At 44.8% G+C, this 144,179-nt stretch overlaps 1 protein-coding gene across 1 annotated transcript; it reads right to left on the bottom strand.

Moving 5' to 3' along the window:
* Nucleotides 1-35,952: 35,952 nt before the first annotated feature.
* On the bottom strand, nucleotides 35,953-101,293 carry LOC134572944 (carbonic anhydrase 7-like). The gene is made up of 9 exons (XM_063432284.1): nucleotides 101,217-101,293; nucleotides 93,290-93,373; nucleotides 89,759-89,788; nucleotides 67,795-67,959; nucleotides 67,528-67,676; nucleotides 60,593-60,685; nucleotides 54,740-54,803; nucleotides 43,280-43,434; nucleotides 35,953-36,295 (listed from the first exon to the last, which is right to left on the bottom strand). The coding sequence occupies exons 2-9, from the start codon at nucleotides 93,345-93,347 to the stop codon at nucleotides 36,170-36,172; spliced, it is 840 nt and encodes a 279-aa protein (XP_063288354.1). The 5' UTR covers nucleotides 93,348-93,373; nucleotides 101,217-101,293; the 3' UTR covers nucleotides 35,953-36,169.
* Nucleotides 101,294-144,179: the final 42,886 nt, after the last annotated feature.

Here is a 144,179-nt window from a genome sequence, read left to right as displayed (position 1 = left end):
TCTCCATGGGCCGGTAGGGAGATCAAAGATCTCCCTCACCGGCCCAGACACACTGAGATGCGGCCGCCGGCAGGAGTGGGAGGGAGGGAGGCAGTAGAGAACACCGGTGGAGCTCTAGCCAGCAGCTCCGCCGGGTCCTCTCGCGAGGTCTGAGCGTTGCCGCGGTTACCGCGGCAACGCTCAGATCTCGCGAGAGTGAACTCTAGCCTGCAGGCTAGAGTTCACTCTCACCACTAGAACCACCAGGGAAGGAAGCTGCAGAAAAGATCCCCCCTCCCAGGCATGAAGTAAGAAGGGAGGGGGGATATTTAGCAATCTGCCCCACCTCCACTAGGACCACCAGGGATCAGGCACCCCCCCATGGAAACCCGGCTTCCCACCCCCTAAAGGTAAGAAGGGGGGGGATATAACTTTTTATTATTAATAAAAAATATATATCTAAATTTAAATACAAAATACACTCACACTAACAGCCCCCCCAGACACACACACACAGCCCCCCCAGACACACACAGCCCCCCCAGACACACACAGCACCCCCAGACACACACACAGCACCCCCAGACACACACACAGCACTCCCAGACACACACACAGCACCCCCAGACACACACAGCACCCCAGACACACACAGCACTCCCAGACACACACACAGCACTCCCAGACACACACACAGCACTCCTAGACACACACACAGCACTCATAGACACACACACAGCACTCCCAGACACCAACAGCACTCCCAGACACAAACAGCACTCCCAGACACAAACAGCACTCCCAGACACAAACAGCACTCCCAGACACAAACAGCACTCCCAGACACACACAGCACTCCCAGACACACACACAGCACCCAGACACACACAGCACCTCCAGACACACACAGCGCACCCCCAGACACGCACATCGCACCCCCAGACACATCGCACCACCAGACACACACAGCACCCAGACACACACAGCGCACCCAGACACACATAGCGCACCCCCAGACACACACAGCAAACAGCACCTTCAGACACACACAGCACCCTCACTCACACACAGCACCCTCAGACAGACAGCATCCTCGCTCACACACACAGCACACTCCCACACATATACAGCACACACACACACACACACACATATATATATATATATATATATATAATATATAAAATAACCCTCAGTGAGTTAACAAAGAAAATTAGAAACCTAGAATGTGACTGTAGAAAAAAAACACCCTCACACACAGCACCCCTCTTACATACACACACACACACTGCACCTCTCACACATACAATACGTCCAAATATATATATATATACACATACACACACACTACAGCACCCCTCACACTGTACCACTACATACATTACGCTCCAGATAAACGCTAGATCCCTTACCCTATATGCACTCTTAATCCTCTACACACACACACACTCTCTACAACCCCTACACACACACACACTACAGCCCGTAAGCACACACTCGCTACATCCCCTATAACACTATGCCCCCTATACACACACTCTCTACAGCCCCTAGCCACACGTATTACACCACAAACACAAATGAAATTGACCTATTTACACAATACCACACCACACTCTACACACACGCAATCCCACAAGCAGGCTCCAAACATATGCACCATGCACTTTACTGGCCCTTTTGTCCTCTGGTATCCCACTTGTGGAGAAACCAGAGACAATTTAAAAGCAAACACAGCGCAAGCATGTTATTAAATTTGCTTGCGCTGCGCAGAACAAATTCAGGGCCTTTTTCTAATGCCAGAGCTCTTCAGCGGGCTCTGCGCATTGAACTAACATGCTCACTTTGAGAGGTGGCTTGCTTCTTAGGGGGCCGCTCTGATTGAAAAATGCCCGGGCCTAATTTTTTTCCCAGTCCGGCCCTGTGTGTGTGTGTGTATATATATACATATACACGCGGCATGTGTTTGTGCTTTAAGGTGCACACCCTAATGCAATAGGCTGCACACGCGTATGGAGCAGGATATTGCTTTGCTGCAGAGGGATTTGGATAGATTGGAGGACTGGGCATTAAAATGTCAAATTAAATTTAATGTAGGGAAATGCAAAGTTATGCACTTTTGGGGTCAAGAATGCACAAGCAATTTACACCCTAAATGGTAGTGAATTAGGGATAACCACACACGAGAAGCATTTTGGAATTTTATAGACAACAAATTAGGCAGCAATATGCAATGTCAATCTGCAGTTGCTAAGGCCAGTAAGGTTTTGTCATGTATAAATAGGGGCATAAATTCTAGGGATGAAAATATAATTTTGCTTCTTTATAAATCGCTGGTAAGACCACACCTTTAATATACTGTGCAATTTTAGGCACCTGTTCTAAAGAAGGATATCATGACACTAGAAAAAGTGCAGAGACGAGCTACAAAATTGATAAAAGGAATGGAGCATTTTAGTTACGTATTGAGGTTAAAAAATTGAAAGCTCTTTAGTTTGGAAAAACTGCGCCTCAGAGGGGATATGATAACATTATACAAATATATTCGGGCCAGTACAAACCATTATCTGGAAATCTATTCATAAACAGGGCTATACATAGGACACGAGGTCACACATTTAGGCTTGAAGAAAGGAGATTTCATCTAAGCACAGGTTTTTTTACAGTAAGAGCAATAAGGATATGGAATTCTCTGCTTGAAGAGGTGGTTTTATCAGAGTCCATACAGATGTTTAACCCCTTAAGGATACATGACATGTGTGACATGTCATGATTCCCTTTTATTCCAGAAGTTTGGTCTTTAAGGGGTTAAACTGCAATTGAATAAATACTTGCAAAAACATAATATACAGGGATATGATTTCTTATTAGTGGGGTAATAGCTGCTTGATCCAAGGAGACATCTGACTGCTATTTTGGGGTCAAGAAGGAATTTTTTCCTAGTTTGTTGCAAAATTGGAAGCGCTTCAGACTAGCATTTTTTTTTAAATTCTTTATTTTTATTCATGCATGGATAAACAGTTGGGTCTGTCATGCCACAATAGCAATGCAAGACCGTATATCAACAGGTGGTAACATGGCATAATAAGTTCTGTGCACAATTTTTAAATTAAAAATAAAAGTAAAAGTGACATGCAAACAATGACAGACAAGGGATATGACAGTGTTATTGTAAGCTGATGTATCTAAGTTGTAGGAATTTTAACTGCTTAGGTAAAGGGATTTTCTCTTATGTACACGTTGAGATAGTTAATAACATGCTTTCAACATTGCATGAGAAGTTAAGTAAATAAGTGGTGCGCAAGCTTAAATGAATCGGTTTCGTAACAAATATGGCACACCAGCTTAGATAAGGATGTCTGAATCTGGGGTACCAGGTTACTATATTGCAGGCTAAGAAAATATGCTAGTAAAATTATTATTAAATGCAAGTTGTAAATGTCCCTGTGAGGCTAAGTTCTGTGGCAAAGATAAGTAAGGCACCCCTACGGAAAACAAAACAGCTTAAAACACATTAAAACGATGTGGCTTAATAGCAACATAGTGGGGGCCTCCTAATCGGGCTAGGTTAATCTGAGGACCTCTGGCTTTGAACTGGCCTCCGGCACAACATTTATCCGTGTGTGACTGGTTTAAGATATAGACAGTCCAGGCCAGCATGGTTGCCCCAGAGTGGGTCTAAGGTGTTTTATACTAGTCTGTAAGATACCGACTTTTGCTGAGTCCGTGTTTCTGATGATCTACGCCTGCCCTTGTGTCAGCATAGCATTGTTCAGTGTCCATAGTCCTTGGTGAGGTGGTAACTGAGATACTTTATGTCTCCGTCTGCGTGAGGTAATGATCCCTGCGTCTCGAACAGGGTCGCAGGCCGTGGGCCTCTGTGTGGATCAGTCCGTTTATTTTCACCCGATGCCTTTTCTAGTGGCTTTGCTCGCGTGGTGGGGTATGTGCCCCATCAAGGTTCCCTCACCGGTGGGCCGTGGAAGGGCTGTGCGCTGTTTTCGCCCACCTGCCAACAGCCTTGCTGCGTCCTGGTCAGCGTCACAGGAGGCTTTGTGAGTATTCGCGTGCGGAGTTGCGCTTTTCTGGTTGAGGGTTGTTGGTATCGCAGAGTGGGAGGTTGGTCGGGTGCACCAGCAGGCCCTGATCCGGAGGTTGGGGTCGTGAGTGCTATCCGAGGACCCCGGCGCCGTTTCCCGCCATGATGAGCTTCGGCTTTGTTTCCGTCGGGGGGCCGCTCGGGAATTACAAGGAGGGTTCCCCTGCAGGTGGCGCCGGGCAGCCGGGCGGATCCACGCCATCACTTCTTTCATAGCTAGCTTGTGAGTCTGTCTTCGGGCTTTACACTTTGCCCAGAGGTAGGTGCTTAGCCAGCCAACGAACTCTAATGTGTGCTTGGGTGGCTTAATGGGTTTTTGCTTGGTCCTAGGCTGCGTCTGATCCGCCATCTTGGCTAGGCCCTTTCTATCTCGTTTGGCTGCATGTTTTGTCACTTGTTCAGGCGGTGATGTGGGGGTAATCATCCCCAGCGAGGACCGGGATGTCCCCCGCCGGTCCAGAGGGGGGGCAGCAGGGCTGTAGTGGGCTCTCCTTTGTGAGCTTGTCCCGTGCCGGGAGATCGGCCGCCTTCCCCGGGCCTCAGGCTTCGCTCTGATTTAGGCCGCATGGCCGATAGAGGTTTTTCAGCAGTGCACCGGTGCCGGACAGGTACCGTTTTGTTTAGCATGGTGCTCTGTGTTTATTCCCGGTCACCCTGTGCTGCTAACATGTTTATGTTGCTCGGTTTTAACTCACTTATGCCAGTTATAGCAGGAGCTCTTAGGATGTGCGACTGGCCATCTTGGCTGTCAGGCCCCCCCCCCAGATTAGCTTTTTTGCCTTCTTTTGGATCAACAGCAAAAACATATGTGAGGAAGGCTGAACTTGATGGAGGTAAGTCTCTTTTCAGCTATGTAACTATGTAACTTGGTTTCGGTCGGTGGATTCAAATTTTACGCCTAAACCACGCGGTGGCCAATCAGGAGAAAGGGAGCAAACCAATTTGCACAAATCGGCACTCAGGGAGGAGAGGTGTTTCACCGGCAAATCAGGAGAAAGGGTGCAAAATCAACTTTCAACAATCGGTGCTCAGGGAGGGGAGGAGTTACAAGTTAAGCCATTTAACTCGCGCCGACCAATTGGGAGAAAGGGTGCGAACCAATTTGAATGGCAGCTTCTTCTCCTATTGGTCAGCACAGGTTTCCTGGCAGCCACAGGGACCCTGTGACTAAGAAGCCGAGTCATAGTTCCATGGGGCTCGCGTCTCTCTCCGGTGGATATCTCCACATGGGTAGCACCGCTCTTTGGCGGTTAGCCCATCACACAGACCAATTCAGAAGCTTCTCAATGAGAAAAAATAATGGGGAGGGTCCTGCTCTAAAGAGTGTCTCTTCTGTAATGTAATGTTCATCCAAATAGCATTAATTATATACATACTGCAACTATACAGATATTGTGTTAGCTGGTACCAGTACATATTTTAACCCCTTAAGACCGGAGGGCGTACAATTACGTCCTTTTTAAAGAGTCTCTAAACGCCACGGGGCGTAATTGTACGCCCTCCGTTTTTTTTTTCTTACCCGGTCGCCGCGATCCCACGCCGGCGATCGCGGTTGGGGGGACTCTCAGGGAGCCCCCCGCGGCACCTCCGCCCTCTTCAGCCCCCCCGGGCCATGTGAGAGTGAGGTCCTTGCAAGGACCTCACAATCACATGGCCGGGATAGCTGGCTGCAGCAATGCCAGCAGGGGGACTAACTGTAATGACAGTTAGTCCCCCTGCTGGCTGGAAATCAAATTAAAATAAGTGTTAAATTAAAATAAGTGTAAAAAAAAAATATATCTATACTTAGATCATATATATATATATATATATGATCTAAGTATATGTATATATACAAATACATACACACACATACACTGTCTAGGTGTATTTTAATATTAATATATATATGATTATATATATATATTAATATCAAATTACACGTAGACTGATACTGATTAAATATATATATATATATATATATATATATAATTATTGTTATATATATATATTTATATATAATATAAAAAAATTAATATGTAAATACGTAAAAAAATAAAATTAAAAAAATAATAAAAAATAAATTATTAAAAAATATATAGATGTGTTTTATTTTGTTCTAACTGTATTTTGATATTCATATATATATATATATATATATAGATATCAAAATACACGTAGAACGAAATAATATATATATATATGTATATACCTAAGTATATACGTATACATCACTACATGCATACCTATATATAAATAAAAATAATTGTAAAACAATTATATACATATATATATATATACACACACGTGTATATATAATAATTTTACATATATATTTATGTAATAATTTTACATAATTAGGTCCTTTTATTAATTACAATTTGCGGGACCTGCCTAACAACCCAGGCCGAAAGTATAGGGAATTTAATTTGCTAGCACTATATTTAACCCTATAACTTTCCAAGACACCATAAAACCTGTACATGGGGGGTACTGTTGTACTCGGGCAGTGGCGTACATACCAGGGTTGCAGGGGTCGCGGCTGCAACCGGGCCCGGCCCACCAGGTGGCCCGGCCGCCCTGCGACCCAGGTATGTACCCACAGGGCCAGCCTCTTCTGCTGGGGGGCCCAGGAGCCGGCCACCTCCGGGCCCCCCGAGGCTGGCCCTGCTGTCACCCGGCTGGCTGGCGGGCGCGCGAGGGAGCACTGTCCCCTGGGTGCTCCCTCTTCAGCTCCCTCGCGCACCGCACTGAAACCGGAGCCGGAAGATGACGTAATCTTCCGGCTCCGGCATCAGTACGCAGCGCGCGAGGGAGCTGAAGAGGGAGCACTGTTCCCTGGGTGCGCCCGCCAGCCAGCCAGCCGGGTGACAGCAGGGCCAGCAACACCACTGGACCCCAGGGAATCCCCCCAGCTCTCCCACAGGTAAGGAGGCTGGGGGGATTAAATAAAAAAAAAAAAACGTTTGAGTGTGTTAGTGTTAGTGAGTGTGTTAGTGTTAGTGAGTGTGTGTGTTAGTGAGTGTGTTAGTGTTAGTGAGTGTGTTAGTGAGTGTGTGTGTTAGTGTTAGAGTGTGTTAGTGTTAGTGAGTGTGTGTGTTAGTGAGTGTGTGTGTTAGTGTTAGAGTGTGTGTTAGTGTTAAAGTGTGTGTGTTAGTGTGTGTGTCTGTTACTGAGTATGTTTGTGTGCGTCTGTCACTGAGTGTGTGTCTGTCAGTAAATGTGTGCGTCTGTTCATGAGAGTGTGTGTGTGTGTGTCTTAAGCACTTACCTTTCTCCAGCGCCGGACTCCCTTAACGCTGGGGATCTCTCCGTCCCCATCCGCCTCTCAGCTCCGAATGCACATGCGTGGCAAGAGCCACGCGCGCGTTCAAACCGCCCATAGGAAAGCATTACTCAATGCTTTCCTATGGACGTTCAGCGTCTTCTCACTGTGATTTTTACAGTGAGAATCGCAGAAAATCCTCTAGCGGCTGTCAATGAGACAGCCACTAGAGGCTGGATTAACCCTCAGTGAAACATAGCAGTTTCTCTGAAACTGCTATGTTTTCAGCTGCAGGGTTAAAACTAGAGAGACCTGGCACCCAGACCACTTCATTGAGCTGATGTGATCTGGGTGTCTGTAGTCAGGGCCGGACTGGGACAAAAATTCAGCCCGGGCAATTAAAGGCAGAGCAGCCCACTATTAGAGGCGGGGCCAGAAAGGGGGCATGTTATGTCACCACCATTGACACGCACACCCCCTTCCCCCCACCAAATGAGTATGTTAATGTGATGCTCCTCCAGAGCATCCAGTGCTCCTGGCTAAAATAAATGCCATGATTTTTTTTGGGGGGGGAAAGGGGGGTTGAGTTTGTGCTGCGTTTGCTGGCGATTTGTCTCTGGTGTCCTCAATAGTGGGACACCAGAGATCAAAACAGGAACCGGACTGTTAAAGAGTGTTGTGCATGTGTGGGGATGTTCCTTGTGTGTGTGAAGATGTCTGTTTGTGGCGTACTGCATGTGGCTAGGGCCTGTAGTGTGTGTGTCTCTGGGTTGTAAAGTATGTGTGTTTGTGTGTGTGTATTTATATAGGGCCTGTGGAGTGTGTGCATGTAAGGAGCTGTACTGTGTGTTTGTGAGTGTATCTAGGGGCTCTAGTGTGTGTATGCATATAGGAGCTGTAGAGCACATGTGTATAGGGGGGATAATGTATGCATAGGTGGTGTAGTGTGTACAAGGGAAGCAGAATATGTATTTATAGGGGATATAAATTAGTGTGGGTGCATGCCGGGGGTGTAATGTGTGTGTTTATAGGGGTATAACGTATGAGAGTGCAGGGAGTGTAGTGTAGGTTTATGGGGTATAGCGTGTTTAGCGTGTGTATGTGAGTGTCAGGGGAATAGTGTGCATATAAGGGGTATAGAGTGTGTGTAGTGTGTTTGTGTGTAAGTGCAGGAGGTGCAGTGTGGATATAGGGGTATAGAGTGTGTATTGTGTGTTAATGCAGGGGCTGTAGTGTGTATGTAGGGGTATAGAGTGTATGCAGTGTGTTTGTGTGTTAGTGCAGGGGGTGTAGTGTGTTTGTGTGTTAGTGCAGGGCTGCTGTGTGTGTAGTGTGTTAGTGCAGAGGAGCAGTATGTTTGTGTGTTAGTGCAGTGTGTGTTTGTGTGTTACTGCAGTGTGTGTTTGTGTGTTAGTGCAGTGTGTGTTAGTGCAGTATGTGTTTGTGTGTTACTGCAGTGTGTGTTTGTGTGTTACTGCAGTGTGTGTTAGTGCAGTATGTGTTTGTGTGTTACTGCAGTGTGTGTTAGTGCAGGGGAGCAGAATGTGTGTGTGTTAGTGGTGCAGTGAGTGTTAGTGCAGGGGTGCAGTGTGTGTAGTGTGTTTGTATGTATGTAATGTGTTTGTGTGTGTATAATGTGTTTGTGTGTGTATATGGCCTTAAATTATTATTATTAGTTATTATTATTAATTATTATTATTAAAGTAAAAAAAAAAATTCCATTTAACTTTGCAGGGGGGAGGGAGCATTCACATACCTGGTGGTCCAGTGAGGGGGGGGGGCTACTAACACACACACATCCCTGGCGGTCCAGCGGCAGGCAATTCAGTTTGTACCCCGCAGAGTACAGACAAGGTCTCTCTCCCTCTCGCGAGCGCTGGTTTTTCAGAGCGTTGCCGCGGGTTACCATGGCAATGCTCTGATAATCTCAGAGCTCGCGAGAAGAAAAGAAAGGAAGCTGCTCGCCGTGCGCGGAGGGAGACCGGCTCACTTCCCGATCTCCCCTCCGGCCCATGATGGGATAGAACTCCATCTTGGGGCCGGTGCTGCTGCGCATGGGCCGGCAGGGGAGATCTCTTGATCTTTCCTGCCGGCCTCGGCCCATGGCCATCGCGGCCCACCGGGCATTTGCCCGGTTTGCCCGATGGCCAGTCCGGGCCTGTCTGTAGTGGTCCTTTAAGTGTATGTGTTTATGCATGCACTGGCATACATACCGCGGTCGCACGGGTCGCAGCCCTGCGACCAGGTGCCCGCCGCCATGTGTTGCGGCCCCAGCCTGCGCAGAGTAAGTGCTCGCGCGGGGGGAGGGGAGGCCCCGGATCAGTTTTCGCACCGGGGCCCCATGGGTTGTGTGTACGCCACTGTACTCGGGAGACTTCGCTGAACACAAATATTAGTGTTTCAAAACAGTAAAATGTATTACAACGATGATATCGCCAGTAAAAGTGAAGTTTTTTGCATTTTACACGCACAAACAGCACTTACACGGACGATATTATTGCTGCAATAATTTTTACTGTTTTGAAACACAAATATTTGTGTTCAGCGAAGTCTCCCGAGTACAACAGTACCCCTCATGTACAGGTTTTATGGTGTTTTCAAAAGTTACAGCGTAAAATATAAGGATTGTGTTTCATTTTTTTCACATTACAATTCACCAGATTGCTTACGTTGCCTTTGTGACCCTATGGTAGCCCAAGAATGAAAATTACCCCTATGATGGCATACCATTTGCAATAGTAGACAACCCAAGGTATTGCAAATGGGGTATGTCCAGTCTTTTTTAGTAGCCACTTAGTCACAAACACTGGCCAAAATTGACGTTTTTTGCATTTTTCACAAACAAACAAATACTAATGCTAACTTTGGCCAGTGTTTGTGACCAAATGGCTACTAAAAAAGACTGGACATACCCCATTTGCAATACCTTGGGTTGTCTACTATTGCAAATGGTATGCCATTATGGGTATAAATTTATTTCCTGGGCTACTATACAGTCTCAAAGGCAACGTAACCAATCTGGCAAATTTCAATTTCAAATGTAACACGCTATATTTGACCCTGTAACTTCCCAAAACACCATAAAACCTGTACATAGGGGGTGCTGTTTTACACGTGAGACATCGCTGAATACAAATATGTGTATTTTATTGCAGTAAAAGCAAACAGTATTTTGACATCCACAGTTAAAATGTCACGTAGAACTAAAAAATTTTTTAAAAATTCTTATTTTCTCCCATTTTTTAATATTTTTTTTATATTAAATTATGTTCCATACCTAAATATTTGATGTTAAACGAAAGCCCTGTTTCCCCTGAATAAAATGATATATAATAAGGGGGGTGCATTTAATATGAAAGAGGTGAATTACGGTTGGACAGACATATAGCGCAAATGCCAGGTTTTGTTTACGTTTTGTTCTGTTCACAACGTGTACATTTGGCTCAGTCCTTAAGGGGTTAAACTCACAAAAAAAAATATTTCAAAGAATTGTTTATTTCATGAGCATCAGAGAGTAATATAAACATTATTACAACATATTAAGCACCGATTCATTGATTGTGTATTATGGCTGTAAGAGCACTATGGGAAATGTAATTCATAACATCTGGCTTGCTAAATTGTCCTTACCCTTGTGCTAGACTTTATTGCAGGGGTGTTCCCCTTAAAAATATATTGTTATTATGTTAATGAAAACATTTCCAAAATTGTTTATAATATAGGTATTACAAGCAAAGCCAGATCTATATATCAGGTGCCTGTAGGCATGGAATTTAAGGCTGTTATGAAGCATAGGAGACTGGCTGGACTATAGAAGATACTGATCAAGTCTCCCCGTACTGTGATGGATAAGGCCCAGCATCCATTTTGTATAATAAATATGAAACTCCATTTTGTATAGAAAAGCTGGATTACACGTAGTCAGCATTTTCTAATTTGCTTTATAGATAAATTCCTATAACAAAACACTATGTTCTAAAGAAATTCGCCTACACACACTCTCCTTGAAAAGTAACAGCATCCTGAGCATCCTGTCCCAGGATATGAAGGCCCCAAGAAAGTTATGTTCTAACTGTGATAAGAGATAAGCTTGTGATTTACTGCTTCCATATGTAAAATCAGCGCTTTTTTGGCTTTTTGCCTTCTTTGTGTAAATTGCTTAAATACTAATTGCTCTCCCAGTAAAGGCTAGACATCTTCTTATACTGACTTGTTGTCTGTGTGAGTTATTTCTCCTGAGTGCCCTTTTACCTTACAGATTTGGAACCTCATTTCATACACTCTAGGGCAATTTCCCTGACAGTACTTATCTCCCCTCATCAGCACACTGAAATGGACACTAAGGGCACCCAGACCACTTCATCAAATTAAAGTGGTCTGGGTGCCGTGCCTCTGTCGCCTTAACCCTGGCATGTAAAACATCACAGACTGCCTCTAGTTGCTGTCTACCATACCACCACTAAAGGTGCTTCCTGCAGTTTCACAGAGTTTAACTTCATGAAATGACACTGGACATCCTCATGAAAAGCATCCAGCATGTTGAAAACCCTCACAGGAGAGCATAAAGGCAATGCTTTCCTATGGGGAAGACCTAATGGACCAACCACCCATGCACATTAGATTCCCCCATTGTCTGACATCGGAGGAGGTGCCCGACCCAGTGCTGAGGCACCTTGGTGTAATCAGGTAAGTATTTAAAGGGTTGTCTAAGCCTTTATCTGTCGGGGGAGGGGGGGGACGGGGGCGGGGGCGAACGTGAGGGCAGAAGGACACTACAATGTTAGGAATACAACTTTGTATTCCTAACAATGTAGTGTTCCTTTAAATTCTAAAAAGATACATAAGTGCTGAAAACATACGCCCCCTAGTGGACTAGCACCTGTAAGCAAGTGCCTACTCTGGGGCAAAATTCAAATTCTTAAAAGGAGAACCTATGATTGTTCAGTGAAGAGGGACAGTTTAACAGCAGCATCCTAGAGGTTTCCATGTGATAAACCTTTTATTTATGAGGTCATTCATCATAGAACGTCACCTGCTTTATACTTTATGCCTGTGATTACACTTTCAAGTAATGCAAGGTCACATTCAGGACAGACACATCATTGATACAGGCAGCTGTTCTCAGGAACTTCTCTTTTCTTGTATTTTAGAAGAGAATTCTTTGTGGATAAACCTAGACAAGCCAACCCAGCAGACGGCAAATCTCGCAAGTTTTTATTTTATATTTAAATTTTTTTTTTTATTCCAAATTGCAGAAAATGCTCTCAAAACGTACCATAGTGATTTTATTTTTTTTCTCAAGTTAAGTTTTGTAATGTAGTTTAAACTTGCTGGACCTGGATAAATGTATGGTAATAAATATTAATGTGCGTTCTAGCTGAAAGGTAGGTTTACACTGCATTTATGCATTACTTCGATTTCTTGTGGCCTTGGGTACGTCCCTACACCATCAACAAGGATTAATTTGTGTTTAAAGCAACTTGTACTCTATCTGCAAAACAAATGAAAATGATGCATTTGTTCTAAAATGCCCCATCAGGAGATGAATCTAAACTTAAAATCCAGATCCCACTTTCCTGTTTTATGTTTATTCACTAGATTTTGCCTCATTACTATAACGACAACCATGACTCTTTTAATTATAGGTAGTTAAGTTTAATGGGTTTGCTCTGTAGAAACTGCACCCCACTAGCAACTGAGCAACCACCGGATGATATGATAATTACGAGCTAAACCTATTACTATTTTCATGCCTTGGAATGTGCCACCCTCAGCTTATAAAAGGCCCTGTGGTGTCATCATAATCACTACTCAGTCTTTCATCTGTTCTTTAAAAAGAAAAATAATCTCCTTCTGTGGGGGGTAACCAATATATTATGAAATTACATGGTTCGTATGAAGATGACTAGGGTGGAAATTGCTAGCATTTAATATTGCAATTTAAATTATGGGAGTAGATAATGTCACATGTATCTAGAATCACTTGACATATTCCCCCATGTTTAACTATATAGATCTGTCTTTCTTTTTTATCTTAAAATGATAGAATACAAAAAAATAGGACTCATTTTTATATACATGTATTTTTGAAAAATCCTGTTTCATATGGTTGTGAATATAGTATTTTACCCATATTTTTACAATTTGACATGTGTAATTGCGTGTTAAAAGGGACTGAATGTGTTGTTATTGGCAATGTAATCATCCCCATGCCCATGGGAGAAGAGTTTCTTCCAGAGAACTATTAATTGCACTAATTTCCAATGATTTAACTCTAAAGTTGGTCCTCCAGTGCATGGCAATCCACATTATTAGGAAGCTTTTCCTGGGTGACCAGTCTGTGGCTGAGAGCATTGGCTGATTATCGTGGTCTATCACTGGCCTCCTAGTAAGAGACTATTACGTACTATTCCTTTCAATGTTATGCCGGTGATAGGCTTGGCATGATGTAGTTCTGGGAGTAGTTCAGCTAACATCTTTCATAAGTAGAGCTGAACTTGACATCCCAGAACACCCGTTCTGAGCAGAACTGGGACTGTGCACAAAGAGCTTTGAAATATACTAGTCAGCGCCTTCCTTTGGCCAAGTAAAGTGAGCAAAGTTTAAAGGGTCAGTCTAGGTACAATAATAACTACAGCCCGGTGTAATAGTGATGGTGCAAGGGGTACCCTGGCAACATATCACAATAAGTTATTTTCAAATGATTTGATACTTGTGTCCACTGGATGCCACTGGTCCGGCTCTTTCTTATGTTATTATTAATGCATAATTCCCTATTTCCTCAATAATTACTTCAGTTTCACTTTTTGGACTTGATATATCTATTGCAGAAGAAGATGGTCAAATGGACACAGTTAAGTGTCCAACCATTCAAAACTTGAATTGACTGCCTATTGTTGGACAGGCTCAGGGTAGCTATAGTGGGGTATAGTGTGGGGATTTGCATAAAATGAAGAAGTAAGCTTTGCTTTTTTTCCTATACAATGCATTGAAAATAGAAATAATGAATTCCAGCTTGAAAAGTCCAGTTGAATGATGGTATCTACAGTAGCAGATATAAAATCTGTATACCTGCTTTGCAATAAAAAAAAGTATATTTTAACGTTCAAGTGCCTTATGATCTGCTGAGCAGGGGTTTGGACACGTAACATTTTATATATGGTTGCATCTTCAAAGTTTAATTAGATTAAAAATATATATATTTTTCACATTGTAATTTTTGTATTTGCCCACTAGATGTCACAAGAGTTAAACTATAAGAGATATACACAGTTGTTTGTCGTCTTTGCTATTTTGTCACTCTTTTTTTTCCACCCCAAAACACATGTATTATAGTAAAAATAATATAAATGAACAAAGTGTTTTTGGACCCCCTGACTTATTCACTCCGTATATATGCCTACAGTCCAATAATGGGATGGAGCAAACCCTTTTTACTATAAACCCTTGACCCTTCACATGAGCTCCCACTAGTAGGATGAGTTAGATCCCAGCTATGTAATATAAGACTTATCGTCATAGGAATGTCACCAGTCTGAGAATTCTCCCAAATGGAAATAGCTGAGAGAACATTGAAAACATACTATGAACAAGACAGAGTACAACAAACATGGTAACCATTTCAGAAAGCTTATTAGACGTTAAGATCCTTAGAGATCAAGAAAGTAAATGTTGAGCTTATTTTTTTATTTTATTTTTGTCTAAATGCAATAGCCTTGTTGCTTTTGCAGTTCCTGTTAAAAGTGTTTTTCCTGTTAATATTTTTCATCATTCATACATACATTAGAGGCATAATAAATAAGCATTGTAAACAGGTGGAGACAAATGGCATTGGCATTATACTAACTGCCCTCCTAATTTAGGGTTATGCAATTAGAGTCTGTTTTAGAAATATGAAGGAGCTGTACTATTTGCCTTGCAAATGGTAGTACTATTTCAAAGTACAGAGCCAACTGATGCCAGGTAGAGTACACCAGGAAAGGGATGATTGTGGGTTCCTCTGTGTCGGCTGCAGGTGCTGTGGGTTCTGTGTTGGATGCATAGGTCAGTCATATTGTGATATACAGACAACGCAATGTCCAGCATTTAGGGGATGTATATCATTCAGTAGTGTAACTGGCATTTTTAGGGCACACTATATACATATTGAGATATAAGGCAAACATCAAATTGTATCATGCTTCAAGCATTTAAGATGACTTGTCATTCGGAGATAACTGGTTTGAATCAAGCCACAAAAGTAATTTTGATCCATCCATATGATCAGCTAAATATATATGTAGTGTGTGTTTATATATATTTGTAAGTGTGTGTGTATATATGTATTAAGGCAGTTTGGCCTGTATTTGTGGGAGGGGCTTAAATTAATTCACTCCCCTATATAAGGGACACCCCTTACCTGACTCATATCGCTTGAGGTCAGCATCAGAATGATTTCCACTTCCGGGTCATCCAGACGCCATTTTACCTGATTACTCCATGAGGTTTTCTAAGCAGAGCTGTGTCAGGAATCCAGCCACAGGCTTTTCCGGCCTACCACCTTCTTTCTTCAATCCATCGCCGTGGATGGTGCCCAAGTGACTCACAAACCGTAAGTCGACCTACCCGTTACGCCAGGCATCAGTCCCACGGCACCATTCACGGGTCAGGTCCTCACTTTACGGCTGCATTTTGTCTAAGTCTGTTCTAAAACCATTGCATGTTCATGCATATCATTTGTTTAAACCCCCTACCAGTCTTTGGGTGTACTACAGGCTTCTTAGACATAATCACATTTCATGTACAAACCAACGAACCACCGCATTTTCGCCTACACACTGACCCCTACCGGCCATTCGGTGTACTACAGGCTTCTCAGACATTATTGCATTTCATGTACAAACCATCAAACCACTGCATTTCCGTCTGCACACTGACCCCTACCGGTCATTCAGTGTACTACAGGCTTCTCAGACATTATTGCATTTCATGTAAAAACCAACCAACCACCGCATTTTTCACCTACACACTGACCCCTATCGGTCATTCGATGTACTACAGGCGTCTTAGACGTTTTTTGCATTTTCATATACAAACCAATAAACCACTGCATTTTCACCTACACACTGACCCCTACCGGTTTTTGGTGTACTACAGGCTTCTTAGATATTATCGCATTTCATGTACAAATCAACGAACACATCTTTTTTCGCCTACACACTGACCCCTACTGGTCTTTTGGTGTACTACAGGCTTCTCAGACATTATTGCATTTCATGTACAAACCAACAAAACACTGCATTTTTCACCTACACACTGACCCCTATCAGTCATTCGGTGTACTACAGGCTTCTTAGACGTTTTTGCTTTTCATGTACAAAACAATAAACCACTGCATTTTCACCTACACACTGACCCCTACCAGTCATTCAGTGTACTACAGGCTTCTCAGACATTATTGCATTTCATGTACGAACCACTGCATTTGCGCCTACACACTGACCCCTACCGGTCATTCAGTGTACTACAGGCTTCTCAGACATTATTGCACTTCATGTACAAACCAACTAACCACAGCATTTTCGCCTACATGCTGACCCCTATCGGTCAATCGGTATACTATAGGCTTCTCAATATAAATGACACATAAGATTGTTTTAAACATAACCACAAACCATAAATTAAACTCCAGCACGGGCACAACTTCAGGTTTAATTCACAATAATTTACATTTCACATCAAGACCAACAGTGGTTCTATCAACACTGCCACCTACAGGTCTGTCAAGTAAATTGACAATTTTCATGGGGTTTTACAAACACCAAAACACTGACACCTATAGGTCAACAGACAAACAACATTTCACATACCAATCAGTATCCAACTACACTGCCACCTATAGGGCACTCGGCAGATCTCCAGTGCACTTGCATTTTGCAACACCATGTTCACTGACCCCTACCATTCAATAAGACATCCAACAATTCACATAGCAAGCACTATATCATCATCTGGTATAAATACATATATTATTACACAATAGCAGACGCATCTGTATATACGTAACTGGTAATATAGTTCACATACATTTTTCACAGCACGCTGCTCACGCAACAGACTTTCCCCTAGCAAGGGGACATACAACATACAAGGTGGGGACAGACCACTTTCTCACTTGTACATACGGCACTTAATGGGTTAAGATTGATACATATTTAACCAGTATGGCTACGATGTTTAATATTTACACATCACGGCACTTTACTTTTCACATATACTGTATGTATTAAGATAAGCTTGGTCTATGCCATATTTCCTTATGCCATACAGTTTTATCCATTCAGGTTACAGTTACTACTAAAAAACCTATAGGTATTGTCAGGTTCAATACCATACTACCAAGTACATACACCTGCTCACGTAGTTATTCATCTCTTACCTTCCCTGGAATAGTAATAGTATACTGGCAATTAGGGTTCTAGGGCCCAATAGGTATTACCCCCTTTTTTCTCTGCATTATGCTTCGGTTAGTGGTCCCGCGAGGCCAACACCCCGCCTCACACTCGGAGGCATACACCCCTCGGGCCACTCGTGAGCTAGCCGCCTCGCATTGTATCATAGAGAGGGCCTCACCTGTCACTCCCCTTCCTATTTTCTGGTTACTGTCACCGAGAGGCCAACATCCTGCCACAACGTTCGGTGGCCACTCAAAATCCCCTCGCGCCAAGCATAGATAGAGCCTCTCAAGCCACTTGGCAACTAGCAGAGCCTCACCAGTCACCAAAAAACACCAAGCCTAATCGTTTCGCCTTACGGCTTAGCTAGCAAGCCAGTACAAGAACCCTGGGTACAAATAATAATTGCAGTCTTTATTGTTATTTAAGTATTTCTCAAAAAGATGGTGAAGAATCACCTCTTCCTAGCACCCGGCTAGAATTGATGCACCTTCAAGCAGAGGAGATGTTGCTAGTCCAGCAGCAATCAGATCCTGGACGATCCCACACATTACCACCGACCTAAGGAGGTGACAAATCCCCTACCCTGCTACAGCAAGGAAAGCAGAGTTATTCAAACTCCTCCATACATCAACGGACAACACGGAGGCAGGGGAAGGCCCAGCTACATCAACTCAGGTGACACCCAGGCTATACTAGCCTCACTCATGAACTCATGAGCCAAAAAATGTATGACAGACTGGCAATCTCGAGTTGGTCACCACAGCCCTCACAAGGCTGGGCCTCACGCTACTGTACAACCAGCACCAACCAAAACTCGGTTACCTGGTACAATCAATTCTTATGACACACAAGACGTTAACCCTGCACGTATGATGTCAGCACATTGGGGAAGCAAGGCATATATATGTTTGATGATTTATCTGTGGTGGTCAGATCCAGGGATTCCAGGTAGATCGGGAACTGACCATCCCTTGGTTGGGTTGGCAATTGGAATATGTAGAGATGTTTATTTTTGCAGGTACCCATACAGAAGGGATTTTGTCCCAAACAAATGGACAAGCGCTCTCGGGCTCCAGGTACCAGCACCTCTGAACTACCAGAGACCATTGATATGAGTAGTTGCATTGCATATAGACTGTTGCATATATGTTCAAATGGTTCAGGGCACATGACAAACCATGTGTCCCAATGCAACTTACAAATAACGTACTCACCATCTGTACACACCAATGCATTGTCAACACTACTGACTCATCACCCTTCCAGACTTGTAGTAGATTTACTAAAGCTCTGGAGCTTCAAAGGGCTCCCATACAGGTATCATAAACACACCTTCAAGGAATATAGCATGCCCTCATTTACAGTCAGCACAACAAAACAATTGGCTGTAAACACACGCATAGCCAAGATTTGCAGAGGGGTTTTCCAATCTCCACCATTTACAGCAGGGCACCAAACACAAATCTTCCCTTAAACAAAGACTAACCATAGACTTATTGGCACCACACACCTCCGCTACCCCAAGTCTCAACTCCCTCATACCCTCCGAGGAGTTTTCTTACTATACAACACCATTGATCTACCTTTACAACTATCACTCAAGCATGGGTTGAAGCTTGGTTAAGTAAGACCAATATCATCAACGCAGTAAACGGCTACCATCTACCCTACACACTGGCACTTACATGGCATAAATTGGACAATCCTTTCCCCGATCAACTTTCGAGCTACAGATTAGCCTACTATAGATATTCGCAGATACTCTGTGCTGGTTATGATAACATATCCAGAGGTCTTACAGTCATACACTATCTAGAAGACTTCTTGTTGATCAAAGATAACATATTTTTCACTAGAAGCCTCACGGCAGCTTAGTCTGGTTGACCACTTGGGCGTCCCAGTACCCCATAAGAAACAGAAGGCCCAGACACTATCATCACATTACTGTGCATATGACTTGAGTCGGCATCCATACACGCAAGTTACCACAAGACAAATAGGGAACATTCTCATCTACATCAATCACTATCTCCTGCTTAGTACTTACAACTGCAATGAACTACAATCCCTACCAGGTTCCTTAATTTTGCCATGCCTATCATACCACAAGACCACGCTTTCACATCCAGAGTACTTTCCCCTTTTTTCCAAACTTCCAACATGATGATCAGAGGATATCCCTAGACACCTCAGCAACAGCAGACCTGCACATGGGGGGGGGGGGGGGGGATTTCTTAACCACTTGGCATGGTAAAAGCATGTTCCTTCCAGGATTGTCTGACACTTCTCCAACCAGATGGTCAGACGCGACGTCTACCACGGGTTTGGCAGCGATCTACCGGGAACGATTGCTTTGGAGCTGTTGGCCATGGTATCCAGGTTTGGAAATTTTTCCACCACCTCAGCCCCTTTGGGAGATCTACCCCATTGTAGCAGCTGCTGTGGCATGGGGTAAATCATGGTCAGGGTCATCAATCCGTTATTACTCTGACAACTAGGCACATGTCATATCATCAACAATCGCCACTACTCATCCATAAGGTCATGATATTTCTGGGGAACTCACTTGGTTGGCCACTTATCACATTTCGCTTTCATGTACCAGACGGGGTATACATCCCTGCCGATAATTGTCTTTTATATTCCAGGCATGTTCATCATACGCTTCCTACAGCCGCCCATACAGTCACGGCCACGCTTTCGTTCCAGAGACAAAATCATGGATTAGACATACTCATGCAGCATAGCATGCACTATCCCACCTAGCACTTTCGTCCCATACTTGTAGAACACATAACACAGCTTTTCACCTGGCTTAAAGAATCTCATCGGAACACAACACAGCTCAACCTGTGTCATAACATTTCTCCTAGGTTTTGCTTCTTTTTGCCACCTTAAACTTTAACTATCTCACACACCATTAATTATATAGTTTACAGGCATTCAACAACACAGGATAACCTATGGCCAAAACTACCATAACTTCATGCTATCATACCAGACAAGAATATACTCAGAGGTTTTCAGGAATCCATTCTCCCACGTTCCTCTCAGAGATTACCAATAGCCATCCAACTTTTCATCCTTATCGGACCTATTAGATCTACAACCATTCAATTATACTACCAAGTCGGCCATTACCAGCCATGCACATTGCCTTTTATGCCTTTCTCAGGCCAGAGAATTCACTACCATCACCACCACTCAGACAGATCATTGTCTTCAACGATCCCACGTACGTAAACACATATTTCATTACCTATTGGCTCTACCACATTCCGAAACGAGTCAACACGGACCAACAGTAGAGATAACATACTATCCTACCCACAACAAATGGTGTTCACTTTCGGTCCTAGATTCCTACCTTCAAAATTCTTCCAGGAATTAAATACTGTAATGCATTTAAGGAAATGTCTGGTTAATTTGTATATATTTGTTGACTGTATTAAATCTTTGATTATTCATTTTTGCCCTCTTTATTTACAGGCCTACCGTATCGTCGGTCTCGGCACACCACAACCGACTTCCTCCCTTTATACTATCCTACGCTTATGCTGGATCCTTACTCCATATACGGCTATTAGCCCCTTACACAAGTATTAAGGCAGTTTGGCCTGTATTTGTGGGAGGGGCTTAAATTAATTCACTCCCCTATATAAGGGACACCCCTTACCTGACTCATATCGCTTGAGGTCAGCATCAGAATGACCCTCCCACCCACTCCTCATTTCAACACTTTCTCTTTTCTTTCCATTTACTTTACTTTCTTACTCCTTGGTGGGCCCTCTTTATTTACAGGCCTACCGTATCGTCGGTCTCGGCACACCACAACCGACTTCCTCCCTTTATACTATCCTACGCTTATGCTGGATCCTTACTCCATATACGGCTATTAGCCCCTTACACAAATTATATATATATATATATATATATATATATATATATATATATATATATATATATATATATATATATATATATATATATATATATATATATATATATATATATATATATATATATATATATATATATATATATATATATATATATATATATATATACATACATTTATGGGGGAGGAGTGGGGGAGTACACCCTCTTTGAATTCTGTGGTCTTCCATGACATAAAACAATCATCTGTTACTTAGCAGGTCTTAAAATTAGGTAAATACAACCCCAGATGAGCAACAACACATTACATTAAGCATGTCAAACTCGCAGCCCACAAATAATATCTTTGCAGCCCAGCGAGCTGCATGTTGACATATTAAGGCAGAGTATGCACCTTCTTTCCCCACATTGCAGGTAACCGGCCGGGAGGAGTGGTCAATGGCGGCAGTGAGGGAGCTCAGTCTGTTCTTCCTGCTCCCTCGCGCGCGCCCTCTGTAGTGATGCCGGGTGCCGAAATATGATGTCATTCTGGCCTGGCATCACTAAACTACAGGCGTGAGGAAGCAGTGAGGAGCAGGAAGGGAGACCCCAGGGAGAGGCCCCAAACAAGTTTCCAAAGGTAGGGAGCAATACATAAAATGATTTGTGTGTGTGTGCAAGAATTTGTAAATGTGTGTGTGTCTGTGTGTCTGTCTGTCAGTGAGTGTCTCTCTGTCTGTCAGTGAGTGTGTGCAGGGCCGGCCTTAGGTCATTAGGCGCTCTGTGCGAAAAGTCTTCACGACTCCCCTGCATCCTACCCAGTCATACATGTTCATCCATATATGTGTGTATAGGGTTGTAGGTTTGTATAGGGGATATATTACATTAATAATGATTTAAAAACAAATATTCATTCCCCTTTCCCTGTTGTTACCTTACAGTGAGGGGGGAATGCAGATCTCTGGTTTTCCAGTGTGCTGGGAATCTAGTCTGTCCCTTAACCGGGTGAAAGCTAAGAATGTGCATGGACAAAAAATTTGGTTCGGTTCAGAAATTCGGGTAAAAAAAAAAGTCTGCTTTGCTTCTGCAAGTCAAACCAATGGCATTCATTCGGTTCAGCACTTCCAAAATTCGGCAATTCAGAACTTCTGTAATTCGGATCCTAATCATAACCCTAACCCTACCCCAAACTCTACCCCTAACCACATCGGAACTTCGGCAACTCAGAACTTCGGCAATTTGGTTAGGTTCAGCACTTCAGTCAGTCCCACACACACAGACAGACAGTCACACACACAGGCAGACAGTCACACACACAGGCAGACAGTCACACACAGGCAGGCAGACAGTCACCATGAACAGACAGCCTCACACACAGGCAGACACACTTACCTCTTTCCATTATGGCTGGAAAGGGGGAGTGGAGACACTGCAGCTCATGGGGAGGACTAGCAGCCTTAGACCCGGAGGCAAATCCAGTCAAGTGACCCATTGCACCAAGAGGAGAGTAAAAACACCTTTCCCATTTGATTGAAAGGGAGGGGGCAGTCACCTAGACAGACACACTCACTGACAGGCACACACACACCTGCTGATTTGACACACACTAACAAACACACACTCACTGACAGGCACACGCACACACTCACACACACCGACACACTGTTAAAGGCATACTGACTCACACAGACAGACATACTTGCACTCACACACACACACACACACACACACACACACACATACAGACATACTTGCATACAAACACACACACACACACACACACACACACACAGACAGACATACTGACACAAAAACAGACATACTGACACACTGACACACACATCATACTGACACACACACAGATACATACTGACACACACAGACATACTCATATACACACACACACAAACTTTACACTTTTAAAGCCAGTAGACAGGGCCTGAGTAAGGGGACATGGCTGTAGTAGGGGGCTATGGGTTGTAGTGGGGGGCAGGGGCTGTAGTGGAGGGTATGAGGTGTAATTTGGGGTTTAGGAAATGTACTGTTGGATAGGGGCTAAAGTAGGTTAATGGCTACAATTTGGGAAAGGGGCTGTGGTGTGTGTGATATGGGTTGGAATTGGGAGAGAGGAGCTTTAGTGGGGATGTTATGGGGGCTGTGGTGGGGGGGCAGGAGCTGAGAGGGGGGGCTGGAGCTGAGATGGGGGGACAGGGGCTGAGGAAGGTGACAGGGAAAATCAATTTATAACTTTTTCACTTATTGATATGCAAAACAATTTATAATTTTTTTGACATGCGTTTTTCTGGATTTTTTTATTTATTTTTTGTTATTCTGTCTCTCACTGTTAAAATACACCTACAGTTAACATTATAGACTGATCACTTCTTTGTCAGTGGGCAAACGTTTAAAATCAGCAGGGAATCAAATACTTTTTCCCCTAATTGTATGTGTGTGTATATATATATATATATATATATATATATATATATATATATATATATATATATATATATATATATATATATATATATATATATATATATATATATATATATATATATATATATAAAATACAGAATCCAGCGCACTCGCTTATTCAGTAAACAATGATTTCAAATCTTAGAGATTGTTATAGTTTTATTTAAAAACACCTCACCTTGGCAAAAAATAATGGGGTTTTAGTTATATTATATGATCATATATTGCATAAGCCTGCCAGGTATGCGCTGGATTCTGTATTTTGTATATTTTGGCCCCAGCAGCACCCTATAATGTAAGCATGTTCAGGTGAGTGCAGCCCTCTTGGTTTCCTTTATATATATATATATATATATATATATATATATATATATATATATATATATATATATATATATATATATATATATATATATTGTGACAAAAGTACTCCTTTCCCTTGGTACCTTGTCCTGGGATTGGGGTGTTACACACAGTCTTTTCAGGCTTTAGAGACACTTCACACGCTGGATGAGGTAAATTGACTTGCTCTTTTATTGAGGTTCCAAAATAAATGCACAGTAAGGTATAAAGGTAACAAAAATATATCAAACAAAAGCCTTGCTCTTCTGAGCACTAACTAAACAAAATAATCAGCTAACTGGGTTGGATGGCTTGTCCATTTCCCAACATAAACATAAACAACCTTACTGCTTCAGGGTTTTCAGCTCTGTTTCCACTCACAGAAACCAAACACAATCTCCCTCCTTCCTTGGCAGGGGAGTACTTAATAGCACTGCTAATTGACAATACTTTTCAGGTGAGTTAGATTAGGATTCAAACTCTGGAACTGGACTTCTCACCTGTAGGTTACAAGCAACTTCCAAAATGTGGAGTGGAGCACTGGCCCTCCCTACTCTCCAAGTGCTCCACCCCAGGGCCCAAATATACACATATTTAAAGTGCAACATTCATTATAACATAACACATTTCCCTGGGGCTAATTACACAAAGTAAGAACCTTGCAAAATCTGGGGAGGTATATAGGTTCCTTCCAGCACAATTCCTTGCTTTTGGTCACAATATGTATATATATATATATATATGTATTAAGGCCTTTTGGCCTGTGTTTGTGGGAGAGGCGTATGACACACCCCTTCCCTACTTAAGGGACACCCCTTACCTGGCTCCATACCTTCTAAGGTCAGCGTTGCACGAGAATCCACTTCCGGTTCACGTATGGCGCCATCTTGCTTTTCAAAAAACCTGCGGTTTTCGTCTGGTGTAGCTGTGTCCAGGATTCCTTACAGGTTTTCCGCCCGTCCAGCTCCTCACAAATCCGGTCTTCGTCGCAGACTACGTCCTAGTGACTTCCAAATCGTAAGTTCGACGCCTGGATCAATCCCACGGCGTCGCGCTTTTAAACGAGCCTTACTTTACGGCCCAACGCTTTACGGCCAGCTAAAAATTCGGTTAATTCCTTTCATTAGTTCTATACGAATGGTACTCATTCACCAAGTACCCACTTCGTTTTAATTCGTCTACTCATATCATACGTACTCATTCGAACTGACTGGCGTTCGGTTTTCTGCATATCTTATACACATATCTTTCGCCTATGTCTGTTTCATACGGTATCTGGTTATTCATGCGATATATGCTTTCGGCAGTTTGCTCATGTCATTCACATCGCAATTCGTTTCATTTCCTTTAATACAGCAATACAGCCTGTATATGTATATATAAAATATAGTTTGGTATATTACCTGTTTCATGGGCAATCTATTTATATATTATTTAAATCAACGTATTAGGCTTCTATTTCATTATGTTTAGGTTCTTTTGACTCATATATTAATTTATGTTCACATTATTTTAGATAGCATGTATAATACATAAATGTGATAGGTTACCTCTAAAGGTATTTCTGAATATTACGTTTTATCACAACCATGTACACACGATTACATGGCACGTACAATTTCTGACCTTTCTTTATGTACTCAAACGACATAGCGAGTATACAAGAACACGGTCCCAACTTCACAAACTTTCGGGTTGAATCACACGTTTTGGTTCAACCACTCATACGTCACTTTTCTGCATATGGTTATGTGCACATATTTTCTACCTCACCCACATCTTTCAATTTTACATCTCGGCACGGATAAATCATATAACTCCCTGCACCATGGAATGCTACAACAGTAGCATGGCCATACTATATATATAAGTTTGGTCACCATGTAGACACATTATACACACCCTAAACACCCCACTACCAGGGTAAATCTCTGCGTTACGATTACACACCATAACAAATCAAGCAGGTTACTACCATGCTCATAAATTTTCCCCTCCAACACATACGGTTAAAAAATCTACTACTGCATATCTAGACTACATTGGTATCACAGGATCCAATTCTCACACTATCATATCTTATTTCTACCCATTTAGGTTTACCCAGGTTTTCTATACCTGACACATCTCAAAAACATATACATACTACCAGGTACGTAAGCCTGCTCACGTCATGTATCACATACATTCCATCTCTACATAGGACATAGAGTACTGGCAAATTCAGGGATATAGGCCCAAATAGGTATCTACCCTCTTGGCATACTGCCTATAGTTTAGCGGTCCGCGAGGCCAACACCCCGCCTCAAACGTTTCGGAGGCAAACACCCCTCAAGCCACACGTGAGTTAGCCGCCTCGCAAATTATAGAGAGGGCGTCACCTGTCACTCCCTTCCCCTGTTTTCTTTTATTGTCACCGAGAGGCCTACAAATTCCTGCCACTACGTCGGGTGGCCTCAATATCCCCTCACGCCAACACATAGATAGAGCCTCTCATAGCCACTTGGCAACTAGCAGGGCCTCACCTGTCACCAAAGAACAAGATTAATTTTTTGCCTTAGCCGGCATAGTTAGCCTGCCAGTACATCCCCTGGGGTTCCACACACTAACAATATATTTTCTCATCTAGTATGTCTCAAGAAGGGGTAGAGGATTTCTCCATCTAGAGCAAATACCCCATCACAGGAAGAAGACATGGCTAGTCTTGCATCTTTCAGGTCATGGACAATCCCTCGCATAACCAGCGAACTCAGGAGGCGACAAATTCCTTTCCCCGCTACTGCAAGGAAGGCAGAACTGTACAAGTTACTGCACACCTCAACTGATAATACTGAGGCAGGGGAAGGGACTAGCCAGTCTAACCTGGCAGATATACACGGCATGCTAACATCCCTCATGTCATCCATGGGCAAGGTCAACTCCAGGCTGGAGAAACTGGAATCGGTCACCACAGCCCTTACCATGGCTGGGTCGGCCACGGCGACCCTTCCGCCACTGGTCGAGTTGCAACTAGTTTCTCCAGCCACCACCTCTGATGAGCAGGAGGTTAACCCTGCCCATATGATACCTGAGCACCTTAAGAAAGACATCCTGGAAGGTAAAGATGTCAACTTAGCTTCACTACTAATTGCCTCCCAGGACGTGGTGGAGCATAAAACGTATGCGTATGATGATATTTCTGTGGTGGTCAAGTCTAGGGATGCATGCCTAAATAGGAAACTCACCATCCCGGAATTTGTGTTGGCCTTTGGCATTTACCGGGATGTCATTTGTGCCGTATACCCACACAGGCGTGAGGAATTTGATATGTATATGCACAAGCTGGTGGACCTGGGCAATAAATATGGTGGATCGGCATTCTACGATTACCATAGATCTTTTTCTGCTAAAGTGTCAGGCACCTTCTCCCAGTACGGGACAAGGTCCAACTGGAGCAAGATAGACACGGTGATTTTCTGCAGACACTTTGCAGGTCTAAGGACGCCGTCTTGTGCATACTGCTCCTCCATGTCTCATTCGGCAAATTTTTGTCCCACCACTACTAACGAGCATACCCACTTAAGACCTAGCTCCGCTGGTTCTATGGAGAAAACATCCAAAGACAAACTGGGAAGGCCTATCAAGTTTCTGGGCAAATCCCAGATATGTAATAATTTTAATGTTGGAACATGTAATTACAGCGGATGTCGTTTATTGCATATATGTTCTAAATGTTTCAGGGCACATGCTAAAATCATGTGTCCCAATAAAATGTATCCTAAACAATACTTAACGTCTATAAACATATCCCTACTTTCGACATTTCTGTCACATCATCCATCTACACATTTGGTAGATTTCATAATCTCTGGTCTATCAGAAGGATTCCACACGGGTATCATACATATGCCTTCTGGAATCCTGGAATGTCCAAATTTACAGTCCGCCCAGCACAACCCTACAGCTGTTGACACAATCATAGCTAAAGAAGTCACAGAGGGTTTCTTATTGGGACCTTTTCAATCCCCTCCTTTCACCACATGGCGGACAAACCCCATCGGGATTGTCACAGGGAAATCTTCCAACAAGCAGAGACTTATTATTGATTTATCGGCACCACACACCTCAACCACTCCTAGCCTTAACTCCCTCATACCATCGGAGGAATTCTCCCTGCAATATTCCACTATAGATCACGCCATTACGGCTATCATACAGGCAGGAGTTGGTGCATGGCTCAGCAAGACCGACATAACAAATGCCTTCAAACTACTACTGATCCACCCTACACTGTGGCACCTACATGGCATCAAATGGGCAGGGAACTACTACTTTTTATCACGCCTAACTTTTGGTTCTAAAAGTAGTCCAGCCATATTTGACAAATTCGCCGAAACCCTATGTTGGTTATTACTCAATATATCCAGATGCCCTACAGTCATACATTATCTGGACGATTTCCTACTGGTCGAGGAGAACTCTTCCCCTCCCAGTAGCCTCAAAGAAACCGTCAGCCTATTCAACTAGTTGGGGGTCCCAGTCTCCCCTACCAAGACCGAAGGCCCAGATACCATCATCACATTCCTGGGCATCATGCTAGACTCAGCCAACATGCAAGCTAGCCTGCCACGCACCAAGGTAGAAAACATTCTTACAAACATCAATCTCTACATACAACTACGCACTTGTAACCACAAAGAACTACAATCTTTACTGGGGTCACTCAATTTTGCCATGCGTATCATACCTCAAGGCCGTGCTTTCATCTCACGACTCCTCAGCATGTTCCCACTTTTTCTACATGATGCACACAGATTATCCCTAGATACCCAAGCTACGGCAGATTTACTCATGTGGAGAAACTTTTTAACCACCTGGAATGGTAAAAGCATGTTCCTCCCTCAATTGTCTGACACCTCTCCTACTATTTGGTCAGACGCGGCGTCTACCACAGGTTTTGCAGCAATATTCGGGAACAAATGGCTTTGGGGCAGCTGGCCTTCAGAGGTTCAGGACCTGGAGGGTTTTTCCTCTACCTCAGCTCTTTTTGAGATATATCCCATCATGGCGGCTGCCGTGGCGTGGGGACATCTATGGACAGGTTCTTCAGTAAAGTGTTACTCAGACAACCAAGCAACCTGTCACATTATTAACAAAGGTCGCTCCAAATCTCTTACTATCATGAGATTTCTGAGGAAACTCACTTGGTTGGCAGCATGTCATAATTTCTTCTTGTATTGTGTTCATATTCCAGGTGTATGTAACGAGGCAGCTGATAATTTGTCTCGTTTTAAATTCCAGGCCTTTCATCAACTTCTCCCGTCAGCCGCGCTCACAGCCACGGCCACTCCACTGTTCCATCATCTAGTAATGGACTAGACGCTATCATGCAACATAGCAGAACGTTGTCCAAACTAGCACTATCTACAAATACCCGGAAAACTTACGACAGAGCTTTCATTTTATTTAAAAGATTGTGATGGCGGTGCTTTGTTATTCTGTGTCATCATGACATCATTTTTAGGTTTTGCCTCTTTTTGCCACATCAAACTCAAACTTTCTTACAACACAATCAAACTGTATCTAACAGGCGTCCAACATCACATGCTAACGTTACAACCCAACAACTCAAGTTTTATGTCATCGTACCAAATTAGGAACATCCTTAGGGGTATACAAAGATCCGAACCCCTGCATACAGCACAGAGGCTACCTATAGATTTTCATATCTTCAAAGAATTATCACACCTACTAGATCTAAAACCCTTTTCCATCAGCACAAATCTAGTCATCAAAACAGCAATTTATGTGGCTTTTTATGGGTTTTTGAGACCTAGAGAATTTATCGCCATCAATACAACACAGTCCACTCACCTCCTGCTTCATTCACACTTAATCAAACATATGGATTATTATATCCTGACACTACCTCATTCCAAAAACAATCAACATGCACCACCAGTAGATGTTAAGTACTATCCGACTCACAACAGATGGTGCCCCGTCCAAATACTGGACACAGAATAACAAAGCACCGCCATCACAACCACTTTTTGTTCTACAAGGTTCAGTACTCACTACTACCACCTTCATGACCCACGTCAGGTCATTACTAACACAGCTGGGACTCAAGCCAGCTAACTATTCAGGCCACTCCTTCCGCATAGGAGCGGCCTCCACAGCCTCCAGTGTAAACATACCGGTTCATGTTATCAAGACACTGGGGTGCTGGAAATCATCCGCTTACACACGATACATTCCTAACCCTGTACAAGAAGTAAGAAATGCTTTTCAGAACATGTCTTGTTAAAAGTATGTATCTTGGTGGTATGTATTAAATATTGAAATTCTATTTTTGCCCTCTTTATTTACAGGCCTACCTCATCGTCGGTTCCGGCACACCACAACCGACTTGCTACTTTTATACCATCCTACACTTATAAATGTTTTATTACTCTGTACCATCATGAGCCCTTCACACAAGTATTAAGGCCTTTTGGCCTGTGTTAATGGGAGGGGCGTATGACACACCCCTTCCCTACTTAAGGGACACCCCTTACCTGGCTCCATACCTTCGAGGTCAGCGTTGCATCACCCTCCCACCCACTCCTCTTTATCAACTCCTTTTTCTTACATTTCTTCTTGGTGGGCCCTCTTTATTTACAGGCCTACCTCATCGTCGGTTCCGGCACACCACAACCGACTTGCTACTTTTATACCATCCTACACTTATAAATGTTTTATTACTCTGTACCATCATGAGCCCTTCACACAAATATATATATATATATATATATATATATATATACATACTGTGTGTGTTTATATTTCTGTGTGTATATACAGTATCTCACAAAAGTGAGTACACCCCTCACAATTTTGAAAATATTTTATTATATCTTTTCATGTGACAACACTGAAGAAATGACACTCTGCTACAATGTAAAGTAGTAAGTGTACAGCATTTATAACAGTGTAAATTTGCTGTCTCCTCAAAATAACTCAACACACAGCCATTAATGTCTAAACCGTTGGCAACAAAAGTGAGTACACCCCTAAGTGGAAATGTCCAAATTGTGCCCAAATAGCCATTTTCCCGCCTCGGTATCATGTGACTCATTAGTGTTACAAGATCTCAGGTGTGAATGGGGAGCAGGTGTGTTAAATTTGGTGTTATCGTTCTCACACTCTCTCATACTGGCCACTGGAAGTTTAACATGGCACCTCATGGCAAAGAACTCTCTGAGGATCTGAAAAAAAGAATGGTTGCTCTACATAAAGATGGCCTTGGCTATAAGAATGGCAAGACCATACAGCGGTTTCACAGGACAGGTTCCACTCAGAACAGGCCTCGCCATGGTCGACCAAAGAAGTTGAGTGCACATGCTCAGCATCATATGCAGAGGTTGTCTTTGGGAAATAGACGTATGAGTGCTGCCAGCATTCTTGCAGAGGTTGAAGGGGTGGGGGGTCAGCCTGTCAGTGCTCAGACCATACGTGGCACACTGCATCAAATTGGTCTACATGGCTGTCGTCCCGGAAGGAAGCCTCTTCTAAAGATGATGCACAAGAAAGCCTGCAAACCGTTTGCTGAAGACAAGCACATTAAGGACATGGATTACTGGAACCATGTCCTGTGGTCTGATGAGACCAAGAAAAACATAGCAACATAGAAACAGAATGTGACAGCAGATAAGAACCATTCGGCCCATCTAGTCTGCCCAATATTTCAAACTACTTTTAATTAGTCCCTGGCCTTATCTTAAGTCTAGGATAGCCTAATGCCTATCCCACGCATGCTTAAACTCCCTCACTGTGTAAACCTCCACCACTTCAGCTGGAAGGCTATTCCATGCATCCACTACCCTCTCAGTAAAGTAATACTTCCTGATATTATTTTTAAACCTTTGCCCCTCTAATTTAAGACTATGTCTTCTTTTTGTGGTAGTTCTCGTTCTTTTAAATATAGTCTCCTCCTTTACTGTGTTGATTCCCTTTATGTATTTAAATGTTTCTATCATATCCCCCCTGTCTCGTCTTTCCTCCAAGCTATACATGTTAAGATCCTTTAACCTTTCCTGGTAAGTTTTATCCTGCAATCCATGAACCAGTTTAGTAGCCCTTCTCTGAACTTTCTCTAAAGTATCAATATCCTTCTGAAGATACGGTCTCCAGTACTGCGTACAATACTCCAAGTGAGGTCTTACCAGTGTTCTGTACAATGGCATGAGCACTTCCCTCTTTCTACTGCTAATACCTCTCCCTATACAACCAAGCATTCTGCTAGCGTTTCCAGCTGCTCTATTACATTGTCCTCCTACCTTTAAGTCATCTTAAATAATTACTCTTAAATCCCTTTCTTCAGATGTTGAGGTTAGTAGTTTATCAAATATCCTATACTCTGCCCTTGGGTTTTTACGTCCAAGGTGCATTATCTTGCACTTATCCACATTAAATGTCAGTTGCCACAGCTGTGACCATTTTTCTAATTTTTCTAAATCATTTTCTATTTGGAAACATCAACCCTATTACAAATTTTAGTATCATCAGCAAAAGGCATACCTCACCATCAAGACCTTCTGCAATATCACTAATAAAAATATTAAAGAGAATTGGTCCATGTACAGATCCCTGAGGTACCCCACTGGTAACTAGACCTTCCTTCGAATATACTCTGTTGACTACAACCCTCTGTTGCCTGTCATTTAGCCACTGTCTAACCCATTCAACAATATTGGAATCCAAACTTAAAGATTGCAGTTTATTGATGAGCCTTCTATGTGGAACAGTGTCAAAAGCCTTACTAAAATCTAGGTAAGCAATGTTTACGGCACCACACTGATCTATTATTTTAGTTACCCAATAAAAAAAAAATTACTCATTTGTCCTTTTTTCTAACTGAGGCCCATTTCCTTCATTTTCCTCTGTAAATACTGAACAAAAATATTAATTGAGGCAATCAGCTAGACCATTATCCTCTTCTACATACATTCCGTCTTTTGTTTTTAATCTAACTAATCCTTGTTTTACTTTCCTTTTCTCATTTATGTATCTAAAAATGTTTTATCCTCCTTTTTTACTGACTGTGCTATTTTTTCTTCTGTGTGTGCTTTGGAGGCTCTTATAACTTGCTTTGCCTCTTTCTGCCTAATCTTATAGATCTGTCTGTCTTCCCACTTCGGATTTTTTTATAATTACTAAATGCTAACTTTTTGTTTTTTACTATTTTGGCCACATCTGCGGAGTACCACAGTGTGTCAAGCGTGTGTGGCAGCAACCAGGTGAGGAGTACAAAGACAAGTGTGTCTTGCCTACTATCAAGCATAGTGTTGGGAGTGTCATGGTATGGTCCGGCATGAGTGCTGCTGGCACTGGGGAGCTACAGTTCATTGAGGGAACCATGAATGCCAAGATGTACTGTGACATACTGAAGCAGAGCATAATCCCCTCCCTTTGGAGACTGGGCCGCAGGGCAGTATTCCAACATGACCCCAAACACACCTCCAAGACGACCACTAGCTTGCTAAAGAAGCTGAGGGTAAATGTGATGGACTGGCCAAGCATGTCTGCAGCCCTAAACCCTTTTGAGCATCTGTTGGGCATCCTCAAACAGAAGGTGGGGGAGCACAAGGTCTCTAACATCCATGACATAAGTGATGTTGTCTTGGAGGAGTGGAAGAGGACTCCAGTGGCAACCTGTGAAGCTGCATGCCCATGAGGGTTAAAGCAATTCTTGAAAATAATGGTGGCCACACAAAATATTGTCACATGAAAAGATATAATAAAATATTGACAAAATTGTGAGGGGTGTACTTACTTTTGTGAGATACTGTATATATATATATATATATATATATATATATATATATATATATATATATATATTGTACTCCAATAATTGTTGCCTAGATTAGGTGTTTAAAAAAAAACAAAATACTAATAAAATCTGTGAGCTTTAAAGTTGCGGTTGAGTGGATGATTGAGTGCGCTGGATCTTGTGAATTGTATTGCAGTACCCCATTTATGCATGTTCAGGTTAGTGCAGTCCCCTGGTTTCACACACATGAAACTGAGATAGGTGAAAGAGTGGGTCAATGAGAGGCAAGGGAGGAGGCTGAAGTAACTCCACTAGCTGAGAGGCGTACCATACAAAGTAATCTGAGAAAGTATATATAGTAAGTATATAAATGTGATGCGATTTAATAGTGTAATTCTGATGGACTGTGTCCCTTTTGTGATTTATTTATTATTTTGCACCCAATAGCATGCCTGTACTGATTATTGTTGTTGTTCTTGGTTTGACTTGTTCCCGATTTCTGTTGTCTGGGTCCAGGTAGTTTAGTCGAGTTGTTACTCTTCTGGTTCCCCTGTTATTTGACTAGACCTTTATCTCTGCACACTGGCTTTAGCAGTAATCATGGCCATCATAAAGAAAGCTTTTATATCTTTTACCATCTTTCAACCTGTTTTTCCCTGGTAGAAGTCTAACCAATGACTCAAAACAATCCTGTGGTTGGAGTCCTGTTCTGCCATCCCGCTTAAGTTCTTTGTTGTCTTGTATCTGTGTCACCAGGCAAGTCTGGAGAGCCCAGTGAGATCACATCATTAATTGTGCTCGCTCTGTGTAGCAGGCATTGTAACCACGCAGGGAGCACTTCAGCAGCGCTACCTCCATGGTCCTGAAGGCTGGGGTCCATCTGGGTGGCTGTCAGTAAGCGAGCCCACACAATTCTGCACTGGCTCACACACTGTGGGCTTTGTCAGTGATGCAAGTTGGTATGTGCACCTTGTCTCGATTCCATACCTCCCATTGTTGAGAGGTCGGCTAACCTGTACTTTGCATTTTTAATCTAATATTTCATAACAGCTGCACTATGTAAGCAAAATTCTTGTTCCAGAGCTCATGGTGTCCAAATACTGTCTGTGTTTGTATGTTAGTCAAACAAAATTACAACCTTAAAAACCTGACCTACCTCTAGACACAAGACACCAGGAGAAAATATGTGTTCTTGTACTCTGTGGCCAGGACAGCCAAAGTGGGGTTAAAGGAACACTCCGGCACCATAACATTTTAATCATAATTAGGTTGTTGTGGTTGTAATGGTGCCAGGAGGTCCCTGGCACTTTCTTACCTTAATCCCAAAGGTTGCCTCTAGCACCAGATCTCCCTTTCCCAGCATCTGGGTACTTCAATTTAGTAAATAAGTACAACCTTCCCAGCAGCACTTTGTACTCTGATCCTGGAAGTCAATTGAAGAAGCCACATAACGCTGGGAAAAGGGAGATCCAGTGCTGAACTGCTCAAAAACGATTTAACACCTTCAGCTAAATAGGCGCCAGGTACCTCCTGGCATCATAACTTAATTTCAATGATGTTTTTATGGTGCCCAGAGTGTCCCTTTAAATATAATGCTCCTTTGGTCAAGGAGAGGCAAATAATTCTATTAATTAGTAAACTGAGTTAAATCAGATTTTCCAAAGTATATGTTCTTTCAAATAATATATTTTTTAATAAGCCATTCCCAGCGTTTCATTTATTTACCATGGTTTTTTATTTGACAATGCATGTCTGTAATGTTGGAAGGTCAGCGGCAGATCAAGGTAGAGCAATATATTTCAGAATAAAGGAGGAAACAAAATAATGAGGAAAATAAATGAAGCTATTTCCCTGCTGGTACTTTAGTAATTGTGGATCATAATAGAGAATCAATTGCTCTATCATGCACGTGAACCAGTTTAATACTGAGGGCGATATACTGTTCTTCCATTGAGTGGTTGTACTGGTCTAAAGTTGTTTATCATGTGCTCCGGGTGTGTAGAGTCCACTGTGGTGTAATAAAGAGAACTGGCAATTGCTGAATACTGTGGAAGCAAAAATATATTAATATAGATATAATCATACCTGGTTTTATATGCTAAAGTCTACTTGTTCAATTGGCATGGTGTAAATTAATGTAAGCTGAACAACTACCGAGCCATGACCTTTGAAGACCTATGGGGCTGCAAAAAAAATAGACTTTCTAGCAAAGAGCCTTTTCTGTAGTCCTGCAATGGGTAATCAGTTTTGTTTAGAGTGAAATGGTAACCTTTTAAGTTAAAATGGTTTAAATGGTATGTATATCATTATATTGCAGTCATGTATCTTTCAATGTAGACTTGGACCACCTTCACATTAATTTTCCTTAAATAAATTATACATAGCACCAGTGCAAAATATCAGGATTCTTGGGGACTACTGTCATTTCGTTTACAAGAAAGAAATGTATATGAGGATCTAAGCATTCCCATATACTCACAGGGAGCATTTTGTCCTCCACAGCCACGATTAATGTTCCAGAATTTGGGAGTTTAGCAATGGATATTGCTTAGTCGTGGACAGAAGTAATGGATGCAGGGAATGTTTCCTCATGGACCCCTTTTAAGAAGTCAGAAGGGCAAACTACTTACAATAGGGAACAGGTGGACGATGGGGTTATTAGGGCCCTATTGGCACCATACCCACTGCAGCTCTCTGTAGTTGTTTAGGTGCTTGGAGTGTTCCTTTACACCCTCCCCCGACCTAATAGTCATGACTCTGATATAGGAGTAAATTACTAGTAGAACTTTCACTGTAGTGTTTAAAGGAATGCCATCCCAATGCTACAGGTTAGAGTAATTAGAAATTAAATAGCTATGGCTGCCCAGTTGCTTAAGGACCCTATAGGAACCAAAATAATTTTAGCTTAGTGAAGCAGTTTTGGTGTATAGATCTCACCCTGCAGTCTCACTCCTCAGTTCTCTCATATTTAGGAGTTAAATCACTGTTCAAGTCCAGCGCAAGTCACACCTCACTGCATGTGACTTACACAGCCTTCCTAAACACTTGAGAAAAAAGTAACCTAGATATTGTAGGTTCCTGTATTACACAGTCGGTTTAATCCAGAATTTCTTCTCCTGCTCTATTAATAGCCTCCTAAACTCTATAGGAGCTTCTTATGTGTGAGTACAATTTACAGAGCAGGAGGGGCGTGACCTATACACCAAAACGTGACCTATACAGCAAATCACCAAGCTAAAGTTGTTTTGATGCCTATAAAGTCCCTGCTAGCCATGTGAGCGGACGGATACCTCTCTATAACTAAGGACCACCGCCTGTAGCGGTACTTACCTTATCCGGGGGCCGGCCGCGGTCCTCTCTTCAAGCCGCGCGCGGTCCTGCGGCTGCACGAGCCGCGCGCGGCTCATCCGACTGCTCAAACAGGAAGGCGGGCAGTGACCGCGAGAAGCGGTCACGTGTCCCGCCTGCAGCTAAGAGCGCGCCGCGAATCTCGGGCGCGCTCTTAAAGAGACAGTGGGAGCCTAAATTGCAAAAAGGCTCCCATTGGCTCCTGTCACGCCAATCACCCCATACACTTACCTGTTGGGGGAGTGGAAGTGACAGGAGCCAATCACGTTAGTTTGAAGGCTACTTATACTTACCCTTTTCCCTTAGTTCCTTGCCCTATCGTGGTTTCTGCTACAGTTCCCTTTAGTGCTTGTTGTATTCAGTTGTGTTTCTCCGTACTTGACCTTGGCTTTGTATTCTGACTTCGTTTTCGCTTTATCCTTGTCTGTACTGTTTGCCGGCTTGCTGATTCCTGTGTACCAGACCCCGGCTAGTTCTCGTTTACGCTGTCTCTTTGTGCCCTTGACCTCGGATCGCTCCTGACTCTGTACTTCTCCTTTACGTCGAGTCCGGCCACTCTAAGGTCCGGTAGACGTATCTCTCCTCTGTGCTGTCTTCTGTTTTGCTGGATCCTGCGTGTAGGGGTATATACACGTTACATTACGATAGGGCCATGGACCCCGCAGATTTAGCTCAACAGATGGCGACCCATGAGGCTAGATTTGTAGAGCAGGATCACCGTATGGATCAAATAGCTCAGGCTCTCCAGACGCTCTTAGCTAGAACCATTCCAGCAACCGCACCTAACCCTCCTGCACCCCTGCTTCCTGAAGTATCGACTATGCCTAATGCTACAGCACATTTAACGCCTCCTCCTAGGTATGGAGGGGATTCTAAGACATGCAGAGGGTTCATTAACCAAATAGAGTTTCATTTTGAAATGTATCCACGTTCATTTCCCACAGAGAGGTCCAAAGTTGGGTTCTTTATGCACCAACTTACCGACAAAGCACTTGAATGGGCAAACCCTATTTGGGAGGCTAATGGACCTATGGTGCATAACTTTCACAGTTTCCTAACAGCTTTTCGCAGAACTTTTGACACTATGAAAAGGTCTAAGAATGCCGCTAGAGCATTAATGAGGGTTAAACAGGGTTCTAGGTCTGTGGCTGATTACGCTATACAGTTTCGTACCCTTGCCTCACAGGTCGATTGGACCAATAATGGGTTAACTACTGCCTTCATGGAAGGCTTATCAGATTCTATATTGGATGAGGTAGCGGCTAAGGAACTTCCTGTTGCCTTAGAGGACCTTATTGACTACCTCATCGATATAGATAATAGGATTCGGGACAGGCTCTATACCAAGAACAGGAATAGACGTTTTGTTACGCCTATTCACCCCAGAGTTAATCCACCGGAGAGTGTAAAAGTATCTGAAGAGGAGCCAATGCAATTAGGGGTTGCCAAACCCTCTGATAATGAAAAATTACATAGGAGAAGAGAGGGACTCTGCCTATATTGTGGTAGGAGAGAACATATGGTAAAGGAGTGTCCTCTGCTCCCGGAAAACTCTCGCACCTAAGACCTTATAGGGGACTGGCCTTGGGTGTGATTTCTAAGTCTCCTACATTGCCTCCTAACCGACTGCTTCTCCCTGTTTCTTTACATATGGGAGAGAGTTGTATAGTTGAAAACATATACGCCCTGGTTGACTCTGGGGCAGCTGAGAATTTTATAGACTCTGGTTTTGTAAAGAAAAACAATATTCCCATCAGGGAGAAGGAGATACCCTTGGCCGTTGAGGCCATAGATGGTAGACCATTGATATCTCCAGTTGTTACTCACGAGACTGCACCGCTACACATGTACACAGGGGTTCTACACTATGAAACCATTCGGTTCCAGGTCATCACCTCTCCCTCTTCACAGTTGGTATTAGGGTATCCATGGTTACGTGCCCACAATCCCATTTTTGACTGGGAGACAGGGCAGATAAAATCATGGAGTGAAGCCTGCCATGAGTCATGTACTATTGAAGTCACGCCTGTGAATTCTATTAACGTTCCTACTGTTCCTCCTTTATCTACGGCTATACCCTCTCAGTATTTAACTTTAAAGACTGTCTTTGATAAAAGAGAGGCTGACAAATTACCGCCTCACAGACCCTACGATTGTGCTATTGATTTGTTGCCTGGTACTATACCTCCCAAGGGCAGGGTGTACCCCCTATCGGTTCAAGAAAACCGTGTCATGGAGGAGTACATTAAAGAATCATTAGAAAAGGGATTTATTAGGAGATCCTCTTCTCCGGCTGGAGCGGGGTTCTTCTTTGTATCGAAGAAAGAAGGTGATTTAAGACCTTGCATTGATTATAGAGGTCTTAATAAAATCACCATCAAAAATGCTTACCCTATACCGTTAATAACAGAATTGTTTGACAGGCTCAAACATGCTACGGTATTCACCAAATTAGATCTTAGAGGAGCATACAATTTGATACGTATAAAAAAGGACCACGAATGGAAGACAGCCTTTAACACTCGGTCAGGTCATTATGAGTATACCGTCATGCCATTTGGGCTTTGCAATGCCCCAGCAGTGTTCCAAGAATTTATTAATGATGTCTTAAGGGACTTTATTCACTCATTTGTTATTGTGTACTTGGATGACATTTTAATATATTCTACAGACATTCACACTCATCACAGACATGTTACGACAGTTCTGAAGACCCTTCTTGCTAATGGTCTTTATTGCAAATTAGAAAAATGTCTATTCGACCAATCCGAGGTCCAGTTTTTAGGGTATTTGATTTCCGCTGAGGGTTTTCGGATGGATCCCCAGAAACTCGCTGCGGTCATAGAATGGCCTCTGCCACAAGGTCTGAAAGCCATCCAGCGTTTTCTGGGTTTCTCTAATTATTATAGACGTTTTATCAAAGGTTTTTCGTCTATAGTAGCGCCTATTACTCGTATGACTAAAAAGGATGGCAATACACGTGTCTGGTCTACTGAGGCACTTCAGGCTTTTGACTTTCTTAAGACTACGTTCGCCTCTGCCCCTATTTTACAGCATCCTGTCCCCTCATTGCCATATATACTTGAGGTTGATGCTTCCGATATAGGGGTAGGTGCTGTCTTATCCCAAAGAGAGTCTCCTGACAAGCCATTGCATCCTTGTGGCTTCTTTTCTAAACAAATGTCCAAAGCAGAAAGGAATTATGATGTGGGTAATCGCGAACTCCTTGCTATCATTTTAGCACTCAAAGAATGGAGACATTTGTTAGAAGGCACTAAGGATCCCATCCTCATATTTACGGATCATAAGAACCTGTCCTACCTTAGCGAAGCTAAAAGATTGTCTTCCAGGCAGGCTAGGTGGTCACTGTTCTTGTCTCATTTTAATTATATAATAACCTATAGGCCAGGCGACCGGAACACTAAAGCGGACGCTCTGTCCAGACAATTCGAGACTATTGACAAACAGGAGATTGATGTCACTCCTGTCATTCCCCCAGACAGGATAATAGCAACTACTATATTGTCTATTTCCTCGTCCCTCTTGCAGGCCATACAAGCGAAACAGAGCATGGCACCTGGCGAGAGGCCTAATGATAAATTGTTCGTTGACGTTCCCGAGAGACGGGATATTCTGTCACTGTATCACGATACTAAGACTGCTGGACATCCTGGTATTTCCAAAACAGTGTCAGCCGTTTCTCGGTATTTCTGGTGGGATACCTTACGTAAGGATGTTACTGACTATATAAGTGCTTGTTCTACTTGTGCATGTATGAAAACCTCTCGTAGAGTTCCTTGTGGGCTGTTGCATCCGTTACCCGTTCCCGAGAGACCTTGGTCTAATCTATCAATGGATTTTATTGTTGAATTACCCCCTTCGAATGGTAACACAGTCATCCTAATGATAGTAGATCGGTTTTCCAAAATGGCTCACTTTGTGTCTCTTCGCAAGTTGCCCACTTCCAAGGAACTGGCTCTTATCTTCGCTAAAGAAGTGTTTCGATTACATGGTATTCCCTTATCTATTGTATCCGATAGGGGTAGCCAATTTATTTCCAGGTTCTGGAAAGCCTTTTGTTCGGAGATGGGTATTTCCCTCTCATTTTCTTCCGCTTACCATCCCCAGTCTAATGGAGCTGCTGAACGTGCCAACCAGTCTCTGGAGCAGTACCTCCGTTGTTTTGTGTCTCACCATCAGGACAATTGGTCTGACCTGCTTCCTTGGGCTGAATTTGCTCGGAATAACGCCACTCATGATTCTTCCGGCAAAAGCCCTTTTTACGTTGTCTATGGCCAGCATCCCGTTGTTCTTCCGGCTGCATTCTCCTCACAGGGCATGCCAGTTCTGGATGAGCATTTGGCTGGTTTGCGTAATACTTGGGAGCAGGTTCAGCGTTCTTTGGTGGACTCTGCTGCCCGCCAGAAGGCTCAGGCTGACAAGCATCGCAGAGCGGCTCCTTCCTATGTTGTGGGGGACAGGGTTTTGCTTTCCACACGGAATATTCGCCTCCGGGTGCCTTCTATGAAATTGGCTCCCCGCTTCATTGGTCCTTATCGCATTATACATAAGGTTAATCCCGTTTCTTATGCCTTGGGTCTGCCTAAAAATCTGCGTATACCCAATGTATTTCACACCTCGTTGTTGAAGCCTTACGTACGCAACCGCTATACCCGGAGTACACCCCCTCCCCCTCCTGTCTCTGTGGAGGGTCATGAGGAGTTCGAAGTGTCTGCTGTTATTGACTCTCGTTTCCTCAGGGGTCGGCTTCAGTACTTGGTACATTGGAAGGGTTATGGGCCTGAGGAGCGCAGTTGGATTTCTGCGGATGCTGTTCATGCTCCCCGCCTTGTACGTTCTTTCCATTCGCGTTTTCCTGCCAGACCTGGTCCTGCCCGCCCGGAGGGCGTGTCCTCAGGGGGGGGTACTGTAGCGGTACTTACCTTATCCGGGGGCCGGCCGCGGTCCTCTCTTCAAGCCGCGCGCGGTCCTGCGGCTGCACGAGCCGCGCGCGGCTCATCCGACTGCTCAAACAGGAAGGCGGGCAGTGACCGCGAGAAGCGGTCACGTGTCCCGCCTGCAGCTAAGAGCGCGCCGCGAATCTCGGGCGCGCTCTTAAAGAGACAGTGGGAGCCTAAATTGCAAAAAGGCTCCCATTGGCTCCTGTCACGCCAATCACCCCATACACTTACCTGTTGGGGGAGTGGAAGTGACAGGAGCCAATCACGTTAGTTTGAAGGCTACTTATACTTACCCTTTTCCCTTAGTTCCTTGCCCTATCGTGGTTTCTGCTACAGTTCCCTTTAGTGCTTGTTGTATTCAGTTGTGTTTCTCCGTACTTGACCTTGGCTTTGTATTCTGACTTCGTTTTCGCTTTATCCTTGTCTGTACTGTTTGCCGGCTTGCTGATTCCTGTGTACCAGACCCCGGCTAGTTCTCGTTTACGCTGTCTCTTTGTGCCCTTGACCTCGGATCGCTCCTGACTCTGTACTTCTCCTTTACGTCGAGTCCGGCCACTCTAAGGTCCGGTAGACGTATCTCTCCTCTGTGCTGTCTTCTGTTTTGCTGGATCCTGCGTGTAGGGGTATATACACGTTACACCGCCGTCCCACTGCTTAACAGGAAGCAGATTTGTTTTCACCTTTCCCCCCAACTGCCCCCACTTTTCATTCTTATTTTACCTGTTCCAAAGAAAGGGTTTGGATAGAGTGCATGATGTGCCAGGTAACGTTCTCAGAGCAGGTAGGAGTGGTAAGGGAACCTTTGTATGTATAATAATGTTTCAGGTAAACGGTTAGTATTCCTTGTAGATCAACAGATAAGGGTGCTGATTGACCTATAAATCCAAAAAAGAACAATAATAATATATTCAACCTATCAAAGGATGAGCTTTTATTATCTTACTCAACTAGTCCCTCATCCCCTTTACACATTAACAGTAGCTGCAACTTTCCTCTGGCTATAATTTTCAAATTCCCAGTTCTACCCTTTGTCTTAAATCCCAATTATACCCTTTAGATTGTAAGCTCATGAGCTATCTAACTAGGCACTTTGTGTAAAATAACTTCATTGGTCTTGATCTCAGCTCACTGGCAGGACCCTATTTACCTTATGTATTCTGTGTAGATTGTATTATTTAGTTTTTTCCTACTAATTGTACAGCACTGCAGAATATGTTGGTGCTTTAAAAATGCCAGTAATAAATAAATGTAATATACTAACTCACAAAGCCACAGTCACTATGACAGATTACCCAGAACTGCAATACAGAGATAACCACATAGTACAATATATTTCTATAATGTTCAAGCCTTCTCCAACTTTAGCTCTCTAGCCCTCTCCGGGTCTCTAGTTCTTCTATTTATGATCTCATCCATTGTAGTGCTCCTGTTATAACAACTTCGTCTTTCTAGCAAATATTGTTGCTGCAATGAAACATGTCAGCTGGCTCCTGGCAGTGTGATTGATCTGCAGTGGTAATGTAGAGCCACAAAGTAATTCAAATGATTAAAAGTAGCAACAACTGTTACAGATTGAAAGTATCAGAACCAGCTCAGTCCTCAGAGTCACAGCCCCAGTCCTGCAGTGTGGGGCTTCACAAATGTTACTATGCCACTGCATGTGTCTCATGTCTCGGCTACAGAGTGACCGAGTATTTTAAAGAAAATAATGGGCTCTGGGCAGCTGAGCCTACTCTATGCAATGTGATGTGTGAGTTATTAAAACTAATAGTGACATAATCCAACACCTTTCATCCCCAATCCTACTCCAAGATGGATCATTTTCTAATTTCCCCAATGACTCAAAGATAGCATCCATCTCATGGTCTGATCATGTGGACATGTGGACATCGCCTTAATGTTAACAATACCTATCCTTGATTGACCATTAACATGGAGCTTGAACCCAGGATCTCATTGACTAGTTTGATAGTAACCAGTTTTGGCGTCCACCCCATATCGTTATGTGCTGCCATCAAACCAGTTATTAGAGGGAAGCTCATTAGCCTTGCTTTACACCTCAATAAACATTGTATCCAACAACCTCTGATGCAATGTCTGAATTCCTGATTTTACTGAAAACTTACTGCCCAGCTTCTTACTCAATTAACTTCAGTCAGCAGCACTCCAAAATTGTTCACTCTTTCAGATACAACTAAAGCCCTTATGTGAAAAAACTAAACTGGCCACTTCTGTTCGCAATGACATTGGAACCGCTCCTCCAGGCGATTCGCTTAAACCCGAACATACAAGGATATGAGTGGCAAGACACACACCATAAGGTAGCCGCTTACGCGGATGACCTCATGTTCTTCGTTAGGAACCCGAGGACAACGCTACCTTGCCTACTCGCGGAATTCGACACATTTGGTAAGATCTCGGGCTTCAGACTTAATCTCTCCAAATGTGAGGTCCTGAATATCACGATCCCTACGGAAGACTACAAGTCACTTGACTCGCAGTTCCCATTCCGGTGGTGCTATGGCAAAATGAAGTACCTGGGGGTCTGTGTGGCCACAGCACCGGACGACACTTATCAAATCAACTTTGTTCCCCTCTTGAAGTCAATAGCGGCCGATCTGAATAGATGGTCACACCCGCACATAACATGGCACGGCAGAGTAGCTGTACTAAAAATGAATATCTTACCGAGAGTTCTCTACCTCATGCAAACAATTCCTCTGGCCATACCGAGCACCTTCTTCTCCTCACTGAAAACGTCGATAATTAAATTTGTGTGGCGCGGAGGCCGTTCCAGAATCCGTCACGACATACTTTGCCGGCCGCGGAACCACGGGGGACTGGCACTCCCGGACATCAAGAAGTATCACCAAGCCACGATATTACAGCGGATACTGGACTGGCACCTAGACCCTTCGTCGAAACAATGGGTAGCGCTGGATAAAGGCCTACTCGGACCATCGCTCGAAATGGAGATATGGGGGACAGCACGGGGACGGATGTCCAACGAAGACAACGGAGGTCCGATACAACAAACGCTGCTCGGATGGCGGTCGCTGAGGAACATGGGCCATATCTCGCCTACCCCCAGCCCCATGATACCGCTGACGCATAACGCGTCTCTGGGGGGCGGACTACCATCGGGCGCATGGCCCATCGCGAGCGCTGGGAAATACATTCCCATCTACCAAATTCTCGAAGGGGGCGGAATGCGGGACCTGACCACGCTATTGGGAACAAATCCCAGGACTCCCCTCACGGTCCTCAGATATCTACAAATGCAACATTATTACAACTCGATACCACATAAAGATCGCTTACATCGGGACCTCACCTGGTTTGAAGACCTCTGCAACCAGGGCGTCCCACTTAGCCACACAATCTTGGCTTTATATCAACACTTACTTATCGGGGACAAACCTCAGGCATCCACCTTTCGCCGTCAATGGGAAGAACAACTTGGAAAGGTACTTACACCCGCACAATGGGAAACGGCATTGCTATGGCAACAGAAAAGCTCTGAGTTCATACTACCAGGAGGTCAACTACAAATTGCTCTCATTGTGGTATAGGACCCCAACCTTGCTGCACCGGATCTTTCCATCGATCACACCATTGTGCTGGAGATGCCAAGCAGCACGCGGCACGCTGATACACATTTGGTGGGACTGTAGGGACATCGTCCCATACTGGGCGATGATTAAAGGAGCCATAACCGACATTTTAGGAGATATCCCAGAATGGAACGCAGAACTGGCCCTACTACACATCTCAACGCAATCCATTCGGACCTATAAAAGATCTATACTACGCCACTTGCTTAACGCAGCCAAAGCCAATATACCAGCACACTGGAAAACGAGCGACACGCCGACAAAGAAAGAATGGATCCGCAGGGTGGAGGACATACATGGAGCGGAAGACATTCACGCCTCCCTGACTGGCCGTGAAACGAAACATATGGAATTGTGGCTTCCGTGGTTCACATACATTACCCAGTATAGACAGACAACTGATTCCCTTGGGCCCGCTAACCGGGGGGCGGCTGGCGTGGGCTCTGCTTGACGCAGAGCACCTCACCCTATATCCCTTCCTACTACACCCACATCCTCCTGTCCCCTTTCCCACCTCTATGATTGCTGAGTTCAAGGGTCCCGGGGCCTGTGGGAGGGGGGCCGAGATCATTATGAAGTGTTATTGACGCACGCAAATCCACCTCACCTTAACACGATATGGGCTCCTGACCCACACGGGACCCGCTCACCTGCTTAGGTTTCTGGGGCGCGAGAGACGTGCCCAGACGCACACACTGTTACCACACGAATAAATATCTGGGACCTCACACGTCCGCAGCTGACAGTCCTGTACCACGTAGACCCACTTCAAACTAACTTCACGCTAACGCTGAAACACACTGTAATGACATGGTTCCACAGCTCATGCCTGACAATTGCGTTGTACTCAACAAACTTATGTAATTCACATCCTGGGATATCCGCGCACTGCGGGCTCTGCCAAGAGGAGCAACAACCATAGATTAGCACACTATTGACAAGGACTGTAGGACACCCTCCCGCGGCAATACGCAGCCAAACCGTGGGAACCAATCCGCGTCGACCTTATATGAGGGCTACTTATACCTCAATAATGTATCCCTATACGACCGGATTCTTACCTTACAGTGACGCTAACCACGATACGTGACTACACCCGCCAACGCGACGTGTTAGGTTTACTTTGTGAGAACTTAACTGACTCACAAATCAGAACCCACCGGGAGTCTGAACCCATCTTTCCTATACCTTCCTTGACACCGTACCCTACTGTTCGTGTAATACAGTGCTAGGTGACTCTCATGTTTCTGTGTTGGGAGCGGTTTACCCCGTATGCAACCAATGTTTGTTTACTGCATATAATCCTGTTGATCGAAACTTTTAATATGATACATACATGTTATTCTGTATAAAGCTACCGTCTCGCAATATATAATACTCACGCTGTAAACGTTATGCTGGATAGCTATTCTTATCATACCCGGAGACCCGCGGGTCTCTCTATTGAAATGTATGTTGAATTCTACTTGCTTCACTATCTTAACATTGCCTACAGAGAACAGAAACCTGCGAGTTTCTTACTGTTTACCAATTGAGTGCCTTTCTCAACATGAAAATATCATAATAAAAAGATTTCTAAAAAAAAAAAAAAAAAAAACTGTAATGGGAAAGGGAATACTGGGGACTTGTTATTAGCCCGCTGCTTTAAGCATAACATAGAAGCTAAACAATTAATATGCACCCTCTCATGGGGTGGGGGAGCTAAATCTAAATAAAGATGGGAACACTATAGCATTAGGAATACAGGTTTGTTTTTCTAATGCTATAGTGTGCCCATAGGTGTATCTACAAACTACGAGGCCCCAGTGCAAAAATTGCTCTGGGGCCCCCCCATACATCTCAAGGGGGGATGAGTATGACAGAATTGGAGGGGTTAGTGTGATAGGGTGAGTGTGACAGAATGATAGAGAATGAGTGTGACAGGATTGGGGGGTGAGTGTGACAGTGCTAGAGTAGGTGAGTGTGATAGGGTGAGTATGGCATGGGTGAGTGACAGGATTGGGGGAATTATTGTGAGTGTGGCAGGGTAAAGGGGGTTGACAGTATGTGTGGAGGGGTGACAGTTACACAGACACACGGGTGCATACACTGACACACATGCAGATAAACAGACAAACACTCACTGACATACATGCAGATGCACACCATATAACACATACACGGACACACATGCAGATACACAGACACACATATAGATACACAGACACATATATACACACAGACACACATGCAGATACAGACACACAGGATGACATACATTCAGATACAAACACTGACACACATGCGGATAAACAGACAAATATACAGACAGATACACATATATACATACATGCAGATACACAGACACTTCATGACAAACTTTCACATGCACAGAATGATATTCATACAGATGCAAACAGTGACATACAGATACAAACAGTGACACACATACAGATACATAGGGACACACACTGACATACAGATACACAGACATACAGACACAAATGCAGATACACATGCAGACAAACAGATATACAGTACATACAGACAGACATGCATACAGACACAGTCGCACTGTGTCTGTGCAACTAGAAATACATTCAGGGCCCCTGAACGCGCAATCCCTAGGTCGTAGGGGTGCACAGGGTGGCCGGGCCCCTTGGAGTGACATGCCCGGTCGCACCTGCGACCACGGTAGGTCCACCACTGAGTGTGCCTGTAAGAGCTCCCTCACGGCTGTGGATGCTTCTCAATGTCCCGGAGTGCTGCAGCCAGCACCAGAATATGAACAACAGATCTGTGAAGTAGCTCTTATAATGATCTGCATGGATAAAGGTGCAGACCACAACACTCTCCCACTGGACTATGAGGAACCCTGCAAACGAAAACTGGCCCCCACACACTCAACCTCCTTCCCCGACACATTTTAGCACCACACACACAACACTCAGGTATGTAAACCCATCCTCACAAAAAATTCAGCAGCCCCACACTCGCAACATTCAATCAGCATACAGAAACACTCCTCCACCACACAACACTTTGCCACTACACACTATCACACACACAACACTGCACCATCCACATATAACGCCATTCAGAGAACTGAGCCCAGGGCTATAGGAAAAGGCCCTAATCTAGCATCCTGCCTATGGCCCTAGGTAGGCTTAAGACATTTTGCCTCATAACCTACAGGCATAGGGGACAGATATCACTCAGGTTTAGCACCGTTATCTTATATCATTTTGCCTTTCACCTCATATATGAATTTGAATTCTCTTGATCTCCAGCAGTTCCTAACTGTATCCATTCCGAACTCTCATCCATCCCTACACTCTCCCGTCCCTCTCTTGCTGTCTCCTCATATAATGCTACTCTCACCTCTGCCCTAGATACTGTAGCCCCGCTCCACGCATGCACCTCAAGGAGGGCGCGCCTCCAACCATGGCACACTAAGTCAACACGCTACCTGCAGAGATGCTCCTGTTCAGCTGAACGCTGCTAGAGGAAGGCCAGCACATTATAAATTCATTTTGTCTTCATATAGCACAGCCCTCATCCTTGCTGAACAATCCTACTTTTCATCTCTTGTTAGTTCATGCTCATGCAATCCCAGGCATCTCTTTAATACCTTTAACTATCTCCTTCGCCCACCTCAAGCCACCCTTCAAACTGACCTTTAGGCAGATATCCTTGCCTGTTACTTTACCGACAAGATTGAACATCGACCGTGCCTTCCCGACTCTACAGGCCTTCTCCCCAGCTACAGAACAGGAGGTGGCTTCTCCTCTCCTCTTATCCCACTACCTGTCTGCTTGATCCAGTACCTTCCCACCTTATAAGATCTCTCTCGCCTTGTCTTGTACCATCCTTAACACACATCCTAAACTGCTCTCTTTCATCTGGTGTTGTGGTGGTGTAACAGTGTGTGACAGCCCGAGGGAATGCAGGACTGAGGAGCTGGAACCGTGCTGGGGGCTGTCTGTGGCTAGTGAGGAAGCTTGTGTGTGTATGTATGGACTCAGCAGTCTGTGTGTGTGTGTGTGTGTGTGTGTGTGTCTGTGTGTGTGTGGACTCAGCAGTCTGTGTGTGTGTGTGTCTGTGTGTGTGTGGACTCAGCAGTCAGTGTGTGTGTGTGTGTGTATGGATTCAGCAGTCTGTGTGTGTGTGTATGGACTCAGCAGTCTGTGTGTGTGTGTGTGTGTATGGACTCAGCAGTCTGTGTGTGTGTATGGACTCAGCAGTCTATTTGTGTGTATGGACTCAGCAGTCTCTGTGTGTGTGTGTGTGTGTATGTGTGGACTCAGCAGTGTGTGTGTATGGACTCAGCAGTCAGTGTGTGTGTGTGTGTGTGTGTGTGTGTGTGTGGACTCAGCAGTCTGTGTGTGTATGAACTCAGCAGTCTGTGTGTGTGTGTGTGTGTGTGTATGGACTCAGCAGTCTGTGTGTGTGTGTGTGTGTGTGTCTGTGTGTGTGTGGAATCAGCAGTCTGTGTGTGTGTGTGTGTGTGTGTGTCTGTGTGTGTGTGGACTCAGCAGTCAGTGTGTGTGTGTGTGTATGGATTCAGCAGTCTGTGTGTGTGTGTGTATGGACTCAGCAGTCTGTGTGTGTGTGTGTGTGTATGGACTCAGCAGTCTGTGTGTGTGTATGGACTCAGCAGTCTATTTGTGTGTATGGACTCAGCAGTCTCTGTGTGTGTGTGTGTGTGTGTGTGTGTGTGGACTCAGCAGTGTGTGTGTATGGACTCAGCAGTCAGTGTGTGTGTGTGTGTGTGTGTGTGTGTGTGGACTCAGCAGTCTGTGTGTGTATGGACTCAGCAGTCTGTGTGTGTGTGTGTGTGTGTATGGACTCAGCAGTCTGTGTGTGAATGGACTCAGCAGTCTGTGTGTGTGTGTGTATGGACTCAGCAGTCTGTGTGTGTATGGACTCAGCAGTCTCTGTGTGTGTGTGTGTGTGTGTGTGTATGGACTCAGCAGTCTATGTGTGTGTATGGACTCAGCAGTCTATGTGTGTGTATGGACTCAGCAGTCTGTGTGTGTGTGTGTGTGTGGACTCAGCAGTGTGTGTGTATGGATTCAGCAGTCTGTGTGTGTGTGTGTGTGTGTGTGTGTGTGTGGACTCAGCAGTCTGTGTGTGTATGGACTCAGCAGTCTATGTGTGTGTGTGTGTGTGTGTGTGGACTCAGCAGTCTGTGTGTGTATGGACTCAGCAGTGTGTGTGTGTGTGTGGACTCAGCAGTCTGTGTGTGTATGGACTCAGCAGTCTGTATGTGTGTAAGGACTCAGCAATCTGTGTGTGTATGGACTCTGCAGTCTCTGCGTGTGTATGGACTCAGCAGTCTGTGTGTCTGTGGGTGTATGGACCCAGCAGTCTGTGCATCTGTATGGACTCAGCAGTCTGTGTGTCTGTGGGTGTATGGACTCAGCAGTCTCTGTGTGTGTGTTTGTGTGTGTGTGTGGACTCAGCAGTCTATGTGTGTGTATGGACTCAGCAGTCTGTGTGTCTGTGTGTGTATGGAATCAGCAGTATGTGTGCGTGTGTGTGTGTGTATGGGCTCAGAAGTCTGTGTGTGTGTCTGTGTGTGTATGGACTCAGCAGTCTGTATGTATGTACTCAGCAGTCTGTGTGTGTGTGTGTGTGTGTGTGTATGGATTCAGCAGTCTGCGTGTGTGTATGGACTCAGCAGTCTGTGTGTGTGTGTGTGTGTGTGTGTGTATGGACTCAGCAGTCTGTGTGTGTGTGTGTGTGTATGGACTCAGCAGTCTGTGTGTGTGTCTGTGTGTGTGTATGGACTTAGCAGTCTGTATGTCTGTGTGTGTGTGTGTGTGTGTGTGTATGGATTCAACAGTCTGCGTGTGTGTGTATGGACTCAGCAGTCTGTGTTTGTGTGTGTGTCTGTGTATGGACTCAGCAGTCTGTGTGTGTGTGTATGGACTCAGCAGTATGTGTGTGTATATGGACTCAGCAGTCTGTGTGTGTGTGTCTGTGTGTATAGACTCAGCAGTCTGTATGTCTGTGTGTGTGTATGGACTCAGCAGTCTGTGTCTACGTGTATAAATCAGCCTGTGTGCACTCAGCAACTCCTGTGTGCATTCAGGAGTCTGTGTGCATTCAGAAATCTGTGTGTGAGTGTGTATGTGTTCAGCAGTCTCTCGGTGTTCGTATTCAGTGTACTGTGTGTATGTCCTCAGCAGTCTATCAATAATTAAAAATGTTATTCCTGTGAGTTGTTGTGTAGGAAGGGCCCCAGTGCACTGCTTTGCCCGGGGGCCCTTAACACTGTTAAGATGGTACTGCTTGTGTGTGTCAGTGAGCTTCTATTTAGTGAGCATGTGTGTGTCAGTGAGCCTGTCTTTAGTGAGCTTGTGTGTGTCCCTGAACTTTTTTGTAGTGAGCCTTGTGTTTATACAAGTGAGTTTGTCTGTAGTAAGCTTGTGTGTGAGTCAGAGAGTTTTGTCTGTTAGTAAGCCTATTTGCGCATGTCAGTGAGCTTGTGTGCTTACTGTACAATATATACATTTGACTTGTAGAAATGGCATACATTTTTTTCCAGGGCTGCTTTGGATTCTCAGTCTGGCTCTGCCAGCGAGTGCGCTTTACCGCTGAATCATCTGTGTGAGCTGCCGCACACTTTATCCCTGTTACACGCGTCTGGGAGCTGCTGTTGACAGGTACTAGTAGTCTAGAGATTGGGACATGGGGTATATGCTCAGCTATCTGTATAATACTATAGTGCTGTTCTCTGTATAATACAGATCTGTATGTGTATAATATCCCGGGATAGTCAGTGTTTCTGTATAGTGCTGCTCTCTGTCTTGGGATATTATACACAAACAGACCTGTATTATACAGAGAGCAGCACTATACAGGGAGCACTGACTGTCCTGGGATATTATACACACAGCCATGTATTATACAGAGAACAGCACTTTACAGGGAGCACTGACTGTCCTGGGATATTATACACACAGCCATGTATTATACAGAGAGCAGCACTATACGGGGAGCACTGACTGTCCTGGGATATTATACACACAGCCATGTATTATATAGAGAGCAGCACTATACAGGGAACACTGATTGTCCTGGGATATTATACACACAGCCATGTATTATACAGAGAGCAGTACTATACAGGGAGCACTGACTGTCATGGGATATTATACACACAGCCATGTATTATACAGAGAGCAGCACTATACAGGGAGCACTGACTTTCCCAATTTATTATACACACAACCCTGTTTATACAGAGAGCACTGACTGTCCAGGAATATTATATACAGACCGTAATTGATAGCTGTGCTGCATTTTTTCAAATGTTGGCAACTATGGCATTGTATCAAAGGAAATGTGTTTGTTTTTTAATAATCCCTGGTGGAAAATAATGAATCCTCCACCAGGGATTATAAAAAAAAACCCATTGTGTCGGGGGCAGGGCTTAACATGCGGCAGGGGCGGGGTCAAACTGCGGAGAGGGCGGGGTTGAATGTGCCCCTCTACTTTTGTCCCTGGCCCACCATGTGCCCCCCCTAAAAATGAATCCTAGAGACGCCACTGCTAATCGCAGCTAAATCCAAAGGCCACTACGCCATACTAATTATTTTTGACCTCTCTGCTGCCTTTGACACTGTTGATCATGGCCTCCTTCTCCTAACGCTTTACTCTCTTTGTCTCTGTGACACAGCCCTCTCATGGTTCTCCTCCTATCTCTCCCAATGCTCCTTCAGTGTCTCTTTTTCCAATGACACCTCCTTGTTCTGTCTCAGTCGACGTCCCTCAAGGTTCAGTTATTGGTCCCCTTTTGTTCTCTCTCTATGCTGCCTCTCTTGGCAAACTCATTAATTCATAAAGATTCCACTACCAGCTGTACGCCGACAACACCCAGATATACCTCTCCTCCCCTGATCTCCCCCCTGCTGTCCCACAACGTGTCACAAATTGCCTCTCTTCTATCTCTGATTGGATGTCCTCCCGCTTTCTGAAACTCAATCTCTCTAAAACTGAGTTTCTTATTTTTCCTCCTTATAATAATGATCCTCCTCCTTCACTCTCCCTGCAGGTTCATGGTAACTGCCTCACCCCATCCTTTCAAGCTCGCTGTCTTCGTGTCATTTTTGATCCTGGCCTTTGCGCCTAATATTCAGTCTGTTGATAAAACTTGTCGATTCCAGCTTAAAAACATTGCTCGCATACGCCCCTTTCTTACGCAAGATGCTGCCAAGGAGCTTGTTCAAGGTCTAGTAATCTCTTACATGGATTACTGTAATTATATATATCCAAAAGAGGCCTACACTCATGGAAATTCAGATATCTTATGCCAGGTGCTGTGACCTGCAGTAATCCCATACAAACTTCCATTGATGGTCAACACTCAGAGGACTTGCTTTCTGATAAACCTTAGCTTTTATTGCACTGGCTGTCAACGTTTCAATTTAAAAACATAAACTTTCATCAGGCTTTATTTATGGTGTAAATGTCATGTGTTTCTGTTCATCTGAGGTTGTATTAACCTCATTTTAAGACCTTTTTTATGTATGTTTTGGTTTAGGGTACCGTAAATGGTGATTCTGATGATATACCATACCTTGGTATGCAACCTGAGGAAGTGCCTGGATTAACGTATCCAAAGCTCTATTATGAGAGCCAATCTAGGAAATAAAACAAAACTTTCAAGTTTAATATGAGACAAAAAAAATGGGTAGTTGGAATTGAGGACACATAAAGAAACAAAAATAATAGTTTAAATCAGCTGATGCACACAACTTATCACTGCCTAACAAATATGGATTAAATTGATAGTGATAAAGCAAAAAAAAAAAAAATATATATATATATATTTTTTTTTTTGTGCGCTGTTGCTTAACCCATTTTGTATATATTTTGGTCATTACAGCAGAATATACAAGTTTTGGGTTTCAATTACCTTTTTTTCCTTGTATATTTGGGATTTAGACCAGATTCCTTTTTAAAGCACCTCACTTCTCTACTTTATGTTCCCTTTTGTAGGAGACCACATGAAAGCATAAATTTCAGAAGTATCTTTGGAAATAGTAAAAGCAGAAAGGCTTGCATTTAGCATGTATATCTCCAATGTTAAAATTTGTGTAGGACCCACACGTATTGGGGTACAGTGACGTAGTAGTAGCTTAACACAATATGGCCATATGGTATGACTAAATCCCCATATTTGTTTGCTGAGATACGTGAATTAAAGTGACTTTGTAAGAGGTGAAATTAAAAAAAATTTGTGTACATGCTGTTCCTTAAAGGACCACTATAGTGCCAGGAAAACAAACTTGTTTTCCTGGCACTATAGTTCCCTGAGGGTGCCCCCACCCTCAGGGTCCCACTCCTGCCGGGCTGAAGGGGGAGGAAGGAGGTTAAACACTTACCTTTCTCCAGCACCGGGCTCCCTCGGTGCTGGGGACCCTCCTCCTCCTTCGGTCGTCATCGACTGAATGCGCATGCGCGTCAAGAGCCGCGCGCGCATTCAGCCAGTCCATAGGAAAGCATTTTCTATAGACGCTGGCGTCTTCTCACTGTGAAAATCACAGTGAGAAGCGCGGAAGCGCCTCTAGAGGCTGTCAATGAGACAGCCACTAGAGGCTGGATTAACCCATATGTAAACATAGCAGTTTCTCTGAAACTGCTATGTTTTCAGCTGCAGGGTTAAAACTAGATGGACCTGGCACCTAGACCACTTCATTGAGCTGAAGTGGTCTGGGTGCCTATAGTGGTCCTTTAATCTGTAGTTTGCATGCATTTTAGTCTTTATAACAGCACTACTACTTTGAAATGCATGTTCTCTGTGTGGTTCTCCAATTCCTTTTTTTTCTCTCTCTCTCTCTCTATGCTACTAGACAGGACTTAAAGTTATTTGCCAATGCAAGCCTGAAGGCATGGGATGGCTTGCAAGAAGGCCTCCCCCAGGCCACTAGCATTCAGGGGTTGTGGGCTGCAGCTCAATGTAAGGTATAAAGTCCCAAGTCTTTGGCATTAAAACCCTGGATCTCTTATCTGAGGCACTGAACTTTTATAAGCCCCATGCTGCCTTTTGATTTTTTTTACTTTCCACCACACTCCTATATAGTGGATGTAGTGTGTGTATGTATAGTAGATGCAGAGTGTATGTGTGTGTGCATATACTGGATGCAGTGTGTGTGTATAGTGGATGTAGTGTGTGCATATAGCGGATGCAGCGTGTGTGTGTGTGTATAGTGGAGGCAGAGGGTATGTGTATATAGTGGATGCAGAGAGTGTGTGTGTATGTATATATATATATATATATATATATATATATATATAATGTAGTGTGTGTGTGTATAATTTTTACTTATTCCCCTACATGATACATGATTCCATGGTGGTCCAGTGGAGCTGGAGGACAGTGAAGAAAAAGAGCCCTGAGAGTAATTACATTCAAAGCAACAGCAGGTACTCTACGAGCGTACCTGCTGTTGCTGGGGATGTAAGATTACTCTCAGGGCTCCCTCTTCACTGTTCACACGAGCAGGGGCCCGGAACAGCACATATATATAGTGGTACTCGCTATATATATGTGCAAATAGGCGGCCCTGCTTGAGATTTCTTAAAGGTACAGTGCCGCCTGGAGCCAATGGACGTGTGTGTGTGTGTGTGTGTAGCGGACTGGACCCTGCACCAGAGTCTGCTTGCTTGCCTCCTACCGACTATGGCCCCTGGTAAACTTGTACTTTTGGAATGCAATAGATGGGTATGTTGTATTGTATTATGCTGCTACTGGCCCTTTAAGAACCATCTGGGGACATACTGTGGAGTTACTGGGTGGCCACCATTTCATGTATCAGAGGCACATGGTGAGAACAATGGATGAAGCACATGGTGAGAACAATGGATGGCAGCCATTTTAACTCACAGACACTGTTGTGACTTTTCTACACGGTGCCATCTCGCCGGTATTTGGTGCACAAAGACATCGTGCAGTAGTTTTAAACTATACAACAGGGGACACATTATACAGTAATTATTTTTTATATAATCTGTATATGTTCTGTGGAATCTGCATTAAACTGTATTTGGGGTCCCTGTGATGTGTTTTATAAAACTGTATTCCTCTGCCTGTGATAATGAGATTACCCATTGTGTTCAGTAATCATATTACAGGCAGAGGGGAGGATTTTGTGTGGGAGTGTCTGTGTGTATTGTACGGATTGATTGGTTGTTTTGTAAAACCCTGTGGGCTGTACTATGTTTGTGGATTGGGAATAAAAGAGACTGTATGTGCCAGTACAGTTAGTTCCTGCTTAACCCTCAAAAGTGAAGTATCGTCTCATTATTGGGGGAGGATTTATTGCATGCTGTTCCAGTTTGACTGCTAGGAGTGCAAACCTATTCGCATGGTTCCTATTCAACTGTCTACAGCATTCAGAGGCTTGAGAGGATTTATATGCTTCTCAGATTCAGTGATTGTGGTGTCTGCCAGAGTGCTTGGAGTCCTCAGGAAACGCTAGGAGCATCCTTTAACGGAGGTACCCAGTCGGGGTGCCAGGTGATCCACATGGGGGGGCAAAAGGGGGCACTTGCCCCCCCTGGATTTTTCAGCTTGTGCTGCTATTTTTCGTTTCAGTGTGAGAATGCAGTGCAATACCAGCGCCTGCCAGTAGGTGGCGCTTTGAATGGAGAAAGGCAGGAAGCTACAGCTTATCCCTGCTTCTCTCTCATGACTGAAACCGCAGGGGAGCAGCACAGAGGCAACCTACAGATCAGGTAAGTGAGGGATGGGGGGAGAGACAGCACAGAGGAAGGTAAAGTAGAAGGAGCAGAAATGAGCAGAAAGGTTCTGCAAGGGGCAGGGGGGGTCAGCAAGGAATAGAAAGGGGCAGCAAGAAGCAGAAACGGGTTGGAAAGGTTTGCAAGGAGCAGGAGGGTAAAGTAGAAGGAGCAGCAAGGAGCAGGAGGGGTCAGCAAGGAGTAGGAAGAGGCAGCAAGGAGCAGGAGGGGTCCGCAAGGAGTAGGAAGGGGCAGCAAGGAGAAAGAAGGGGCAGCAAGGAGAAAGAAGGGTCTGCAAGGAGAAAGAAGGAGCAGCAAGGAGAAAGAAGGGGCAGCAAGGAGCAGGAGGGGTCAGGAAGGAGCAGGACGGGTCAGCAAGGAGTAGGAGGGGTCTGCAAGGAGCAAGAGGAGTAGGAAGGGGCAGGAGTAGGAAGGAGTAGGAAGGGGCAGCAAGAAGCAGGAAGGGTGTGCAAGGAGCAGGAAGGGGCAGCAAGGAGCAGGAAGGGGCAGCAAGGAGAAAGAATGGGCAGCAAGGAGCAGGAAGGGGCAGAAAGAATCAGAAGGAGCGCAAAGTTAAAGTAGGAGAAGGAACAGAAAGGGTCAGCAAGGGGCTGCAAGAAGCTGGAAGGGGCAGAAAGAAGCAGGAAGGGCAGCAAGAAGCAGGAAGGGTCTTGTTATGGTGACCAGAATGTTCCTGTAATTTGATTAAAGGAACACTATAGTATCAGGAATACAAACATATATTCCTGACACCATAGTTGTGAAAACGCTTTTCACCCTGGCTTTATGTGAAAAGGACTATGCTCCTTCCCTTTCATGACACTGTCAAAAAGGGGCCAAGCATGGATGTCATTACAATTATTAAATCCAACCAGCCTCCCTGGGAAAGGAGTGGGTTCATTGGACTAGCTGTAGGGGCTGCTGGTCTGGTGTGCAGGAAGGCAGGTTGGTAAAGTAGACAGCGATCTGTGATCTTCCTGCTAAGCTCCCTCACGCACCGGGAGCCGGCAGATCTGGGCCCCAGGACTAGCAAGCATTTTTTGCAGCCCCCTGGAAAGTGCTGCACATGGCAAATGCCTTGTTAGCCTCACAGTAAATACATCGCTGCACACCAGGGGTAAATTTCTCCTTGCCAAACCTGCATTGTCACTAGCCAGTTGGCGAGTGGAAATGTTGAGCCTTAATGTTAAATAATACACAGCAGAACTATTGGAATAAAAAAGGAAACACAGCAAGAAAGAAGGAGGGGGTATAAACTGTAGATTTATAAAATAAAATTACTGTTTCACTAATTTGTAAAGCAGACAAACAAAAAGAACTAAAAAAGATTGACATGGTTATTCACTAAAGTAAGAACTGATGGAAATTCAAAGTAAATTTCTAAACTTAGAGCAAGAGAAATGAAGCCAGGTGGGAACTGGTGGAGTTTGGATGAAATAGAGTGATGGGGAGGTGAAAGACAATCTCACAAGTGGAAGAAAACAATCAGGAACAGCTGCCAAGAGTAGAGGGGCGCAATTATCCAGCGACACATTAATATGCAGTTGTTGTGGGCTTAAACTTTTCTGTGGTTACACAGGTAAGGTGTGTTGGGATGTCTTTTAACAGAGTTCTGCATGGCTAAGGAAGAGGACAATCAGAGTCTTTGCCAGTTTAACACAGTGTGGGTTTGTGATTGGGCTGGTTGTCCGTGATCTCAGGGCTTTTCAGGCTTGTTGTGGACCACTGGTATATTTCAAGAAAAATATTTAGTGCTGTAAAGTGCAATATGCACTGGCAAGTGCTCCGTAATGCTGTGTAGGTCGTACTGATGAAGTTTGAAGTGATATATGTTGAATTTTATGAAATCCGCAGCCTCCATTGGTCAAACACATAAATCATGAGCCCCATGTGGCTAGGACCATCCTTGCAGAGATCTGTATGGATATTGACTATGTCACCACTATGAAGGTGATCCATGATTTACTAGGACTTTATGTTAGGATGTGTTCAAGTGTCAGTGTTTGTAGCATATCCACTACAGCTGTATTTAGAGGTTTAAGTACCCAGTGGCTGTGGGCACCATTTTTTATTTATTTTAATTATTTTTTTATTTTTACATAGACCATCCCTTCTCCATCAGATTTGGTAATGTGGAATTTTCACTTCCCCATTAGCACTATTGATACTATTATTCTTGAATAGCAGTGATAAGCTTAGTGCATTGGGATAATCCACCGAGACCCAAGTAGACAATTTCCCAAAATCATGGAAAAACAGGTTTACCTCTTGAGATAAAGAGTCATGACTGCTAACCGAGCCAAGCACATTTTTCTGGTTTAAAACAGTGTCCCAAACTGATTGTAAATATTTTGCACCTGTTATTTTGTAACTAAATTATTGTCACTGCATATAGCTTTACAATCTGTCACTGGTTGTCATTGTGGCAACTCATTTCATTTGCAACTCACCCATCCCAGTTTTCTCTTTATAATTGTTAGACTATTGTTGGTTGTTTTACAATTAAATCAGATTATAAAATTAATTTAATTTAGCTGTTATTACTGGTAATTACAGACAATTTGGAAGCAATGAATTGTTATATTGAATCGGATGTTGTCCGCTAACTTTTTGCGTGACAATTATGTCATAAATATCACTATTTCATTGATGTCTGATTGTTCTAGAGCCAAAATATTTCATATCTTACCTGGAAAAGTGCACCAACTACTGCCAAACCATCTGTTTGGGTTTTGGCTGTTGTGAGATCTTGGTATTTTGTGTTATAAAATACAAAGTGAATCTGAAAAACAATCACATATAAAATTAGCCTGCTCATCGAACACTGCCAGGATATGAGGCATTTCCCCATCTGACCACCAAGGACTATAACTGTCCCTTCATAAAAAAGTGGTTTTTAGCATTTTATTAAACCACCATACCTCCCAAGTGTCCCTATTTAGAGACATTTTCTATCATAATGCCCCTCTTTTCCCATATTGATTCATATTGTTGGTGTGTCTGAGTGTATAACAGAGCTCCACAGCAATAATACTCAATGTAATGTGTCTTTGAACTGCAATAAATGTATTTAGAAATTAGTCTGTGTAAATATACATTGTTCTTGCTAAAAAATGACATTCTAGTTGCATAAAGGAGGAGGGGAAGGTGGATGCAGCGAGGGAGCTCAGTGTTCCTGCTCCTCACTGCTCCCTCACGAGCGCTGTCTGTAGTGATGCCGGGCGCCGGGATATGACGTCATAGAGATCTCCAGTGTGTGTCTGTCAGTGAGTGTGTGTCTGTCAGTTAGTGTGTCAGTGAGTGTGTCTGTGTGTGTATGTGTCTGTCAGTGTGTGTCTGTCAGTGAGTGTGTGTGTGTTGGTCAGTGTTGCAATGGCCGCGGCTGGACAGTGGAGGACCTGGAGGTGCACTGAGGCACACAATGCCACATTACATTCCAATGTGACTTTGACGTGCTCCACCTTCACAGGTTGTCAAGAAGTAGCGTGAGGATCCGCTTTGGCACAAGGTGCGGATGGCGCCATTTGGGATATACCAAAGGCCGGGCTCTGGAGTCGCATGATGTGAGGAGAGTCTGCTTGTTGGCTAGAAGGGGTGCTGGGATTTAGTAGAGGGGGATGCTGGAGGTTTTTTCATACTGTACTTTTCAAAATAAACCTATGTTTCTATGAAAATTTCCGGGGTTTTTTGGGGTTTTTTTTGCGGACCACATAAACTTAAACCTTGTTTATTTGGCCCTTGCTAGACTTTGAGTTTGAGTGTGGGGAGTAGGGGTGCTGTGTGTGTGGGGAGTAGGGGTGCTGTGTGTGGGGGGGTAGGGGTGCTGTGTGTGTGGGTGGTAGGGGTACTGCTGGGGGTAGGAGTGCTGTGTGTGTGGGGGGTAGGGGCACTGCTGGGGGGTAGGGTTGCTGTGTGTGGGGGGGGTAGGGGTACTGCTGGGGGGGTAGGGGTGCTGTGTGTGTGTGGATAAACGTTTTAAAAAAAAAAAGTATATTAAATTATTATCTTCTCCCCCCTCCCCTTCTTACCTTTAATGAAGGAGGGGGGGGGGACACAGTAATCCCTGGTGGTCCGGTGGTGGCAAGTACTGCTTCCGGTTCGGGAGGCAGGGGAGGGAATCTTTGAAGCAGCTCCCCTGTCCTCCCGCGCGATGCTGTGTGGAGCGTTGCCATGGTAACGCGCGGCAACGCTCCACACAGCTTGCTCGCGGGAGGACAGGGGAGCTGCTTCAAAGATCCCTCCCCTGCCTCCCGAATCAGAAGCAGAGTAGGCGCCTGCCGTTTCGGGCAGGCAGGTGCCTACTCTGCAGTGATGGCAAACCTATGGCCGCGTGCCCACAGAAAGGGCCCGGCGTGCCACCTGTGGCATGCGTGCCATAGGTTCGCCATCACTGTCCTAGACCAACACAAACTAAAACTACTTGTATCATTAACATGCAAACAATATGTAATCCTGGTTACACATCTCTAATTTACTCAAAGGCTTCACTTCAAGTTACTCACTCCCTCCCTCCCCAATCTAATACATAGCCTCGCTCCTCCCCGCCCTCCTCCCCAATCTAATACACTGCCTCCTCCCTCCCCAATTTAATAAACTCCTCCCCAGGGCTGGTGCTTCCTATAAGGCGAACTAGGCAGCCACCTAGGGCGCCATATAGGAGGGGGCGCCCTGCGTCCCCATCGCCGGCCCATTAATTGCTGCAGCCGCCTGAAGGCTCTATAGAGAGCGCTCAGACGGCTGCCGCACTGCTTCTCTCCTCACCTACCCTTCCCTGCAGCGTGGCCGAGCTTCTCTCCGGTCCGCAGTACAGTGTGCACTTCCTATCAGTCCGGCCGTGTACAGGAAACAGAAACTCCTGTACCGCGGACCGGAGAGAAGCTCGGCCACGCTACACAGAAGGGGAGGTGAGGAGAACACAGGAAGGGGGGGGAGTAAGAAGAACTGGGGGAGTCAGAAAAAGAGGGGAGGGGGGAGTCAGAAGAAGAGGGGAGGGGGAGAGTTAGAAGAAGGGGGGGAGTAAGAAGAAGACAGGGAGGGGGGTGAGGAGAAGTGGAGGTGAGGAGAACACAGGGAGGGGGAGGTGAGAAGAACACGGGGGGGAGTGAGAAGAACACGGGGAGAGGGGGTGAGGAGAAGGGTAGGGGAGATGAGGATGTAGCGGAGTAGCAGGGGTTAATCCAAGAATCCTCCGCTGGTAACCAAGATTCAGCATACAGAAGGCAGGAAACACAGCATAATTCCCATTCCCAAGGACTAGACGACACACAGTCTGGGAGTCAACTGATTTTTAATAACACCATCTCTGCTTTTATGTGATTCTCCCATGCAAGGGAGGCAACTACCATAATTATTACATTGTCCAATCACATAGACGGTACCTCCCCCACATCTCCTCCCCTTAGCTTAACAGTTAACATCATTAAAAAGTACAAATTTTTCCCCAAGTTTTGGATGTACCCCAAATATGATAGGTACACCCTTAAATGAGTTACCCCCTGGTAGCCCTGATCTGGGTGAGGAACATACTCAAAAATCACCCAGATCGGATAAGGGGTTCGGGAGTTACGGAGGGGTAAAGATTTGACCGACCGCATGGGCAAAGCAGCGGAAAATAGTTCCATGAGTTTTGGCCCTGCGGTCGGTCTCAGTTCACACATCAAAAGTCCTGAAAGTCTATACCATCCAGTGTTAGTTTAGCGTTCGGATGAATCCCCTGGTTCGTGGGATTCATCCTAACGAACGGCGGGCCGTTCGTGTGTTTTAATTGGTCTTTTCTGTATCCCTGGAGGCAGGGCCGACCTTAGGCCTTTTGGCGCCCTGTGCGAGAAATCTTCACAGCGCCCCCCTTCCCGTCCCCCTCTTTCCCCCATCCCACGCACCCTGTCACACACACACACAGGCAGACAGCCATACACACACACACACACACACAAACACACGCAGGCAGTCACACACAGACAGCCACACACAAACACACACACAGACGTAGAATGTGCCGGCAGATAAGAACCATTCGGCCCATCTAGTCTGCCCAGTCAGTCACACATAGGCAGTCACACACACACACACACACAGGCAGACAGCCACTCACACACACACAGACAGAAAGTCACACACACACAGCCACACACAGGCAGACAGTCACACACACACAAACAGACAGTCACACACACACACAGGCAGACAGTCACACACACACACACAGACAGTGTGTCACACACACAGACAGTGTGTCACACACACACACACAAGCAGACAATCACATAGTTACCTCTGTTCCTTGTGGAGGCAGACAGGCAGTGCAGCTCCTGGATTCTGGTTGTTGGGTGAAGCAGGGACTCCTTCGACGGCATTTTAGCTCCGCCTCGCCGCACGCTAAGCCCCGCCCCAGCCGCAATTTTATTTTTTTATCCCGGCCATGTGTGAGCTGTGCGGCCGCAGGGCGCCCCCTGCTCCATGGCGTCCTGTGCGGCCGCACAGCTCGCACAACCCTAAGGCCTCCTGCCTGGAGGTCTTAGCGGTGTTTGGTTAGTCAAGTGTCCGATTTGAGTTCCAGACACTCGACGACCAAACATACAGAAATAAGGTATACAAATTATACCAAACAAGTGGAGCGCTCTAAACAGTAGAGGGGTTTACTCACCCCTTTGGTACAGTGACAGTCTTGAAAAACTTGAATGTACATATAAAAGGAAACAAAAACAAGAAAAACAAAAATATAGTGCAGATGTTCCAAAAATGGATAATTGGTAGTAAGTAATGACTGAAACCACTCACATGGACAGGAGCCTATATGGTATTGGCTCCGTAAAAGGATCCTTTATGCTTTTAGGGCAGCAACACACCCCTTTATCCCAGGTAGTGTCCCTCCAGGAGTATACAACGAGAAGAAAAGCAGAAAAACAACTGTGTAGAATTGCACATACTATAATGGTATTTTGAAATATAAATAGTTGTGCTCACCTTCTGCAGAGCCCTGAAATCCCGGCTCTGAGGTTGATAAACAATGTGCTACTTTAGAGGGGGAATAGCACTCTCCCCAATGGAGTTCCTGATGGCTAGAAAGGACTTTGGACTAAAGTATAAAATAGTAAATAACATTTATTGTATTAAAAACAAAATAAATGGGTACTTAGAAAGTAAAAAGATCCAATAAAAGTCCAATAAAAAGTCCAGAATAATCAGCTAAACGCGTTTCAATCTATGAGCTTCCTCAGTAGCTGCCACTCGACGACCAAACACCGCTATTTGTGCGTTTAAGATGGCCACCGCCATGTGTTCGGCATATGAACGGCGGCCACCCACGAACCCTATTTAACACTGGCAACATCGTTTCATTCTGTTAATGGGAGGCACACGACCACACTGGGGTGGTCTCTCATTCGGTAGTTTTAATCGTTTCCCGAACAGGACAGAGTTATGGTTCGGGAAACGATTGCCTGGTGCATATATCCACACAATACTGATACGGCCATTTTAAAAGTCCCGAACATAGCCTATTTATATTAGGACAGCTTTTCCCAGTCTGTTAGTGGCTAGTTTTGCCACAGAGGAGAACACATGGAGAGGGGAGGTGAGGAGAACACAGGGAGAGGGGAGGTGTGGAGAACACAGGGAGAGGGGAGGTGAGGAGAACACAGGGAGGGGGAGGTGAGGAGAACACAGGGAGGGGGAGGTGAGGAGAACACAGGGAGGGGGAGGTGAGGAGAACACAGGGAGGGGGAGGTGAGGAGAACACATGGAGGGGGGAGGTGAGGAAGACACAGGGAGGGGGAGGTGAGAAGAACACATGAGAGGGGGTGAGGAGAAGGGGAGGTGAGGAGAACACAGGGAGGAGGAAGTGAGGAGCACACAGGGAGGGTGGGGGGGTGAGAAGAACAAAATGATGGTGGGTGGGTGTGAGAAGAGACAGCTAGGAGAGGGTGGGGGGAGAGGAGAGACGACTAAGGGGCAGGGGAGAGCTCTAAGGGACAGAAGGGAGAGCTCTATAGGACAGGGAGCAAGACAGGGAGCTCTTTCACACTACACGCACACACAATGCATCCCTATACATACACAGAAACATACAATGCATCCCTACACACACAGAAACACAACATGCTTCCCTTGCACACAGAGAAACACACAATGCATCCATTACACACACACACAATGCAACCATTACACACACATGAAAACACACACACTGTTTCTCTTACATACACATACCTTGCATCCCTTATGCATACAAACACAGATTCACACAATGCATCCCTTACACACAACCAGAAACACACAATACATCCCTTATACACAAACACACACTGCTTCCACTACACACAAACACACTGCATCACCTACACAAACTGGTATCCCTAAACACTACATTCCATAAGCACACACATTAGATCCTCTACAATAACACATAACACATCCCCTACACACTCCACTCCCTGTGAGCGAACATATAGGTGGACTTATGGGTGGGCCTTATGGGCATACTCACCATCAGGCCCTGGGGCCCAGACGTTGAGCTGTGTAATATGGAGCTGCTTCCCGTTCTCCCAGAACATTGAATTTTGTGACCACAGTTACAAACAGCCTCCAGAGATCCTGTTGTACACCAGACCAGTGGAGCCAAACTACAGCCAGAGCCCATCACCATCCTCATCTGGTTGTAAGTAGGCTATAAAGTATATTATTAGTGACACTAATCTCTAATTTACCTCACATTAAAGGGACACTATAGTCCCCAGAACCACTGCAGCTTAATGAAGTGGTTCCGGTGTTTATAGCCTGTCCCTGCAGGCTTTTTCATGTAAACACATACTGTGTGCAGCACTGGCGTTAGTTCATATGGCAGATAATATGGGTGGGGCATTGTAATGACACATGGGGAAGCGGGGGCGGCAAATTTTTCTTTTTCCTAGGGCGGCAAAAATCCTTGCACCGGCCCTGCTCCTCCCTTCCCCTCACTCTAGTACACTGCCCCCTCCAACCATTCGAATACACTGCCCCTTTTTTCCTTCCCCCCAATTTAATACACTGCCTCCCCCCTTACTCTAGTACACTGCCCCATACGTCCCCCCAATTTAATACATTGCCCCCAACTCAACTTTAATACACTGCCCCCCTTCCTTTCCCCCAATTTAAAACACTGCACCCCCCTCACTCTAATACACTGCCCCTACTTCCCCCCCAATTTAATACACTATTCCCAACACTCTAATACACTGCCCTCCTTCTGCCAATTTAATACACTACAGGAATGTTCCCCTTAAGCCCCTCTTCCCCTACCTTAAGCAGTCTTCCAGTCCAGCCCTGCATGATCTTCTTTGCTCAAACAGGCCATATGCTTCTCTGGCACTGTGAGCAGCAGGGAAGGGGGGAGTGGCTGGCCTGCTCTGCACGCAGCCAGCCACTATGCGCACTGTAGCGCCGCTGCACAGCTGCCAAATATGACTCAAGCACGCAAACGGCCTTGGCCCATGGAAAAGCCACAGCACAAAGCAGACCCAGGGCAGGCGGCCCGAGAAGTCCAGCCCTGGGCTGCAAAGGTTTCCACGGGCCGCATGTTTGACATGCTTGGATTACACTGTTCATCGGCTCATTTAGATGAGAGGTTCTCATACTCTATTAACTGACCTCCAATGGGAATCCTTGGTTGTTGATGTAATGCTCAGAACCAATGTTGTTCTGTAAGCTGCCAAAATGGATGTGAAACCCTGCCAGCTTGTGTGGATCAGTGAGACTTGCGCCAGTGAGAATATAATCAGAGTTCAGAGTCACTTCAACTAGAGAATTAAAACAAATAAATAAATGACCATTAAAATTACATGGTGTACTATTTTTGCATTCTCGGTTGATGAATGAAATTACTGATGGATGAGGTGTTATTAAAATTAAACCCACTTGTGTGTCCATTATTAGATATATGAGCCTCAGAAGATCCAAAAACTCCAGTGATTTGGATGGGACGTAAGTTAGCATCAGTGACAACATTGTTTGTGACAATGTTGATAGGTGATTGCCTATTTAGGTTGCAGGCGTCATAGTGTAGTCCCCAGGTGGATGATTCTGAGGAAGACAAAACACATAACATTTTTAAATCACACCTTACAGTCACATATTACTTTTTTCCACGGCTCAAAAAGTTGCTTACAGGCCCAAATGTTACCTGCTACCTCAATTCTGTGCATTTAGCATTTTATTTTTTTTATTCAAGTTATCATTGTTATTGTGTGGAAGGTCAATGTATGAATGAAGGGGTGTGTTTCCATCCCAAACCCACTCTACATGACCCAAGCCCACCAGCTCAAAGTCAACTCCCTCTGCCATTTCCACTAGCAATAGCCCATTCTCTCTCCCCATACCCATTTAACCCCTTAAGGACCAAGCTTCTGGAATAAAAGGGAATCATGATATGTCACACATGTCATGTGTCCTTAAGGGGTTAAGGAAACAACCTATCAAAGGCCCAGTGGCTAATTACAAACTAATTGTAGGTTGGGATTAGATTAAGCAAAATCAGGAAAGACAGGTCTGATAAACAACGGACAGGACTAAGAAAAATAGACAGTCAGGTACAAAGTCAGGTCTGTTATACACAAATACAGAACTGGTTAATCTCAAAATCAGGGATGTAGCCTCGCCTGACACAAAAGTGGCATAGAATACCACAATTAAGGGTTGAGAGACCACGAATGGGCAATGATACTAAAGATAAAAGGTTTTTCAAAAGGACTTGGAGCCCTACATCACACTCGCATCATCTGTGCACAGCTGGAGTGCATCTAACAGGATGACAACTTGTATCATTTTAGGATAGATTGAGGCCAGAATAATGTGAGCACAACCTGAAATTTGTGCAGCGCCTTCATAGAATAGGTTGGTAAGAAATCGGCACAGGCACATCAAAATACAGAGTAACAATACAGACCAATGCGAGTGCCTAGACAGCTGGGAACAAGTTGAAGATGACACAGTTGCATAATTTTGTGAGAGCACCTACCAATATTGACACAAGCATCTAGATGAATTAGAAAAAGTGTAAATTTGAAGGACGAGTGCAAGAACCAAATGGCAATGTTGCATTACCCTCCAAAAAACTGCTCACTTGGAGTTACCTCCTATGCTTTGAAAGATGCAGACTATGAAAAGGCCTAACAACAAGTGGAGCATGGACATTAGAGGAACTAGTCCTAAATATCTCCAGAGAACCATATCAGAAATATTGTGAATTGCTTCTAGAAAACCAATAGGCACTATTGAATTCCTTGTGGTAGTCTACAAGTACTGGCAAGAGAACAGAAGTAGAATTAGAAAAATATTTGCAGGTCAAAGGCTTAAGCAGAAAAACATGGAAGGTAATATGGATGCAAAGATTCCAAGACAAATCCAAAGTGTAATCCACTGGGTGTACCTGACATATGATACAAGAAGGCCAAATGTATGAGGGAGACAACAGCTAGTATCATTTTCTGAGGGGCTAGCAAGACTCTATATCTTACTTGGAAGGAGGATACAGTTTCTGTGGATCTGATTCTGTAGTCAACCTTTTGGAGGATCTGATTCTGTGGTCAACCTTTTGGAACAAACCTGAGTGACTCCTCCTATATGGATGAGGATGGGAAGAAGATGTTTAGGAATAATGCCCATCCTTTGGAAAATCTTAGGTGCAGGTATTTCTTGGCTTCATAGAACAAGTGGCACAAATATTGCCCTTCCCGCAATAGGCGTAGAGACCCTTCTATCTCCTATACTGCTTCTCTGCTTCAGATTGTCATCTCCCACTGCATGGGCTCCTCATCAAGACTATTACTGGAGTTCTCCAAAGAGGAGGAAGTTTGTTCAGGATAAGAAAATGTGGTGGCTAACCAAACTAATTCCAGTAAATAAACCTTCTAACCCTTCCCTTATCCTTAAAAACCTTGTGGGTTCATTGATGCATGATGTCTAATCACACAGAAGACACATGGTACCTCAAATTGTTGAAATACTTAAAGCTGGGTATGCTAAAAATGTGTCAGAACACAGTACATCTGCATATGTTGCTGAACATCAGACCAGTCAGAGTGCCCATGGGTTTTATTCTCTCCCCCCACCGAGTTCCTTCATGTGTGTCATTCCCTCCCCTCCATGTGTCTCATTCCTCTCACCCAAACCTCTACATGTGCATTTCCTCCCCCCCCCCCCAAAGCCTCTAGGTAACCTTACTATTACCCAATACTAAAACTAGCTAACCCTTACACCAAACACACCAAACCTAATTTTAAAGGAACACTATGGTGTCAGGAATACAAACATATATTCTTGACAGTATAGTCTTGGTATATCTGTTTAGGTCCCCCGGGCCCCACTCAGATTGCACTGAAATGTGAGTTTTTACTCACCTTTTCTCCCACGCCATGCCTGTCTCACTGCGGCTAGCTCTGCCTCCATGGCTGAGATCATCCAATGTCTTCATGCAGCGTGTGGATATCCTGAATGTAGGTGCAGCACTGACACAGGAAGCACCCTTTAGTGGCCGTCTGATTGACTACCACTAGAGGTGTTCCTAGGCAGCAATGTAAACACTGCCTTTTCTCTAAATATATTAATTGATTTTCTCTATATTTAGTTACAGTGCACGGCCTGTAAGGACAGGCAATAGATACCAGAACCACAACATTAAGCTGTACTGGTTCTGGTGACTATAGTGCCCCTTTAACTTTTACACCAGCTTTAATTTAGGATGTTTCATACAGTCATTTCAAGTCCTCTATTTCTAGGATGGCTTGGAATGTCAAACTAATACTCTAGTTCTCAAAGATTTTTTTTTAAATAAGGCATGGTTTTAAATTTGATTTTGGTTTTAATGTAAAGTTAAAACGTAGCAAGACAACATTTTGAGAATAGTCTGTGTAGGGACTGAAATTGTTCTTTGCATGGAAGCGATATCATTTTGTCAGTGTGTTTTACATGCCATTCATTGTTAAAGCAATGCTGTTGTGATCATAAACAATGCAGCAGGTTAAAGCGACACTGTAGGCGCTGTAACTGTCGTTATTCAGTCTGGACTTCCCTGGTCCTTCCATTCAGCATTAAACGGTTAAAATTTTAAGAGAGTCCCCAATAGCACACCTTTCTGCTCTGCTTGGACTAATGAGGAAGCTTTAACCATGAGTTGCAGTGGGTGGCTGTGAGAATCAGCTGACCACTCTCAATCTCTCTCATTGTCCAGGGCTCGAGTCCTGCAGGAACGCATGGGAACGGCGTTCCTGCACTTTTTTTACAGTAGGAACGCCGTTCCCACTGTTCCTGCAGGCACTCAGGGAAATCAAAAAATGCCGCCCCCGTGTTCCCCCAGTCATGAGGGGGCCCAAGAGGTGGCCTAATGGCCACCTGATGGACCCCCTCGGCAGGCACCTGTCTCCCTGTCAGACGCGGCGAGGGAGCGGTGTTCTCTCTGCTCCCTCTCGCCGCGCGCTGTTTGCTGATACTGGGAGCCAGAATATGACGTCAGATTCCAGCTCCCAGCATCAGTAGACAGCTCCCTCGCCGCGTCTGATATGGAGACAGGCGCCCGCTCGCCAGGGACAGGTCCACGCCAGCTCTCCAGGTAGGGAGGCTGGGTGGACATTTTTTAATTTAAAAAAAATTATTTGTTAGTGTATGTGTATGTGTGTGTGTCTGTGAGTGTATGTGTGTGTGTCTGCGTATGTGTGTCAGTGTGTGTGTGCAAGCATGTATATATATGTGTGTGTGCACGCGTATGTATATATGTGTGTGTGTATATATATATATATATATATATATACACATATATACATACATACACACATACACACAAGTGTATATTATTATTTGGGGGGGGGGGAGGGAATCTTGGGAGAGTTACAACACTTTATTCCCCAGGACTTGACCCCTGTCAGTGTCCATTATTTGTATGAACTGGTATGGCCAGAAGGAAGTGTATAATATCTGCTTTAGTCATACCTCCAGTTAGGGCCAGGCTGTGGGTGTCCAGGAATCCTTATTTAGTGTTAATTTGCTGGAGTATGGTTTAACAACGAATGGTGTGATTGTGCCAGAGGATGCCAGGCACTATAACCAATGCAATGAGGTCAAATTTATATAATGCCTACAGTGTCCTTTAATTAGGAGGTTATGATGAGGTTAAGTAACATTAGAGGTACTTTGGGTTAGAGGTGATGTGGCTCACAGTGAAGAGCCTCGGAATCTTAAATGCAGCTAGAACCTAAAGTATAACTATAGGGCCAGGAACACAAGCATGTATTTCTGACCCTCTAGTGTTAAAAACACATAAAGCCCCCTGGCTCCCCTCCTTACCCCCCTTAAATCAGGGGCGGAACCAGAACCTAATCTCAGGAGGGGCATTAGTAGATTATTTAAAGGAACAATCCAGGCACAATAACCACTCAAGTCCTCTTTATAGGTTATGGTGCCATGAGTGCCGTGGGGCCCTCCCAGAGTAAGTAGTCAAACCATTTAAGAACAGTTTGAAAACTTACCTGGGGTCTGCAGGGATAGGCTATAGTAAGAAATAGGGCCTTTAGTAGGGGATAGTGGCAGTAGTGTGTGTGTGATGGGTGCAATCTGTGTGTGTGAAAGGTGCAGTGTGTCTGTGAGTGGCCCAGTGTATGTATCAGTGGTCCATTGTGTGTGTAAGGGGTCCAGTATGTGTGTAGGGTCCAGTGTGTGTGTGTGTGTGTGTGTGATGGGGTGCAGTGTGTGAATTGAAAATATATATTTATTTGCATTTTTTTATTATTTAAAATTTATAATAAAATTATTTATTAAAAAATAATCTTTATTATCCCCTCTTCCTTCTTACCTCTTGACTGGGAGGGAGGACATTACAAGGCAATCCCTAGTGGTTATAGCGTTGATGCCCTGGTGGTCCGGTGTAAAGTGAACTCTAGGCTGTAGCTCAGCTGTAGTTCACTTTCGCGAGAATGGAGCATTGCCATGGTAACCGCGTCAATTCTCCGAGTTCGCAAGAGGAGGACCGGAGGAGCTATAGGTAAGAGCTCCCCCGAATCCTCTCTCCCTCCCCTGCCAGCTGCCAGCAAAGTGCCAGCGGGCTGGTGAGGGAGATCTCTGATCTTCCCTCCGGCCTGTGAAGGCACACTGCAGAACCTGCGATTGGATTGTGCCGGCCGGCAGGTGAGAGCCTCAGTACTATTTCGGGATCCGCCACTGCCTTGTATAGGCAGTGGCGGATCAAAAATGTATAGCTTACCTTTTTTCCAGCACCACACAGGTCCACCGGCACTAGCTCTGCCCCCAATCTGCCTCCTTGGCAGACATAATCAGAATTGATCATCTGAGGCAATACAATGCCTTCCCATAAGAAAAGCATTTGATTGGCTGAAATTATCAATTTGGATGATCTCAGCCAAGGAGGCGGGGTGGGCTGGCCAATCAGCTTCTCCTCATAGAGATGCATTGAATAAATGCATCTCTATGAGGAATGTTCAGCATCTCATATTGTGCAGCACTGACCCAGGAAGCATCTCTAGAAGCCATCTGAGTGACTGTCACTGGAGGTGTCCCCAGGCAGCAATGAAAACATTGCTTTTTCTCTGAAAATGCAGTGCTTACAGCAAAAAGCCTGCAGGGACTGACTATACTCACCAGAACAACTACATTAAGCTGTAGTGTGGTGACCTCACAATGCACGAACAATCATAGACAAAAGCTTAGTGATAAGATTCTGCAGTACTGACATCATGTGTTTAGACATTTACTCAGAGGAGCCCAGCAGCTTCAGAAGTGCATGATATCTCTGTGCCCATGATCTTCTTGATCAAGTTGGTGGTAAGTGTGAAGGAACGGACTTTCAACACTACTACCTCATAGTAGTTGAAATACTCATGCCTGAATGGGCTAAAACAACCATTGAGAACAAGGAAGTGAATGGCTCAGCAGAGCTGCCAGTAAAATGGTAAGAGACACATACAGCTGTGACACATACAGCACATATATGATGATATGTGTTTAGATACATAAATGAGAAAAGGACAGTAAAACAAGGATTCATTAGATTAAAAGCAAAAGATGGATGGTATGTAGAGGAGGATAAATGCCTCAATTAATATTTGTGTTCAGTATTTACAGATGAAAATTAAGGAAAAGGACCGGAGTTATGACAAAGGGCAAATTAGTCATTTATTACACGTGAGTTGACAGAGGAAGAGGTTCTATTTCAACTGTCAAAAGTAAAGACAAATAAGTTGATGGGGCCTGTTGTAATACACCCAAAGTTATTAAAAGAGCTTAGTGGTGTACTAGCAAAACCATTAACAGATTTATTTAACCAATCATTGATAACAGGAGAAGTCCCAGAAGATTGGACGTTAGCGAATGTTGTGCTCATTCACAAGAAAGGTAATAGGGAGGAGTCGGGCAACTATAGGCCAGTAAGCCTTACTTCAGTAGTGGGGAAAGTAATGGAAACCATGTTAAAGGATAGGATTGTTGAACATCTAAAAACACATGGATTTCATGATCAGAGACAACATGGGTTTACTTTTTTTTTTTTTTTTTTGATTGGGTAACTAAAATTATAGATCAGGGTTGTGCAGTAGACATTTCTTACCTAGATTTCAGTAAGGCTTTTGACACTGTTGCACATAGAAGGCTTATAAATAAACTGCAATCTTTAAGTTTGGATTCCAATATTGTTGAATGTGTGTCAGGATTACTAGTTGATCCAGCACGTAGAATTGTGTCACACAGATGACTAATAGGTAACGTATTACCGGGCCTTAGAATTGCCGGACTTAACGTACCAAAGAATTGTCAGGATACTTGCCGAGGTCAGGGGATACAGAAAGAGACACAACGATAAGAGAAAGCCAGAAGTCAGGGATACAAAATAAAGGGAAGTCAAAATCAAAGCCAAAGTTAAAAAACAGAAGAAACTTGAATCAGGAACGCGCTCTCGGACGACCACAAGGGAAACCACGACAGGGCACTGAGCAGGATGAGAACTGGGCCTAAATATCCCTCCTCTAGATCTGATAGGCTGTAACCGGCCTTTGACCCCAAAGTCAGTTACCAGGTTCACATTTGCATAATTGCTGCTCAGCATTAACCCGTCTGTGGATTTGGTTGCTGCTCGGCACAACTTTTCCTGTGTGGACAGTAAATTCCATTAACCACATTTTTATAAGCGGATGAATACGTTGTAGTTAATTGAGTATATTCGTAGCATGGTCTTATTACCTGTAGGGTGTATCAGGGATCTGTATTTGGACCCATTCTCTTTAATAATTTTTATTAGTGATATTGCAGAAGATCTTGATGGTAAGGTATGTCTTTTTGCTGATGATACTAAGATATGCAACAGGGTTGATGTTCCAGGAGGGATAAGTCAAATATCAAATGATTTAGGTAAACTAGAAAAATGGTCAGCAGCTGACATTTAATGTGGATAATTGCAAGATAATGCATCTTGGACGTAAAAATGCAAGGGCAGAGTATAGAATATTTGATAGAGTCCTAACCTCAACATCTGAAGAAAGGGATTTAGGGGTAATTATTTCAGATGACTTAAAGGTAGGCAGAAAGGAAATGCTAGCAGAATGCGTGGTTGTATAGGGAGAGGTATTAGAAGTAGAAAGAGGGAAGTGCTCATGCCATTGTACAGAACACTGGTGAGACCTCACTTGGAGTATTGTACGCAGTACTGGAGACCGTATCTCCAGGAGGATATTAATACTTTGGAGAGAGTATAGAGAAGAGCTACTAAACTGGTTAATGGATTACAGGATACAACTTACAAGTAAAGTTTAAAGCAAGCATGTCAAACTCATGGGCCACAGGCCGCATGCGTCCCACAATCTTTTCGGCCCGGCGAGCTGTGAGTTTGAGACATGCTTATTGTTAAAGCAGAGTAGGCACCTGCTCTCCCCACATTGCAGGTTCCTACTCTGCTAAAATTAACCCGGCCGGGACTCGGAGAGGACACTGAGGCACGCAACACCACGTCACATTCCGTTGTGACGTTGACGTGCTCCACCTTCACAGGGTTTCAAGAAGTGGCAGGAGGATCCGCTTTGGCACAGGGTGCGGACGGCGCCATTTGGGGTATACCAGAGACCAGACTCCGGAGTTGCATACTGGCAGCAGCAATGTTTGTTTGCTAGAGGGGGCTGCTGGGATTTAGTAGAGGGGGGGACTGTTAATTAGTATATGTGGAGGACTGGAATTTAGTATATGGGGGGGACTGGGATTTAGTAGAGGGGGGACTGGGATTTAGTAGAAGGGGATGCTGGGTGGTTTTTTATACTGTAATTTTCAAAATAAACCTAGGTGTCTATGACAATGTAAGTGGGGGTTTTTTGGGGTTTTTTTTGCGGCCCACATAAACAATAAACTTTGTTTACTTGGCCTGTGCTAAACTTTGAGTTTGACATGCTTGGTTTAACCCCTTAACGACGAGTGACGGACGAGGTCCGTCACTCAGGGGATTGCCTTAACGACGAGTGACGGACCTCGTCCGTCACCTGTTAAAATTAACCCCAGATCGCCGCAATCGCGGCGATCGTGGGGTTAATGGTGCTCCGGTCTGCCTCTGCATTAGAGGCAGACCGGGAGCACCGGATCGGGCTGTCAGAGTACATGTGCCCGCTCTGACAGCATGCCAGAGCGGGCACATGTGCTCTCTATACTCACCTCCGCCTCCCTGCACTTCCTGGTTCTGTGTGAAGTGCAGGGAGCCGGATCTTCAGTGATCCTGCCCCCTGGTGACAAAACAATAAAGTTAAATTAAAATCCCACCCCCTTTACCCCCCTTTACCCATTTTAATATAAAATTAACCCCTTCCCTGCCAATTGATCACTGACTACAGTGATCAATTGGCAGTGATTACATTTTACTATGATCTGATTTTTTTTTAACCCCTGAGGGTTAATTATTATTTTTTTTTAACCCTCAGGGGTTAAATTTATTTTATTAATTAATTTAAATTTTTTAAAGTTATAAATTTAGCTAGCTGGGGAGGGTGGAAGTTAGTGGGGAATTGGGGGATTTAGTATTAGGCTAACTAGGGGTTAACGTTAAAAAAAGTGTAAAAATAAGCTTTAAAAAGTTAAAAAATTAAGTTAAAAAAAGTTTTAATAACGTTTAAGTAAAAAATGTAAAAAAATAAACCCTTTACCCAGTCCAAATAAAAATTAACCCCTTCCCTGCCAGTCGATCACTGCCTACAGTGATCAAAATACAGATCACAGTATTATACTGTGATCTAATTTTTTTTTAACCCCTGACGATTAACTTTTATTTATTTTTAACCCTCAGGGGTTAAATTTATTTAATTAACTAATTTAAATATTGTATAATTAAATATTTTGCTAGCTGGGGTGGGTGGGAGTTATGGGAAAATGGGGAATTTACTGTTAGTGCTGCTTACTGCTAGTTAGAGGTTAACGTAAAAAAAAAGCTTAGAAAAATGTTAAATCTGTAAAAAAAAGTTTTACGAAAGTTTAGGAAACTTTAAAAAAATTAATAAGCAAAACAAAAGTTTAAAAAATAGTTTTAAAAAGTAAAAAAAGTTTTAAAAAGTAAAAAAAATACATTTAATAACGCTCATTACCACTACACCTGGTACAAGCTAGCGGAAAAATGATCCCACGCTAAGGTTCAAAATATGCCTTTTAAAATACCCTGGGATGTCTTCTTTAAGAAATGGTATGGCTTTATGGGGTATTTGGTTTATATAGCCTGGTAAAATACTCTAAAATGGGACATGGGCACAGCGTAAAAATGTAAAGTTTGAAAAAAAATGGAATGGCTGTGTCCCAAATGTGCCCCTCCGATGTCCACATATACCTGCCAAAGGTACATACGGGGGTATTTTTGTACTCAGCAGACATAGCTGAGCAACATATGAAGTATTATACAGTGGTAGTACACATAAGGTTTGCAAAATATACTGTGCAAACTCACTTTGTGTGTCAAAAAGGCAGAAAAAACGCTTATTACCACTACACCTGGTACAAGCTAGCGGAAAAATGATCCCACGCTAAGGTTCAAAATATGCCTTTTGAAATACCCTGGGATGTCTTCTTTAAGAAATGGTATGGCTTTATGGGGCATTTGGATTATATAGCCTGGTAAAATACTCTAAAATGGGACATGGGCACAGCGTAAAAATTGAAAGTTGGGGGAAAAAATGGAATGGCTGTGTCCCAAATGTGCCCCTCCGATGTCCACATATACCTGGCAAAGGTACATACGGGGGTATTTTTGTACTCAGCAGACATAGCTGAGCAACATATGAAGTATTATACAGTGGTAGTACACATATGGTTTGCAAAATATACTGTGCAAACTCACTTTGTGTGTCAAAAAGGCAGAAAAAAACGCTTATTACCACTACACCTGGTACACGCTAGCGGAAAAATGATCCCACGCTAAGGTTCAAAATATGCCTTTTGAAATACCCTGGGGTGTCTACTTTAAGAAATGGTAGGCCTTTGTGGGGTAGTTTGAATTTAAAACCTGCGAAGATGCTTGGAAATTGCACTTAGGCCCGGCGTCAAAATTCAAAGTTCGGTAAAAACTGATATGGCTTGGTCTCCTATATGGCACTGTAGCTTCACGAAATAGTGCCATAGACATACAATGGGGGTGTCCTTTTACTCAGAAGACTTAGCTGAGCATAATTTGGGGGGTTTGAACTTAGTGGCACATATGAAATATACAAAATGCCCAGCAAAAATGCAATCCGTATGTAAAAAATGCACAAAATTATTTTTTACCACATAATTTGGCATGTAATGGTAAAAAAATGGGGGCATGTTAAGGCACAATATGCACCTTATGACATACCATGGGGTGTCTACTTTTACAAATGGTAGGCCTTTGTGGGGTTTCTTTGAACAGTCAAACTGTTATACTACCCCAAATGGAAGCATAGGCTCATTAAATCCGTCTCTCAAAATTCTACTGTGAATAATGAAAAGGACAGGTCTCCTATATGGCACTGTAGCTTCACGAAGTAGTGCCAAAGACATACAATGGGGGTACCGTTGTACTCAGCAGAAGTAACTGAACACATAATAAAACTTTGTACAGGAATAGCACACACCAACTTTACAAAATACACATGAGAAGTTCTTTGTTATAAGTTTGTGTGCGAAAACCCCCAAAAAACACAATTTTACTCCAATATTTAGCAGAGGTTGGCGGTAAAATGGCTACGTAGAAAGTGTCAAAACAACCTTAGGTAAATAGCCTGTGGTGTCTACTTTATATAAATATATACTTTTGTGTGGCAATTTTGTTTTATTTTATGGCTATAAAGCTTACAAGACAAACATACCAAATTCTAAAATCGCTCCATATTAAAAGTTTATTTTACTCCTTGTGCTTTGTGACCTGTAACTACCAAAAAAAACTGAAAATCCCAGACACATTATATATTCTGTAAATCAGAACAACTAAATTAATTTATTTTTAATTACTTTCCTTAACCTGCACTAATTAGGCACACATTATTATTGCAAAAACTGTAAAAAAAATCAATTTTTTTCATTTTTTTTGCATTTTTCTGTATTTTTTTTATAATAAATAAGCATGTACATATATATATGTTACATCAAATGAAAGCCCTTTCTGTCCTTTAAAAAATGGTATATAATATGCGTCGGTGCAATAAATTAGTCAAATGCAAATTGCAGTTGAACGCAAACAGCAAAAAATGCCGTTGTCACAAAGTGAAAGACAAGCTTCCGAAGCTCTGTCCTTAAGGGGTTAAAGGATCTTAACATGTATAGCTTGAAGGAAAGACAAGACAGGGGGGATATGATATAAACATTTAAATACATAAAGGGGATCAACACAGTAAAGGAGGAGACTATATTTAGCCCCTTAACCCTTTCAGGACCGCTGACGGTTCAGGACCGTCAGCGGTAAAACGTGCGTTTGGACCGCTGACGGTACTGAACCGTCATAACGGTCTGGGGCAACTTACCGGATCGCCGTCGGTCCCACGGCGGCGATCAGTGCTCCACCCGGTCCAGGGGGGTTGCCTGTCTGCCCGGGCAGTCCCCCCTCGGCAGATCAGGACCCCACGGCCATGTGATCACTCGATCACATGACCGCAATAGGTGTCTGTGTATCTGCCTGCAGGGGGACTGTCTGTGCTGACAGGCAGTCTCCCTGCAAGTGAAAAATCCAAAAAATAAAGTAAAAAAAAAAACAGTGTAAAATCAGTGTAAAAAAAAATAAATAATATGTGTATATATATATGATATATATACATGTATTATATCTATATATAATATATGTATATGTATCATATATATAATGTCATATTAAGTGTATTTTTATATTTATATATACGTATATTAATATAAAAATACACTTATGTTTAAATTACACACGAATATATACAATATATATATAATTGCTATATATATGGTATATATATTATTATAAAATACAAATAATATGTTAATAAAAATAAATAACAAAAATAAAAATAATTTTTAATAATTATAAAAAAATATTTATATATGCAATTTTATTCTAACAGTATTTTGATATATATATATATATTTATATCAAAATATACTTAGAATGTAATGATATATATATCTATGTATAAATAAATAAATAAAAACAATACGAAATATACATATGTCCATATACATAATTACATAAATAATTTCATAAATATACACGTAGACGTCAAATATATAAATATGTATATATATTAAAATTCTACATGTGTATTTATGTAATATTTTTACCTAATTAAGTAATTTTAATGATTGCAATTTGAGGGACCTGCCTGCCAACCCAGGCCGAAAGTCCAGATAATTTAATTTGCTAGCACTGTGTTTAACCCTGTAACTTTCTATGACACCCTAAAACCTGTACATGGGGGTACTGTTTTACTCGGGAGACTTCGCTGAACACAAATATTAGTGTTTCAAAACAGTAAAACATATCACAGCGATGATATTGTCAGTGAAAGTGAAGTTTTTTGAATTTTTCACACACAAACTGCACTTTCACTGAGGATATTATTGCTGTGATACATTTTACTGTTCTGATACACTAATATTTGTGTTCAGCGAAGTCTCCTGAGTATAACAGTACCCCACATGTAGAGGTTTTATAGTGTTTGTGAAAGTTACAGGGTCAAATATAAGGCTTGATTTTACTTTTTTTTTTTATTGAAATTTGTCGGATTGGTTAGGTTGCCTTTGAGAGCGTATGGTAGCCAAGGAATGAGAATTAGCCCCATGATGGCATACCATTTGCAAAAGAAGACAACCCAAGGTATTGCAAATGGGGTATGTTCAGCCTTTTTTAGTAGCCACTTAGTCACAAACACCGGCCAAAGTTAGCGTTTCTTGCATTTTTAACACACAAACAAATATAAATGCTAACTTTGGCCAGTGTTTGTGACTAAGTGGCTACTAAAAAAAACTGGACATACCCAATTTTGAATACCCTGGGTTGTCTACTTTAAAAAAATATGTACATGTTAGGGGTGTTTCGGGGATTTATGACAGATAACGGTGTTACAAGGTCACTATTGATACATTTAAAATATATATATTGAAACAGCAATTTCCTACTTGTATTTATAGGCCTATAACTTGCAAAAAAAGCAATAAAGCATGTAAACACTGGGTGTTTTTAAACTCGGGACAAAATTTTGAATCTATTTAGCAGTTTTTTTCATTAGCTTTTGTAGATAAGTAAAAGATTTTTCAAGTAAAAGTCCAAAAACATGTTTTTTTTTTTATTTTTCACCATATTTTATTTTATTTTTTTAAATACAATATTGGACATAATACAAATAATGGTATGTAAAGAAAGCCCCTTTTGTCCTGAAAAAAACAATATATAACTTGTATGGGAACCGTAAATGAGAGAGCGGAAAATTACAGCTAAACACAAACACCACAAAAGTGTTAAAACTGCTCTGGTCCTTAACGTACAAACATCGCAAAAACAGGCCGGTCCTGAAGGGGTTAAGGACCGGACTGTTTTTGCGATGTTGTACATATGCGACCAGGCATCTTTTTACACTTTTGTGGTGTTTGTGTTTAGCTGTAATTTTCCGCTCTCTCAATTACTGTTCCCATACAAATTATATATTGTTTTTTTCAGGACAAAAGGGGCTTTCTTTACATACCATTATTTATATAATCTCATGTAATTTAATTTTTAAAAAATGAAAAAATATGATGAAAAATTGAAAAAAATACATGTTTTTTGACTTTTATGTGAAAAATCTTTTACTCATCTACAAAAGCGAATGAAAAAAACTGCTAAATAGATTCAAAATTTTGTCCTGAGTTTAAAAATACCCAGTGTTTACATGCTTTTTGCTATTTTTTTGCATGTTATAGGGCCATAAGTACAAGTAGGATATTGCGGTTTCAAAACATACATTTTTAAAATGTATCAATAGTGACATTGTAACACTATTATCTGTCATAAATCACTGAATAACACCCCACATGTACATATTTTTTTTAAAGTAGACAACCCAGGGTATTCAATATGGGGTATGTCCAGACTTTTTTAGTAGCCACTTAGTCGCAAACACTGGCCAAAGTTAGCGTTCATATTTGTTTGTGTGTGAAAAAAGTAAAAAACTAAATTAAACGCTAATTTTGGCCAGTGTTTGTGGCTAAGTGGTTACTAAAAAAGACTGGACATACCCCATTTGCAATACCTTGGGTTGTCTTCTTTTGCAAATGGTATGCCATCATGGGGGTAATTCTCATTCCTGGTCTACCATACGCTCTCAAAGGCAACGTAACCAACCTGGCCATTTTCAATGTAAAAATATTTGACCCATATATTTGACCCTGTAACTTTCAAAAACGCTATAAAACCTGTACATGGGGGTACTGTTATACTCAGGAGACTTTGCTGAACACAAATATTAGTGTTTCAAAACTGTAAAACGTATCACAACAATGATATCATCAGTAAAAGTGCTGTTTGTGTGTGAAAAATGCAAAAAAAGTCACTTTCACTGACAATATCATCGCTGTGATATGTTTTACTGTTTTGAATCACTAATATTTGTGTTCAGCGATGTCTCCCGAGTAAAACAGTACCCCCCATGTACATGTTTTAGGGTGTCGTAGAACGTTACAGGGTAAAATACAGTGATAGCAAATTAAATTCTCTGGACTTTCGGCCTGGGTTGGCAGGCAGGTCCCTTCAATTGCAATCAATAAAATAACGTCATTATGTAAAAATATTACATAAATACGCACGTAGAATTTAAATATATATGCATATTTATATATTTGAAGTCTACGTGTATATTTATATAATTATTTATGTAATTTTGTATATGGACATATGAATAGTTCGTATTCTTTTTATTTATTTATATATACATAGATATATATACAATTTCATTCTAAGTGTATTTTGATATAAATATATATATATTAATATCAAAATACAGTTAGAATAACATTTCATATAGATATGTAATTTTAAAAAAAAAATGATTATTTTTAATTTTTTTTATTTAATTTAAATTACTTATTATTTGTATTTTATAATAATATATATATACAATATATATAGTTATTATATATATATTATATACATATACGTGTGTAATTTAATTATACGTGTATTTTTATATTAATATAGGTACATATTAATATAAAAATACACTTAGTATGACATTATATATATATATATATGATATATAGACGTATATTATATAGATATAATATATGTATGTATATCATTTATATATATATATATACACATATATAATTATTATTTTTTTATTAACTTTAACTTTATTTATTTTTTCTGATTTTACACTAGCAGGGAGACTGCCTGTCAGCACAGACAGTCCCCCTGCAGGCAGACACATGGACACCTATTGTGACCATGTGGTCGCCCTGTTGAGCGATCACATGGCCACAGGGGTCCTAATTCGCCATGGGGAGACTGTCTGGGCTGCAGGCAGTCTCCCCACAACGGGAGCACCGCCGATCGCCGCCGGGGGAACGACGGCGATCGGGTAAGTAAATCTTAAAGTTAGGACGGTTCAGGACCGTCAGCGGTCGGCAATGGAAAAATGCCGATGACGGTCCTGAACCGTCCTCCGTCCTTAAGGGGTTAAAAGAAGAAAAACTACCACAACAAGAGGACCTAGTCTTAAATTAGAGGGACAAAGGTTTAAAAATAATATCAGGAAGTATTACTTTACTGAGAGGGCAGTGGATGCATGGAATAGCCTTCCGACTGAAGTGGTAGAGGTTAACTCAGTAAAGGAGTTTAAGCATGCGTGGGATAGGCACAAGGCTATCCTAGCTATAAGATAAGACCAGGGACTAATGAAAGTATTTAGAAAATTTGGGCAGACTAGATGGGCCGAATGGTTCTTATCTTCTTTCACATTCTATGTTTCTATGTGCCTTATTTGTAACGAGAGTGGTCTGTGAGGAGGTCTCTCAGTATGCAATGGATAATGCCTGTCGGTGAGTTTAAATTGTCAATTTAATAAAGGGCCTATGCGCTAGTTTCCTTATACCATATACTTCCAGGACTTTTTTTTTCTTTCTCTAAATAAGGAATTGCGTTAAAATAAGACATTGTGAAAAAAAAAACACTAGGTGAATTAGGAGAGTAGGAAAATATTGTCATTGTGTTTTTTTTTTTGTCCAAGTTCTTCAATTCTATTTTTAGTCAACTAGAGTTCAGTTTGTGTTCTTTAACCATTTCATCTCTCCTTGGCTTTTACTAGTTGATTATCTTTTTTTCTTTGTTTTATCAGAGGCTAATAAATCATCAAGCTATCCTCTGGAAAGTTGGTCCAGGGTTAGCACTAGATGAGTGGTTCTAAACCAGTTGATGCGTTGTCTCAACTATTAAAGGGACTCTCCAGTGCCAGGAAAACAAACCAGTTTTACTGGTACTGTAGAATCCTGCAGTGCCCCTCTCTCTCCCACCTCCCATCCAGGGTTGGACTGGGAACTAAAAGCAGCCCAGGAAAAAATTATATACCAGCCCAACAATGCGCCGCGCCAGCAGAGGCGAAAATGCATCACCCCCAAACACACACACAAAAAATGCATCTTCGCTTGTTTTCTTGTGTTTCTTATTCCCTCTTTTGATTTTTTTTAACTCGTTTAGTGTATATTGTCTCCAATTTTTCCTCTTTTGTCTCTTACAACCCCCCTTATGTGTCTTTTAACTCCCCATGTGTATCTTTTACTTCATCCCAGCCTGTGTGTCTCTTTTTACCCTTCTCCAGCCCTCTGTATTTCTCTTCCCCATCGTCTTTTGTGTGTCTATGTCCCCCAGCAAACCTTCTGTGTGTCTCTTTGTTTCCCCCAGTCCCTCTATGTGCATCTTTTTCCCCCAGCCCAGCTTTGTCCCCACAAACCTTTTGTGTGTCACTTTGTCCCCCACAAATCTTTTGTATGTCTCTTTGTCCCCCAGCAAACCTTCTGTGTGTCTCTTTGCCTTCCTCAGGTCCCTTTGTGTGCCTCTTTCTTCCCGCAGACTCTCTGTGTGCCTCTTTTCCCCCTGTCTCTTTCTCCCCCCTCCGCCTGTCTCTCTCTCTTCCTCCTCTGTCTCTTTCTCCTCCTCCTCTGTCTCTTTCTCCCCCCTCACCCTGTCTCTCTTTCTTCCTCCTCTGTCTCTTTCTCTCCCTTCCTCCTGTGTCTCTCTCTTTACCCCTCTTTCTCCCCCACTACCCCTCTGTCTCACTCTCCCCATGTATTTCTTCCCCTCCCCCTGTGTCTCTCTCTTACCCCTCTTTCTCACTCTCCCTCCTCTGTCTTTCTCCCCCATCTCTCTCTTCATCCTCTGTCTCTTTCCCTCCCTTCCTCCTGTGTCTCTCTCTTTCCCCTATTTCTCCCTCACTCCCCTTCTGTCTCTCTCTTCCCCCTCTTTCTCCCCTACTAGCCCTCTGTCTCACTCTCCCCGTCTTCTCCACCTCCCACTATTTCTCTCCAAAACCCACTGAGGCTGACTTTGTCTGAAATCAGATCTGGAATGGCAGGGACAGCAATGTGATGTTTTCTCTCTCCATCATGCTCCTATGCGTTTCCCACAATTCCCTGAATGGACACATCATAGAGTAATCACTACTCTATGATGTGGCTGTGCTGGGAATTGTGGGAACCGCATGGGAGCATGGTAGTTAGCTCTGCCCCCATCCTCAGTCCTCCAATGCTTACTGACAGCTGCACGGCTGTCAGTATCAGTGAGTGTGCTGCCAGACCGGCACACTCACTACCCGGCCCGGCGGCACCATCATATACTACAGGGCTGGCCGCAAGGTAAGTATTGAACGCGACCGACCCCCTCAAAGTGTGGCAACACTTAATTGCGGCCAGCGGCCGCCGCCGCTTTGTTGCTCAAGCTGGCTGCATGACTCCCTCAGAATTAGAGCTGTGCAGCCGCCAGGTGCCGTGGCCCACCCGGAAATTTCCCGGTATCCCGTTGGGTCAGTCCGGCCCTGCCACCATCCCATGTTGCTAAAGGTTAAAACCCCTTCAGTGACTTACCTGAATCCAGCGCCGATGTCCCTCAGCACTGGGTCAGGCTCCGCCATAACACTCCTCCCTCCACTGACGTGAGCCGGTGGGGGAGACCTAATGTGCATGCGCGGCAATTCAATGTTTTCCTATGGGGATTCCAGCTTCCAGCTGTTTTAGGAAAATGGAAGTACCTCTAGTGGCTGTCTGATAGACAGCCACTAGAGGAGGACTTAACCCTGCAAGGTAATTATTGCAGTTTATAAAAACTGCAATAATTACACATGCGAGGTTAAGGGTGATGGGAGATGGCACCCAGACCACTCCAATGGGCAGAAGTGGTCTGGGTGCCTGGAGTGTCCCTTTAAGTGAATTAATCTATTTTGCTTCAGTCGATATATTGGTAAAACATTTTATTAGGTGTCATTGTTTGAAGATGACACAAAACTGTAAAGTAATAGAATGTGAGCAAGATCTTACTTTACTGCAGAGGAATTAAAATAGATTGGGGAACTGTGCACTCAACTAGCAGATAAAATTTAATGTAGAAAAATGCAAGGTTATGCACTTCGAGTAAAGCATGCACAAGCAACATACACTCTAAATGGTAGTGAATTAGGAATAACACACGGGAACGATTTGGGAATTGTTATAGACAACAACGCAGGCACATCTTGAATATGCTGTGCAATTTTGGACACCTGTTCTAAAGAAGAATATTATATTACTAGAAAAAGTGCAGAGGCGGGCTACAAAATTAATTAAAGGAATGGAAGATTTTAGTTATGAAGGAAGGTTAACAAATTTCAATCTCTTTAGTTTAGAAAAACGGTGCCTCAAGGGGGATATGATAGCATTATACAAATATATTCAGGGCCAATTGTCTGGAAATCTTTTCTTGTTGGATCAACAACAAAAACAGACATGAAAATGGCGGAGATTGATGGACGGCAAGTCTCTTTTCAGCCTATATGACTATGTAAGGTTTACTTAAGGATTGTTAGAGACTAGCATAATGAGAACCTGGGAACTTTTTGGTTTTCACATGGAGACTCCAGGTTACAGTTAATATGTGACTCATAACCAGACTCTTCTGAGCTAGGATAGAGACTTGTTAGCTCAACCAGCCCTCACCCTGCTCTGACATTGTTTGTGTAGGAGCACTTTTGATATACTGTAATATCACCAATTTTCCTAAATTAATAGAAAATTATATGTTATTTCAATGATGTCTTCCCACCATATATACCGTACACAAATAAAGAAGTAATAAATAGGAGTAGAACAGAATCCCAATGAATAATGGGTTAGTTTCTTGGTTGCTGGGAAACACAAATAATGAACCCTCTAATATCTGTTTAGAGGAAGTACTCAAGCTTTTATTTTACTGTCTTCGTTTCTATATTGCATGCACTTCTCTTTAGGAAAATCGGTAGTTAAAAAACAAACAAAAGGGGGGCGGAGCTTGACCGCCGAGCAGGATAGACGCAGCCAACATGAGCTCCGGTCGAGCGGGCACGATCCGAGGCCAAAGCGGCGACCACCTCACCCAGAGCAACTCGGGGGTGCGCCACCCACGTCGGGGGTGCCCCCCTGAACCCAGCGATACCACTCCGGGGTCCGTGGAGGCCGGGAAAGCCAAGAAACGAATGCGGCCTACTGAGGCTGAAACCGGGGAGAAGCGGCCGCTATCCCAGACACAAAAGCCACTGAACGACAACTCTGCAACCTACCCCCCCCCCTTTGGACCGGCGGGGGATATCCCGCTCCACGCTGGAAGCAAGCAGGCGACCTAGACACAAGCCACTCTGGGGAAACAGACCCACAGAGTAAATCTTTAATGGCGGCTCGGCGCAAACACGGGAAGCGGAGCACACACACCCAGCCACCCAAGTCACCTTTGGAGACCTTTGATCACCTCTGCAAAAGCTTCATGTATGCCCTGCAGAAGAGGGGTGCTACCTATCGGCAAGCAGAGAGGACGGTGACCTCGTGGATGCGGCCCGCAGCACGATGGAGCTACTACAGGCAGACACCACGAGGCTCCAAAATGGCCGCCCGACTATGCAGACGCAAGCGGGCCCAGCGACGAAAAATGGCGGGAGGCCTATCGGGTGCATCCCCTTACCCACAGCTGTACCCATCCAGACCGGCGAAACAACCGCTGCACGCCAGCGACTTCTCTGATCAAGCTCTCGGCATGCAGAGCAGCTTGCGCCGACCACATGCACACGACGAGACGACACAAGTGACTGTGCAGCAGATGTCTCCACGACACACCGCCGGAGCTAACACCCGCAGCGGCAACAAGGGACCAGTGGGCGACAGGAGAGAGACTCAGAGGGAAGATGCCATGCGCTGGCCGGCAATAGGTATCGGCTAAAGCACCAAGCATACCGCCCTCCACAGGTACTCTTAGCCTGGACAGTTAAAGTGCTATCACAGCAAAGAAGCACCCAGACTTTGATGCCTAGTACACCCCAGAGACAGGCCACGACCAGCACTAATGTGTGCTCCTTTGGACATTCGAGAATACCTTTGTTCCCAGTAGCCTAAGAAATTTACCCCAAGAAATGTTAGGCTTTACCCCAGGCCGCCCATGTTTCACGAGACTAGCATGAAAAGCAATGTTTAACCCATAGTTTTCTACATCCTTGCATCAACCTAGCTGGTATCATCGGGGTGCACCCCGTGGGCACTTTGCTCTTACTTAACCTACAATTGCATACTACTGTTGTGATGATGTGACCCACCAAAGTGTTCATGTTTCATTCAGCTTTCAATATTTCCAGTCTTAGCATAATATGTGCCCAGTAAATCTCGTATATTAAATGTGTGAGCATAAGCCAATACCAGTTATACCGTGCCCATGTTACAATCAGCATTCTCTATGCATGGACCCACTTTGCACCTGCTGTTACCCTCTACCACTTAAAGTTCCAGTGATATGGGCAAAGCAATAAGCTACCTGAGTCGCTCGTACCAACACTAGCATAAGTCTACCATAGGCCCAGCATGTTTACTTCTACATACCTCTAGCTTAAACAATCGACGGTAGTATGTCTCTACCATTATAATGTTCCTATATTGTCTCACAACGTATACGCTTGTTTTCACTTTAAAAAAATGTGCACTGTTTCAATTCCATAACTGTATAATAACTGTATTGTGTTTCGGCTTCCAAACGCTGTTGTGGCGAGGTAAGCTGTCTGTTATCATTCATGCACGCAAAAATAAAGAATTAAAAAAAAAAAAAAAAAAAAAAAAAACCTTAAAATCTTGACCTAAATTTGTCAGTCTGCTATAACTACAACCTGATTTGAATAGAAGTATATTCTCATATTATATGAATTAGAAACAAGACACTCACCACATGCTGCATCCAGATAACACCAATCTTCTGTAGAAAGTGAAGGAGAGGTCCATTATTGTTTGCAAAAACTGAAAATTATAAAATTAAACTTCAAGACATAAAAATAATGTTAAAGAGCAGGCATTTGTGAACTATTTCCTTTTACTTTGCAAAGACAGAGCTGGATACGATAAGTACTCACCTCTCCTGCCATGTTTTCCTGGTCTTTATCTTTAGGCCAATCTGCCATGTCCCCTGTCATATTTGTGTTTTTAAACATGCATGAGAGTAAAAACACATGGTTCTATGGAAGATGCCACTGGAAACCCTTTCACACTTTAACAATGAGATGCAATAGAAATCTACTCTGCATCACTTGAGCAGATGGCTGCTTCTGTCAGCCTTCACAAATGATGGATAATGGCAAATAAATACAAATGCAGAAAGATAAGTCCTGCGCTCACTCCCATCACTGGGCGGCTGCAAATGACTACAGTACACCTCAGCCCCAATGATGTGTACTGTAGTCATTTGCAGCCGCCCAGTGATGGGAGTGAGCGCAGGACTTATCTTTCTGCAGTTGTATCCATTTTTTGTATCACTCAGCCTTGTTACAATGCAGCCGCCCATCCCATGTGTTCCCTATTAAGGGTTAATAATGTATAGGGGTGTATATAAAAAATACCCCTTTCTGTCTCAGTAGAGATTTTTGCCAGAGGCTCAAGGAAGCAAGGTGAATGGTTAGAGTTAGGACCCACCTAGGGGGGGTCTGCCTTGACGTTGGCAGGTGGGCTCATCCTCTCATGGCCATTGGAGGTAACTAAAAAACCTCCATTTGTTTAAAAATACATAGGGATTAAGGAGAGAGCGCAGGTAACTTGTTTTTCTTTGCTTTTTACTATATATTGGGGCTGATGTGTACTGTAGTCATTTGCAGCCGCCCAGTGATGGGAGTGAGCGCAGGACTTATCTTTCTGCATTTGTATCCATTTTTTTGTATCACTCAGCCTTGTTACAATGCAGCCGCCCATCCCATGTGTTCCCTATTAAGGGTTAATAATGTATAGGGGTGTATATAAAAAAATACCCCTTTCTGTCTCAGTAGAGCTTTTTGCCAGAGGCTCAAGAAGCAAGGTGAATGGTTAGAGTTAGGACCCACCTAGGGGGGGGTCTGCCTTGACGTTGGCAGGTGGGCTCATCCTCTCATGGCCATTGGAGGTAACTAAAAAACCTCCATTTGTTTAAAAATACATAGGGATTAAGGAGAGAGCGCAGGTAACTTGTTTTTCTTTGGTTTTTACTGGATAATGGAAAATGACTACATAAATAGATATTATACCTGATATATTTTTTTTTTCTGTGTTTCTATATTACAGTGTCATAGCAGCCGGTGGTCTCTTACCTGCTCAGGATGCCTGTGGCGTCCATAAGGTTGGCTGTCTACAATACTCGGCTCTATGGCTTCTACCCAATGACCTGCAGCCTCCTCTGGTCTGTCCGTCAACAAGGGGACCCAGGGAGGCCAGTCCCACTTCCTAAGGTGGCGGGAAACTGGGCTGGCATGGCCACGAGCATGGTGGGCAGAGTTAGGACAGAGATGTGTCCTACGATGATGAGTTAGGACAGTGATGGCACAGTGTCCCTTGGGCAAGTTTATAGGGTCATGTGCCTCTTTTTACAGGGGGAGAGGCGGCTCATGTGACAGTTCATCCCTTTAATTTCCGCTCTCTACCTCCAGTCATTGCTTAATTGTTCTGTAGTCTAGTCTCAGTTACCTGTGTACCTCTTGTGTCTATGAGAGCTTTTGTGTGATTCCCTGGTTACCAGTATTTTGGCTTTCTCTCTGACTTTGACTCCTGCCACCCCTTCAGACTGCCTTTGACTTGGCCTCTCCGCCTTAACCTTTTAGATTTGATGCCTGGATATTCTACTACAGACACTCCTCACTTACCAACCAGGTTCTGTTCTTATGACTCGGTCGTAAAACGAATTAGTTGGTAAGTGCGGATGCGCTACAGAGCATGCTCTCCAGTGCAGGTTTATGTTCGGGGAGCAAGCCCAATGGAGCAGGGAATCCCTCAAATCTATGTTCAGGCAACATCACCACAGGCGATGTTCCAATTAGACATAGCAGTGATCAGGGTACCACAAAATACCTTCTTCAGGGACTTCTCTAGGCTACAGACAGTCATTTTGCTCACTGACTAAGTTACTGAGAGATAAAGACATCTCCTAGAGATGAGGACCCAGCAGCTGCTGGTGGATCAAAACTGCAAGACCTACACCATCTCATCTATGGCTGATGCTGCCACTTTTCTGCAAATGATGGGACTTTCTGAAGACTCACTGTCACTGAAGGAGCACCATCACTGGAATGTTGGCACTATTATACCTTTTGTGCCAGTACACACCACGTCTTGTGATGGAGAGACACCCTCCATGATGCAGTTTAGCAGCACTCCTTTCTATTTACAATCAAAAATGTTTACCTAGCTCTGTATGCTTCTGGCTTGCCTTAGTTCTGCAAACTCTCAGATTTATAAAACACTATAGCATTAGGTATATAAAAGAATATTCTTATTTCTATAGAGCCCTGTAAGCAGTTTAGTACCCAGCCTCCCATCCTCCCGGTTCGAAGGAGAAAAGTAGTTTTAATCACCTTGTCTCCCACGCAGCAACAGTCTCTTAGTTGCCCTCCTACCTGTTTTGCTTACATTGACTAAGATAATCAATCTTGATGATCTTAGCCAATGAAATGCTTTCCCATAGTAAAGCCTGAGGAGGCTGGTCCAGATACTCAGCAAAACACTCTTTGACACCATTTTACTCAAAGTGAGAAGTGAAAATTTCAGTTGTGAAAATGACAGTTGTCTTTTAGTTTGCAAAAAGAAAAGAAAATTTCAGAGTAAGAGAGGAAACTCTCAAAAACTTGTCCTTTAATATGTAGTTTTAGTCTATTAAAAAAAAAAAAACTCTGCCTACTGGCATATGTGTAAATTGTTATTCCAGAAACTAAAACAGAACTAAGTTGCTATCCACAGAAACTAGCCCTAGAACTACAATACCTAAAACATTAAAGGAACAGTCCATGTATCATAAGAACTTGATTGAAGTCAACTGTTGCGCTAAGCTCTAATCAATAGCTTCGTATTCATACAAATTACTTGAAAAAAGGTATGTTTGCATGAACTATTTAAATTTGAGTCAGCATCAAGGACCTCCTGGCACCATAACAACATAATTTGGATTAAGTTGTGATGGTGCCCAGATTATTCCTTTAAGTTAGTAAATCAAATCCACTGTTCCCCTATAACATAGTTGTTGAACAATAATTACCAACATTTGTTTACAGGATCAATAGCTTTTTTTCATTCGCTGATAACTATACATTTCCTTTTTGGTTTTTGATTTCATAGAAAATAACATTTACTGACATTAAAGGATTTTGTAAGATTGCTATAAAATAAATATATGTTGAGCAAATATCCAGAAATGCCAAATTTATTGTTTACAGTGTATTATAGTTTTATAAACCCGCTAAGCTCTTACCAGATGAGTGTGCATACATCGCCAACTGTAGCAGCACTACTAAAATGAGTCTGATCATCTTGAACTTCCGGGAGGTTTTCCACACTGCAGTATCGAAGAGGAAGCAGATTCAGGATGTTTTTCATGATGCCATGTTTAAGATAAATAAGTATGAATTTGAGTTTAAGAGTAAGGCGGGTGCTGTCTCTCCATAGCGCTGTATTGTGCAATATGTTAATGCTTTACAAATAACCAATGATAATGTTACTTTCTACTTATACATAATACTACTAGGAACTGAAGAATGAAGATGGTGGCTCTCACAAGGGGGAGTTTCAGGTAAATATAACCCAACTCAGTTTAGCACCCTTGCCAGCAAGATATGCAAAAAACCCTGAAGGGGACATAGCTGTTTTAAAGGATTACTCCATGCACCATAATCGCATCACCAAAGTTCCAGGCTGGCTAATATCAATTCTGTGCAAAACTGGATGCTACTAAAGGGTTACTACAGCCAAAGCCATTATTTTATGAAACATGGTTTTTCGTTGGAGTAACCCTTTACCTTTACACCTTTACACAAGGTAAGCAAAATAAAATATATATTGGCTAGCTAATCTCTTCAGGACCAATGGCATGCCAGGTCTTTCAGTATGACATGGATTTAACTAGCTCTGGTAATGTAGTGGAATGGAGAGACACGAGGGTCTTCTGCTCTTAGTAACAGCAACTACACACCGTGCTGTGATAATTCCTCTGTGAGTCGTTTTGTGCTTTGAAGTTACATGGAACAGAAGTCACTTCGTTATGTTATCATTTCCCTGGCAATGCAGTAAAAATATTGAGGTCATTAGGGAGGTGAGCTCACAGGGCCAATTGGGTGGGATGTAGGCAGGCGCAACAGTAGATATTAATTTAAGGTGGAGCCATCTATGCTGACGAATTGGTAACTAACATCTCCTAAAGCAAATGAATATGAATTTATTTTAGGGTTAGATAAGGAAACCCTTTATAACAGGTTCCTTAACCCCCTCACTACCAATCACTTTTTGATTGAAACATTATTAGCATAGCAATTGCTTGAAGCAATGGATGCATATCTAGCATATGAATATATTGTAACAGCAATTTTGTGTATAGATTGCAATGCATACATACTTCAAACATAATACAATGGCAAATTAAAAGTTTTAGACAGTATACAATGTTCTTTATTATGCAGTATATCACATATGGTCTAAAATGCTCGGAATAAAGCAAAAATGCAGTAGATGCAACGAAAACAAATAAATTAAAATGTGCAAATACCATACTTATAGGTATTTGTAAGGACCCTGAAGGCATTACAAACCGTACAGCTTACTGAAAATGGCATCATAAAGTAAAATGAAAGCCTGTATTTATGCACAATGCTCACATAGAGTAAATATAGATACATTGTAAATTTCTAAAAATAAAGGTATTTAAGATTATTATAGCAATCCTTTCCACTCTCTGAAATGCTAATGTAATGCAAGCAGTGAAATGGTGGCATTCACACACACCTCCCCCTGGCTGGAGGAATGATGTGCCCCATAGAAACTCCCTTTACTGTTTAGAAGCCATAGATGAGTTTACGTTTTCAGCAAATTTTCAGACATTTTATCAGCGACTATTGGCTTCTATCAGTGAAGCTTGTTCATCTACAGGCTGGTAATCATTCTAAGGGTGAGTGAAGTTTCATTGGTTACTCGATTTTGGTAGTGAAAGGGTTAAATACCAATATGTTCCTTAATGAAATGGGGAAATAAAAAGTATATTCTAAGTTTGTCTTGTTTAATGAAACCAAGTATTCATGCACAGCATGCTTCCCCTGTTTTGAGCTGACAGCCTAAATATGTTGCTCTTGTATTTTGAAAGCGTACACCAGAACATGGACTTATTTTCAGTGACCCTCTTTAGTAAGGCAAAAAGCCCACTTGTCACAAATATTGGCCGATTTTCCCTTACATTATAAATATTCCACTGATCTGCTGTTTTATTATGAATTTTTCTGGAATTGTGGTAAGGGTGATGGTGTTTTATTTCTGCGATTTAACATGAATTTTAAAATCTTGAAAATAGTATTGTCATGATCTGCTCTGCTCTGTTCTGATGTCTGGACTTGGCTTCTGGTATCCAGTACTCTTGTTTCAATTCTTGTTTGGTTTTTCTTGGTTTTTGGTTTTCTATTCTATGTCTGGTTTTCTTTATGCTGGGATTTCTGGGTTCATTCCTATAGTCCGTCCCTGGATTTCCCAGTCTCCAGGTTTCCTTTAAATGTTTGTTTTATGTTGCCACACCCGTTTGTTTTCCATCATTTATTTCTGTTTCAGAGTCCTGCAGGCATGGGCGTAGGAACCCCAAAAAATCTGGGGGGATAGCATTTTTACTCGCCGGGTATATTCTTATTCCGTAAGCTAGGAGTTGTTTATCCCATTGTACAGCGCTACGGAATTTGCAGTCGCTATATAAATGATTAAATAATAACATTAAAGGGTCACTACAGGGAAGGGGTTTTACTTACCCGGATACAGCGCCGGGATCCTCCTGATTAGAACCACCCCTACCCTTCCCATGAAAATTAGAACCACCCCTACCCCTTCCATGCACAAAAGAACCCCACCTACCCCTTCCACGCATATTAACCCCATACCCCTTCCATGCATATTAGTACCCCCTAACCCCTTCCATGCATATTAGAACCCACCCTACCCCTTCCATTCATATTAGTACTCCCCTAACCCTTTCCAATAATTGTTCTACCTCCCCCCTCCTCCCATCCATATAAGTAGCCCCCCTAAACCCTTCCAATTATTTTTCTACCTACCCCTCTCCCCCTATCCTTATTAGTAGCCCCCCTAACCCTTTCCAATAATTTTTCTGCCATGTTAGATAACGCCAGTGCTGGAGTGCCGCCGTGTTTACATTAAAAGGCCTGCAGGGACAGGCTATAGACACCAGAACCACTACATTAAGCTGCAGTGGTTCTGGGGACTATAGTGTTTCTTTAATGTGAGGTAAATTAGAGATTAGTGCCACGAATGATATGCTAGATTGCCTACTTACAACCAGATGAGGATGATGATGGGCTCTAGCTGCAGTCTGGCTCCACTGGTCTGGTGTAGAACAGGCTCTCTGGAGGCTGTTTGTAACTGTGGTCACAAAAATCAATGTTCTGGGAGAACAGGAAGCAGCTCCATTTTTGGGGGCCCTTTACACAGCTCAAGGTCTGGGTCCCAGGGTCCACCTTCATGTTCCACCAATGAGTTTGTTCACAGGGGGTGGAGTGTGTAGGGGATGTCCTGATATGTGTGTAAGGAATGCATTGTGTGAATCTGTGTTTGTATGTGTAAGGGCTGCAAGGTGTGTTTCTGTTTATGTACGGGATGCAGTGTGTGCGTCTGTAAGGGGTGCATTGAGTGTGTGTACAGGGTGCATTGACTGTGTGTAAGGAATGCATTGTGTGTTTCTGTGTGTGTAAGGGTTGCATGATTGTGTGATTGTGTGTGTGTGTGTGTGCACGGGGTGCATTGAGTGTGTGTAAGGAATGCATTGTGTGTTTATGTGTGTGTAAGGGTTGCATGATTGTGTGATTGTGTGTTATGGATGTCAATCTCTCTCCCTCCCTTGTCCCTCTCTTTCTCCCCCTCCCTCCCTCCCTTGTCACTCTCTTTCTCCCCCTCCCTCCCTCCCTTGTCACTGTCACTTGTCACTGTAGCGTGGCCGGACCTTGTATGGTCCGCGGGTACAGGGAGCTTTTGTTTCCTGTACCCGGCCGGACTAAAAGGAAGTGCACACTCAGTGTGCACTTCCTGTTAGTCCGGCCAGGTACAGGAGACAGATGCTCCCTGTACCCGCGGACCATACAGGGCTCGGCCACTCTACAGTGAGGGAGTGACAGGAGGGAGCGCTGAGCGCTTCCCTCCTGTCAGCCCCTCTCCTCATGCTGCGCCCGGGCGGTGGGCTCTCATGGACGCACCAGCCCGGGCAAAGCTGCAGCCGTCTGAGGCTCTCTGCAGAGCGCTCGGGCAGCTGCAGCATGAGGGGGGCCGGCGGAGCTGGGGGGGATTTCCCCATAACCTGTCCCCCCCGCACATGGGCGTAGGAACTGGGGAGGATGGGAGGGATGCATCCCCCCCCAGCAAATCATGCGGGGGGGACAGGTTATGAAGAAATCCCCCCCAGCTCCGCTGCCCCCCCTCATGCTGCAGCCGCCCGAGCGCTCTGCAGAGAGCCTCAGGCGGCTGCAGCTTTGCCCGGGCTGGTGTGTCCATGAGGGCCCACCGCCCGGGCGCAGCATGAGGAGAGGGGCTGACAGGAGGGAAGCGCTCAGTGCTCCCTCCTGTCACTCCCTCACTGTAGCGTGGCCGAGCCCTGTATGGTCCGCGGGTACAGGGAGCATCTGTCTCCTGTACCCGGCCAGACTAACAGGAAGTGCACACAGAGTGTGCACTTCCTTTTAGTCCGGCCGGGTACAGGAAACAAAAGCTCCCTGTACCCACGGACCATACAGGGCACGGCCACGCTACAACAGAGGTAGGGGAGGGGGGAGGAAGAGAGGAGGGAGGAAGGGAGGGAGGGGGGGGAGAAAAAAGAGAGTGACAAGGGAGGGGGGGGAGAGAAAAAAGAGAGTGACAAGGGAGGGAGGGGGGGAGAAAAAAGAGAGTGACAAGGGAGGGAGGGGGGAGAAAAAAGAGAGTGACAAGGGAGGGAGGGGGAGAAAGAGTGACAAGGGAGGGAGGGAGGGGGAGAAAGAGACTGGGGAGGGAGGGAGGGGGAGAAAGAGACTGGGGAGGGAGGGAGGGAGGGGGAGAAAGAGACTGGGGAGGGAGGGAGGGGGAGAAAGAGAATGACAAGGGGGGCGCAGGGGGAGAAAGAGAGTGACAAGGGAGGGAGGGGGAGAAAGAAAGTGACAAGGGAGGGAGGGAAGGGGAGAAAGAGTGACAAGGGAGGGGGAGAAAGAGTGACAAGGGAGGGGGAGAAAGAGTGACAAGGGAGGGGGAGAAAGAGTGACAAGGAAGGGAGAGAAAGAGTGACAAGGAAGGGAGAGAAAGAGTGACAAGGAAGGGAGAGAAAGAGTGACAAGGGAGGGAGAGAAAGAGTGACAAGGGAGGGAAGGGGAGAAAGAGTGACAAGGGAGGGGGAGAAAGAGTGACAAGGGAGGGAGGGAGGGGGAGAAAAAGTGACAAGGGAGGGATGGGGAGAAAGAGTGATAAGGGAGGGAGGGATGGGGAGAAAGAGTGACAAGGGAGGAAGGGGGAGAAAGAAAGTGACAAGGGAGGGAGGGAGGGAGGGAGGGGGAGAAAGAAAGTGACAAGGGAGGGAGGGAAGGGGGGGGAGAAAGAAAGTGACAAGGGAGGGAGAGAGATTGACATCCATCACACACACACACAATCACACAATCATGCAACCCTTACACACACAGAAACACACAATGCATTCCTTACACACACTCAATGCACCCCGTGCACACACACACACACAATCACACAATCATGCAACCCTTACACACACAGAAACACACAATGCATTCCTTACACACACTCAATGCACCCTGTACACACACTCAATGCACCCCTTACAGACGCACACACTGCATCCCGTACATAAACAGAAACACACCTTGCAGCCCTTACACATACAAACACAGATTCACACAATGCATTCCTTACACACATACCAGGACATCCCCTACACACTCCACCCCCTGTGAACAAACTCATTGGTGGAACATGAAGGTGGACCCTGGGACCCAGACCTTGAGCTGTGTAAAGGGCCCCCAAAAATGGAGCTGCTTCCTGTTCTCCCAGAACATTGATTTTTGTGACCACAGTTACAAACAGCCTCCAGAGAGCCTGTTCTACACCAGACCAGTGGAGCCCATCATCATCCTCATCTGGTTGTAAGTAGGCAATCTAGCATATTATTCGTGGCACTAATCTCTAATTTACCTCACATTAAAGAAACACTATAGTCCCCAGAACCACTGCAGCTTAATGTAGTGGTTCTGGTGTCTATAGCCTGTCCCTGCAGGCCTTTTAATGTAAACACGGCGGCACTCCAGCACTGGCGTTAGTTAACATGGCAGAAAAATTATTGGAAAGGGTTAGGGGGGCTACTAAGTATAGGGGGAGAGGGGTGGGTAGAAAAATAATTGGAAGGGTTTAGGGGGGCTACTAATATGGATGGGAGGAGGGGGGAGGTAGAACAATTATTTGAAGGGGTAAGGGGAGTACTAACATGAATGGAAGGGGTAGGGTGGGTTCTAATATGCATGGAAGGGGTTAGGGGGTACTAATATGCATGGAAGGGGTTAGGGGGGTACTAATATGCATGGAAGGGGTAGGGGGTTAATATGCGTGGAAGGGGTAGGTGGGTTTCTTTTGTGCATGGAAGGGGTAGGGGTGGTTCTAATATTCATGGGAAGGGTAGGGGTGGTTCTAATTAGGAGGATCCCGGCACTGTATCCGGGTAAGTAAAACCCCTTCCCTGTAGTGACCCTTTAATGTTATTATTTAATCATTTATATAGCGACTGCAAATTCCGTAGCGCTGTACAATGGGATAAACAACTCCTAGTTTACGGAATAAGAATATACCCGGCGAGTAAAAATGCTATCCCCCCCCAGATTTTTTTGGGTTCCTACGCCCATGCCCCCGCATGATTTGCTGGGGGGATGCGTCCCCCCCATCCACCCCGGTTCCTACGCCCATGCCTGCAGGCAGCTGCTCAAAGCGTCTGCCCTTTCTTGCAGGTAAGTGCTATATATGTCTACTTAGGATGGTTTAGCATACATTAGGCAGTGTAGGACCTGCCAGATATGGGGTACATTGGCGTTGTTGGCAGGCTTATGCAATGTATGATCATATAGTGTGACTAAATCCCCATGATTTTCATATGTAGTACTTAGTTATTTCTCCTCTTGTTTTGCCTATGTTATCTTGTCTTGTTTTAGTTTGTATCCCCAGTCCATGTATAGTCCTGTCCAGTCATGCCCATGTTATGCTCATGTTTTCCTCATGTCTTGTGTATATGTTCTGGGTTTAGCTTACTATCTTTCTCTGGTTCTGGGTTCTATTAGTTCTGTCTTGTTTTCATGTTTGGTGCCTATCTTGCCTTGCTTTCTTGTACTGGATACAATCCTGCTGCAGAGCCTCCCTATTAAGCTCCTGGGAGGTCTGCTTAATTTCCAAGCTCCTAGTTCCTGTTATCCGCATAAGCTGAATCAGGGTCTTGGTATGTGGCTGCACAAACGCTGGTGCTCAACACCAGGGGGCGTGCGGTTACCCTGCACCAGACCCTGCTAATCCACCTCCACGCTGAAGACTCCCACTTAACATCAGGCATATTGGGTCCCGGTCCATGCGCCGCCGCCTGGACACTGTGTCTGAGTCCCGGGCACCGGACTACCACCCTGACAAGTATGCTTTTTGCACATAAATGTATCAGTCTTGTTTATATTATATGTGGATTTTCTTCTTGCCTATTAAATAATGACATGATCTGTCATTACTTAATATGCAAGAATAAAATCCATATATAATATAAACAAGACTGATAAATGTATGTGCAAAAAGCATACTATTTTCATTTATATGAAAGCATACATTAATTTACAGATAAAATTGTGGATTTGCTTAATGTTTCCATGGTGTTAATAAATCATAGGGGTAGTTCTAACTAATTGTTTTGTGGATAAAATAGTAGTAAGCTTAATATTAATTAACCTGCATTTATGTTTGGCTCCAAAGAAGGTGGTGATATACATGCCAGTGTCATGATTGTATTATTGATTATGTTTAGCTAATTGTCATAGGCGTTTGAAGTGTATGCAGAATAAACCTTAAAGAAAATGTTATGAAATGAGCCCTGACTTAGCAGATCTAAAAAACTGAGTTTCTATCTTTGTAAAAGAAATTGTACTCACATTATGCCTACTCTGTGTACTCCTCAGATCAGATGGCATGGGAAGATGTTAGCCTGTTTATAGCATTCTGATTTTACACTGTTTTCAAATGTAAAGGAGCCTCCCCTTTTTGCACTTTGTAAATTGGAAAACATAACACCTGTTTCAGTCCATATGAAACACTTATCTTTCAAGGATTATAAAAATAGATATTTTGCCTAATCTTTCCTTGCAGGTGAATTATTTAACAGAAGTTAAACCCATCCAAGGACAATGAAAATGATGTAATAATGTTTGTATCAAAATAAAGATAGTCAAGCAAAGGTGGAAACTATGATCAATATGGGCACATTTCCTTCTTGCCCACATTATGTAAAGTCAAGCATCATAGCAGCCTATGATCCTTGCATGCATCTTGGTTGAAGAAGGTCCCCTGCCACATGTCCCTCCACTGAGTGTCTTATGATATTGTTTACATTACGTCCTTTCCCTGTCTCTCACTCACAACCCATGCCCTAGAATAGATGCCACATAGATGACAATAACAATTTGACTGCAAAAATTATTTCTGTTCCTTGGTTCATTTTCCACCCTCACTCATGTTTAGGTCCCCCTGGATTTTTGTTGGAGAAATACAGGTAAACCAATTCATCCACTCCAACATTCAGAGAGAGTGCCTTAGATGATGTCTTTAAGACACTGACCAAGTGGACAACATAACTTGCCAGCATTTTAGTTCTGGAATCTTGCTGGTGGAATCAGTCTGCTTTTGGTTCCCTTTGTAATGACATATGTCAACTGAAATTTGTTTCAAACCTAACTGGGTCTAATTGAAGCCTCTTATCAATGTTGACAAAGCAGCAATTCAATTTAACCCATGGAAAAACCAAAGAAAAACAAGTTACCTGCGCTCTCTCCTTAAAAACCAAAGAAAAACAAGTTACCTGCGCTCTCTCCTTAATCCCTATGTATTTTTAAACAAATAGAGTTTTTTAGTTACCTCCAATGGCCATGAGAGGATGAGCCCACCTGCCAACAAAAGGCAGAGTCCTATAGATTATTAACCCTTAATAGGGAACACATGGGATGGGCGTCTGCATTGTAACAAGGCTGAGTAATACAAAAAATAGATACAAATGCAGAAAGAAAAATCCTGCGCTCACTCCCATCACTGGGCGGCTGCAATGACTACAGTACACATCAGCCCCAATATATAGTAAAAACCAAAGAAAAACAAGTTACCTGCGCTCTCTCCTTAATCCCTATGTATTTTTAAACAAATGGAGGTTTTTTAGTTACCTCCAATGGCCATGTGAGGATGAGCCCACCTGCCAAAGTCAAGGCAGACCCCCCTAGGTGCGTCCTTGAGCCTCTGGCAAAAATCTCTAATGAGACAGAAAGGGGGTCTGCCTTGACGTTGGCAGGTGGGCTCATCCTCTCATGGCCTGATACCTATGTCCCAGTGTGATTTACTTCAGAGCGTGCACGCTTTTACTTTAACAATTTGGAAGGGAGCAGATACTCAAATAAACAAACACTTGGTTTGATCCACAACATTTGGCGCCCAACGTGGGGCTCCGGGTTTGTGACCCTTCCTGGTCAGCCGTCCTAGAAGACACCGGGGGCAGACCGGCAGTGACGGGAGAGAGCCTGATCAACTCTGAATATACGGTAATGACTGCGGCAGCACCTTGCCTATTTATCCTGTCCCTGTAATTGGCCTGTCTCCGTGCCTACGTCAGCTGCTGGAGGGCACCAAAGACTGGTAAATAGCTTCCCCGGAGTCCCTTTGTATAGTACCTATATATTGGCTATATGCCTCCTGGGTGTGAATGTCTTTTGCATAAGGGAAGGGTATTTCCCAGGCATTTTATAGCTTTACCGCAACAGCGCTGTAAGCGCGTGGCCGGGGAATTGCATTTTATAGCTTTACCGCTACAGCGCCGTAAGCGAATGGCCGGGGAATTGCATTTTATAGCTCTACCGTCGTAGCGCCGTAAGCGCGCGGCGGGGGTTTATTGTTAGGTTTAGCACAGTAAAGCACGTGGCATTGTTCTTGAGTTATATTAAGGGATTTGTGTTCTGTTTGCATTTATTGTGAAGGATTTGTGATTTGATTGTATCTGTATTTTAAACCTTCCAGTGAATATTTTTATTTTTGTCTGGAATACATGTAATGTGTACTGTGTAAGCCTATGTCGTGTTGCTTTCCTTTCTTATTCTGATGAGAGAAGTGTTTGGTCACACACCTCAGGTGGGTGGACCCAGTGACTAGTCTACGTTTTGGGAAGATGCACGCTGATTAATATCTTGTGGCAGTCGAGCACTGTAGACGTTCCTTTCCCTGATTGTCTCTATCTTGTGACGACTTGTGTAGAGAGGATGGGACAGGAGCATGCAAAGCCCATTAAGGGCTGGTTAGCCTGTGACATAGTCAGAGAGAGGGAGGGTGAAGGAGCAGTGGGGAAGGTGAGGAAGTTAGCTAAGCTATGTGGCATTACTATGTCTTCCAGCGGGCGACTACAGCCAGAGGGCTGGCGCAAGCTGCTAAAAGAGAAAAAGGGATTATTGCAGGACAATAACCTAGTACAGACAGCGGAGGCCTGGTTTAGGGTTGCTAGAGCCATTCACCAGGAGGGGTGGGTAGAGGAAGAGATAGACGTCGGGGGAAGGAAATGATATGTTTACCATGAGTTACAAGTAATTGTAATGCTGAAAGTAAGTTGAAATCCCATGCCAGCCACCGCCCTATAATGGCGCTTGGCACGGAGGGAAGGAGGTTGGCCCAGTCCCTGCGTCAACAGTCACCGCCCCCCTGGCCCCCACCTCTGTGTTCCCTGTCCTTAGGGTAGATGGATCTTTATATTCCCCCGCCCCCATCATGCCCTCCCTGCCCACCCCAGATACGTCCTCCCTCTCCGCCCCAACTGAGCTTGCACCTGTTACTTCCGCCCTTGCTCTGCCCTCGCTTCCTACACCCGTCACTTCCGCCCTTGCTCTGCCCTCGCTTCCTGCACCTGTCACTTCCGCCCTTGCTGCGCCCTTAGTTCCTGTCTCCGCCCCTTCCACCTTTATTACCGCTTCCTCTCCCGAACCTTCCGTCTCCACCCTTAACATGGCGGCCCCCTTTCCATTATGCCCATCCTGGCTGACGGACCCTTAGTGTCCCTTGCAGACCCACCCGTTCTCACTCCCTATGGGGGAGTTCAGGTGCTGCCCACTCCACTCCAACCCCTACCTACCCTGTCCAGGTACAATACTAATGGAGCGGCCCAAGCCCCTAGTTCCTTCTAGGCCGCTAGCTCTCATGGGTATCAGATCCCACCCATTGACGATGGTAGCCTGTTTGGCGGCTCTCTCTCCCAACCCCGTATCGAGAATCCTAGAGTCCCCCGGGATGAGAACCCCAAGGTCCAGTTTCTTACAGATGGAGCCCCTTTGATGTATGTTTCATTCAACCCGTCCCAGGCCGCAACTCTCCCAGATCCGGAGAAACTGCCCATGCCCTTCTACCGAAGGATTGCCCAGATCTGAAAGACCTATTGCGCGGGAGGGCATGATTTGTTTAGCCTCTGTGAAATTAGAGCAGGCAATGCTTATTGCCCCATTATGGAGAGAAGCTTCTCCAATGCTCGACTCACTAATGAATCTGACTTCTCCTCCGGTGTTTAGTTCTGTGAACAGCTTAAGCTGTGGGCTCAAGATAAATTAGCTGACCAGGCTACCTGTATTAGCGATGTCATCCAAGATAATACAGAGTCTGTGGAGAAGTACCACTCCAGGTTGTCCCAAATCTTCTCTGACCTGGGTTTCAGTTTATACAACAAGGACCATACCCAAATGCTATCTGCAGCCTTCGTGGCAGGCCTTAAAGAATCTATTCGCAAAGGCCTAATCCTGTCCGCCCTGAATACAGAATTATTCCTCTGGATACCCTCCTGCTGGTTGCAAAAGGCCTAGAGTCCTCCCAACTACCCCCACCTAGGAAACCAGTCCCTCTCATGTTCTCCCGCTCTGTGCACCCACACCAACCTTCCGGCCTTCCTGCGAGCCAGGCCCTAAGCCACCATATGGATCAGCCTTCTATGCAACAACAACAACAAAAAGGGTGTTATAACTGTGGTCAATCTGGACATTTCAGGAAAGACTGTCCTGCTCCTAGGGCCCCTAGACAATTCATGCGGGATGTGAGGCAGCCCCACCCACAGCACGTTATTCCCAGTTCTCAGCCCCCAGTTACCCTGTAGTTCCTCACCCCATTGCCAGTTACCCTACTGCCGGTTATTCCCCTTCCCCACGCAGCCAGCCGGCTGTCCAATACCCACCTCCTCCCCCTGCATCAGCCAGCCGCTCTTACACTGGGCCAGACCATGCTCATCTTGATCTTGTACAATAGGTAACTGGCAAACCTGTGTCACCCACCCCTGTCATGACATTGTCTACAGGGTATAAGGGAGGGCTCTTAGCCACGGTAGTCTTGCCTGTGGAAGGCCACCCAACCACTTTTCTAGTTGACACAGACGCAGCCCGAAGCGTCCTTAGAAAACAAGACCTGCCTGACTCCTCTTTCCTTTCCAATATTGATGTTTCATGCGTAGGTTTAGACGGCACTCCCCGGAGTAGCCCACTAACTAAGCCTTTACAAGTGGGCACCTACCCAGACCCATTTTGTGGTTTCCTCTACCTGCCCAATTAACCTGTTAGGAGCAGATGTCCTCTCCCGTCTTCAAGCCTCTATTTATTTTACCCCAGATGGCCAGATACAATTGTCTTCCCCCTGTCCACCACTGACACTTCAGCCCTCTGCTCCATACCCCTCCTGCTCCACATGGAGTCTCCTAACAGGGATGCAAGGGTCCTAGATGATTCCCCCAGTGCCTTTGACAGAATTCCTGCCAAGTTGTGGTCCACCAGCCCAGATGACATTGGACACCTCCAAGTTCCCTCCGTGAAATTACTTCAAGGTGTCATTCCACCCCGTAAACCGCAATATCCCAGGCCCTTGCTATCTCCAAACAAGTTGAAAGTGATACCGGAGAAACTGACGGAAGCCAAGCACAGAGAGATGGACACAGGTTTCTTCAGGAAGGAAGAGATTCTTTATTCGGTTCACCGATCGGGACTCAGAGGGACTAATGTCACCAAAATACAACAAGTTCTGAGCCCCGGACAATAGTGCAGGCTCCTTATATAGGCACATAACTCCTCCCATATTAAGCTCCACCCGCACATTCTCTTAACCAATCAAAACAAATAAGAATTAACTTCCTGCTTGACCGCATGGCTTGTCCAGCACAATGGAGGAGGGGAATACTACATCCGGTATTCTTGCACATGCTCCGTACACTACTGATCGTATCTTTGCCACGTGCAACCAACCGACCGATACGTCAGCATATGCACGTACACATGCCACGTGGTAATCTCGGCCTACTAAATTTATTTTTACCGAGATTCCACCACATTCCCCCCTTTGATGCCTCTGATATTTCACAATTACTTGAGGCATCACTTAACCTTGGTTTGCATACACCTCAGGTTACCATGAATCAGACCAGACTTTTCTATGATGTGAATCCCTCAGCACTCCTCTTCCTGCATTGGTTCTCCCTGATCTAGAGCCTCATATTTATATATGGCCATTATCTGTGCTGCAGCCTTCCTTTCTGCTATATTTTCTATCAGGCTTTGCACAGACCTAACTACTAAAGGAATAAGACATGGCAGGAGTAGACACAACATTAAAATCAGTATGACTCCGCCTACCAATGCCTTAAGCCCTCCAAACTGCTCATACCAGTTACCAAACCAACTACTTGGATTATACCCTTTCCATACCTGAGTAGGCACATGCGCTAGTTTAACCATATGGCTAGTAAGCTCAGCTATTGCTTGCCCTTCGTCATCTATTTGGAGACAGCAATTGCTCAGGTTAAACTTCCCACATACACCTCCCTCTACTGCCAATAAGTAATCCAAGGCTAATCTATTTTGGTACACTGCTGTCCTCATCCTGGTATTATGCTTCGCTAGAAGATTGAGCGCTTGTGAGGTCTCATTAGTAATTATCTCAACCACCGCCTGTAACCTTATAATGCGGTTGAGCATATAAATTGGGGTTCTATATCCGAAAGTACCATCCTCTGCCCAAGTGGCTGGCCCATAATAGTCTATAATACGCTGGGGAGGCCATTCATCATCTTCCCAGGCGCCTATCTCTATGGGTCCTCTTTTCTTCCTATGATTCACATCATACACTTTAACTCCTAAAGTCTCACCTGTTTCAATAGGTAACAAGAAGAAGGATGGTTTGAGCATACCTAACACACATGCCCCTTCCCAGTCCTGTGGCAACTCTGAATAGGCCTTCTTACCACAGATCCAGTACAAATTTGCTGGGGCTTTCCAACTAGATGTGATGGATAAGTCAAACCATACGTCCTTTAAATTGGCATATCTTGCAAACGGGTTAGATGGTTCTGAGACATTTGAAGCCGACCACCAAGTTGTATTCTTTGTATCATCATCATAAGCTTTTTGCCCTAGACAAGTTAATTCTCCTACAGAAGTATTAAACATCATTCCTTTCCTTGCTATGCAAACATAACCTATGATGGAGGTTTTCAATCTCCACTCAGATTTACCTCTAACACTCATCTGATAATCGGCTTGTGAAGATATTAATTGTTCAACTGCCTCAGAACCGGACATTACCTCCTTTGCTTCCCAAGGCCATTGGTCTCCCATGTTAGTACCTCCACACACATAGCAGTTGGTTACATTAAGACTACCAGCAATACTCTCAGCTAAATCTATGAACAGGTTTTTAGCGTTATGGGGGATCTTATTGTCTATACTCATCTCTTCATAAAAGGAATGGAATACCTGATGAGTTTGGGAGGTTACAGTATCGGTCTCTATCCCTATAAACAATATTGTCCCAGGGTCTAAACCCGTCCCATATATTTGAAACCCAAATAAGTTACCATATTTATCTAAGAATTGGTCAGGATTATTTATAAGAATATGGACTGGATTGCATTCCATAGACTTACAGTATGGATTGGTAGGCAACTTAGTAACAATCATATCCCTGTCTGCTGTCTGTCCCCAAGTTGCCCACCCCACACAAGACCAATATGGGCAAAAATTATATTCTCTATTTGGGCATTTCGGACTCACATACTTATTTTTACTACTGGGACAAATATATTTATCATTAGACCCATACGTTCTCTCCCATCTAAGATCCCCACATACATTCCACGGCTTTCTACCACTTGATATTGCTTTACATGCATCAAATAGCAGAACACCCGAAGAATGTACGGATTCTAACACTGTTTTATTTATTAGTGTCCCCTAAGGATCTCCATTCCTGAGGGTCAACCAAATTGTACGGGGTTGATACTCTGGATTGAAGCACTTAGGTTCTCCTACTCCTAAATGGCATACACTATACTCTATATTTAAGTATCTACACCTAGACACATCACCTTTACACTCATATTGCGAATGCCAAATTAGGGTCTGGGAAATATGATTACCTGTTCTTGTAGTCTTAATGCAAACCTCACAGCTAGGAGTGTCGGTACCTCTACCTTCCTGAATATAAAAAGACATATAAATAAACATTATCATAAGAACATCTTTCGTCGGCTGCATCCTCAATCTTCGTCCGTGCGATGGCACCTCAGCTTCCAGGATGTAAGGGCTGCAGGGAATGGAGTTCTGCTCGTCTTCACAGGGGTCCCTACGAGACTTTCCTGGCTTTTAACAACACGTTGGTGAGCGGACAGGCTTTATTATGGCCGTCTAAACACTCACTTACCAATCTCTGAAACAATAAAATTTGTAATCCACAAGGTTTCCTCGTCACTCCGACTGAGTCGTGCGCTTTAACCGGATCTTGCAGGGATTCTCTGGATCTGTTGTAGCTTGCCAAGAATCTACTGCTGCTGGTTTAACCCTGGAGTGATGAATCCACGGAGTCACTTCGGACACTTTTATCGCTGTAGGGGTAGACAAAAGAACAACATAAGGACCCCTCCACTTAGGCCCTAACGGTATATTATTCCACTCTTTAATCCACACTTGGTCTCCTGGATGGTAACTATGAACAGGGGGATAAATATTCACAGGTAATCTATCTTGTACCCATTTCTGTACCTCCTCCATAGTCTTACCCAACTCTACAACCTGCTGCCGGGTAATTCCTTCTCCCAACTGACTCAAATCCCCCCTTAAGTTACCAAGTACGGGAGGTGGACGCCCATACATGATTTCAAAAGGAGAGAGACCCATCCTTCTGGTAGGTGTACTTCGAATACGCAACAGAGCTATAGGCAAAAGAACGTTCCACTTAAGTTGGGTTTCCTGACACATCTTTGCCAGCTGATTCTTAATAGTTCTATTCATTCTTTCTACTTTACCAGAACTCTGAGGTCTATATGCTGTATGAAGTCTCCACTTAATACCAAGCATATGAGTCAGTTGTTGTAGGCACTGATGAACAAAAGCTGGACCATTGTCCGATCCTATAGAGCAGGGTAGTCCATATCGGGGTATTATTTCTCGTAGCAGGAATCTCACAACTTCTCCTGCTTTCTCTGTACGAGTAGGACATGCTTCTACCCAGCCTGAATAGGTGCACACAACTACTAGTAGGTAGCGGTGTCCACCAGATTTAGGCATAACTGTATAGTCAATTTGTAGATCGGACATAGGGAGTGTAACGGACCGTTTCAGCATACAAGGGGAAAAATGCGTTTAGGCGATAATCCCCTTTTCCATAGACAGGCACAGCTACTGCAGAACATCAGAACTCACGAACTGGATACGAAATACACTCCGAACTGGAACAGCTGAACAAGAAAAGCATACAATCGGCTTACACTCTTGGCAGTCAGCTTACAATCCAATCCCCCCCAAGAACGAGACGACACTTCATTTTGAGGGTTAAGCAGGAACTCAAGACTGGGACACCCAGTCTGGCTTTTATTACCAACAAGTACATACAGGACACTCCCAGGGGGAGGATGAAATTAACCAATCACATGGATGTACCTCCCACACATTTCCTCCCCTTAGATTAACACTTAACACAATTATACTGTACACCTTTTTCCCCAATTCCTGGATGTACCCCAAATACATATGCTACACCTCCAAAACAGGTATCCCCTGATAGCCCTTATTCAGGGGGACAACATATGCAAGAATCAGCCCATTCGGATAAATGGTTCAGGAGTTATGGAACTTTAAAGTATTGACCGACCGCATGGGTAAAGTATCCGAAATCAGTTCCATGCATTTTGGCCCTGCGGTCGGTCACAAACAAGGGAATGAAAACAGGCGAATTGCCTGTGTTATAGAGCCTGGAGAGGGTTAGAATGAATTCCCTTGTTTGTGGGGTTCTTTCTACCGAACGGCGGGTCATTCGGTAGTTTCCATACGAATTTCTGGAAGTATGGAGGTCTCAGCGGTGTTTGCCTAGTCAAGTGTCCGATTTTAGTTCCAGACACTCGACGGCAAAACACCGCTGTTCGGTAGTTTAAGATGGCCGCCGCCACGTGTTTGTTTCCCGAATGGCGGCCACCCAGAGGACAAAGGATACATTACACTGAGTGCCAATTACCCGTTTGCAACATTGTTGCAAACTGTAATTGGAGGCACACTTATTCCTGGGTGGTCTGGTTGTTCGGTAGTTTCACTCAATATAATAAATGGAGTGATTCTACCGAACAATCAGATGAATGCTGCATACATATCCCAGGTTAAACTTAATTCACATATAATATTACAGGCAGTACACTAGAATATGTATCACAGTCTTAAAGGGACAGTAGTCCCAAAAGTCCCAATATGTCCATAGATGCTTTTAAAGGGCCAGCAGCAGCAATACAAATTATTACCTGCCCAAATATAGTTTCTAAAGTGCAACACGTCCAGGGGCCATAGTCAGCGGGCAGGAGGCCAGCAGCCAGGCCTCTCCAGTTCACAGTGGCGAAGCTGGTTTCGCCACATTTCTCCCCTTTGCCAATTAGACTAACAGGGTACCTGACTTTCTGCCGGTCAGTGCCCTGGTTAGTCCAGCAACCCACCCACAAAACAGAAATAACAGAGCAGCCCACCCACACTAACCGGTTACTACATCTGGGTGAGAAAGGATTTTGTCCAAGTTCTGGTGTTTCACCACTGCTGGGTGGGAGACGGGTAGGCTGCCTTGGTGGGTTGCTGAGGGGGCAGAGACCAGCGGTACTCTGTCCTGTTGCCAGCACTACCACGGGAGTAGTCTGGTGGGCGTCTGGTTGCTGGAGACTGGCTGTCTCCCCTTTAGGTGCACAGCTCGACTGCTGGAGGGGGAGACCGACTGTCTCCCCTTTGGATCCATCACACTGAGGATGGGGAACAGGACCGACCGTCCCTATCCCTTGTGCTGTAAGTGCAGAGACTACGGTCCCATCTGCACAGTTGTGGGGCTTAACATCTCCCCTTGGTGGGTTAGGTTGCCGTGGGAGAGAGGGTGTAACAAGTTCCTCTCTCTGGATGGCAAACTGCCGCTGGGGAGAAAGGATGGCACCTTCTGCTCCCTGGGGTACACACGGCCGCTGGGGAGGAAGGACGACACCATCAGCTCCCTGGGGTACACACTGCCGCTGGGGAGGAAGGATTGCACCTTCTGCTCCCTGAGACACACCCTGCCGCTGGGGAGGGAGGACACGGCTCTCCTCTCCCTTTACTTCACACTGCCTTCCTGGCACATCACTTTGCTGCTGGGGGGCAGGAACAACAACCTCTGCCCCCTGTAACTCAGCCTGCCGCTGGGGAGGATGGACGACACCATCAGCTCCCGGAGACACACACTGCCGCTGGGGAGGAAGGACTGCACCTTCTGCTCCCTGGGGCACACACTGCCGCTGGGGAGGGAGGACACTGCTCTCCTCTCCCTTCCCTTCACACTGCCTTCTTGGCATATCACTTTGCTGCTGGGGGGCAGGAACAACAACCTCTGCCCCCTGTAACTCAGCCTGCCGCTGGGGAGGATGGATGACACCATCAGCTCCCGGAGACACACACTGCCGCTGGGGAGGGAGGACGCTGCTCTCCTCTCCCTTTACTTCACACTGCCTTCCTGGCACATCACTTTTCTGCTGGGGGGCAGGAACAACAACCTCTGCCCCCTGTAACTCAGCCTGCCGCTGGGGAGGAAGGACGACACCTTCATCTCCCTGGGACACACACTGCCGCTGGGGAGGAAGGACGGCACCTTCAGCTCCCTGAGATACAATCTGCCGCTGGGGAGGAAGGACGACACCTTTAGCTCCCTGGGACTTACTCTGCCGCTGGGGATCTGGGCCGACTGCCCAGCATCCCTGTAGGGCCGGTAGAGAGACCTCGGTCCCATCTCCACCTGCCTGTTGTGGTTCCTCACAGGACCAATCTATGAGGACCCCTACTTCGGGTTCTTCCTGCCGCCTCGGGGGGGGGCGGCTAACCTCCTCGGATGCAGCCTCTACTCTGCTGCTGTACCACTCTTCCTGCTCATCATACTCTTCGTCCATCTTTGAGTTTTGCTCAGCCATGACCTGGTTCCAGATCCCCTGGAATGTGTCCATGGATATATAACCCCCATACTGGGCCACTTGCTGCCTCACCTTGGCCATAAAATCATCTTCAGCGTCAGAGCCTTCCATACTTGTCTGCTCCAAGTCGCTGGATACCTCTGCTGCCAGGGGCGCTGCACGAATGCTAACGTTGCCCTCAATTTGTAACTCCAAGGAATTGGTGTTCTGTAGCTGTCCTTCTGGCTGTGGGAACGATCCCACCGCTGCCACCAATTGTAACGGACCGTTTCAGCATACAAGGGGAAAAATGCGTTTAGGCGATAATCCCCTTTTCCATAGACAGGCACAGCTACTGCAGAACATCAGAACTCACGAGCTGGATACGAAATACACTCCGAACTGGAACAGCTGAACAAGAAAAGCATACAATCGGCTTACACTCTTGGCAGTCAGCTTACAATCCAATCCCCCCCAAGAACGAGACGACACTTCATTTTGAGGGTTAAGCAGGAACTCAAGACTGGGACACCCAGTCTGGCTTTTATTACCAACAAGTACATACAGGACACTCCCAGGGGGAGGATGAAATTAACCAATCACATGGATGTACCTCCCACACATTTCCTCCCCTTAGATTAACACTTAACACAATTATACTGTACACCTTTTTCCCCAATTCCTGGATGTACCCCAAATACATATGCTACACCTCCAAAACAGGTATCCCCTGATAGCCCTTATTCAGGGGGACAACATATGCAAGAATCAGCCCATTCGGATAAATGGTTCAGGAGTTATGGAACTTTAAAGTATTGACCGACCGCATGGGTAAAGTATCCGAAATCAGTTCCATGCATTTTGGCCCTGCGGTCGGTCACAAACAAGGGAATGAAAACAGGCGAATTGCCTGTGTTATAGAGCCTGGAGAGGGTTAGAATGAATTCCCTTGTTTGTGGGGTTCTTTCTACCGAACGGCGGGTCATTCGGTAGTTTCCATACGAATTTCTGGAAGTATGGAGGTCTCAGCGGTGTTTGCCTAGTCAAGTGTCCGATTTTAGTTCCAGACACTCGACGGCAAAACACCGCTGTTCGGTAGTTTAAGATGGCCGCCGCCACGTGTTTGTTTCCCGAATGGCGGCCACCCAGAGGACAAAGGATACATTACACTGAGTGCCAATTACCCGTTTGCAACATTGTTGCAAACTGTAATTGGAGGCACACTTATTCCTGGGTGGTCTGGTTGTTCGGTAGTTTCACTCAATATAATAAATGGAGTGATTCTACCGAACAATCAGATGAATGCTGCATACATATCCCAGGTTAAACTTAATACACATATAATATTACAGGCAGTACACTAGAATATGTATCACAGTCTTAAAGGGACAGTAGTCCCAAAAGTCCCAATATGTCCATAGATGCTTTTAAAGGGCCAGCAGCAGCAATACAAATTATTACCTGCCCAAATATAGTTTCTAAAGTGCAACACGTCCAGGGGCCATAGTCAGCGGGCAGGAGGCCAGCAGCCAGGCCTCTCCAGTTCACAGTGGCGAAGCTGGTTTCGCCACAGGGAGTCCCCCCATATACTGAACTCCTGGTGGCTTTACTGGTCCTTGCCTGGCATTATTTTTAGCACATGTTACACACCTTCGTACAATGGCTTGAGTTAAGTTGGACAATCTTGGTATGTAGAAATGTTTTCTGAGAGATTCTTCTGTACTATCTCTTCCAGAATGTGTCCCGTTGTGATAGTTTTGGACAATTTCTACCGCTAGTGATGCTGGAATAACTATTCTCCCATCTTCTAACTGATACCATTTGTTCTCCAGGTACTTTCCAGGTTCAGTCTTTAACCACTCCTCTTCTTGAGCTGTATAAACTGGAGTCCATTGAGAAAGGGGAGTTGGTATAAGAGCAGCTATATGTTCCACATATTCCTGTCTTCCTGATTCAGCGGCACGCTTAGCTGCATTATCTGCCATCCGGTTTCCTTTAGTTACATCACCATCGCCTCTCAGATGCGCTCGACAATGTATAATACCAACTTCTTTTGGTTCCCATACTGCTTCCAATAGTTGTAGTATTTCAGCTGCGTACTTGATTTCTTTGCCCTCTGAATTCAATAGTCCTCTTTCTTTATACAAAGCTCCGTGGGCATGAGTGGTTAAAAACGCATACTTGGAGTCCGTGTAGATGTTCACTCTTAAACCTTCAGCCAATTGTAACGCTCGTGTTAGTGCTATCAATTCTGCCTTTTGTGCTGATGTTCCTTTTGACAGTGGCCGAGCTTCTATCACCTTGTCTATTGTTGTTACTGCATATCCTGCATAGCGAATCCCTTCTTTCACATAACTACTACCGTCTGTATAATATTGGACATCTGGGTTCTGAATGGGAAAGTCACGAAGATCTGGTCTACTTGAGAATACTTCATCCATCACCTCCAAACAAGCATGTTGACTTTCAGTAGGTTGTGGCAAAAGGGTAGCTGGATTCAAGGTATTAACAGTCTCTAAATGCACTCTTGGGTTTTCACACAACATTGCTTGATACTTGGTCATACGGCTGTTACTGAACCAATGATTTCCTTTGTAATCCAACAACGTCTGTACTGCGTGTGGGACTCGTACATAAAGTTCTTGACCCAGAGTGAGTTTATCGGCTTCAGCTACCAGCAGGGCGGCTGCAGCTACGGCGCTTAGACAAGGTGGAAGACCACTGGCCACTGCATCCAGTTGCTTAGACATGTAGGCAACAGGTCTTTGCCATGATCCCAAGTACTGTGTCAATACTCCCACAGTCATTCTTCTTTGCTCGTGTACATACAGGTAGAATGGCCGTGTGTGATCAGGTAGACCTAATGCTGGGGCACTCATCAAAGCCTTCTTCACATCTTCAAATGCCTTTTGCTGTTCTTGAGTCCATAGGAAGGGGTCGTGTTCTGTACCCTTGATAGATGCATACAGTGGTTTCGCCAATATCACATATCTGGGAATCCATATCCTACAGAAGCCTGCTGCCCCCAAGAATTCTCGCACTTGTCTTCTATTCTTGGGTATTGGTATTTGGCACACAGCTTCTTTTCTCTCTGGCCCCATTATTCTTTGACCTTCAGAGATATGGAATCCCAGATATTTGACAGTTGGCAGACACAACTGAGCCTTCTTCCTAGACACCTTGTATCCTGCCTTCCAGAGAATGTGTAGTAGATCGTGTGTTGCTTGCTGACATATTTCTCTTGTGACTGCGGCTATCAACAAGTCATCTACGTATTGTAATAATACACACTCTCCTGGGATGGACTTGAAATCCAGTAAGTCTTGACTTAGAGCTGAACCAAATAGGGTAGGTGAATTTTTAAACCCTTGGGGCAGTCTTGTCCAAGTCATCTGGCGTTTCGAGCCCGTTACAGCATTTTCCCATTGGAAAGCGAAGATACATTGGCTTTCTGCAGCAATTCGGAGGCAAAAGAAGGCATCTTTGAGGTCTAAGACTGTAAAATAGGTAGTCCCGCCCGGAATTAAAGCAAGCAGGTTATACGGATTGGGCACAACTGGGTGTATACTTACAACCGCATCATTGACTGCTCTCAAGTCCTGCACAGGACGATACTCATCTGTACCGGGCTTTTGAACAGGCAGCAATGGGGTGTTCCAGGGGGAAGTACAGAATTTTAGGATACCATACCGTATGAACTTATCCAGATAAGATTGAATATTCTTCTCAGCCTTCTGCGGGATATGATATTGCCGTAGACTCACTGGATAAACCCCAAGTTTTAGTTCAATTCGAATGGGTGGAATATTGCGGGCCAGTCCTGGTGGGTTGTTCTCTGCCCAAACTCCTGGTATGTTGAATAAGGATTCATCACTCTTAGGGTTTTGGCTAGTCAATGCTGTATAAAGTCGCCACTCTTCTTCCTTTGGTACAGATAATGTCATAGTACCTGAAGGTCCATTAAACTTTAGGGATGTTGTTCCATTTGGTAGGAACGTTATCTGCGCTTGTAATTTTGATAGCAAATCACGTCCCAACAATTGGACTGGACATTCAGGCATATAAAGGAATTGATGTTTCACTACATGGCCTCCCAATGCACATTGTCGACTTTTAAGAACCGGTTTTGCAGCACTTCTTCCAGTTGCTCCTATTACGGTGATAGTTCTTCCAGATGGAGGAGCAACCAGATCAGTCACCACCGAATGTTCAGCACCAGTATCAATCATGAATGCACTCCTTTTTCCCCCTATTGATACTTCGACGATAGGCTCCGCTCGGCCAAGGGGGATGGAGCCCGGTCGGTATCAATAGTCATCCATGACCGTGTCAGCCAATCCTACAAAGTCCCTATCTTCTCTATCGCGGGATCTCTGCGCTGCGGGATAATATCTGTCTTCCCTAACATTTCCTCTGTCATTACCGTTACTCCCTCTAGGACCTCCTCTACCTCTCGCTCTACCTCTAAAGTTTCCATATCCTGCCCTGGGTGGGTCTCTCTCGTACTGCTCTCTTTTTGGACACTCGCTTCTCCAATGCCCTTCTTCTCTGCAGTATGCGCACTGATTCCTACTCAGGGGTTCCCTATTCCACTTACTATCGCCTCTATCCGGGCCCCGTCTATCTACGCCTGCGATCGCTACCGCTAGCATATCCGCCTTTTTACGCATCTTGCGCTCTTCCTCTTTCTTACTCTCTGACTCCCTATTCATATAAACCTTATTAGCTACCTCCATTAGTTGGGTGATGGACATTCCTACGAACCCTTTTAACTTTTGTAGCTTGCTCTTAATATCTCCGTAGGCTTGGCTGACAAAGGCAGAGTTTATCATTTGGGAATTCTCAGGGGCTTCCGGATTAAAGGGGGTATACAAGCGGTATGCCTCCAATAATCGGTCATAAAAGACACTAGGCGCTTCATCACTTTTCTGTATCACCTCAGCTGTCTTAGACATATTTATGGCTTTCTTCCCTCCGGCTTTCATGCCAGCAATTATAGCGTCTCTATAGGCTCTTAAATGAACCATGTCTGCGCCATTAACATCCCATTCGGGATCAGCATTAGGATAATGAGTTGCGGCCCATGCTGCTGGATTAGCTTGGTTTAAAGTACGGGCTTCTTCTTCCAGCGCTTTAATGGCAGCTTGGTTTATCCTAGTCCTCTCCTCGTTGTTAAACAATGTCATTAGTAATTGCTGGCAATCAGCCCAAGTTGGATTATGCGTCTGGACTATCGAGGTGAACAGGTCGGTCATGGCTTGTGGTTTGTCAGTATATGAGGAATTATGGGTTTTCCAATTCAAGAGATCGGTAGTTGTGAATGGGACATATACAAAGATTGAGTCAGCATACACCATTTGACCTAAATCATTAAGGTATGCTGACCCGGGAGTCAAACGAAGTGGCATCTAATAATTTTTAGGTTTTTGGGTACCGGTCAGTTGTCAGGTTAGTACAGGGCTTCGTTGAGGGGCGTCGGTTAGGGGTTCCGGTCGAGGGGTAGTAAGGCATGAGGATGTAGAAGCTTTATCGTGGGGAAGGTCGGTGAATAGAATATTCCGAGCCGGGCTAGAGGAAGCCTGACCGGAAGCTTGAATTGGTGCCAAATCAGGATATATGGGTTTAACGGGGGTTGGTACCGGAAGGGGAGGTTTAGTAACGGGGGGTGTGGACTCTGAGCTAGAGGAGGAAGCAGATGGGGACAACGGGGGAAGGGATGTAGAACTTCCTGTATCACTTCCCCTTGAGGAGAAATTAGGGGGCGGCATAGGGATCTCGGACTCAGGGGTACGTGTCCAAAATGGGCGTAACCATGGCCCTAGTGGACAACCGAGTCCTGGCCACCATGAGGCGACATTACTCCCCTTCGTGGCATATTCGGATCCATCTTGGCGAGTCGTTTACGGCCTGCCTCCAACAATCAATGTATGGAAACTGTCCGTAAAGTTCAGGCCTACCTGATACAGCCACGTGTACACGCTGTACCAGATTAGGATCCAAACTGCCACGTGGCGGCCATGCGGCAACCAAAGTAGGCCATTCCCTAGTACACAAAGTGATCAAACGTGCAGGAGACATTTTAACCCCAAAATCACATACTGTAAATCCCTTTTTAAAATTCTTTAACATGCATCCTAAGGGATCCAAAATCGTCGAGTCCGACGCGCCCATACTTAGCAATGGAGCGTCGTTTCCAACGAATACTACACACGCACTCTATTCAACGGTCACACCCGTTCCCTCGGCAACAGCACCACGTGGTACAGTTACTAAGTGAAACTTACACAATAACACTCAGGGAATTCCCGTACACACACAGCTGTTACACCAGTCACTAAATAATAGATACTATGCCCTTTGGCGAAACTATACCATCACCCACGCTATAATTCCTATATATGAATTACCCGTCTATAACATACCCCAGTAACATCGTCTTTACAAACAGTAGTTACAGTACGGTTAGCATAGGTCAAGTACAATTTAAGGTCACAGTACAATTAATAGTGGTTATGGTGTTAGACATGCAATAGACGACAATTATTAGTATTCATATACAGTGTCAGTAAATATACAGGGTTATGGTACCGTGCACTATAATACAGCTACACACTATTAACACTCTCGCTAGACGGCAGAGCTCACGCTATCTAGCAAGATATACACACTACTAAACAATCTTTAACACATATACAATTCCAACTAATCTATTGGCCAGTACCTTGATGGACTACCTAAAACTATCTACATCTGTTTTGGTTAGCCACACTGCCCAAGCACCACATATAGCGAACTAGAGGGCGGAATTTACAACAGAACCCTTTTAGTCTATCTACTCTATCAAAAGTCTAGTGGGTTCCAAATTTACACGCCTTCCCACTTAGCCAAGATAGGTTGAGAGCTAGCGGACCGAATTTACACAGACGCCGCTTAGTCTCCCGGTCCCTCCGACCTAGCGAACAAATTGTACACCCTAGAACGCTAGTCTAGACAAGACACCGGTGTCCGGCTAGGGCTATTTACACAGAACCCCGCCTGACTCCAAACCAAATTAAACGGTCTTACTAAAGAGCGTTCAATTGAGCGGTGCGCCTTCGCTCCTTCCCTCCGACAGAGGGGTCAGATTCCGTACACAAATAACCCCTTATGGGCCTACCGCACAATCGGTATACCCCTAGTGGGTCCGCCGTCTAAAACAGCGGTCGTCTTACCTCCTCGTTCCTGAACCTGAGTTCACACTCATCGACGGGGACACCCCAGCACTTACTACGTAGAGGCCGATGATCTCCTGGACAACAGACCAGTGGCGCCGAGACGAAGGGAGGTCCACGCAGAAGTTCAGGGGTGCAGCCGTAGAGAACGTGGGCAAAGATAGACCGTCTCACGCCTCTGCTTCTCAGCTACCGTTGAACGATGAGCTTCCCGGCCAATGCACCAAATGATACCGGAGAAACTGACGGAAGCCAAGCACAGAGAGATGGACACAGGTTTCTTCAGGAAGGAAGAGATTCTTTATTCGGTTCACCGATCGGGACTCAGAGGGACTAATTGTCAGGGTACCTGAGGCCTCTACCTCCGAGAGAGGTAGAGACTTAATCGTTCATCCATCCGGACGGCCTGATTCCCCTCTTCCTCGCGGTCCATCCGGTCATGCAAAGCCGGCCGCGAGGGAGTGACTCCCTTTTATAGCATGACGCTCGGACGTCGACGTCAGGACGTCAACCCGGAACGACCTGTCACTCAATTGGTTCAGGACCAATCAGGACTCGACGGAGGTGTGTCTACTTATCTGAACAGGGCATTTAACAGTGCTTCTTTCAGTAGCTCATTGCCCTGTCGTGGTTCTAGCTTGTTCTAGTCACTCAGTGCTCGTGTTCTCTAGTTTTCCCTTTTGGTTTTTCACCCGGCTTGTTTGCTCTATTCTGCTTATCTCTGTTACCCTTGATTCGGCTTGTCTATCGCTTACCTGTCTTCTGTTACCCTCGACCTCGGCTTGTCTTTGACTATTCTCTACTGTACTACTTACGTTAGTCCGGCCATTCTAAGGTCCGGTATACGTATCTGGCTACTGTTTGTACTCTGCGTGTTGGATCCCTGTCCCGATCCTGACATTACGACAGGGCCAATGGATCCTGCAAGTACAAACAGTCAGCTTGGTTCTCCTGATCCTAGGTTTGAGGCCATGGATCACAGAATGGATCAGATGGCGCAAGCACTACAGGCGTTATTATCTCGTGCCAATAATCCACCAGAAGAGTTACGTACTACTCCTATCTCTCCTGTAGGTTCAGGCCTAGAAGTAGCCACTGTAGGTGCTTCTTCTCGCATTACTCCACCAGTACGTTATGGTGGTACTCCTGAGAAGTGTCGGTGTTTTTTGAACCAAATTAGTATCCACTTTGAATTGCAACCTCGCTCCTATCCTACGGATAGGGCAAAGGTGGGATTTATTATCACCTTACTCATTGAGAAGGCTCTGAGATGGGCCAATCCACTGTGGGAGAACGATAACCCGTTAGTATATAACTATAACACATTTGTAGCTGCTTTTAGAAGAACTTTTGACCCTCCAGGTAGAAAGGTTAATGCAGCCAGATTACTGTTACGCCTGAGACAGGAGAACCGAACACTTGTGGATTATGCACTAGAGTTCAGGTCTCTGGCGTCAGAGGTCAAGTGGAATGAGCAGGCGTATATGGACGTATTTTTGAATGGGCTATCAGATGTAATTCTTGACGAGGTTGCTACTAGAGAACTTCCTGAGAATTTAGAGGATTTAATTTCGTTCATTTCTCGTATAGATGAACGTTTAAGAGAGAGACAGAACACTCGAGAGAGGAACCGGAGACCTTCCTTTAGGTTAGCTCCCGCATTTCCAAGTCCTGACTCCACGGTCTCATTGCTCCCTGAACCTATGCAGGTGGGCTATACCCGCCTCTCTGAGGAGGAGAGACAGTACAGGAGAAAGGAGGGGTTATGTATGTACTGTGGAGTCAGAGGTCATTTACTCTCGAACTGTCCTAACCGCCCGGGAAACGCTCGCACCTAAGTTTCTCTAGAGGACAGTCCTTGGGTGTTTCTATTTTGTCCTCTACTCCTAATTACAAAGATCACAGGCTTCTGCTACCAGTTTCCTTAACCTGGGAGAAAGAAGTGGTAAAGGCTATGGCCTTGATAGATTCCGGAGCTGCTGAGAATTTTATCGACCAAGCCTTTGCTACTAGACACAATATCCCATCCCAGTTAAGGGAGACACCCTTGGCCGTTGAGGCCATAGATGGTAGACCATTACTGGACCCCGTTATCTTTCGTGAGACCATACCCATTAACTTAAATGTTGGTATCCTACACGTGGAGAATTTATCTCTCATGCTCATTTCGTCCCCTTCTGTTCCCATAGTTCTGGGGTATCCATGGTTGAAGAGACATAACCCTATTATCGATTGGGAATTAGGGGAGATACTCTCGTGGGGACTGAGCTGCCAGGAGAGGTGTTTACGCAGGGTTTCTCCATTGGCCAATATTAATACACCAGGTAGTTCTACTCAGTCCACTGAGAGACAGATACCGCCCCTGTACCAAGACTTAAAGGCAGTATTCGACAAGAAGAATGCCGATTCATTACCTCCACACAGGCCATTTGATTGTAAAATTAAGCTTCTACCTGGTACTATACCCCCGAGGGGTAATGTATATCCTTTATCTGTTCAGGAGAACTCTGTTCTAGAGGAATATATCCGTGAGAATTTAGAGAAAGGATTCATTAGGAGGTCTTCTTCCCCTGCCGGGGCTGGGTTTTTCTTTGTTAAAAAGAAGGATGGCACGCTGAGGCCTTGTATTGATTACCGAGGTTTGAATAAAATAACTATCAGAAATGCCTATCCTATCCCATTGATTACCGAGTTGTTTGATCGTCTTAAGGACTCCAAAATCTTCACCAAATTAGATCTCAGAGGGGCATATAATTTGGTGAGGATCCAGCATGGACACGAGTGGATGACGGCGTTCAATACTCGGTATGGCCATTATGAATACACAGTTATGCCATTTGGACTATGCAATGCTCCTGCAGTATTTCAGGATTTGATTAATGAGGTACTTAGGGAGTTTCAACATGATTGTGTTATTGTCTACCTGGACGACATACTGATACACTCTAGGGAGATTGAGACTCACCATAGACAAGTCAGAAAGGTACTACACAAACTTCTGCAACATGGTCTATACTGTAAATTGGAGAAATGCAGCTTTGACCAGTCGCAGATAGACTTGCTTGGTTACGTGATTTCTGGGGAAGGCTTTAAAATGGACCCTGACAAACTCCAGTCTATTTTAGATTGGCCGTTGCCTAAAGGACTCAAGGCTATTCAGCGGTTTATTGGTTTTTCCAACTATTATAGGCGCTTCATTAAGGGATACTCTTCTATCATCTCGCCTATTACCAATATGACCAAACAAGGGGCTGATACTAAGACTTGGTCCACGGAGGCTCTTGTTGCGTTCAAGACTCTCAAAGAACTTTTTGCCTCTGCTCCCATTCAAGTCCACCCTGATACGACTCTGCCGTTCTTACTCGAGGTCGATGCCTCTGAGACGGGAGTTGGTGCTGTTCTGTCTCAAAGGTTAGGGATGGATAAACCGTTACACCCTTGTGGGTTCTTCTCTAAGAAATTATCTGGGCCTGAAAGCAGATATGACATCGGTGATAGGGAACTGTTAGCGGTCATTAAGGCTTTAAAGGAGTGGAGACATTTACTAGAAGGGACATTACACCCTGTTACTATTTTAACGGATCATAAGAACTTGTCTTATATTGGGGAGGCTAAGCGCCTGTCCGCCAGACAAGCTCGTTGGTCCTTGTTCCTCACTCACTTTAATTATGTACTTACTTACAGACCTGGTTCTAAGAACTCTAAAGCCGATGCTTTGTCTCGTCAATATGAACCGTTCACTATAACTGAGCCACTCCTTTCCTCAATAGTTCCTAAGGGTAACATCATCGCTAACACGAATCTCAGGATTCACTCTCCGTTGCTTACTGAGATCATGAAATTACAGCATCTTGCACCCAAACAGACTCCTGGGGATCGACACTTCGTTCCCGCCACTCTCCAACTAGAGGTGTTACGCTGTTTCCATAACAGCAAGGTGGCTGGGCATCCTGGCATTCGCAAGACGTATGCTTTGATCTCTAAAGACTTCTGGTGGCCTGATTTACGTAAAGATATTAAAGAATTCATCGGGGCGTGTGAGGTTTGTACCAAGACTAAACTACCTAATTCGCTCCCATGCGGATTTCTGCACCCTCTAGAGGTTCCTGAAAAGCCATGGTCCTGTTTGGCTATGGACTTCATTGTTGATTTGCCTATCTCTAAAAAGCAGACTGTTATCCTCACTGTGGTGGACAGATTTACTAAGATGGCTCACTTCATTCCCTTACCTAAACTCCCATCTTCGCCCGAATTAGCAGAGATATTCGCTAGGGAGATCTTCCGTTTACATGGGATACCTTCCCAAATTGTATCGGACAGAGGTTCCCAATTTGTTTCCCGTTTTTGGAAATCCTTCTGCTCTCAACTAGGCATCAAATTCAATTTTTCTTCTGCCTACCATCCTCAGTCCAATGGAGCTGCTGAACGCACCAACCAAAAGGTTGAACAATATCTACGTTGTTTCGTTTCTGAACACCAGGACGATTGGGTCGGTTTGATTCCTTGGGCGGAGTTTGCACACAACAATCTCGTTTGTGATTCTACGCATTCTAGCCCCTTCTTCATGAATTATGGCTTTCATCCTTCCATTCTTCCTTCTGAGTCTTCTTCCCAAGGGGTACCGTCGGTTGATGTCCATGTTGCCAATTTGAGGAAGTTGTGGGACCAGACTCGACAAATTCTTTTGCACAATTCTATGCTGGTGAAGAAACACGCTGACAAATGTAGAAGGGCAGCACCGGTGTTTGTTCCAGGCGATAGAGTATGGCTAAGTACTAGAAACATTCGGTTAAAAGTGCCTTCCATGAAGTTCGCTCCTCGGTATATTGGACCTTACAGGGTGTTGGCTCAAATTAACCCAGTTGCGTATCGTCTAGCTTTGCCTACTACCTTACGCATCCCTAACTCGTTCCATGTTTCGTTGCTGAAACCACTAGTTTGTAACAGATTCTCCTCCACGATCGCCCCTCCTCGCTCTGTTCAGGTGGAGGGTCAGGAGGAGTATGAGGTCAATTCCATCGTCAATTCTCGAATCTCCCGGGGGAAAGTACAATATCTGGTCGATTGGAGAGGATATGGTCCTGAGGAGAGAAGTTGGGTACCTCAGGAGGATGTTCATGCTCCCCGTCTCCGCAGGGCATTTCACTCTCGCTTCCCTTCTCGTCCTGGTTACTTCCGCCCGGTGGGCGTATCTGAGAGGGGGGGTACTGTCAGGGTACCTGAGGCCTCTACCTCCGAGAGAGGTAGAGACTTAATCGTTCATCCATCCGGACGGCCTGATTCCCCTCTTCCTCGCGGTCCATCCGGTCATGCAAAGCCGGCCGCGAGGGAGTGACTCCCTTTTATAGCATGACGCTCGGACGTCGACGTCAGGACGTCAACCCGGAACGACCTGTCACTCAATTGGTTCAGGACCAATCAGGACTCGACGGAGGTGTGTCTACTTATCTGAACAGGGCATTTAACAGTGCTTCTTTCAGTAGCTCATTGCCCTGTCGTGGTTCTAGCTTGTTCTAGTCACTCAGTGCTCGTGTTCTCTAGTTTTCCCTTTTGGTTTTGACCCGGCTTGTTTGCTCTATTCTGCTTATCTCTGTTACCCTTGATTCGGCTTGTCTATCGCTTACCTGTCTTCTGTTACCCTCGACCTCGGCTTGTCTTTGACTATTCTCTACTATACTACTTACGTTAGTCCGGCCATTCTAAGGTCCGGTATACGTATCTGGCTACTGTTTGTACTCTGCGTGTTGGATCCCTGTCCCGATCCTGACACTAATGTCACCAAAATACAACAAGTTCTGAGCCCCGGACAATAGTGCAGGCTCCTTATATAGGCACATAACTCCTCCCATATTAAGCTCCACCCGCACATTCTCTTAACCAATCAAAACAAATAAGAATTAACTTCCTGCTTGACCGCATGGCTTGTCCAGCACAATGGAGGAGGGGAATACTACATCCGGTATTCTTGCACATGCTCCGTACACTACTGATCGTATCTTTGCCACGTGCAACCAACCGACCGATACGTCAGCATATGCACGTACACATGCCACGTGGTAATCTCGCCCTACTAAATTTATTTTTACCGAGATTCCACCACAAAAGCTTATTATCAAAAGGTGCCCTGGTCAAATGTGAATCCCCCTGCAACACTCCCCTATTCCCCGTGAAGAAGAAGACTGAAAAGGGTGAGCCAGAAAAATACAGGATGGTCCAAGACCTCAGAGCCATCAATGATGCAACCGTTCTGGACACCCCTATTGTACCTAACCCTCATACTCTCCTGTTGGGAGTCCTACCTACGGCAAAGTATTTTACAGTGGTGGATTTAGCTAATGCCTTCTACAGTGTTCCCCTACACCCTTCCTGTCAATATCTGTTTGCATTCACCCATGACCATCAGCAATACACTTGGATTGTCATGCCTCAAGGAGCACAGAATTCTCCAAGTCAGTTTGCTAAAGCTATGGCTTACGTTCTGTACTCATGGCAAAAGACTCACACTGATGTGGTTTTTCTCTAATATGTGGACGACCTCCTCCTCTGTGCTGACAACCTTCCCTCGGCTGAATGTACCTCAGAAGACCTACTTTGCTACCTTGCTGAACAAGGATGTAAAGCAAGAAGAAGCTGCAATGGTGCCAGCCCTCTATGGTCTACTTGGGACATTGTCTCTCCCATGGCACCCGTCACCTCACCCGGGAGCTATCTGCCCACCCACAGCCCACAAACCCCTTCATGCCTTCCTGGGCCTTATCTCTTACTGCAGGGCCTGGATTCCAGAGACCTCCACCCTGATGCAGCCACTCAATGATTCCCTAAAAACAGAACCATTTTCTCTATCCCCTGAAGCTTTGTCCAGCTTCTTTGCTTTGCAACGTGCCATCTCCACTGCGCCCGCCCTGGACCTTCCCGATTATAGGAAACCCTTCAAGTTGTTTGTGTCTGAAAGGTTGGTTCATGCCTCTGGAGTCCTCACTCAGTCCCATGGCTCCCGCCAACGCCCCATTGGCTACTATTCATGCCAACTAGATCCCGTGGCAAGAGGGGGACCCTCCTATCTTCGAGCAGTCTTCGCAGCACAGGACCTCATTGACAAGACAAGTGATTTGCTACTTGGGCATAAACTCACCATTCTTGCACCCCATGACATTGCCGCCATTCTCAATCAAGTCCAGCCCAAGCATCTCTCTGCTGCTCGCCATCTCCGGTTATAATGCTCCCTTCTGCTGCCAGATAATGTATCCTTGCAGAGATGCTACTCCCTCAACCCGGCCACTCTTCTGCCACTTCCCAGGGGGGAATTCCCCACTACTGGTACTGCCTTGACATAGACCCACACTCCATTATTCGCATGGAGGTGCGCAAGCCCCCTGCCCCCATGATGTCCAGCTTTTCCCCCATTGCACATTGTGGTTTAGAAACACCCCAGGACCCGTACCCCATTATGAAGAAGAACTGTTCCTGCTGGTGGAGGTACGCCTTACCATAACTGATCTGTTCTGTGACCTCAACGGCAATTGCCTAGCCCAGGGGTGGGGAACCTTCGGCTCTCCAGATGTTTTGGACTACACCTCCCATGATACATTGCCAGAATTATGTGTGTAAGAGCATTATGGGGGATGTAGTCCACAACATCTGGAGAGCCGAAGGTTGCCTATCCCTGGCCTAGCCACAATCCTCCTGCCTATGGAGATAGGCCACCTATATCACTACTGGGGTGTGGCTGTCCCTCACATTTCTTTCTCCAAATCCCCACTGATTTCATGGTATGAACTTGGCCCATTGGCTAAATCATGGAGCACCACAGATCAAACCCAGCTCTCTGAAGAGGCTGTCACCAAGCGAACTGTGAACTGCAAAGCAACTGGCTACCCTCGATTCCACACAGAAATATGCACTGACAATCCTCCCACAGACCAGGACCAGGATCCAGATGCACCTCATGATTGCTTCGAACAAATGAAAATGGAAACAACGCATCTCCCAACGGTGCATGAAACTGCCCTAGAGCCTGACCTCACCCTGTTTGTGGATGGCTCCAGATATGCTGATAAACAAGGAAAATATCACACCAGATTTGCTGTCACTACAGTGGACACAGTACTCCAAGCATCCCCACTTCCCTCATCCCCACTTCCCTCATCAAGAAGCTGAGCTACAAGCTCTCACCACAGCATTCAGGATCGCTGAGGGAAACAGCACCAATATCTACACTGACTCAAGATATGCACTAGGCGTGGCACATGACTTCGGACTAATCAGGAAGACAAGGGGATTCCTCACAGCAACTGGCACACCAGTCAAGCATAGCACGGCTATCAAGGAGCTGATGGACGCCCTACTCCCTGAAGAAGTTGCTATACTAAAGGTAAAGGCTTACGGAAGACTGAACTCGAAGGAAGCGCAGGGCAACTAGCTGATGAAGTCGCCAAACAGGCTGTGTATGTGCCAAGGGAAGTGGACAGAAGAGTGCCCGCTGAAGAAATTCCCATACCCATACTCACCATACTGACCTTACCTACAGACATCAAGCTCCTGAAAGAAACAACAAGCAGCTGCTGATCCCGAAGAAAGACAATAATCTCAAGTTATGTTTACCCAGAAGCATGTACTCAGCCGTGGGCCCACGGGGCTGCACACCTGTCCAAGACCCTTATGAATTCCCTGATTAGTAAATACTACGAAGCACCTGGGATCACCTCTCTGACAGACAGTTACTGCAGATCCTGCACTATCTGTGCCAAATGTAACCCAGGCAGGGTGGAGAAAGCCCCCGCGAAACATCTGGCCAAACCCCACTACCCCTTCTAGAGGATCCAAGTTGACCACATCCAAATGCCAAATAGTGGCAGGTATGAATATGCACTAGTCGTAGTGGATATGTTCTCAGGATGGCCAGAAGCCTACCCAGTCACTAACATGACAGCCAAAACTACCGCCAAATGCCTGCTCACCGAAGTAGTATGCAGATATGGAGTTCCAGAAGTTATAGAGAGCGACCATGGCCCGGCTTTCACTGCATCAGTAACCAAAGAAGTCTGGGCAGCATTGGGGGTGACCCTTGCATTCCATACACCCTATCACCCACAGAGTAGTGGCAAGGTCGAACGCATGAATGGCACCTTAAAAGCCAGAATGCTTAAGATGGCCCAAGAAACTAACCTGCCCTGGCCCGAGAGTCTGTCCATAGCTCTGTTTAGTGTAAGGTACACACTGAGAGGGAAGTTTGCTCTATCTCCTTATGAGATTCTGTTTGGTTCAGCCCCTAGACTTGGGTGCTATTTCCCCCAGCAACTTCAACTCCAGTCTGATATATTGATTGATTATGTAACTGCCCTCTACCGAGCGTTGACCAAAATCCATGCACAAGTGTTTTCTTCCATTCCAGATCCAGAGTCTGATACAGGCACCCACCGACTGCTTCCTGGTGATTGGGTTCTGGTTAAGAAATTTGTAAGGAAAAACACTCTTGAGCCAAGATATGATGGTCCCTTCCAAATCCTCTTAGTCACAGCTACTTCTGTTAAATTGGCCGGGAAAGAGCACTTGGATACACGCCTCCCACTGCAAGAAGGGTCCAGCCCCAGAGGAAGTGGACTGCCCTAAGCCATGAATCTCCTGCATACCCTTCTGCTGCTAGGCCTGATAAGGGCCCAACAAGTTGCCATCACTAAAGATAATCATGTCTATACATTTTGGTACAACTCATCTAACACACATGTGGCCACCTTTACGTTTGATTATTGTGACATTGTCAGCTGTTCATTCCCACAATCATTGCTCTCAACAGTATACAAAGACATACTCACCATAAAAGACCCATACATATGTATGACAGACGACTATTGGGGACATGACTGCAGTTCCTGGAGGGTGGCAGGTTGGAATGCAGGCAGGGCCGGACTGGGGATACAAAGAAGCCCTGGGAAAAAAAATCTATGCCAGCCCCATAAGTCATTGCGCCATATATTGTCGCATGTAATATGTAAGGCTATGTCTTGCCACCCCAGATGATTGAGTAATTATATATATATATGTATGTAATTGTATATATATTGCTTTTTCTAATATAATATATTGGTCCTTTCAGAGTAAAACATTTAATTATACAGTAAGCATACTTACATGCAGACACAGACAATCTCACTGACACACACAAGCTCATTGATACACAGCCTCATAGACAAACAATTTCACTAATATACATAAGCTCATTGACATAAAAACACAAGCTCACTCACTAGCAGACACACACACACATGCAAGCAAGCAAGCTCACTAGCAGGCGCACACACACACACAGCTTATTGTAGTGGTTCTGGTGTCTATAGCCTGTCCCTGCAGGCTTTTGAATGTAAACACTGACTTTTCAGAGAAAAGGCAGTGTTTACATTGCTTCCTAGTGACACCTCTAGTGACAGACACTCAGACGGTCACTAGAGGCGCTTCCTTTGTCAGTGCAGATTGGCTGAGATCATCAAGCTTGATGATCTCAGTCATAGAGGCAGAGACCAGCATGACGTTGGAAAAAAAAAAAGGTGAGTAAAACACTATTTTTACAAACACACACAGACACTACGACTGACACACACACACACCATGACAGACATACACAAACCATGACACAGACACACAGTGACACTAAGACACACACACAACACAGACACACACACACACAATGACACAGACAGACACACACACACACAGCATGACACACACACACAGCATGACACAGACACACACACAGCATGACACACACACACAGCATGACACAGACAGACACACTCCCACTGACATACATACTTGTTGCTACCTGTGTGGGTGGGTGGGCAGACTGATAGGTGCCCCTCCCCTTCTGTGCCCTCTTTTGCCCCCTGTCCTCCAGTGTGCTTTTTAGCCCCTTCCCCTCCTGTGCCCTTATGTAGCACCCTCCCTTCCTGTGCCCTCTTTAGCCCCCTCCCGTGCCCTCTTTATCCACCTCCCTTCCTGTGCCCTCTTTAGCCCCCTCCCGTGCCCTCTTTAGCCCCCCTTCCGACTTTAGCCCATTTTGTACTCATCTTTTGGCCCCTCTCCCCTTCATGTGACCTCTTAGCCCCCTCCTCTCCTGTGCCCTTTGTACCCCCCCCCCCTGTGCTCACCTCCCAGCCAGCCTTCCTGAAGCTCTTCCCCCTCCCTCGCGTGCAGCTTAATGAGACCGGGGCCGGAATATGACGTCATATTCCGGCGCCGGTCTCTTTCTAGCGCGCAAGGGAGGGGGAGCAGAGACAGAACAGCCTGCTCCCCCTGCGGCCGCCAGAAGAGCTTCCCCTGCTGCCGCCATCCAAGCTCTCCATGCGGCCGCAGGACACCCACATGTCTCCCCGGCCCCAGGTGCCGACGGCCCACCGGGAAATTTCCCGGTATCCCGGTGGGCCAGTCCGGCCCTGAATGCAGGGCCAGCATGGGGCTACAAACCACAAAGTGCCCTAGATAGGGTGGACAGGAACGGGGAATCCTTATTGCATAGAATGACTTTATGAAAGCCAGGTGGGGCGACCCCAATGAAACTCACCCTAAATATAGAACACCCCAGTCCCGGGGATGCTGGAGAATATGTAATGGGAATATGTATTATAGGGGGAGGGGGGGGAGCTCCTATAATAAACAGGGAACCTTCTATCTACAAGATATGTATCAGTCACCCGAGTGGATAGATTCCCGACATATGACTGTCAACCCTCTTAAACCCCATATTAAGACTTTTAAGGACATGGTAGCCATAGCAAACCCCACATTCGAAGATACTATGGCCGTAGAGACGGATTTCTCAGACACTAACTTATGGCTTGAATGGATGAGATATAATGCTAACAAACATAACAAAGCTAACTGCTATGTCTGTGGAGGAGCCCGATCCCATCTAGGCACTGTACCCCTAAACTTACTCCCCCCCTCTCCCGACGTAGAGACATGTTTTTTAAGCCTCTTTGCCTATTATAAAATGAATTGGTCAGCGTGTGAGTCATGGAAGAAGGAATATCCTATGATTACCAAGAATGTTAAGCCAGCCGAGGGCATGACTGTATATCCAGGAAACTAGACCTGCTATGGTATTTACAATGGGACAGGCAGATTTCTGGGTAATTTCACTCATGGATATTGTGCTACATATAGAACAGTCCCACTTGCCTTGCAACAGAAACATGTTAGGTCCTTAGGGGACATATATTGGCTGTGTGGGGATATGCAGCTTAGGTTGCAATGCTGCTGCCCATCCCATGTGTTCCCTATTAAGGGTTAATAAGCATGTAGGGATGTATATAAAAAATACCCCTTTCTGTCTCATTAGAGATATTTTTGCCAGAAGCTCAAGGAAGCAAGGCGAATGGTTAGTGTTAGGACCCACCTAAAAGGGTCTGCCTTGATGTGGCAGGTGGGCTTACCCTCTCATGGCCATTGGAGGTAACTAAAAACCTCCATTTGTTTAACCCCTTAAGGACCAAACTTCTGGAATAAAAGGAAATCATGACATGTCACACACGTCATGTGTCCTTAAGGGGTTAAAAATGCATAGGGATGTGGAAAGAGCGCAGGTAACTTTTTCTTTGCTTTTTACTATATGTATTTTGGCTGATGTGTACTATAGTCATTGCTGCCGCCCAGGAGTAATGGGAGTTTGAGCATAGGACTAGTTTCTTTGTATTTGTATTCGCTTTTGTATCACACAGCTAGGTTGCACACAGCTTATTGCCCACCTCCTCTCCTGTAACTCTTCTTGTCCCCCTCCCATACTGTAACTCTTCTTGTCCCTCCCCTCTTGTAACTCTTCTTGTCCCTCCCCTCCTGTAACTCTTCGTCGCCCCCTGTAACTTTTATTGCCCCCCCTCCTGTAACTCTTCTCTCCCCATTGTACCTTTTATTGTGTCCCCCCCTCCTGTAACTCTTCTCCCCACCCCTGTAACCTTTATTGTGTCCCCCCTCCTGTAACTCTTCTCCCCACCCCTGTAACTTTTATTGTGTCCCCCCTGCTGTACCTCTTCTCCCCACCACTGTAACTTTTATTGTGTCCCCCCTCCTGTAACTCTTCTCCCCACCCCTGTAACTTTTATTGTGTCCCCCCTCCTGTAACTCTTCTCCCCACCCTGTAACTTGTATTGTCCTCCACTCCCCTCCTACCTTTCATTATGCCCCCTTCTCTCTCCATGTAGCGTGGTTGAGTGGGCGTTACGCGGTAGAGGATCCTATTTCCTGTCCCGGTCTGACAGGAAGCAGTTTGTTGCATCTCCTGTCAGACCGGGTAAACCGCGGCCCGCCCGCTTGGCCACTCTACACGCAATGACCGGCAGGAGGGGAGCACAATGCAGGGTGCTCTCCTTCTGCCAGTCACCCGAGGATTGCACCCACCGGGCCGGTGTGCCCTAAGGCGGCCGCTTGTGCCGCCTTATGGTAGCGCCGGCCCTGGTTCCCAGGCCAGTGTATGATGCCTATAGACATACAGGATTCCTATTTCCATGTTCTGATTGTGGTTCAGCACCAGAAGTACCTGGGGTTTGCAGTGGAAGACCAACACTTCCAATTCAGAGCCATGCCACTTGGGTTGAGTACAAACTTTCTCCAAGATTCTGGTAGTTCTTTTTTTTTTTTTTTTTTTGACATAGACAGTGTCATGTCGACTGCATCGGGTTTACCCAGAAGCCAAATATCACGCATCACATATAGGTTATGTTACATATAGCAAAAACATTGGACAATGTATAATTTACATGAATATCTAACATTTTCACCATCCGTCAAGGATTTTTTGTTTTTATAAAGTTTAATATACGTTATCTATGTGAACTAGTCATAACTTTTCTCCCCATACTATGTGTTTTATCATTGGTGTACTTTTCTGAACCTTCACCATGTATCCTAGTGGTGTCTTCGTTACAGTCAGTTACAGTACATCTGATTGTGTAGATTTTAGTAGTTCTAGTGGCAACAAAGATAGAAAGGTATTGTAGCCTTTCATTATTTGGATCAGTGTTTTTATATTGGCAGACAACAAAGAATATCTGATGCCCATGGTCATCATCACATCCAGCTTCTTCTTCATCACATCTAAAAGCTCAATATTGCCAAGAATCACCTGCCTCCTACACAGTCTATCATTTCACCTGTCAGAAGAAAGAGGCCTACATTTCCAATGCATAGTAAAGGACATATTGGTGTCAGCAATTAAGTGTAATGAAGAATGATGATCTTCCAGGAGAATATCCTTTTCCAAAATCAGATCAGGCAATTTTCTCCAACCAATCAGGATTCCACCAAAAGTTCACCACTTCCTACTATGGTGGCTTCACAAGAGAAACATCTTCATTGGTTTTCCACTTGGGGATATCCCAGAATGATGTTACTATTGACGCCTCTAACATGCTGGGTACAGCTCAATCTCCACGGCCTGGCAGCAAATCACTTATCCAGACCAGAAAACTCATCAGCAGACCATGTCACCAGAGATAGATCTGAAAGAATGGTCTCTATCAGAAATGATTTTTCAAGACATCATTGCCACATGGGGAATTTAATAGATACACCTTATGGCAATTTCATACAAGAAAAAAGTTCTCAGGTACTTTTCCAGAAAGTATGATCCCTAGTCCAAGGAGAGGGATGCCCTGACATGCAGATGAAAATTCGATCTGGGATGCATCTTTCCCCTGGTCCCACTACTGTGACGGATTTGACAAGAACAGGACAGTAAAATCCTGATTTTCCATTTTGGCCTTGCTGACTATGGTTTCCACTGCTTCTGAGTCTTTGCCTAGAATCATAATGGATTCTTCCTAGCTAATTTAGCTGTTGTCTGTTCTCGGTATTCTCTTGCACCCTGCTTTTTGCTCTCCTCAAGTTTAAAGGTTAATCCAGACCCCTTGCTAACGAAGCCTTGAGAGGAATCACCTCACTAACGAGACCTGACAAGGTCAAGTGATCATCTGGGGTTGCTCTATCTCTCGTGCAGAGAGAGACAGCCTGCATATCAGATCTGAACCGCTCTTTTGGGTGGGATCAGTCTGATATGCAAATGGTATAGGTTTATCCTTGTAATTGCACAAGATGAGCTAAAACTAGCCAAAGGGCAAGCTAATTGAGCTATTGTCCGTTCTCAGTATTCTCTTGCACACTATCTGGTTTACCTTCCATACTAAAGTGGTAATGACCTTGAATTAAGGAATTCATTGTTACCTCCAGCACTGTCATGCAAATGTACGTTATTCACCGCATCAACATAGTTCTCTAATCTACTACTATTGTATTAGCTAGCTGAGTATATTGGACATGTATTATCATAGCATATGTGATTGTTCATTAAGCGATTTTTGTGGATTTTTCACACAAAATTAGTGATTTAGTTGTCTACTTTAATGTCAATCTCATGTAATATGTTGTACTAATATAAATATATGAACTTCTGTATAACATGGGTTGTATGATTGATGCATTTACAAATCAATAAAAAAAAGTAATTAAAAAAACAACATATATTGAGAGGTCTTCACTATGCCGTTCATCCAACAGACTGTTTGTCATCCCAAATACAGCTAGAAAGGGACTGCACGCTTCTTCGGAAACGATAGGTAGATGGTTTGTCTCTGCTGTTATTCATGCCTATCGGACCACCAAAGTCCGGTGCATGCAGGAATCGAAGCTCACTCTACAAGAGCATTATCAGCCTCTTGGGTAGCAGTGGCTAATTTTCTACCGGACCGGATATGCAAAGCTGCTACTTGGCCTTCCATTAATACCTTTATTAGACACAATCAATTAGATGTTAGAGCCTATTCATTTGGCAAAAGTGTTCTCTCTGTGTCTGAACATAATGTTTAATTATATTTTGCACTAAAACTTGGTATATTTTTTCTCACAATATATTCATTTTGGCATATATCTTTGGGCTTTATTTTTATTGTCTCTACTTTTGGTTATTGCTTGGGTATCACCCACTGTTGTCCTTGTGGAGAATGGATCATTATTATTTACTATACAATATACATTGTATACGTATGGTATATATTGTATAGTATGGAGTATATATAATTAATATGGATGTACATTTAGCTCTATGGTATATGTATATACACTGCTCAAAAAAATAAGGGGAGCACTTAAACAACACAATGTAACTTCAAGTCAATCACACTTCTGTGAAATCAAACTGTCCACTTAGGAAGCAAAAATCAATTTCACATGCTGTTGTGCAAATGGGATAGACAACATGTGGAAATTATAGGCAATTAGCAAGACACCCCCAATAAAGGAGTGGTTGTGCAGGTGGTGACCACAGACCACTTCTCAGTTCCTATGCTTCCTGGCTGATGTTTTGGTCACTTTTGAATGCTGGCGGTGCTTTCACTCTAGTGGTAGCATGAGACGGAGTCTACAACCCACACAAGTGGCTAAGGTAGTGCAGCTCATCCAGGATGGCACATCAATACGAGCTGTGGCAAGAAGGTTTGCTGTGTCTGTCAGCGTAGTGTCCAGAGCATGGAGGCGCTACCAGGAGACAAGCCAGTACATCAGGAGACGTGGAGGAGGCAGTACGAGGGCAACAACCCAGCAGCAGGACCGCTACCTCCGCCTTTGTGCAAGGAGGAACAGGAGGAGCACTACCAGAGCCCTGCAAAATGACCTCCAGCAGGCCACAAATGTGCATGTATCTGCTCAAACAGTCAGAAACAGACTCCATGAGGGTGGTATGAGGGCCCAACGTCCACAGGTGGGGGTTGTGCTTACAGCCCAACACCATGCAGGACGTTTGGCATTTGCCAGAGAACACCAAGATTGGCAAACTCGCCACTGGTGCCCTATGCTCTTCACAGATGAAAGCAGGTTCACACTAAGCACATGTGACAGGCGTGACAGAGTCTGGAGATTCTGGCATTTCTTTGGGGGGCCGCACAGCCCTCCATGTGCTCACCAGAGGTGGCCTGACTGCCACTAGGTACCGAGATGAGATCCTCAGACCACTTGTGAGACCATATGCTGGTTCACAGCCCTGATTCACCCCCCTCTCCCCCCCTTTGGACCGGTGGGGGTTATCCCGGTCCCGACTTGGTCGATTTACCTCAGCACCCACTCAGCTTGAACCGCTTGAGACCGCGTGGCGCGACCAACATGGCCGCCATGCCAGACCTGCTTCAGAGCAACACAAGCCCAGAATGCCGAGAGTGGAGCGATCTCTTCCTCAAAAGATTTGACGCCATCTGCCAGAGGTTCTGGCTTCGAATAGAGAGCAGATCCCACGCACTCATCCCTCCCGCCTTAAAAGCGACCCTGAGAGATACCCCAACAGCTCATTCCTCTCCTGGGCCGGGAACCCGAACAGAGAAATCTCCACTTTGCCGTCCGCATACCCGGAGGCCATCTCGGAAGCCAATGTGCCAACGAGCTCACTATCCTGCCGCCTCGACATGAGGATTCCGTGGACTTAGGGTACGGGCTTCCAGACAGACCTGGGGTCGAAGATACGCTGCAAGGCTGTCCTACAGTTCGAGAAGCAATCGGCAGGGTGGTATCCAGTTACACCTACCAAGGCTAAAGCCAGAGGGAAGGGATGCTGATCCTGATATGGGGAAGAACTTTCTACCATGGCCCATCCGAGGCATTGGGTGAACAGAACTGTATGATACCTCATGTATTTTTGCTCTTTTTAGTTACACATGTTTTTTTCAAATTTTTGTTACCTTAGTTATTACTCATGACCCAGTGGCATCAAACTCAGGCACACTGACATAGCCTGTATATTATGAATGTGTGCAGTTTACAGCATATAGAGCCTGAACACCTATTTTATATAAGACCATACTCCATGTCTAAATCCTGTTCGATGACATTGTATCAACTTGTGATCTTGCAATATGCTTGTCAACGCTGTCGTGGCGTCACAATCCTGTATGTTATACCGTGCACGAAGAAAATAAAGAATTAAAAAAAAAAAATATTGAGTGTGACTCCAAATTCAGACCTCCATGGGTTGAAAAATTTGATTTCCATTTTTTTTATTTTTGTGTGATTTTGTTGTCAGCACATTCAACATGTAAAGTATTAACAAAGTATTTCAGAAGAATATTTAATTAATTCAGATCTAGGATGTGTTATTTTTGTGTTCCCTTTATTTTTTTGAGCAGTGTATATTTTGCAGACTATTGACATTTGACATTCACTTAACAACAGCACTAAAAGGGTTAAATGTTTAAATAAGGACAAGCCATGTGTTGCATGTTAATCAAAATGTATACAAGACACACATCACTTAACCTTGGAGATAATCATAGACAGTGCTAATAAGTATCTGCTGACCATAGCTATACAGCACATTACATCATATATCAGGGAACAAGTCAAAGAACCTTTTTGGGAAATATCACAGCATGTACGGGAAGAAATAACTATATAAACTGTAAGAAGACAGTCAATTTCACTCATACCTGAACTCAAGCATCATACAGATGCAGACTGCTTTTATCCTCTACAAATTATGTTGGTAGGATAGTTTTTCTTATAAGTTTCCTTTCTGTAACATTAATCTAATAAACATTCAATTTTTAGAGATATTTGAGTCGTTTTATTTACACAATATTGTTACAGTGCCTTTTGGGTCTTCAGACACTGGATTATTTTAGTGATAGTCAGTGCAGCGGAGCTCCCTGTACCCCGGCTGGGTACCTCTGCCAGAGGGGTTGCTTCCTAGCTGGAACCGGGAAACGGATGGGGAAACTAGCTCTGTTAGTCCTTACAAGGACTTTCCCCACTGCATTCCCTGCAAGCTGGAACAGCAGACACAGGGGTTAAATCTTCCTTCCCTCCAGTAACCAGAGGAAACACAGTTCTGGAGGTTAAAACACTGGCAATCTTTATTTGGAACACACAGTTTTTATGCACAGCCCCCGCAGGGGGTCTCCATTCAGTACAATACAATCCCAGGAAGGAGGGGTTTGGGTTACAGACAGGGCCGGCGCGTCCATAAGGCGGCACAGGCGGCCGCCTTAGGGCGCACCGGCTCTGGGGGCGCAAAATTCCAGTGACCGGCAGGAGGGAAGTGCTCCCTCCTGCCTGGTCACCTCCTGGATCCCCGGAGCTGCTGGGAGGCGTGCGGCTGAAGTTGATTAGGAGGCGGCGAGGGAGCTCTCTGATCTCTCTGACCGGCTCCCTCGCGCGCCTTTTGCTGATGCTGCGGGAGCCGGAATATGACGTCATATTCCGGCTCCCGCGGCATCAGAAAACAGCCTGCGAGGGAGCCGGTCAGAGAGATCAGAGAGCTCCCTCGCCGCCTCCTAATCAACTTCAGCCGCACGCCTCCCAGCAGCCTCACTGGACCACCAATGACAGACCCACGCCAGCACTCCAGGTAGGGAGGCTGGGTGGGAAATTTACATTTAATGTATTATTAATTACTTTATTAATTACTGTGTGTGTGTGTATGTCAGTGTGTATGTGTGTCTGTGAGTTTGTGTGTGAGTGAGTGTGTCTGTCAGTGTGTGTGTAAGTGTGTCTATGAGTTTGTGTGTGAGTGAATGTGTATGTCAGTGTGTATGTGAGTTTGTGTGTGTCTGTCAGTGTGTGTGTGTGTGTGTCTGTCAGTGAGTGTGTGTGTGTGTCTGTCAGTGTGTGTGTGTGTGAGTGTGTGTGTGTCTGTCAGTGTGTATGTGTGTCTGTGAGTTTGTGTGTGAGTGAGTGTCTGTCGGTGTGTGTGAGAGTATGTCAGTGTGTGTGTGCGCATGTGAGTATGTGTGTCTGTCAGTGTGTGTGTGTTCGAGTATGTGTCTGTGAGTTTGTGTGTGTGTGAGTATGTATTTTTCTGTATGCCTGTCTGTATGTATGTATCTGTATGACGGTATGCCTCTGTATGTATGTATGTGTCCGTATGCCTGTATGTCTTGTACGTATGTTTCTGTATGTCTCTGTATGCATGTATGTAACTGGATGTATGTTTGTCTCTGAATGTCTGTATATATGTCTCTGTATGCATGTATGTAACTGTATGCCTTTATGTCTCTGTATGTACGTATGTGTGTGTCTGTGTGTCTCTGTATGCCTGTATGTCTTTGTATGCATGTTTCTGTATGTATGTATGTGTCTGTATGACGGTATGCCTCTGTATGTATGTGTCTGTATGACGGTATGCCTCTGGATGTATGTATGTGTCTGTATGCCTGTCTATATGTATGTGTCTGTATGACGTTATGTCTCTGTATGCATGCATGTATCTGTATGTGTGTATGTCTTTGTATGCCTGTATGTATGTGTCTGCATGCCTGTATGTCTCTGTATGTATGTTTCTTTATGCCTGTATGTCTGTATGTATGTGCCTGAATGTTTTGTATGTATGTTTCTGTATGCCTGTCTGTATGTATGTGTCTGTATGACGGTATGCCTCTGCATGCATGTATGTCTTTATATGCCTGCATGTCTCTGTATGCATGTATGTCTCTGCTTGTATGTCTCTGACTGTATGTGTCTGTATGTCTCTGTATGATTATTGCTGTCTTTGTATGACAGTGTACCTGTATGACTTTGACTGTGTGACTGAAAAATGATGCCTGTGTGCCTGTGGCTTGGGAGGAAAGACACACAGGTGAAGATGCATTTTTTTTTTTTTTAATGAGGGTTGGGGGCGCCAAAATGCATCTTCGCCTGTGTAACTAAAAATCCTAGCACCGGCCCTGGTTACAGATAGCAATCTCCCACTCTGGGAGATACCAACAGTACACAGCGACACACATTAAAACATTTTCCATACAGGGTGGGGTAACCTTTGGGGCTCGGCTCCCCGGGAAGGGAAGGGAAGGGATCACATAGATTAAACTTATATCACTAGATATCCCCGGCATAGGCGTGCGCAGCCTGTTGCATTAGGGTGTGCACCCTAAAGCACAAACACACATGCCGCGTGTATATGTATTTTTATATACACATACACACACATACATATACATACATACATACACACACACATATATATATATATACATATATATATATATATACAAATACAAATATACGTAGATGCAGTGTGTGTGATTGTGAGGGGTACAGTGTGGTGTAATTGTGAAGGGTGCAGTGTGTGTGATTGTGAGGGGTACAGTGTATGTAATTGTAAGGGGTACAGTTTTTGTAATTGGGAGGGATTCAGTGTGTGTGGGGTACAGTGTGTATGATTGTGAGGGGTGCACTGTGTGGGCGACAGGGGTTAGGAGGGTGGAGGGGCAGCAACAGGGGTTAGGGGTAGAGGGACAGGAGGTAGGGGGGTGGAGGGGCAGTGACAGGAGGTAGCGGGAGTAGACGGTTAGTGACAGGGGTTAGGGGGTAGAGGGGTAGTAATGGGTTAGGGGGATAGAGGGGTAGTGACAGGGGTTAGGGGGATAGAGGGGTAGTGACAGGGATTGAGGTAGAGGGGCAGTGACAGGGGGTGGGGGAGTGGAAGGGCAGTAACAGGGGTTAAGGGGGGTGGAGAGGCAGTGACATGGGTTAGGGAGGTAGAGGGGCAGTGACGGGTGTTAGGGGGTAGAGGGGTAGTGACAGGGGATAGAGGGGTAGTGACAGGGGTTGGGGGGTAGTGACAGGAGTTAGGGTGGTAGAGGGGCAGAGACAGGGGGTGGGGGGAGTGGAGAGGCAGTGACAGGGGTTGGGGGTGGGGAGGCAGTGACATGGGTTAGGGGGGTAGAGGGGGAGTGAGAGGGGTTAGGGGGGTTGAGGGGTAGTGACAGGGGTTGGGGGGTAGTGACAGGGGTTAGAGGGGTAGTGACAGGGGTTAGGAGGGTAGAGGGGTAGTGACAGGGGTTGGGGGTAGAGGGGCAGTGACAGGGGTGGGGGAGTGGAGGGGCAGTAACAGGGGTTAAGGGGGGTGGAGAGGCAGTGACATGGGTTAGGGGGGTAAAGGGGCAGTGACAGGGGTTAGGGGGTAGAGTTGTAGTGACAGTGGTTAGGGGTAGAGTGGTAGTGACAGGGGTTGGGGTAGAGGGGTAGTGACAGGGGTTGGGGGGTAGTGACGGGTTAGGGGGCAGTGATAGGAGTTAGGGGGGTTAGTGACAGGGGTTAGGGGGTAGTGACAGGGGTTAGGGGGTAGTGACAGGGGATAGGGGGCAGTGACAGGAGTTAGGGGGGTAGAGGGGCAGTGACAGGGGTTGGGGTGGAGAGGCAGTGACATGGGTTAGGGGGGTAGAGGGGCAGTGACAGGGGTAGTGGGGTAGTGAGAGGGGTTGGGGGGTAGAGGGGTAGTGACAGGGGTTAGGGGAGGTAGTGACAGGAGTTATGGGGGTATAGGGGCAGTGACAGGGGTTGGGGGGTTGGAGAGGCAGTGACATGGGTTAGGGGGTAGAGGGGCAGTGACAGGGGTTAGGGGGTAGTGACAGGGGTTAGAGGGGTAGTGACAGGGGTTAGGGGGTAGCGACAGGGGTTAGGGGGTAGTGACAGGGGTTAGAGGGGTAGTTACAAGGGTTAGGGGGTTAGAGGGGTAGTGACAGGGGTTAGGGGGGTAGTGACAGGGGTTAGGGGGGTAGTGACAGGGGTTAGAGGGGTAGTGACAGGGGTAGGGGTAGTGACAGGGTTAGGGGTTAGAGGAGTAGTGACAAGGGTTAGTGGGGTAGTGAGAGGGGTTGGGAGGGTAGAGGGGTAGTGACAAGGGTTAGAGGGGTAGTGACAGGGGTTAGGGGGTAGTGACGGGGATTAGGGGGTAGTGACAGGGGTTAGGGGGTTAGATGGGTAGTGACAAGGGTTAGTGGGGTAGTGAGAGAGGTTGGGGGTAGAGGGGTAGTGACAGGGGTTAGAGGGGTAGTGACAGGGGTTAGGGGGTAGTGACAGGAGTTAGGGGGGTAGAGACAGTGGTTAGGGGGGTAGTGACAGGGGTTAGGGGGTAGTGACAGGGGTTAGAGAGGTAGTGACGGGTTAGGGGGTAGTGACAAGGGTTAGGGGGTTAGTGGGGTAGTGAGAGGGGTTGGGGGGCAGAGGGGTAGTGACAGGGGTTAGGGGAGGTAGTGACAGGAGTTAGGGGGGTAGAGGGGCAGTGACAGGGATTGGGGGTGGAGAGGCAGTGACATGGGTTAGGGGGTAGAGGGGCAGTGACAGGGGTTAGGGGGTAGTAACAGGGGTTAGAGGGGTAGTGACAGGGGTTAGGGGGTAGTGACAGGGGTTAGAGGGGTAGTGACGGGTTAGGGGGGTAGTGACAAGGGTTAGGGGGTTAGAAGGGTAGTGACAGGGGTTAGGGGGTAGTGACAGGGGTTAGGGGGGTAGTGACAGGGATTAGAGGGGTAGTGACAGGGGTTAGGGGGGTAGTGACAGGGGATTAGAGGGGTAGTGACAAGGGTTAGGGGGTAGTGACAGGGGTTATGGGTAGTGACGGGGTTAGTGGGTAGTGACAGGGGTTAGGGGGTAGTGACAGGGGCTAGGGGGTAGTGACAGGGGCTAGGGGGTAGTGACAGGGGTTTGGGGGGGTAGAGGGGTAATGACAGGGGTTAGGGGGGTAGTGACATGGGTTAGGGGGTTAGAGGGGTAGTAACAGGGGTTAGAGGGGTAGTGACAGGGGTTAGGGGGCTAGTGACAGGGGTTAGGGGGTAGAGGGATATTGACAGGGGTTAGGGGGGTAGTGACAGGGGTTAGGGGGTAGTGACAGGGGTTAGAGGGGTAGTGACAGGGGTTAGGGGGTAGTGACAAGGGTTAGGGGGTTAGAGGGCTAGTGACAGGGGTTAGGGGGGTAGTGACAGGGGTTAGGGGGGTAGTGACAGGGGTTAGGGGATTAGAGGGGTAGTGACAAGGGTTCGGGGGGTAGTAACAGGGGTTATGGGGTAGTGACAGGGGTTAGGGGGTAGTGACAGGGGTTAGGGGGTAGTGACAGGGGCTAGGGGGTAGTGACAGGGGCTAGGGGGGTAGTGACAGGAGTTAGGGTGGTAGAGGGGCAGTGACAGGGGGTGGGGGGAGTGGAGAGGCAGTGACAGGGGTTGGGGTGGGGAGGCAGTGACATGGGTTAGGGGGTAGAGGGGGAGTGAGAGGGGTTAGGGGGGTTGAGGGATAGTGACAGGGGTTGGGGGGTAGTGACAGGGGTTAGAGGGGTAGTGACAGGGGTTAGGAGGGTAGAGGGGTAGTGACAGGGGTTGGGGGGTAGAGGGGCAGTGACAGGGGATGGGGCAGTGGAGGGGCAGTAACAGGGGTTAAGGGGGGTGGAGAGGCAGTGACATGGGTTAGGGGGTAATGAC

Source organism: Pelobates fuscus, chromosome 9 (assembly GCF_036172605.1).
Source record: "Pelobates fuscus isolate aPelFus1 chromosome 9, aPelFus1.pri, whole genome shotgun sequence".
Lineage (NCBI taxonomy): Eukaryota > Metazoa > Chordata > Amphibia > Anura > Pelobatidae > Pelobates > Pelobates fuscus.
The sequence above is the reverse complement of the archived record's forward strand: the minus strand, read 5'-3'. Positions and strand labels throughout refer to the sequence as shown.

Bases quoted from the DNA above. Each gene is read 5' to 3' on its own strand.
- LOC134572944 (XM_063432284.1), bottom strand. From the start codon at position 93,347: ATGATCAGACTCATTTTAGTAGTGCTGCTACAGTTGGCGATGTATGCA. The intron at 43,435-54,739 runs GTATGGTATATC...TTGGATTTATAG, and splicing joins TCCTCAGGTTGCATACCAAG to GTCAATCAGCACCCTTATCT. The intron at 36,296-43,279 runs GTAAAATAAGAA...TTGCTTCCACAG, and splicing joins AAACCCTTTCTTTGGAACAG to TATTCAGCAATTGCCAGTTC.